Raw genomic sequence first — 144,179 nt, 5'->3', positions numbered from 1 at the left:
TCCATAAAACTCGGCCGATTTGGACTAAGACCGGGGATAAATTCGTTATCTACGTTTATATCGATCGATATGGATATGAACGTATTAAGGAACCAAACTTTCGAAAAGTTTTGCTGTTTTATCGTTCTTTATATATGTAAAAAAAAGTAAATAAGAGTATATAAAATATGAAAACAACACGTTTAAATGTAATGGCTTTTCTGGATTTAAATTCATCAGGAACGCTCAAAATCAAATATTTGAAATAACCTTAATTAATAACCAAATCCTGTAAAATGAAATAAAAGTCATAAAGATACCAGGATTAAAATTTAGGTTTTAGCCTGAGGAAGTTGAAACCTTTGTTTTTTTATACTTTCAAAATTCATAAACGAACAAATCTAGAAAGTTTTGTTATTTATCATGTCAGTAAAGATGTACGGACGACTGAGTACTGTATTAAGTAATACAACAAATGGAAGTTGTTCTGTATCAGCTATTCGTGGTTTTTCGATGTCAATTGTTGTTTTTGCAACCCACAAAAAATCATTTGTTTTCAATACATAATAAAGATTACATGATATGATATACATGACGATATGAACATTATATCTTGAATCAACTCGCAACCAATATAATATCTCAAGAAGTATTAAAAATATGTGTGTGTCTAGCGTTGATACGATTTGATATTGAAAAGCAATAAATTTTTTCAATATTATATTTGATTCTAGCAATGTATTTAGTTAAACTCAAATTATACTTTAAATTGCAATTATAAAACTGAGGAACATTGATCGTATCATGAATAAATTGTGTCCGGGTTTTGCTTAAAATTAGAACCTAAACTAAACTCAGCATTTCAACATTGCTACGATGTTTTGAATATTCAAATACTTTTCCTGTTAGAATCATGGAAGAGACATTAATTTATTACGTTTGCATCTGGTACAGTACTTATAAATTACCTTTATCAAATGACCATGAAATATTCCCCAATACTTGTCATGGACTCTCCTTTTTTCTACTTACATATAGTATATTCAGACATTTCTGCGTGAATATATATGATTGAGACAATAATTGGACAATTTGAAATTTTTTTTAACGTTTTCGGGATATATTGTTTACACAAAAAATGGTATTAACATTATAAAGTTTTCATTAATTTCGAAACACATCAATTTGTTTTTCTATCAAAAATGTAACCACTACATAACACTCTCAAATTTTCTTTATCCTTTTTAAATCTTAAATTTAGATACCAGTGCAACCTGCCTGATATCTTGATCTTCCTATAGAAAACATGAAAATAAATCGGTATAAACTGAAGTTCATGATGTGAAGCAAAAACATAGTAGTGATAGTTCATACGATATGACAGAGACATTGTGTCGATTAATGAGTTCCCTGGTACTTTTGAATGCCTACAGGTAAAATGTTAATAGCCATAATAAACTTTAGCATGCAATGTTTCCAATTGTATGGTTGAAGCCAGAGCTTTCAAAGCTCGCCAGCATAATGTGATAGCCTCCTTTAAAACATCTATACATCTATCATCACGAGCGTGTTCCACCTATTGTTATCACAAGTTCGTCCTTCAGTCCTCGATTAGAGCATAAATGAATGCTACTTATCGCCAGAGTTTTATTTTCATGACAATGACTGTTGATCTTTGTAACGCAGAAATTGATAATAGTTTCGAAGCTTTTCATTAAACACGTGGTTTGTTAGGATTGGTGGTGCCTGAATCGTCTGTTTGTTCTTTTTGTGGTCGTTTTACTGTAAATTTCATTCTGAACAAGCTCTGAATAAAATTACATATCACGGCGGTGTGACGTCAAATACGTTGACTCGGCCTTCAAAACTTTGAACCCGACATAACAGTGACGTCATCATGTTTGAACCTACTTTGATAAGGTTAATTTGAACTTATCAAGTCATCATCCTGTTTACTGTTGAAACATACAAACAAAAAAACCGCAAATACAGTCCGATTAATCGATTATCAATTTTTCAGCATATTGATATTGTAAAATATAAGCTGCGAGTTCCAATACGAATCTTTTTGTCGAGTGAGCGCTGCGAACGAGATCAAAAAGCTTTCATATTGTGTCGAGCAGCTGATATTTTACAATATCAATATAAGACAATCTGATAATCGGTACTTTTCAATATTTGTTTTCCCATTTTTTCTCCTTTTTTTCCTTAATCGATATATGTTTTGAACTTTGTTTGTAATTTTTAAGGGTTTTGATTTGTATTGAACATTTTGGATCCGTTATCTTTTCTGTATAGAAAATTATTTAAATAAAGCTATGATTTAGACATATAAATTCAGTACTCACGTTTCTGGTGAATGATAATTGTATCTAATTCATCAATATCGTGCATCACAGTAGAAATGTTGTGTTGTTTTGTAGATGTCATTGTTGAATATCTGAAATATCCCTCTTCTTTTACTTCAACAATCTTTCGTACCTGTTTTCGTCGTCACTATTTTGTTAGGTTTTATTCAGTTATTTTATTGATTTAATTGATCTATGTGCATGCAAATACCCGTTATCTTTTACAAATTCTATTTATTGTTACCTATGCAAGTGAAAATTATATCACAAAATTTGATTTTATCAGTCTAACACTATCGTTTGTGGTATGCGTTTTACCTTAGAAACCATTGTGAGGCACAAGAAAATCAAGACATACAAATATATGTTGTGTGATCAGGAAAGATCAATATGGAACTACTGAACCTTCTTCAAAAGAATAGAGAAACTGCTGCATTATATATGATAGGAGAAGGCGCAGATTTGACATTTGTAGACCAGGTAATTTTAATTTAGTAAATAACGATGAGATAAAGCTTCAAATATGGAGTAATAAAATTAACGGTACCAATTTTCTTGCACCAGATGCGCATTTCGACAATACATGTCTCTTTAGTGATGCTCGTTGCCAAATTATTTGAAATCCAAAGCTTATATAAAAGATGAAGAGCTATAATCCAAAAGGTCTAATAAGTATAGCCAAATCCGTGAAAGGAATCAGAGCTTTGCATGAGGGAGATACATTCCTTAATTTATAATAATTTCTACCATTTTGTCACAGCTAATTTTAATAACACAAAAAAATCCGTATTTTCATGCCAGTACCGAAGTATTGGTGACTGGGGTGGTGATACCCTCGGGGACTAATAGTCCACCAGCAGAGGCATCGACCCAGTGGTAGTAATAAAATTAACGGTACCAATTTTCTTGCACCAGATGCGCATTTCGACAATATATGTCTCTTCAGTGATGCTCGTGGCCAAAATATTTGAAATCCAAAGCTTATATAAAAGATAAAGAGTATGTTACTATGGGGAAAAACCGCAATAAATGGAATGTCCCTAAAAAACTTATAAATGTGACTTTGAAACGCATTCGGAAATCTCTTTAAAAAACATGATGTCTCTTTTGTATTTTAATAATATTAGTTAGTATTATTACTATCATATTTGATAACGAAAAAAATGGTCATCACTATAATGCATGTTTAAGACGCTCGAAATCCGACATCTATCGGATATAGAGATAGAGAATCTGTCCGTGTTAAGCATTGTGAAATGGGTCGTTAATTTGTTTTGCTCACATATTTCTGTCAAGATAAATGGAATTCTACGTGACTATCATGCAAGTCAGAGTTTTAGATAGTTATGACACCAGGTTTTATTCACCATTTTCAACATAGAGAATGACTGTTCAAAGTCAGGAATATGACGATTGATTTCCATTTGTTCGATGTGTACGAGCTTTCGATTTTGTCATTTGATAAAAAGCTGTCGTTTTGAATTTTCATTGGAGTTGAATATTTGTATTCATTTTTATAATTTATTTTTAAAGCATGTTTAGTTTGTGGTAATTTTTTCTAAATATATACTCACGAAAATGGCAAACAATAATGCACGTGCCAAGTCAGGAATATGACAATTAGCCTCCAATAGTTTGGTGTGTCGGAGCTTTTAATTTGTCCTTTAATAAGAGACTTTCCATTTTGAAATATCCCGGGAGATCGATATTAGTATTATTAAATTTTCAAGTAAATTTGCATTAGATCTGCACCGATATTCACAGACGTGCTTACACATAGTATAAACGAATGCATTTTGAACACTTCAAACCGATTTAACTAATTTATTTGGTATACAAGCCATTTAAATTTGATAAATTATTTTACTTACGCTTATATGTATAGGCTCTTGTACGCAAAACTATAATTCGTATTACTTGACTTAATATAAACAAGGCTATAAAATAATTTAAATTGTTGTACTATTTTAAAACACTTATAATATAATAAAAAAATAAAATAGTATAGGGATTACTGCCATAATGTATAAAATGTTCAGTAAGAAATAAAATTCATATATATATGATATTTCAAAATATCATGGGACAGAAGGAGAATGAAGGTAGGTTAAAGACAATTTCAACACGAAAGAGAAAATTAAAAAAAAATATCTATGATGGTGCAAAAGTGCCATACAAAATTCTCGAAACCATATTGCCGTTACATGCTAAAGTTATGAAATGATCAATAAATCAATTGATAAATAATTTGGAGAGATACTCACAACAACAATAACAAGGAAAACAACTTATTCAACTTACTGATTAACTTACTATAAACCCTCCCATATCCACATTGAACTGTGGTAATGCAGAAGATTTATCCGTCATCCTGTATTAGTGCATTGTTTACTAACAATTATATTTATAGGCTCGTGCATGCCAAAGTATAAAAAGTGTTTGTTGTAACATGAAATATTTCAGATCAATTACCCAACTAAACTGATAAAATAAGAGCAACACGACGTGTGCCACATGTGGAGTGGGATCGCTTACCCTTATGGAGCATCTGAGATCAGCCCCAGTTTTTGGTGGAGTATGTGTCGCTTAGAAAAAAAAATTCTATGTTCTGTTTTGCGTACTATTGTATGTCTTTTATGTTGTCAATTTAATTTCGATTTTTGAGTTTGAATGTCGGCAAATGTTTTGAAGTTTGTAAACTTTTGGTTCAAACGCATCCGAAAACATTCGAGTCAAGTTGAAGTAACATTTACTATATATTCTTATTAGAAAATATGTAATCACTGAATGAGCTATTCAATTTTATGATTTTTTTCTGACAGAACAAAAATACAGCTCTCCATTATTCTAGTTCAAAAGGATTTAACGTGGTGGTAGTGAGAATTTTAGAGGAAAACACATCCATGATTGATAAACAGGGACAGGTTTGTAACTATGGATTTTCTTATCCCAGGCATAGATTACCTTAGCCGTATTTGGCATATTTAGCACAATTTTGGAATGTAACAACCCCAATGCTCTTCAACTTTCTATTTGTTGCCTTTATAAATATTTTGATATGAGCGTCACTGATGAGCCTTATGATGAGTTTGGCTTTCCCTCTGGTATCTTTCGTGCCTCTATTGTGTAGACAAAACGCGCGTACTAAGTTATAATCCTGGTACTTATGCTCTTCAACTTTGTATTTATTTGGCTTTTTTAACTATTTTGATCTGAGCGTCACTGATGAGTCTTATGTAGACGAAACGCGCGTCTGGCGTATACAATTATAATCCTGGTACTTTTGATAACTACTTTGATAACTAATTATATGAGAGTACGGTTCGTACACTAAAAGAAAAAATGTTCTGGATAAGAACGCTACATATCAATTAAACATTAATTATACGGTTTGTAGTCCAACAGTATTCAGCAATTACTGTTAGAAATAGGAGAATGATAAATAGTACATACACGGTTACTTTGACAGCACCCAACACCAAACATAAGCAAACACATTAAGTCAGGACAACATTATCCATTGTAGTTACCACCACATATTACCACGACTGCAGCTTACCAATATTCATAGTTCGCTAATCTTTGTTTAGAAACGAACAAACTTATATCTAAAATCAGAAATACATGAAGTATGTATGTATTGTGATTTTGGAAACATTTTTTTTTATTTACTTTAAATTCTTTCATAATCATGATAATAGGGCTTCAGACTATATATTATTTTCCCAGGATGGACAAACTGCTGTACACAGGGCATTGATGAATGGCAACATGGAGACTTTTGTGACCCTAGTTGCATATGGCGCCAATATCAATATATTAGATGGGGTGAGTTATATGTCACTTACTACATAAGAAAATGCTTAACCAAGTCAAGAATATGACAGTTTTTTTCAATACACGTAACCTTATTTGTATGATAATAATGACAAGAGTAAACAGAAAATAACCTCATGCTAAATAAGTTGGATAACGGAAAAATAAATACATTTGGTACTATTTGCATGATTTGTGTACTGCTAGAAGAGGCTGAAACGTCATCACAATCGTGCAGAGTATTTTTTAAATACACTTAGTGTTGGTACTTTCGGGATAAGTTTGAAAAAACAAATAATGAAAATATTGACGGTATGTAAACTTATATAATATTTAAACATCTCAAATATTTGTCTAAGCCTGACGGAGTTGCACCATAAAATTAAAATAATTTTATTACTAAAAAGTAAAATCACAAAAATATTGCACTCCGATGTAAATTTAAAAAGGAAAGTCCCTCATCAAATGGCAAAATCAAAAGCTCAAACACATCAAACGTCAACGAATGGATACCAACTGTCATACTCCTGACTAAATACAGGCATTTTCCATGTAAGTCATTCCACACTTTAAGAACTTCAAATGAAAAAGTTAAACATTAACAATAAACATAACCCAATTATATCTTCACAAGTCCTTGCGATTTTTACCATGTGGTTTTTGTTCCATAAATTAAGATAAATGCACCACATACACACACAGAAACACGCATAAATATATATATATATATATATATATACAACTCGTCTAAACATCAACCCAACAATGTTAGACCTGTAAATTTGCTTTCGCAAATTTTTGGTTCTTCCCTCGCCGGGATTCGAACCCATGCTACTGTGATATCGTGACACCAAATCGCCTGCACTGCAGCCGTCCCGCTAGACCACACGACCACCTGGGCTCTCAAAAAAATATATATATATGTATGCCTCGCTCAAAAAAATAAATAATATTGAATGCGAACAAATGACTTATTGCAAGACTTTTATCAAATCGTCATTCAATTTCAATAATAAATGTTTTAAAAACTGGGGATTTTTCAGTCGCTTATTGCAGTATTGTTTTATTTCAATATGCAATATATAAATAACGCTTCGTTTAATATCAATAATGTATTTCTTATCTAATTTACGCTTGTTTGAAGGTTTTATTTTTTCTAACTATGTTCATGGGGCATTCAAATAGTATGTGCATTCTAATGCTGTAAATTCAGTTATTATTTAGTGCATTTATTTTTGCGATTTTGTCATTTTAGACTTAAATGCAAATTTAATTTTTACGATTTTGAGAAAAATCCTGGTTAATTCATATAGAATATTTCAAAATGCGAATTTATAATATTTTTATACGCCTCTGTCGCATTTTTAGCATGTATTTACAGCATAATCAAAATTTTTTAATTCTTCTATCATTTCAGAAAGGACAAAGTGGTTTTGACATTGCTATGAAGAGAAAAGACTTAAATGCAGTTAAGTTGTTATGCCTCTTTGGAGCTGAAGTCGCACTACAAGACTGGGTTCTTCTATCTGGGGATATAAATGGACTGGATAAACAAGATCAAGTAATGTTGAAACAAATTCAGGATCAAAATGACAGATTAGCTGCAATTAACCACGGGTAAATACATACATTTATACTAGTAGTAGATACCGGAAATAGTTTCCTTTAAGATATTTTTGTTTTGTGTAACTAAAACAATGCCTTTTACATTATCATTCATTACAACTATGCATTTCTTTATTCCATATTGGTTAGAGGTACACGGGGGATAGAGATGTTACAAAACATGTTTAAAACCGTCACATGTTTGCGCCTGTCCCAAATGATAAGCCTTTTTTATAATTTTGGTTCAATTAGATGTGTTGGAGTTTAATGTGGCATCTTTTTTACTGAACTAATACACAATTTTATTTAGAGGTCAGCCAGCTGAGGATCAAATCTTGATGAGGGATTTTATCGCTGTGTTGTAGACCCATTGGTGGCCTTCGGCTTTTGTTTCCTCGGGTTTTTGTCTCTCAGACATATCCCCTTGTTTCATTCTCAATTTTATCAAAAATTTTGGATTGATCTATGTCAAAGCATCCTTTGGATATTTGGAATTTGTTTTTTATGGTTTCTTTTTGTTGTATAATCTGATGGAAACCTTAAATCTAGTATCTGAATATTAAATGTTAATGTTATAATTCAGTCTCAGTGTAAAACAAGACCTTTACACAAAACATAAGTTAAAAAAAATCTTAATTGTTTCATCAATGCCGAAAAATTATGAATATAAAAAGTGTTAGCGTATAAAAAAAGATGCATTAAAAGCAAATGCTCATGTGTATGTCGAAATATGATGATTTTTGCATTAACTTAATTGGTATGTATGCGCAAATGAATAAGAAATTTAAAGAATATTCATTTTTAGATTTTTAGATTTTTAGGTCAAAATATAAAATAATTAAATAAACGGTACCAATTTTTCTGCAAAAGATACACATCTCAAAGGTTTTATCATGGCAATTATTGTAGTACAGTCAAACACATAGATTGAAAATAAACTGGGAACGCCATAGATAAAAATGAAAAAGACAAACAGACAAATAAAAGTACACATGACACAACATAGAAATCTAAAGACTGTGCAACACGAACACCACCATAATATTGGGTGTCGGGGAGATGTAGCTTTCTGTGCCTGGAGCTGAGAACCTTAGTGTCTCTATATTTTTTTTAATATCATAAACCTACAGTAAATATGCAATAGTAATTCACGTACCAATGATTTTATTATGTCAACGCTATATGACTGACAAATTTAAAACATCCACCAGCATTGATAATTGCCTAGTGCTATTTTTATCTCAACAATGATATGAGGAATATAAAGTTGTACGCCACACAATCGTCTTCATAATAATTATGAGTTGTGCCCGATTTATACAGTTGAAAGGTCAATCATATAATTGGGATTGGTACTTAATACTTTTATGTCGTAATTAACGTGGTGTTATAATGCCATCTTTTTCAAGTAAATAATTAGGCCGAATAATTCCCTTTTTGCAACCTGTCCTTAAAGGGTTTTATTACCTACGAGTAACAATATACAGTTTCTTGGTAATTCAGAGTTTTTTTTAGTAAACAAAATAGCTTAAATTCCTCAAATTTTACATAAAAAAAAATAATGAACGATATTCTGTAATAACAGACCAAATATGAAAAATTTTGGCGAGTTTTTTTTTTTTATTGATTACTTTTTTTAAGTTGAAATGGTCCAAACTAACAGTCAAATTAAAAAAAAAAAAAAAAAAAAAAAATGTAATAGTCTGTTTGCCATAGAAACCACGTGCCATCATATGTATAATATATTAGTATAGCAAGGAGAAATGGCTATTGTTGGTGAAAATGGGATAAAGCATATCATTTTTTGTTATTTTCATGGGTATAAGAGAAGATTTCGATCATTTAAACTGCTAACTGGCAAATATTTCGAATAAAAACAGTTATTTGGTACATAAGGCGGTCCACTTAACACAAAAATCGGCATGATTTTTGTCAATTTTTGTCATTTTTTACATCTGATTTTACCGAAAACGCAGATATTCTCACATAAAAGACTATAAACTATGAAATTATGGATGTTTTGTCAACAAAATGCTGCAAAAACAAATCTTGGGTAAATGTTGCAGAAAGTTGCCAATAGAGGAATATTAATCATTGTTATTTACCCTGAAACTCCCCCTTTTTTTAAATAAATATTTCATATGAATATTTTCATGATAAAATAGTCCTTTCTTATGAAAACAACCTTTTTTAGATGTATTAAGAGTAATTATATCATATTACGTATGCCAGCAATTAAAAATGTCTTGCTCAAACTACTCTGGATGTAATTTTGAAAAATGAGTTATTTCCCCATTTTGAAAATTTTAGTTCAAGAGATAGAAAAAAAAGTATTCCACAGATAGTGACATAGTTATAATATATATGTTGTCTGTCCATTTTTAAAACAGTTGCCGGACATAATTTGTGACTTTTATTACACTGAAATATCAAGAGCTTTTTCCCCATAAATTTTCAGATGAATTGGACAACCGGTTGTTGGGTTGCTGCCTCTAAATTGATAATTTTTATGATTTTTTTTCCGTTTTTGGTTATTATCTTGAATATTATTATAGATAGAGATAATCTGTAAACAGCAATAATGTTCAGTAAAGTAAGATTTACAAATAAGTCAGGATGACTGAAATGGTCAGCTGACCCCTTAAGAAGTCATTGCCCTTTATAGTCATTTTTTTCAATTTTTCGTAAATTTTTGTAATCTTATACAAAAATCTTCTCCTCTAAAACTACTGGGCTAAATCAACCAAATCTTAGCCACAATCATTATAAGGGTAGCTAGTTTAAACGCGTCTACGGTAAGACACAGCCAATCAACAAAGATGACTGCCATGGCTAAAAATAGAACATAGAGGTAAAATGTAGATTTTGGCTTATAATTCTGAAATCAAAGCATTGAGAGCAAATCTGACAGAATTAAATTGTTTATCAAGTTAATTTCTTTCTGCCCTGAAATTTTCAGATGAATTGGTTAACTGTTTGTTGGGTTGATACCCTCCCCCCTCCAATTTGTAATTTTCTAAAAAAAAATGCCGTTTGTGGTTATATTGGATACTATTATAGATAGAGTCAAAACTGTAAAAATCAATAATGTTCAGCTTGACCAAAATGTTCAGTTGACCCCTTTGGGAGTTATTGCCCTTTATAGTCAATTTTAACAATTTAAATTAATTTGGTAAATTTTTGTAAATTTTTACAAAATATTTTCTTTTGTAACTAAAGGGTCAAGTTTATTAAAGATAGAAAAAATTGTAAGTAGCAAGAATCTCAGTAAAGTAAGATCTACAAACACATCACCATCACCAAAACACAATAATGTCATGAATCCATCTGTGTCCTTTGTTTTATATGTACACAAGGTGAGCGACACAGGCTCTTAAGAGTCAGAGCCTCTAGTTCGAATTCTTGTTTATAAGATATATTGTTTAAAAATATTTACAACTGTATCATGAGTATGATACATATGAATATTGATGTGAAAATAAACGGGTATTGACTCAAATCTCCAATACAAAATGATTTATAGTTAAAGCAATTAAAAGTTAACACATTTATTAGAAATAACTTGAATACATGCAGAACTTTTCATGTTGGGCCAAAGACGATACGTATCTATAAACTCAAGTAGCAATTGTCTATATCTATAACAACAACAAAAAAACACTTAAAAAAATACGAAAACCTTTTTTCTTTTTTAAATAATTGAAGTATGAACACAAAACAACACCAGTAGCACTGACACTGATACTTATTAAAGAAGAGGGGCGAAAGATACCAAAGGGACCGTCAAACTCGTAAATCTAAAACAAACTGACAACGTTATGGCTAAAAATGAAAAAGACAAACAGACAACAATAGTACACATGACACAACATAGAAAACTTACGAATAAACAACACAAACCCCACCAAAAACTAGGGGTGATCTCAGGTGATCCTGAAGGGTAAGCAGATTCTGCTCCACATGTGACACCCGTCGTGTTGCTTTTGTGATAACAAATCCGGTAAATAGTATAATTTGGTAGGTCACATTCATGAAATGGAAGGGGATAAAATAACATCTGCCAAAAGACACTTCATCTCAAAATTCCGGTTTTTCAACAAAGGTGTAGTATTTTGTCCTCTAAGCTTTACTTTAAACTGAATTGATTAACAAGTTATATCTTCAGTCTTGATTCAAAAGAGTTTTTACTAAGTTACTCAAAGTATACCCTGTAAAATAAATTGATTCTCAAACTCCCCAATTTTTAACATAAAACCAAAAATTTTCCATAATTATTATGAACCTAGTTATGAACCCGTTTTGTTTATCTCTGTATTTAAAGAAAATCATTTGATGTATTCATACCAATATTCTTTGATTTTAGTGCCTGTCTATTTCTAATTTTTTTGTGCAAAATTTTTTTTTTTAAATATGTCAATATACCCCCTCTTTTATAAGTTTTCCATTCAGATTTTTATTGTCAACCATAGGTCAGTCATTTTAACAAACATATTCAACAAACACCAACCTCAATATAACATGGTAGTTGGTTTATATCGTTGAAATTGTCTGGTATGATAGCAAACATGAAAAATTGGCCTACATGAACTGTTTACCACCCAATTATGACCCAATTTGAATTATCTGCCATTTATTTAAAATATATTTACCATAGATATTTTTTTCTTTAATGATTAGCTAAATGCCTCATCTTTAACATGTTTAAGTGTAGTGAGTCATATTTTGACTATATTTCTGTAAAACAAATGTTTTAGGGACCAAAATTGGTCGAATTTTGCCCTTTTGCTTAAGATCCACAGTACCTAAAATAGCTTTTAGCTCTAATATTCTATACTGTATTTCATCTTATATGATTTACTTTAATTAATATATTTTTATAAAGCATATTCTGAAGTTCATTTAATGATAAACTATGTAAAGCTATCTGCCATAATAAAGGTGTAATACCACCAAATCATGGTACGTCACATCCGGTTGCATACGAAAGTAGGTCTAAAAAAATATTCCCTTAAATTTGACCGTTGTAGGTAATTAATTCTACATTTTATTGCAGTAGAACTATTTCTGAGTCATAAACATATGTCTTGGGTATTTCAAACACCATTATTTTTTATTTGTGATTTCTATAGAAAATTTTGTAATCTTGAGGTTACATGGTGACTAAACCTTGTACACAGATAGAATAAGGGGAGAAATTTGATTGGTTAACTTCCAATGATGGTTATTTTCTTATATGCAATGAAATGTTATGTGAAACTTTTTCTATAGAAATGGACAGGATAAAACTTTACTCATGCCAATTATTTCTTTATTTGAAACAAAGATAAACTCGGTACAATTTTTTGAAAAGTGCAAATTTAACAAAGACTAATAGGGGAAAATCAATGGTGGTATTACACCTACTAGAGCTTTCTTACAAATTGACGAATCATACGCAAGACTCGTTTTATGGATCCTTTATTTTGACATATTTAAATAATAGTCGTAGAACTTCGGACAATTATCGTGCATGCAACTACACTTATTAAATTGGATTTTTCTTGAGATATATTTAGGATTCAAAATTTGCAACGCTCAAAATAATAAAACGAAAATGAAGAAAAAAAGATGACCTTCATACTATGCCATATGCTGGTGCTTGTTTCATAACTTTTGAATCATCGCCTCTCCCCTAGTAATATTCATTGCCCCCCTAAATGTGTATATATGATACACCAGAGCAATGGAACGGTTATTCTAGCGTATAATTGCGTTTTGCCTATAGTCCTGAACATTCATGAAATATTAGCCACTGGACGATAAGTGACAGCTGCGCGTCTATCTTCCAAACATGTGTACTGTTAAATCGTCATTATAAAATCCACATTATATATGGTGCAAAATTGTAGATTTGGTTTTTTTGATAAACAAAGTCTTTTTTTCTAAATCTCGATATTCCACTTTGACAATTTGCTTAAAGTTTACTGTAACAAATAAAAATAAATATGAATCTTGTCGTTAAATTTAGACTAACTTACTTCAATAATGTCATTGAAATGTTAATCGTGAAACTCGTGCTTAAAAAATTCCCTCGGAAATGTGTGAACTCGTGGTTTACGTAAGTAACGTATCGGACGTAAGTGTTTTGACACTATTTTTCTGTTTGATTTTATTAAAATCGTGTAATATTTGCGATATTATTTTTTTTTTTTAAATAAACTTGATTTAGAAAAGAATGCTGTTTTACTGGAAAAAACAAAGACTCTTTTAACTGTTATTGTAGAAATGAAATACGTGCTCCCTTAACGTTCGTTCGTACCTTTCGTCAATTTGTAAGACAGCTCTAATATGGGAAGCCGTACATGCACCTATGGCCTTGTGACTAATATCATGTGTTAAAATTTCTTGCTATTTAAGTGAAATAAAACAAAAAACGAAATATTCTGAGTGGATTGAGTCTCCAAAACACATTTTATGAGAAAATTGTCTTGAAATAGGACTGTACCATGAATATTCAGTTGACAGAACAAGCCATACTAAGTGCATATATTTATTTTTTTGGAGGGGGGTGGGCTATTTCTCCTTATTTCTTATAATTTGCTATGATATAACATTTTCCTAGGTAATACTTAAATAAATATATAGTTATAAGTAGATGGAATTATTTTTAATGTTGTAACGACAAGTTATTCACTAAAAGAGAAGCCTTTTATGTCCCTCTATGGAACGCGGCGTAAATTTAATTTTTACGTAAGGACTTATTGAAACCTCCATGGAGACAGTAAACTTTTATATGGATTGTTCATTCTGCTAAAATGCTTGAATTACTCATTTCTTATAACATTTCTACCATAAATGAGTGAAAGTTACCCCAATATTTTTTATTTATTGGCCTGAAAAGCTGAAATTTTAAGGAAATGAGAGGTATAAATTGACCCAAAGAGACCTTATAAAGAAGACAAAGAGGTTTATTAGTGGTATTTTATCTTCCTAAATTCATCTTGTGTATCATTTTCAACTGTTTGTAGGCAGATAAGATAGATATTTGATCATTTATTGGTCCACACTCTATTCTATCTTGATGCGGCTTGGTTTGGATTTGTCGAAGAAATTTTGCTCGAATCGCTGTAGATGTCGTCTTTCAATATACCAGATTTTTCTCAAACTATTGAACTGATTATGACAAAACTTGACAGAAATGCTTGAAATAACCAGTATTACAAAGGGGAAAAGTCACATTCAGTTTATTGAACAAAAAGGTCTTCTTTAAATACGCTGTTTATAATTGAAATTTGGTCATTTTGCGGTAAATTTTTCCGACAAGAAGGACTGCGATGATTAAGATTTTAACCTGATTTTTATGAATAATGCAACTGACTTTGATGTTACAGGTACTTTTCCTTTAATTTTTTTTTTTTTTATGTGGCCAGCTGTTGGTTAATGCATACAGAGAAAAGACACACGAGAAGCGACACACGAGAAGCATGATGCCATTAAATACATTCTGACTACATGTCAATGATCTATACTCATATGAAAGTATAATACACGATTAAGTTTAATATATTATAATTGTTTTCTAGGTCCATATGTTATGAACTGCATCACATAAAACCAAAGGATAACATACAGTATTTGTCGAGACTTTTCGTGGATATGGATACAGAGAACATCACTTCAAGCTTCTTTATGTATTGCGCTAAAGAATCACCAGAATTTACCAGTAGTCAAATCCAGAAACAGGACGACGAACATTTCTTTTCTGATGTCTTTGAAGTCATCGCATGGGGTTCTAAACCAGACTTTATTGATTTGGATTTAAGAGTTGAAGGGAGACCTCAATGCAATGAAAAATTAAGATTGTTATCTATAACAGGTGTACTTTCCAAGGATATCATTATTGAGATGAACCAGAGTGACGAGGTAACTACGTAAATAAAATCGATTTCTTCGGGAAAATATAGGAATACATTTTATAATAATAGAGTTTCCAAACACCTCACCTTAGTAAGATTGTGCTTTCTAGGATACAGTGCTTTGTGTTGAAGGGAAGAGTGGGAAAATGTTGACTTCTTCCTAGGCATATCGTTAATCCGATGTGCTTTTAGGGATTTGCCTTGATAAGGAACGCTCAAACCACACATATTTGATAGCCAATGATGGGAAAGACATGAAAATGTGAGGAGCTAAATGACAATAAGGGACTAACCAAAAGTCAGCAAGTTAAAAATTTGCAAAATCTACATTATTCAAAATTTAGATATAGAAAATATGGAAACCTATTAAAATCATGATTTTGGCAAGGAGGTCCTTGTCTAGTTCAATTTTATCTGGAATCAATGGTTTTTTATTACAATAAATCAGCACGCTTAAGTGATTATGCCACAACATTTTACATACTACTTGTCTTATGCTTTCCTTAGAAAAATATATCAATTTGAAAACTTAGAAATATTAATGGAACAAGAATTGCAATCTGATATATGATATCATTAATAAAGGGTCGACACTCATATTCCAGGTAAAATATTTAGAGGGTTGTTAAAACATGACTGTATTAAGTACAACGCCAAAAAAGAATTTAACCTTTGAAAACGTTAACAGTCAATTTCACTGAATAGATATAGGAAGATGTGGTGTGAGTGCCAATGAGACAACTCTCCATCCAAGTAACAATTTAAAAAGTAAACCATTATAGATTAAATTACGGCCTTCAACACGGAGCCTTGTCTCACACCGAACAACAAGCTATAAAGGGCCCCAAAATTACAAGTGTAAAACCATTCAAACGGGAAAACCAACGGTCTAATCTATATAAACAAAACGAGAAAAGAGAAACACGTATATAGTTTAAACATATTTAGTCATCATCTATACAAATATATAATAATACAAAATACACAATAATAACAGGATTCGGAAACAAGCTATATATAGCTTATATTAATCCGTTTCCTTGAAATACCCACTCCAGTTAACTATCATTACATAAATATAGCATGCAATAATACAATGATATGGAACAAGAATAAATAAGTAACTATATAACTGAATAAGAAAGGAGAAAAAAAAAGAATTCTAAAATAATGAAAATAAATACAACAAAAGATGAAATGCAACTTTGTGAAAATAGTGAATAACAATTTATCCTGTAAATCTCTTGCACTTAAGTAAGAATTTTTGTACTTTTCCAAAAATATCTTTATTTTGGTCTAAATTTAGAGCTTGTGATCCAAATAAAAGTAAATCCGTGTATATTACACAAACAAACGACAACTACTGTACATCAGATTCATGACTTAGGACAGGTGCAAACATTTGCAGCGGGATGTTTGAAGACGGACTTTTATATTCTTACGCCTCCGGGTGCAGGAATTTCTCGCCGCATTGAAGACCTTTTGGTGACCGTCTGCTGTTGTCTGCTCTACGTTCGGGTTGTTGTCTCTTTGACACATGCCCCATTTCCATTCTCAATTTTATTTATACCATTTTTCAGTTACATTTCATATCATAGTCGTCTGAAATAAACTTAATAAAACAATATGATATTTGAAATTCCTGTTGATATCGTTTGCCTCTCTCATAGTTGTGATACTGAAAATTTTTACACACCAAATCGGAACTCTTAGAACGTATGTTTTGAAATTAGTAGACTTTAACTGAGAGATGATAGAATTATGTAATTGTTTAGTGTTATCTATTTCCAAAAAGCTTTGAACATAAAAGTAATTGATGTTAATCAATTTTAACGTGTTTTCATATTGTATTCATTGCAGCAAACAGTTATCTCCGTGCAAGTGAGTCTATTATCTGATGCCAAGTTTACCATTGTTTCTAAGGTGGTACCGGAAATATTTAATGTGACTAACGAATCACTCTGTATACATCCAAAAATGGAAAAGGAAGCAGAAATCGCAATACCGGAGGGTGCTTTTGATTCAGCTGGCCAGCTGCAAGTAAATGTAAGTTTCATCTTACTTATAGGGCACATCATGATAAAAAAACATACTGAACTCTGAGGAAAAAATTGAACGTCCCTAATCAAATAACGAACTCAACAGCTCAAAAACATCAAACAAATGGATAACAACTGTCATATTCCTTCCTAGGTACAATACATTTTTCTATGTAGGTTTACTGGTTTACATAAGCTAAACCTCTGATTTGTATATCAAATTCCATTATATATCCAGCAATATCACTTTGACCTTTATTTATTTGTATTTCTTTTGAGACAAAATACTAGTCTCTTCCGTATTTTTTTTAAAAATTTATTTCGATATATATATACAATCAGTATTTGTTGCATGACAACGATCGCCTAGCCACGTTTATTTGATTGTGAAATCGCACAAAAGAAGATTCGTGCACATTCCATTTAAAGAAAGCCGCTAAATGAATAATAAGTCATGATGGAATATAAACACTGGGCATCTCCTCTGTATTTATAAAATATTGTATAGCTTTATTTCCAAAACATGAATTATCGATTTCAAAAACTTCCAAAATTATTTTCTAACCAAAACTTGTTTATAAAACCTATGAGCATCTGTAAAATGTTTGAAAATGTTCAAAATGTTACTTGCCATGGGACGAGAACTGTAGGGACTTTGTTCACCTCTGGAATTTTAAGCTATCAAACTTTTAGTTTTTTTGGGGAAGTTTTGAGGTAGATTTGTTCTGGTGTTCATTTCCTATTTTATATTACCATGCATGGTGTTGTCTTTTTTATTCGACCGAAACACATTGTGGTTGCACCATTAAATTTGATTTTCTCCAACCTGATAATGGGTCTGCTCCTTGGTTTTTTTAACATATAAAGCATATTTAAAAAGTGTATATTGACAGAGAAAAATGACCAAATATATACAGAAAGGGTTTTATTTATAGAAGTGTATCATATTTTAATTTCTAACATTTAGATTTCAGAAACAAAGGCATGGAATCACGAAGAGAATGAAGTCGCCGATCCTGTCTTATTCACAAATGCGATCGATTTGACTATGATGAACAACAGTCAACCGTTGAAACCTGTTAAACTTACATTACCAGTACATTCCCCAGATGAAAACAATGATGACATTATTATATTAATGTCCGATAAAAAGGAACCTGCGGAAAATGAATGGGAGATATGCAGCAATGTTGACGTCCGTGGAAAATTTGTTACATTTGATGTCAACCATTTATCTGTGTAAGTTTATACCTGATCTACTTTCATCTCCTTTTGATTACTTTATAATCAGACCCCAATGCATATATATTGTTTTAAAACTACACAATATTCAGTCGTCATAAAAAATAAAAGCAAAACTATATACAACATGGCTAAATGTTTAGTTTAAACATATTTATTTATAGTAGATTAGGAAACAAGTTTTGCAACTTATATTAATCCCTTTCCACTTTGCGGGTGCGAGTGCTGCCTTGTAGCGGCATTAGCCTACTCTTTTTCGAAATCTACAAGGGTGTCTTTAACGTGCAAGAGATGTGGCTCTCTCTTAACACGGGCCAGCCATTTATCGTCCCCGTCCGACGGACTATCATCGTTTCCTCAAGACCATACTCGCAAATGGTGTCAAGGGAGAGCCGAAAATTGAGTTCCTGAAATTTTCATCCCAAACAATGGCTAAATGTGATTCGCCTTTTAAGGTGGTATGGGAGTCTAAAATAAAAATGATAGAATTTGTTCATACTTTGCCAAAATGTAGTATCTATTGATACATGTTAAAAAATATTATTAAAATGATAGGTCACCGTGCATTTTTTCAAGCTACGGGTCGTGACAAAATGACACATTTTGTATGGATTATACAGGAAAAAACACTATTTTGTGAATAGAAACTAAACGAAATGATAGAATTGTAAAATAAATTAGGAAAATATAGCTTTCAAACAATGCTTTGATAATATCAAAAGAAAAGATAGGGTCACCGTGCGTTTTTTCCGGCTAAAATACAAAGTAGAAAAATTCCATGAACAGTCCAACAGAAAATGCACTGTTTTAGAGTTACCTCCCCTTAAAATGACAATTTCAAAATATTTAAAAACAACCAAAAATAATCTACACTTGTACATATATTTATATTTATAAGTTATATTCTTGTAAATTGGATCTTTTAAATGTAAAAACACATGAAATATCTGCATTCTTGCATCAAATTTTGCTAATTTGATAGAAAATATGGACCTTAGATTCTCTGTTTTTTACAATCCAAGATGGCGAAAGACACCCATACCACCTTAAAGTACTCATCTATATGAACCGGACAAACTCCCTATGAACTTGACTGTCTTCATTTTATAGTTTAGGCAAATTAAATATTGGCGTTAAAATAAAGGGCATTAAATTATAAATTAGAGGCAAAAGATACAATAAGGGCATTCAACATTCAGTCGAAAACACACTGACATTATATAAACGCAAATACAAAAAAACTAAAGCCTATGACAAGACACAAAACCTTACACAAAACACAGCTTTGAAAAACTAAAAAAGACTGATGTACAAAAACCTCAGAAATAAAACGGGGTTGTTTCCGCCATGTGTTGCACCTGTTGTATTTACTATGCAGGTAAACACCAGGTGTTAAGTCTAATTCGATAGTATTCATTTGAGAAAAAGAAGAAACATAATTTAACCCTTGTATTTACCTTATAGGTATGTAGCTTGTTCTAAGCAACATATGGGTAAATCAAAAAGGCAGGCGACCAATGCAATCAAGAAGGAGGTACAAGTGGAATGTTTTGCTATGTTAAAAAAAGAAACGGACGTGAAACTATCTTTAGTTATTGAATATGCATTGAAAAATAGAGGGAAAAGTAGAAGAAAGAAATGGAAAGACAAAGGATTCTGCACAATGTCAGTTGAATATAAAGATTGTGTGATGAAAGAGGGACAGACATGTCAGGTAAATATGCAACGTACACACACTGAGTCTTGCCTTGCTTCACATATTAGAATTTACAAGACAATATAATCACAAAGTACGACAGTCCAAGATGAAAAATATATGTGGTCTCATAATATTTCAGACATGTCAAGACAAAAGAAATAAATGAAAAGTAAAGCATGATAATGCATGTCAAGACAAAATTGCTGATTAGTTGCAATTGGCTGCTGATCACTATAAAGAAGGGATGAACGATACCAAAGGGACATTCAAACTCAGACAGCAAAAATAAACTGACAACGCAATGGCTAAAAAGGAAAGGACAAACATAGAAAAATAAAGACTATTTTTTGTCTATCTGATGAGTTATGCCTTTTTCAACTGATTTTTATAGTTCGTTCTCATGTTGTACTGTTGTACCACTGTTCCAGGTTAGGGGAGGGTTGGGATCCCGCTAACATGTTTAACCCCGCCACATTATTTATGTATGTGCCTGTCCCAAGTCAGGAGACTGTAATTCAGTGGTTGTCGTTTGTTTATGTGTTACATATTTGTTTTTCGTTCATTTTTTAACATGAATAAGGCCGTTAGTTTTCTCACTTGAATTGTTTTACATTGTCTTATCGGGGCCTTTTATATCTGACTATATGCGGTATGGGCTTTACTCATTGTTGAAGGCCGTACGGTGACCTATAATTGTTAATGTTTTTGTCATTTTGGTCTTTTGTGGATAGTTGTCTCACTGGCAATCATACCACATCTTCTTTTTTATATAATCATTACAGATCCTGTTGAACATGTGGCACCCGTTGTGCTGCTTATGTCATTACAAATCCGCGAAATTGTCTAATTCGGTAGATCAAATCAAACTAGTTGATAAAATCCTCTAAGTGAAGAAATAAAAGGTTAGTGAATAACGCTGAGCGCTATAACACCATTGATCTATAAGTAAAAGATACCACATATACATGAATGTCTTGCTTGCATCTGGACATTCTCAATGCACTCAGGATTCTACTTTGTGAAAATTATCTCCCCATTACGCCAGATCATTTTCACTATCGTAGAAATGGAAGCCATTGTAGGGATGACGCGCTGCCAATTTTGCTCTTGGAAATCGATATCCACATGGCACCATTACGATCCTTATATATCAGTTGTATTTTAAAGGTCAAATGTATCAGCTAGCTAATGAGCATCAGATTATGATCTTGTCTGCATTGATTCAACTTAGAATTATTGTCTGATCGGTTGTGAGGTGGAATTTTCGAATATTCATAAACATTTGCAAAAATTCTAATAAAGTATTTCGTAGAGGGGCAGACTATATTTTTTTAGTTGTTGAAGACTATAAACCCTAGTTATCACACACAAAATATTATAATTTTTCGAAGATATGCATTTTCGTCATCCAACTTGAAAGACTGTCGTCACGTACTTTCAGTTAAAAATAGCTATTCGAACACACAATCTCTGTGTTTGTGATTCGTTAGATAATATTTCACTTGACCCTTATATTTCAACTTTTAGTACTGTGAAATTTGTTTATGTTATAAAGTCAACCTGAAGCTTTGATATATAAAAATGATAGAATCTGAAGCGAGACGATGTATGAAATTTTCTTGCTTTGTACGATTTCAAGATAAAATATTCAACTCAAACAAGCCCTAACATAAAAAGATGCAATCGATTTTCTCTTTTCGATACAATTGTTACTCATTTTTTGATTTTTTTCTTGAGTCACATAATGGAAGGCCAGACGCGGAAATAACTGAACTAATAGATTGATTTGTTTTCCGTCGGTGATATTTTTTTTAATCGGAGGTTTATGCATTTTTTTCATCCAACTTGAAAGATACCCATATAGTCGACTTGATATTTAATTGTTCTGCTTAATAATGTATTAAATAAATTGAAACCTTATGCAAATGGTGTTTTTAAAATCAAACACTTCGTAATTGAGAAGAAAATTGTAAATTTTTTTTTCTTTCTATTAACTTTTTAAAATTTTGTCACTATGTAAAATATTACGGTAAACATTTCTCGCCTTCTCTAACAAAGAGCTTCGATTATTTTGTTCTATTTCAACCGGGTTTCCGACTGGTGATTTATTTATTTTTAAATTTGACGACAAAACGATCACTTTAGCGTCATAATAAACGTATTTACACTTGTATGCAAATTTGTCCACCATAACATAAAATTACACAGGTTCCCGTAAACTTTGACAACATAATTCATAAACTTTGACGTCACTAAAAAAGTAATTGTTGCTTGACGTCATCAGGTTAAATATACGGAGGTGATATAAGGTCATTCAGAGGCAACAAACAGCTAAATACCAAAATGTAAATTTATACGTTTATTGTGAACTTTCCATTTTTAAGATAGCACATGTTTTTGCTTTATACAAGTTGGCTTTGAAACTGTTTAAACTTTTTTTGATAGCAACCGGTAAGTTGGTCACAAAAAGCGCAGTTATTTATAACATTTCATTGTATATTGACTGATCTAGGTACTGTATAGTAAAACTTCTGTATTCATAGATAGCACTTACCGGAAACATACAAACAGACAGCCTAAAACAGCAGGACCCCTTTCTCACCTTGAATCCAAGAAAATACAAGACAGGGAATTATCGATCTTTTCACCTACTCAAAGAGACACCGGAATCACCATTAGACGGAGAAGTTTACATTGAAAAACGTCATGAAATAATAGACCAGCTTCAACAGCAGCCACAGGCATCACGTGGTACAAACAAAGATGCCCGTTTGTTTACCAGTTGCTGTCACAAATCTGTGCAACATTTTGAACCGGAAATTCCGGTGAAATATGATACGGATTTTGAACTGGTTGTATCAATTTCAATTGATTCAAATAACTTAGGTAGTTTATATAGTAAAGATAATTTCAAATAAACATTACATTAGAATAGAACTTCAATAGAATTCCGATATAAAAGAAAATTAGAAAAGTAACAGCGCTACTCCTTCATCTAAATATATCAATGGTACTTTTATAGATATCAAGACAAGACACCAACGGCTATAATCAACCTATTTTTCAATACGTTACATAACATTTAGAAATTATATCATTAACCTGTCTGTTTATCATTGTCAATACAATGGAGTTTGATCCGACTGTCATACAAGTGAGATGTTAAGCGATCTACAATTCAAGATTTTATCCACTAGTTTCAACAAAAGAAAATCCCATGTGAACCAGGTCAGACGTATGACAGTTGTTATTCGTTCATTTGGTGTGTTGAGCATTTTATTTGGTCATTTGCTTAGGGGCTTTCTGTTAGGAACTTCTTGGATTTCGTTATTCTTCTTATTTTACCTTTTTCATACATTAAACCAGCAAATCGAGCAATACAAATGTTACAAATGATAAGGCATTATTATATCATCATAGTGCAAGGTAGAAATTCATATTATTGCCGTTATTAGGTAATCTATTTCGTTAAGTTGCTGTATATTCGATATCACTCCTCAATTGTCTATCCATTATCTTTTTATCATAACGGAATTATTTCATTTTATACAGATATTAAACAGGATGAAGTCGGTGTAGCCTTGGATGATCATCAATGTAAGTTATCTAATAAGACCTTTGCTTTAAATGCCATAATTTAGATAGAAATTTTAAAATATAACGTAACACGTTATAAATATCACTTTTGTTCGTTAACGTGTTCGGTTTTTGTTTATGACCTTCTTTCAATTCATTCATGACTTTTGAACACCAGTATACTACTGTTGTCTTTATCTTTATCATGACCTAATAGTATAAAAGTTGTAAAGACCAATCAGCGGCATACATACACAAGAACGCCCATAACTGAGCAGCACAAACTCCACAAAAAAACACCTGAGCAGCACAAACTCAACAAAACACCTTGGGTGGTCGCAGCTGTCCTTAATGGTAAGCCGATCCTGCTTCCAAATGTGACGCCCGTCGTGTTGCTCATGTAAACAAATACCCACTGAAAAGGCTTATCATGATAACATTGGAGGAAAATAGGACAGGTGTATCTGTGTTCGTCTATGAAACAGGTATTCCGTAAAAGACATTTAATTTGTGGTTTAAATTTTCATTTTTACCACTTTGAACTTTTGGTTTAATAGCTTACTTGAAAGCAGCATTCTATGAAATCATGATAGGAATTCAAACTCCTGAATATCGCATTAACTCAGTCTGAAATATAAACATTCCACATGCAAGCGACTCTTATTGACAAAGAGAAATATGAATTTCAATTGGGCGGTACCCGATCCCAATCAATTTTTAATAACAAGTCTTTTTATGAACAACAACATACCTTATCAGATACTTCTCCGTTCCCGTCATAGAATAAAGATTTATACTTTGCATATCGCGGATATCACACTAGAAATAGAGAGCTCTGTGTTTTGGCGTCCATGGCGGGATATATGTGTATAAGCGACAAAAATAATTGTATATACATGACGATGTTCTATATTGTTTTTAATCTATATGGTCATTTTTTTTCACTGGTGGAGAGATGTCTTATTGACAATCATTCCATCATCGTCCGGAAACTTTCAAAAAGATAATTTCGATTTTACCATTTGGAACACTCGGTTTTATAGTTGCTTTTATATCAATTTGCATAATAACTAGACACATTACAGACGTTTTTCTGTCGCCATATTTTGTAGGTACAATTCCAGTACTCCGAAAGACTTCACTAAACCGTATCACAGCTAGTTTGACCATAGAAGAATGCTATCAGTTGGGCACAAATCTGCATGTTATTAAGAACAAAATAGAACAGCTGGAAACTGATGGACAACTAAAGGAAATACTTAAAACCTGGAGATCGGCCCGACCAAATGAAAAATTAGTTCACAACCTATCTGGAGCCTTAAAAGAAATGGATAAAGAGGATATGGCAAACAATGTGGAGGAAGCATTTGAAAACAATATAGAATATCCCGAATAACAATTGTCAATATTGAAACGTCCACATTGGACAAGTGTCATGAAACTAAATCATTAATTGAAAAGTAATTGCTACTTATCTGTGATATTTAGTTAAAACCTGTGTGTGTGCTTTGTATTCCAATTATATGTGGTTTTATGTCCGCATTAAAAACAATACAACTACTTCTGTCAAAATAAAAACATTATAAATGATCTTTTTTTCAAAAATTCAACGCATTATTTATATATAAATACATATATAGTTAATATCTATACAAAATGTAAGCTGAATGTAATTAATCGAAAAGAAATTAATATAAAGTACAAAAAATACAATTACAACCCTGGTACTTGTGGTTTACTGCTTGCATCTAGTGTGGAGGTGATAAATTCGGTCATTACTATTATTCAAGCAAACCAAAAACACAAACATTGTAATTAGTATTCACACATACCACACAAAAAGTAGAAGTTAAAGAGGAGACTAGACGGCTCCCAAGTCACAATTATGTTAACTAAAATAACTCTGACATGTCTTTCTTTGGAACATTGCACTTTGTATTAGCTCCGACGATGTACATATCTTGTATGAAACAGGTTTTACCAATTTATGCATTTCGAACAGTGGTATACTAATGTCGCATTTATTTCAATTCACAACATGTTACCTACCGTTTTATTTAAGCATGTTATATACACTGCAGGATAATTTCTAAAAAATATTTTTTAAAAACATACTTATTTATATCAAATGGGAAACATATGGAATGTAATACAAAGATTCTTCAACACAGCCAGAAAATTCAACACCAGAAGGTGTATTTCAGCTGGCCCCTCAACAAAAATGTGTACTAGTTCAGTAATAAAGGAATGCATATTAAATTCCTTAACATATAAATTAACTAAAATTAAAAGTTATACTAGACTAACAAAGGTCAGAAGCTCCTGATTTGGGACAGGCGCAAAAAAGTGGCGGGTTTAAACGTGTTTTCGGAGATTTTAAACTTTCCCTTATACCTCTAGCTATATATAGCCAATTTGGAAAAAAAACAAACACACAGCAATATAAACAGTAAAAATCAGTGTAAATAAAGTTCGAGCCCGATGTCAAATTAGTTAAAAACGAAACTAAGCAAATGACACGATGAATAAATGAACAAAAAACTACTAGCAATTACTGATATGTCAGCTGTAGACCTCAATTAAACTTATTTAAAAGTTTATGTCTCAAATAGTGGTATACTATCATACCATCAAAAAGATTGTTTAGTTAATTATTCAGTGTAAAAGTCGTTGTGACATAAAAATATTAAATCATAAGATGCAAGCTGAAAGATGCCTCCGAGTGAGCGACTTTCTCGCTAAATTAAAGACCCATTGCTGGCATTCGGCTGTTGTTTGCTCTTGTGTCGGGTTGTTGTCGCTTTGACACATTCCCTATTTCCATTCTTAATCTAATCTAGTGCAGTGCAAATATTTTTTTTCCTTATGATCCGGTATATGTGATATACCCGTTTATAAAACCAAAAAGTCATAGACCAAACCAAACATTTTTCTATAATAACATATAATATATGTGAATTAGCACTCGTACTTTTCATTGGCTTAAAAAAGCGAATCATTTCAAAAGCAGATTGTATTTACAAATAAAAGTGCAAATCTCAAAAGAAAAATAAACGATGATATACGAAGTTGAAACAATCATACATATGTTGAAAATCGGTATGATTGAATACATTTTGCTCTCTTTTATAATACTAGGAATATATTTACTTCTAATGTGATTGCTGATTTAGGAACGAAGTCGCACATGTTTTATCATACCAGGTTGTCAGCACCCATTAATAATTATCAATACTTATATACTATATAATGTAGCATATTAATCTATTGCAATAAAAATTCATAATAAATGATTTCAAATAAAATTTGTAGATTTAGCTAACTTAGTCCTTATATTTGTATAAAATAACATTCGTTTAACAGTGGAACATTGTTTTAACAAGGAATCAGCTGCAATCAAAATTTGCTTGCTAGTCCCTCTCTGTGATCACAAATAGATATTCATGGCTCATTTCCCAATCAATCTATCATGAAGGGAGGTAATTTCAAGCATATTTTATTCATAGTCTATTTCAAAAATGATAAAAAGTTCTTTATATTGGTATGTAAAAGTTTTAAAGGTTTCAAATTAATGAAATTATATTCGTTCATCAATTGTTTAGATACACCAATATCAAAAACTGAAATATATTGCATTGATTCATTTTGTAATTATTCAAAATTATATCAGAAACCTAAACATAATTATAAAAAAATGAACCTGTTAAGGGGAGACAATTCTCGTATAACTTTTTCGAATTGGCACATAATACCACGGAATGTCATTCATCATACAAATGGCACATCCATATAATTAATTAACTGCGCAATCGCGTTCCACCTTCAATGATGATTCTGAATTATAAATATAACCAAAAGTTGTTAGTCTATAGATAGTGAAGACTAATGAAAGCTAACCCACTGTAAAAATATTTTTTTGCACTTTTTTAAAACTTCCTCAGGAAAAATTCTCTAACCACTTGACTTTCATAGCTCAAAATTAACGTTTTTACAGAATATTTGAATAAAATAGTTACAGATTATTCGCTTCTCAAAGTGTAAGACGCAATAAAAATCGTATGCTTGCACAATCTTACCGAAATACGGATTAAATTAAGTCCTAAACATTTTGACATTTCTTCGTATATTTTTATCGAAAACCGGTTTAAACAAATCACACGTACGTGTTAAGATCCGACTAAATACCTATTTCCCGATATGGTCAGGTAAAATTGCTATATAATGCACTGTTATAATAATAATAATAATAATAATAATAATAATAATAATAATAATAATAATAATAATAATAATAATAATAATAATAATAATAATAATAATAATAATAATAATAATAATAATGATAATAATAATAAAAATAATAATAATAATAATAATTAAAACAAAATTGAGTCAGGAATAAGTTTATTTATTCATTTTTATATCTAAGAAATCAACTAGTGTATAACTAAAATATTTTAAAAACATGATCGATCTACATTTACTGAAATATATCAAAGAATTCATTCAAGTTTCTGTATATTGTACAAGGAAATGTACTCATGATCAAAATGCAGCTTCCCCATTTCTCAACAGCTTCATCGATTTTTCTACCTTTACCTTTTAAGTATGCCATAATTATAAAAGCAAGTAAAAACAATGCATCAATAAGTACAAAAGTGTATAAAACAATACTGAACAACCCAATTATGATATATATAATTGACACAATCAAATATTTGGGTATAAGCAAACATCTTGCTAAAGAACACAGATGATTTTCCTGTTGCTCTTGAATCTCATTTATTCCCGCAACCATGATTAGAACTTTCTGTAAAGTGGTTGGTGCTGATTTATCTGAAAGTGATAAATTCAAGATTTGCAAAACAAATCATAGTATTTTTATTTTTTTTACCCGTACCCGTGATATATTCGTATTATCTGATAGAATATAAAGTTCAAATGATAAATACTGCGCGCTAGTCACCTTTATGGCGTGACAGAAAAAAGCAAAATCACAAAAAATACTGAACTTAGAGGAAATTAATTCGGAAAGTCCATAATCACATGGCAAAACCAAATAACAAAACGCATCAAAAACGAATGGACAAGAGCTGTCATTTTCATGACTCGTTAATGGCAATTTTAAATGTAGAAGTATGCGAAGATTTGTTTAAATAAATGAATAATCGAATAAAACAACAAATGCACCTGATTATTAAAAAGGTATCTTCACTTGCAGTAGTGTGCATATGTGTATTTGAAAATGTTTAAACCTGGTTAAAAAAATAACGTTAATCTATCATTAATAATGGTTTTCTAAAAAAAAGATTTATTTTAAGTAATCAATATTGGAGGACTTTTCACGGATACTCATAAAATAGAGATACAATTAGCAAACATAGTTGTAGAAAAATTGAATTTCTTTTTAAACGTTTTTATTCAATTTATTGTTCATGAAAAAAAATCGGAAATAGGAATTTCACTTATTATATAGCATAAACACAATCAATTCACACACTTTTTGTAACAATGTAAACAAGTTTGTAGTCACAAATAAACAATTACAATACTAAAATTTAGATTTATTTTGCAACTTTCTACGTTTTTAGTTAATTATTTTTGCTGAAATGCTTTGAATAATTTTGCATCATTGCAAATTAAGCATGTGGAATGCTGATTTGTTTTGAGATTTGTTTCATCAGAGGTGCTGAAATCAGTATCAAACGATCATGTCTAGCGCCTAACGCTAAAGTTGTTGCAACTATTTTTAAACAAATTAACAAAACTTTTATAACATCTCTAGATGACTTTGGTTTGGGGGTTTTCTCGACCGATTTGTTTTGATTTGTTACTTTCTCACAGAGGTACACTCAGGGTGCCCAAATTGCACCGAGTACCAAAATTGCACCTATTCAACATAAACAGCTGATAAATTCTTAAAAGTCTTCTGTGAGAATAATCAATATGTTTTTAGATTATTTGACATAAAACATGTATTTCAAAATATGGGAATACATTCAAATATACACTAAACGTATACAATTTATATCAACAAATGAAGCTTTCAATGGATAAGTCACGTAATACTAATGTTGCATTTAGGAGATAACTGTATTGTATTTTAAGCTCCGACGGCATCAATTGGGATTTGATGCTCGCAAATTAAGTATACTGGCGACGCGTTAGCGGAGACAGTAAATGGGTATTTGCGACCATCAAATCCCAAATTGATGCCGTCAGAGCTTAAAATAATATTGTTATCGCCATTCTAATGAAACTGACAGAAAAAAACTTTAAAACATCTGTCCTAAGCCGTCTGCGCTTGCGCGTACGTCCCATAGCATCAAGTGTCAATTGATGCCATGTAAGAAAGTGACGTTATCCAATCAAAATGAACGTTACAAACGTTGTTGCATTCGAATTATATATAGTAGTTTTACAATGATGATTGCAAGCACTGTTGCTCATGATAAGTCTTTATTGCACACAATCCTCGTATGTGTCGGGAGTGTTTTCTCTCAAAATCAACACTACGGATACCGTTTATAGAGAAAAACAATATTGCACACATAACAAAACATCTTAGTGAAGTCTCTTTTGGATAGTGTGTCTTGCGCATGAAATCAATAAACGTGTTGTGTTCAATTTTTACATCGGGTAGATACCTCTGCTTGTAGACTATCAGTTCCCGAGGGTATTACTAGCCCAGTAGTCAGTACTTTGACATGATTTATAACAAACCTTTAATAATTTGTCTGTTATATAGCTCTTAAACTATTTCGGTACATAAACATACCTCGGATTTCATATGTTTTGCTTTGATGGTTTCCGTTGAAGATTAATCTAGAAAATCGCTTCGGACGCATGGAATTATCAAACGTGTTGTTTTAAATTTTCGCTACCAGCAAAATATTTATGTGTACGGTCTTTGGCATTTTTCATGAAATCGAAACTGTTAAATTATATTTAATGCAGTAGTTTGTCAGTAAGGATAGAATCAAAAATGCATTGGCACAAATCCCAAAACTGTAGTTTTATACTTACAATTAATTTGAAACGACAAAATGTCTAAATCAATTTGGCGTTGTATGATTATCGCTACCTTGTTCCCATTTTTTGCGCTGTTAACCTAACAATTAAGATTAAAAGAATATTTATAGCATACTTACATATTTCACTGTAGTTGAAATACACTTTTAATTCAATTTCAGAACTTATAGATATAATGACTTTTTTTCGAAAATTTGTCAATCACGATTCTTATTTATAAGATTTAAACCGTCTCAAGGATTTTAATTCAAAACGTATTTCATAATGTAGAGAAGTTGTCTTGTATCACCAAATACAAATATAGTTTGTACACGTAACGCGTTTTATCAGTGTTTATCTATACACTGCAAACGTGTAAATTTTATTTGTACTCGTGCCAGTCAACTACGAAACGATACAGTTTGTTATATTAAAGTCGTTTTAGAACTATGCTTTTAAAAACGGTCCGATTGTGAGAAAATTAAAAATTGTATGATAAAATATTTACGAGACAAATGCATTATGAACTTATTTTCACCATAAATTTTATGAACAATGCATCTTTCTTTCGTGTACGAAAAATGCAGAGACTTTATTTCCAAAATGATCGTGTATCAAAGAGAACACCAAGCCAATAATCTTCTTTCGCAGACACATGGTTTGTCTACACAAGACTCATCAGTAGGACTTGACTCAATTAAGTATAAGAAGGATATATATCCCATTTAGGAGTACTAAAAGCTAATAAAAAAAAATATATGTCCCGAAACCTGCTTCTGCAGTCCTATACTAAATTTATTGTGACATAACTGCACAGAAAGTTACATTTGTATTTACATTACCTCAGACATGTATTCATGGTTCTTCGATTGCATATCAATATTGAACATACTTTGATGGTTGGCATCACATATCTCATAGGCGGAAAATCGTCTATAAAATTATAACAGTATAGTGACACAATATTTCGTTGGACTTATCGGTATTTTCTTTATAATAATCATAACGAAGATTAACACTGGGTTCTGGTTAGTCTTGGATTCGCTCTATCTGTTGTTTTTATGTTGTGTTTTGTATATTTCAGTTTTATATGGTTTTTGTTCTCTTTTCCGTTGTTTGCAAAGGAAATGTCAGGTTTTTTGCATCTGATATGTTTGAAAGACCGTTTGTTATCTTTTGGTTCTCTTTAATAAAAGGTATATATAATTTATATAATTTGTGAAAAGGAATTATAAATAATGGACAATTTGCAGTTACAACATTGTTTTCCATTACGTTTTTGTTTTTAAAAGGGTAAATTTTTATAAGCTTATTTACTGTTTCCACATAGAATATTCTGCTGCCTGGTGCTATGGATGCCGGATTGTTTGTACAATAGAAGAGGAAAACAAAGCTTTATGAATAAACTATATGCTTGATCTACCCATGCGTGTCAGTCTTCAGCTTTAACCTTAATATGTGTTTCCGGTTTAAGTTCTAAGTGTATATCTTTAGTCCTAAAATCTGTTAATATTCTTATATTGTCCTTATTCTGATTTTTACATCTTGAATGCATGTAAAGTTGCATGCAATAAATTACCCTATAGATGTATTCAGTCTCATTTTTTGGAGCTTTTGCGAATGCCTCAGTTTTGTTTCTTATCTTGATTTGCATCATCTTAGTATTATTTCTTCATATTTGAATATCTTACTACTGCCTCTCATTTATACTTATACATGCATTAATTTTGCAAACTGCCTCATAAAAAAAAGTTATTGATACAATAAAGGACTGTCACTTATAATTCTTATAATGTCATCGCCTAGGAAATTGTATACTTTTACATTGTAATTCCGAAAGAGAAAGATAAATTGAAACACTTAGACAGCTAGTTCCTTTTTTTAACCATTTGATATTCAAGTTAAAATCAATTCAAAAATGATAACAAACCCCTTTTTAACATATCCTAATTGAATATCATTCGGGCTGTTAATTTTCATAATTCTTCTGTTACAGCTGAGTTTAGTCAGCTTAACGTCAAGCAATAACGTGTCATGTTCATCTCTTAATAATATGGACACGTCTCCCTGTTTAGGTGTATTGTTTGTCTCTTCTTTGGCAATATTTGCGTCTATAAGTACATGAATATACATATTTGTGGTGATTGGTATTTCTTTTCGTTCGATCAAATCTTATTAAAAGTAGATAATTGAGCATTTTCATTAAAATTACCTCACTTCTTCAAATCAACACAATGTAATGTTTTATTAACTGTCAATGCTTAAAATTCATTTGGGAAAAAAAATGGTTCCGAAATATGAGTATTTGATGGTTAAAAAGTATTGAAGTACAAAACTTGAAAATGTTGAAGATGACTATGTCTATTGGATTAAACGTAATGTTAATACATATAACAGAAGATATTTTAATGTCTTTCTGGCTAATCAAATGGACAGTCTTTGGTGAGCACGTGGTCACTGCCGCTGCTAGACGACATGGATTGCAGAATTTAAATAAAATAAATAAAGGTGTAAATAACGGTTTTTAGGTAAGCTTTCAGGATGACATAACAAAAAAAGGCTACAGTAGTATAGAGTAGTAGTATGACTGTTCAAATTTCATAACATTTGTGTTGTTCAGTTTGCTAGATTATATGGTTCATATGATGTTTAGTGAACAGTGTTTGGATAATTATATATAAGATATATATTTATGGTTTTATGAGACAATATTGTTGGAATTTACTTGTTCTTCTGAGTATATTAGCAAGATATTCACATTTTAACAAATAAATAAGTATAAACGGATAGCTATGTTTTTGATAATCTGAATGTATTTGGTAGACGTTTCATTTTGTTTCATAGATGTTTATTGGTGAAAGCGTTTGCAGTAAGAAGGAGCAGAATTGTAAATGCTTTTTGCTTTAGCTACCGTCTGTACTATTTAAAGTATTATTATACTTCCTATCTTGTTCTTTTTTAAACCTTAAAAAAACTATTGAGATTTAATTAGAAAACAAAAACGTATTTCATGTGTTAAACGATTATATTTGTTAATACGTTACCATCTACACAGTACACACTAATAATGTCTTTGCCGTCTTCTTCGTTAGGTACCACCTTGTAAGTTACTAGAATGAAAACAAAACAATACATATTTGGCAATATCCATTCAAGTATGTATTATTGTCATTTTGTATAGTTTCTTTTGTTACATCTTCTGATATCAGACTCGGACTTTTCTTGAACTGAATTTTAATGTGCGTATTGTTTTGCGTTTACTTTTCTCCATTGGCTAGAGGTATAGGGAGAGGAATGAGATCTCATAAACATGTTTAACCCCGCCACATGTATGCGCCTGTTTCATTTTAGGAGCCTCTGGCCTTTGTTAGTTTTGTATTATTTTTCACTTTAGTTTCTTGTGTATAATTTGGAGATTAGTATGGCCTCCTGTGCGGGAATTTCTCCTGCTTGAAGATCTATTGCTGACCTTCTGCTGTTGTCTGTTTTTTTTACCGGGTTGTTGTCTCTTTGACACATTACCCATTTCCGTTCTCAATTTTATACACAAATACTGTTAATGACATGCTGTCTAATTGCCAGTTAGACAACTTTTCACTAAAAATAATATGAAAGGGATGTCAGCAAGTATAGGCCGACAAACAATGAAACAACTCCTTAACGTTAAGGCGCTATTTTAAACATGATAAATCATAATCAATTGAAACGAGCAGAGAAACAGCCTGGTGTATCATGAATTTTCTTGTAACACGAGGCAAATATACAGATACCTACATCTCTGTACTGTAAGTCGATATGATTAAACGTTGTGTTTTCCATTTAAAAAAATACGTTAATTTCACAGTTCGTGCCGAGAAGTTATTCTCAATTGATGTTTTTGTCAATTGAAAAATGAAGAATCGTGTAACTTTACAGGGTGTTCAATGTGTTAAGAGGTTTTAAGCTTAATAAATTAGTTTTGAGCTCTATTTTCAATATGTTAAACCGTAGCTTGTTATCACAATCAGATGGGGTTTTTGAGGGACATTCAAAGATAGTGAAGGCAGATGATGTTTTCATTTTCCGGTAAATATGTTAAACGAATGGAAAACAATTGTCATATTCCAGACCTGATACAAGCATTTTCCTGTGTAGAAAATGGTGGATTAAAGCTAGTTTTATATCTAGCTACGCCTCCCTGTTATATGACAGTCGTATACGATTGCATTATCTTTACAACGATGTGTAAACAAAATAACAGACATAATAGGTAAAAAACAGTGTACAAGATTTAAGATTTGCAAGTCTTAAACGAATATCTTTATCAGATAAATTCATAGTAAAGTGGAAAACTTGAAATCATCCCTTCGAACATTTAATCGACGTAGCATATTCCTACCATCCTGGAGCACCTGCAATCAACCCCATAACTTTTGATTTCATAACCCTGCATACAACCATTCTCCAAGAGAAATTATAAATATTTTGTATAAACATTGAACGACAAAATTTATTTTTTGTGACGTTTGCATTTTAGTCGCCCAACACGCGAAACAAGGAATGTGTTTTTTTCTTTATTTTATAGATGCTTTTTGTGTTTTTTGTTTATGTTTGTTTGGCCTGTAAAACAGGGATGACTGCTTTAGCTATATTTTCACAAATTTATCTTTTATGTCTGTTTTGTTCACACATCGTTGTAAAAATATAGGAATTTGATGCAACTGTCATGAAAGTAAAAGTTTGGTCGCTATACAAAAAGATTCAATCCCCCATTTTCTACATTTAAAAATGTCTGTACAAAGTAAGGAATATGACAGTTGTTGTCCATTTGTTTGATGTGTTTAATTCTTAAATTTTGCGATTTGATTAGGGACATTCCAATTTGAATTTTCCTCGGAGTTCAGTACTTATGTGATATTACTTTATACTTTGTGTCGTCTGTGTATCTCTGTCTGTTTCTTTTTTTTCTCTTTTGTTTACTGTTGGTTGTCGTTGGCCTATTTCGTTTTTAAACATGTTTTCGTGAGTTCATTGTTGATGTATGAGATTAGTTATCTCTGGTGTATCTTTCGTCTCTCTTTTCATTTTATTTATATTGTTATATATTCAAATTTTAAATTTCGAACTGCGAATAATCAGTCTTGAAATTTATACGGGTCTTCTGTATTATTCTGTGCATGTTCCTTTCACTTTCATAAGGTATATATTATTTTGCAACATTACAATATGAAAATTTGCTATATACGATGCATCTTATAAGTTCTGTGGTTATATTATGAACACATTTTATGATGGTACAGACACCGTTCATCTCCTAAGAAACATTTACTAAGTTATATCAATGTAAAGCTAACCTGGCGTTGTCTCTTGAGTTCTACCTAAAAAGGAAACCGTGATAATACATGTAATGAAACATTTCATTTATCATAGATACTATTTTGAAATCCATTTACCCAGTATAAACTATTAAGCCTAATTTTTAAGCTAATCCTCTCACTTGTATGTCAGTCGCAATTGTGCTTGTATAATTAAAATGGTAACATTGCATTTGTTTAAGCTAATTACAAGCATAAATTTTATGTTGAATAAGATTCATGTACTTATTTCAAAGAAAAAAAAATCAGAAATCACTTCCTTTTTTTCCAAATTCGTAAGATTTATTGCACTTTAAAATATTTACAACAATAAAACTATCACAGGTCAGGGAAGAGGCATTTTCAATTGTGTAAACATATATACATTATTTATAGTATTATGGGGAATCCCTTGATTTAAAAAAGAAAGTCGCTGAAACTGTGTAAATATGTCATGAGTTTTAGAAATGATAATTGAGTTTGGAAAAATTATCATTCCCCTTTAATTCTTTCAATTAGAACCAGTACATGTGTAAACCAATTCAAGTTCATGTGACAGTAAGCCGTACTTGCAGTCAGACAAACACTTTTAATCAAATAATTAGTTCAAAGGCAACCGGTAGGCATTTTTGACTCGTTAAGTGTTTAATGAAAGATTGATGATATTATCGTACCTTTAATCCTACATAATAAAATGATTGATTTGACAGATACGTGATGTAAACCAAAAAATCCTCGAAATTATAGGCTCATTTGCCTGTTGAAAAACATCTTTTAGAGAAATTGTGCCACGTTAATGATGGCTGTATCCGGATTTTGACAATTTTACCTATTTTGTTTGTTTTGTTTACGCACTGTTATAAAGACAATAACAATCAAAACCAAGGAGAAAACAAAAACCCGAAAACCAAAAGACATTTACATCAACAGTTACAAATAATAAATAAGAAACAACACGAACTCCACAAAAACCGGGAGTGAAATCAGCTGCTCCGGAAGTGTAAGCATTTCCTGTACCGTTTACGGCACTCATCTTGTTATTTCTTTGTTCAGTTCGGTAATGGTAGAAGATTATTATTACTGAGTAAGAATATCAGATATGATTTCTTAAACACTTTTCATACTGGCCAATCAGCTAATGATGGCGACCGTAAAATTTCTTGAGTTATGACCTTAATTTGATTGATTCATAGCCCTGTCTTAGCAACTTTTGAGAAAACAGCATTCCACGTTCAATAAAATCAACGTAGGCTAGCTCTAAAATAACGTATCAATTGAGACTCATATACTCCATATGCTGGTGCCGCTGGGATGTTGCTATACAGAAATGCAAAGTTAAGTGTAGAAAAACTAAAATCATCTCGTTTGAAATACATTTTGGTATTTAATCTACCATCAGTAGTCATTTTGAAAAAAAGGACTAAATATGAAGAAGACTTATCTGTGTCTGTATTTTCTTTTTTATTTTAATTGATTTAAATATAAATTGTAAGTGATCACGGAATCTATTATTTCACAAATGATATAAGATATGTTCCCTACGTCGTAACTACAATCCCCTTCCCTTTCATGAATGTGATCTACCGAATTTGACTATTTATCGGATTTGTTATCACATAAGCAACACGACGGGTGCCACATGTGAAGCAGGATCTGCTTACCTTTTCGGGGCACCTGAAATCACCCCTAGTTTTTGGTGGGGTTCGTGTTATTTAATCTTTAGTTTTCTATGTTGCGTCATGACTGATATTGTTTGCCTGTTTTTCTTTTTCATTTTTAGCAATGGCGTTGTCAGTTTGTTTAAGATTTATGAGTTTGACTGTCCCTTTGTTATCGTTCGTCCCTCTTTTATTACTAAGAGACAGTACATCATCAATATACCGAACGGTAAAATTAAAAGACTGGGCTATTTTCTTTTCTCCTTTCTGTACAAGTCCTTGGAAAAATTCTGGTTGATAGGAATACAAAAACACTGCAAGTGGAGAAGTGCAATTGGTACACAGTGGGATTCCAATAGTCTGTTAAAGACCAAACCTCCAAATTCAACAAATATGTTGTCAATTAAAACGTCCATCATGGCAGTGAAATCCTCTTCGGTGTAGTTTTTGCTTGAGACTGTTCACAAAGTAAGATGAATTCCTGACCAAAACTAGATATTTAAAACGTCTAGTGCACTTTTTCGTGAAAGAAACATCAGCTGACGACTTCTTCCAGTCCAGCTTGAAGTTTAGTATATGGAATAGTGGTATAAATAGTTACAAAATCAAAGGTTTCAATGTTAGTACAATGTTTTAATAATTGAGATTGTAAATTCACCGTTAACTCTCTTGAATTTTTCAGTATCCACATCTGGATAAATATAATGAAATTGAATGCAACTGTCATACAAGTGAAAGGTTTAGCGCTATAAAACCAGGTTCCATCCATCATTTTCTACATTTAATAATGCCTGTATCAAGTGAGAAATATAACAGTTGATGTCTATTCGTTTGATGTGTTTTATCATTTGGTTTTGCCATTTGATAAGGGACTTTGCATTTTGAAGTTTCCTCAGAATTTAGTAATTTTGTAATTTTACTTTTACCTTTCACTCCAAAAATGAGAACACGAAAATTGTATATGTTTGTTAATCTTCTATTAAACCTTACGTTGTAAATTAGAACGTAACTTTATAGAGATATGCCATGTATTTTTTTTCCAGTTCTGGTATTGTCAGGGTTTTATTGAATTTTGACTTTAAATTTATCCCTAAGAAATCTCCCGCCCCTGCTTTGTAAATTTCAAAGTCACATCATATCCCTTTTCCTTTTTGACAAACTAATACCTTTAAACCCCAATTTTGTTAACTGCAGTACCATTCTAAGATCGGTTCAAATATCTGGTGTAATATTTTAAAGCTATAAGCGGGACACGTCAAATTGTACAAAGACCTTAAAAACGTTTAGCGAAAATTGTCTACAAAACTTAGTATTATGTTTTATTGTATGAAAGTTACACAACTCATTGAAATTGAACTTGCATAAATCTCAAAAGTTGTTTTCTTTTTAATTTGACTTTTTGATAAACAGTACCAGGTTTTTTTTCTTGGAACAAGACATTTTTCAAGAAAAATGATAAGTTGAACCTGGTGGTAACAATATCCATGTATCAGCATTACAAACAAAAGGAAGAACACATGGCACAGACGAAAAACATTAAACATCTTGCTTCAGACAAGTAATAAGTTTAAGCAATGGTTACACATCGTAAAGATCAATTCATTTCTTTAAAATGTCTATTCCAAAAGAGGCAAGAAAGATACTATATGGACAGTCAAATTCATAGATTGAAAGAAAAAATGACAACGCCATGGCAAAAATAAAAAAAAGAATCAGACAAATAGTAGTCCAGAAGACACAACATAGAAAACCCTACCAAAAAGGTGCTCCGGAAGATTAAGCAGATCTCGCTCAACATGGGGCAACCGTCGTGTAGCTTTATTATAACAAATCCGAAAAATAGTCTCATTCGGTATGTCGTTGTCACTTTATTTTCGATTTATTAGTTTGACTGTTCCTCTGATATCGTTCGTCCCTCTTTTACAGACTCTAATTGAGTTGGGTTTTTTTAGAAGGGAAAATAAGTTATTTTTGTGAGAAGTGCAACAGGCTAGTGGTGGGTGGCTGCCATAGAGTTAAAGTGCTTTAACTTATGAACTATTGAATCAAAGCTTATTTAAATTTGAATATTTTGTTACTTTTGATAAAATGAACTTCAAGTTCAATATTGACGATTTTCACTTTCTTTATACATGTAAAAGAAATATGGTTCTTGGAAGATTTGAAAAATATTTCAGTCATGTCCAGGCTCTATTTGAATTGTTTCAAAACTAAATATTGAATTTTGATATGTTATTTGTTATTACTAATGACAAAATACGGGTCTACTGAAATATTGACGATTTTCAATTGTACCGTACAGGAGTTATATGTCAACAAAATCCGATTTCCTATCGCTCAGACATCCACTTATGATCCAATTTTGTTAATTTTTCTCACATTTGATGTCAGTATTCAAGTTTCCTTATTAAATCAAAAATCTTTTGTGTTGTTCTTTTATGAAACCTCATTTGTTTTTCATCATATAGAACCATAATAAAGTATTAAACTATTAACATCAATTCAATACTTACGTTTATGATGAATTATAATAGTATCTAGTTTATCGATATGACCCATAACCGGAGCAAACTTCTGTTTCTTTGTAGACATCATTTATAGTCATCTAATTCTGCTGGGTTTTTTAAAATTTATTGAATTTATATTTTATCCACCTATATACATATTAATACTTTACGATCAAGAGTATCAATAAATAAGATTAAAACACAATCGTTCTTTCAAATAAGAGAAGCAAATACACTACCTAATTTACAAGCGATATTCTTAATCCAAGTGATTGTTGTGGGTTTAATATCATTGGCTGCTATTCAATCTCCAAAATGACAAAGTCATTGCGTTTTTATTAGTTTGATATCGATGTTGAGATGAATCTGTATTGGACTATTTTGTACACTAAGAAGATTTAACTTTTACTGGTGAGTAAATATTCACATATAATCCCTAAAGAGGAATTATCATATTTTTAGAGGAAATTATTTTTATAGTACGATAAATGCAATAAATTTATGAGAATTTCATATTTTTCCTAAGCGTTATTAACACAACTATTAGGTAACAGGAAAATATAGAAGGTACAATGCCAAAAAAATCAAATGATGCCATAAATAGGAATAGGAAGATGTGGAATGAGTGTCAATGAGACAGCTCTCCATCCAGCTCTCCATCCAAATAACAATTTATAAGATAAACCATTATAGGTCAAGGTACAGCCTGCAACACAGAGCCTTAGCTCACACCAAACTACAAGCAATGATAAAAAGGATCATATTATGTAAAATTTCATATTAAATGTAAAATGAACCATCGGTCAACATCGTGCATTGTCATACATCGTGCCTTCGGGTCTTTTGGCTGATATTCAACCTTGAGCTGATAACACATTTGATATAGAAAATGCCATGTAATGATCTGATATTATTTAATTATATGTTGAAGAATAAATCAACTAGAGCATTGAATTTGATAAGAAATTGTGCAGCGTTGACATTTGTGGATCAATATCAACCGGTATTGTAAATAAACATAGTATACAACCTTACTTTATAATAAACATTTAACAATAACGAAATACCAGATAGGTAGAAACAACAGAGAGACACATTGAAATAGGTCTTCATAATGTGAGGCTCGATTTGTATTCTTTTGTAATAGGTTAAATATATTAATAGTGGTAATATTCGTCCTTTATTCTCATAGTCGTATAGTTCTGTAAACGAAGCGTATGGTTTGAATTGTTAAGTCACTATGATAAAAGATACGTTTACAAAATTCGATTTTTCTGCACATTAAAAAATACATGTAACAAAATATATTACTAACCAGACTATGTGTTTTTAGTTCTCCCTCAAAGTGAATTACAACAATAACACATAACAAAATATTCAAACAGTTATAATAATAGAACTTTTATCGTCATGTGAATCAATTTGAGAACTTTCTCAACCTTAAAGCGTTTTAAAACCAAATTAGGATAGAATGGAACAAATATTAAACCTGAATTCAGAGACAGACAGACAGTTTATCATTTAAACCTAACGTTTGAAAAAGAAACATTGTAATTTTATCATGTTAAAAAAATTTAACCATTCGTTTTTTATACAAAAACATTTAAATATATGAAATCTTTTAAATATTTCTTGAATAAGGAAATGCCCCTTCTTAAGACAAAAGACATGTATCTCTGTCCCTGATGTTCATTCAACATCTATTATCTGTCAGGTCAGTTTTATAAATCAGAATTTGTTGCACATGAGTAGAAAATCCAAGGTTTTGAAGAGTCAAGGAATGTTGACACCCTTTTTACCTGGTGTAAGTAATGGGACTATTAACTGATCATAAGTGAAGTAATGGTAATTTAACTGTTTTTATTTACTATCTACCAATAAAATTAAGAATATAAAACTTTCATTTGAGATAATAATTTGGACTTTTGTGACTTCCTGCAGTGTTTCCGTTAGGCTATGTTATTTAAAATACACGGTATGACTCAATGATATAAGGGGTAAAAACCAAAAAATTCATTAAATAATTATGATGACACATTTTTGGGTCGAAGTAAACAACCTATTTTTTATCTCGACCTATTTCTGAAATTAATTCTTACATACTTTTGATTTTTTAACCTTGTATGCTATTGCTGTTGCGTATGTGATATTTCAAAATTCCAAACTAAAAGACAAATTCAAAGAGTTGGTATTACTTTGCTTCATAAAAAAGAATTGTCAACGTAGATACAAGTATCTTGTCTTAGGGAGGGATAAATCCTACTTTGTAAAGAATCATTCTGATTCAAACAAAAAATTCTCTGAAACCGATATTATCAAGATGCTTGATTTCTTGATTGACAACATATTTGTTACGTTCGGAGAACGTGTTTTTCAACAGACTGTCGGCATCCCAATGGGAACTAACTGTGCCCCTCTACTTGCTGACTTGTTTCTTAATTATCATGAGACTGACTTCATGCAGGAACTTCTTAGGAAGAAAGATAAGAAGTTAGCAATATCCTTTACCTCTACTTTCCGCTATATAGATGACGTTCTTTCACTAAACAATTCAAAATTTGGTGACTATGTGGATCACATCTATCCCATCGAATTGGAGATAAAGGATACTACAGATACAGTTAAGTCGGCTTCATATCTTGACTTACATCTAGAAATTGACAATGAGGGTCGGTTGAAGACAAAACTTTACGACAAAAGAGATAAGTTCAGCTTTCCAATTGTGAACTTTCCATTTCTAAGTAGCAACATTCCAGCAGCACCTGCATACGTGGTATATATCTCCTAATTGATACGATTTTCCCGTGCTTGCATTTCCTATCATGATTTTCTTGATAGAGGGTTACTGCTCACAAGGAAGTTATTAAACCAAGAGTTCCAAATGGTGAAGTTGAAATCATCCCTTCGTAAATTTTACGGACGCCATCACGAGTTGGTTGACCGTTATGGAATAACCGTTTCACAAATGATATCGGATATGTTCCTTACATCGTAACTACAATCCCCTTCCCTTTCATGAATTTGACCTACCGAATTAGACTATTTACAGGATTTGTAATCACATAAGCAACACGACGGGTGCCGCATGTGGAGCAGGATCTGCTTACCCTTCGGGAGCACCTGATATCACCCCTAGTTTTTGGTGGGGTTCGTGTTGTTTATTCTTTAGTTTTCTATGTTGTGTCATGTGTACTATTGTTTTTCTGTTTGTCGTTTTCATTTTTAGCCATGGCGTTGTCAGTTTGTTTTAGATTTACGAGTTTGACTGTCCCTTTGGTATCTTTCGTCCCTCTTTTGTTTATACACTGAACGACAAATATATGTGACGTATAAAAATTTCTGACGTCAGACACGCAAATCAATGAATGTGTGTGTAGATGTTTTTGTGTTCTGTTAAGCTTTTCCTTATAAAATTATTACACGATGATAACTGCTGAACTCATATTTTTAATATTTTATTAATTATAGATATAGGAAGATGTGGTGTGAGTGACAATGTCTGTTTATTTCACTCATCATTGTAAATATACAGAATTTGATGAGACTGTCATCAAAGTGATAGGGTTAGCGCTATAAAACCAGGTTTTATCCACCTTTGTCTACATTTGAAAATGCTTGTACCCAGTCAGAATATGACAGTTCTTGTCCAGTTGTTTTGTATGTGTTTTGTTATTTGATTTTGCCATGTGATTATGGACTTCCGATTGAATTTTCCTCTGAGTTCAGTATTTTTGTGATTTTACTTGCTAATGCTGAATTTAAAAATTTACAACTTACTGTTAATTTTTAACATTTCTTATATGAAAGCATATTGTCAGGGTGGAAAAGCTAAAAAAAAAAAGCACAAATTCAGGGTAAGGGCTCTAAATTAGCAACATATGACTCTTTGCCCCTCCCATAAAAAAAATGAAATGAGGTAACTATTATTTCAAATGATCAGTAAAGAGAAAAACATCAATTGTTTCTGATTTTGGGTTTTCATCGCATTTCTCTTAAAGGTGCCAGACCACCAATTAAAAATCCTGATCTGTGGTTCAACCAATTTTTGCAATTTCCATAGCATTCTAAATATGTTACCTTTAGTTTAACTTAATAGAAACCAGATATATCCTGAATTGTACTTGTATCAGCTATTAACATGCCAATTTTGGACATACTTTTAAAGCCTCCTGAGATGATTGAATCAAAGAAAATGATATTCTGATTTTTCTTATATCTCGTAGCAAGTAGGGTACAAACCCCTTCTTAACATATCTTAGTTTAACACCATTCAGGCTGTCAATTTTTAAAATCCATCTTCGGCAGCTGAGTCTAGATAATCTAACGTCAAGCAACAATCCCTCGTATTCATCTTTCAGATAAATAGGTAGGGCCCATGTTCTTGTTTGGTATTTAAAATATCATTGCTGCCTATGAATAAAAAAGTTTTAAATAAAATTCTATTTTGAAATACCCAGTATTTTTTTGGAATTTAATTTGCCGTATAAAAGAAATCTTTATTTTAAGTAGAGCCTTGAAATATAGAAAGTTCCTTCTTTACCCTCATACTAGGTGGTTTTTTTCCATAGGCATTTTTGTATAGTGATGTCTTCCTCTTATTTTGGCAGTTATGCGGTTTAACGTTTTCTGTTTAATTATTTGAATACGATAAGTTTTTTGTCTTTTTCGTTTGGTCATTGAACAGATTTTATTCGTCTTTTCCATCATAAATCGACGAAAAATGAAGAAATCAAATTTCTTCATAAAATTATGAGAAAATTGCAGTACTTTAAAATGAAAGAAACAGGGAGGGGCAAAAAGAGGACTACAAATCAGCAACATGCATCCCGCCACAAAACAGTCTACATATTACACCCTGAAGTTGATCATGCAAGTAAAAAACAAGGTGATACATGACGTTTGGTAATTACAAAGATGAAGAGAAAACCCGAATTGTGGTTACGACAAATGAAACATATTCATGATCATCAATAACCATGATAGCAGCGATAATTCCAGTGAATCATGGCGTCTATAAAACAATAGAAAGATATGACCTTAACAAAACCACGTTGTCAGTTGTGAAAATCCAATTGTATATGTTTTTTTATAAATACAACATTACATAGTGATTTAATAACATTACCTTCAACATAGGAAACGCTCATTATATCTTTCCCGTCTTCCTGAGATCGTACCACTCTGTAATTCACCGAAAACATAGAACAATTTATCTAATAAAACAATTGGCTGCCTCGATATTGTAGACACCAAAAGATTAAAGTTGATTAAAAGTGTTATTTTTAAAAGATCAAAACAGAAATCACACACTTTAAAGTCTGTAAAAGGAGCAGATGTCATCGAAAGCTCTTTAAAACTGATGGATCGACGAACATTTTAATGGCATGAAAAAGATCAAAAGCAATCAAGGACATATAACTAACATTGATTTGCAAAATTGATAAAAATTCAAAGTAAATGTTACCTTCAATAAATGTGTTGGTAGTACTATTGACAAATGAAAACAAATTTAAGATTCTGTTTTTCGGATGAAAAGAATAAGAATTGTCATGTAGCAATATATAATACTAACCTGACTGTGTCGTAATATCTCCCTAAAGTATAAATGATTATTAAACGATGATAGGATATTGAATTAATTATACTTAAATAGCAATCATCATCACTTGATTTTTTTTTAAACATTTAAATCTGTAAATTCATATCTTAAAAGTGAACATAAATACAATAGGGTCAAATAAAGCAACCGTAGTATACCGCTGTTCGAAATTCATAAATCGATTGAGAAATACAAATTCGGGATAAAAACTAAAACTGAAGGAAACACATCAAAGATAAGAGGAGAACAACGAATAAACCAAAGCCATAGTTCAAAGATGACTGACAACACTTACTTGTCATCATGGTTAAACATTATTAGTTTTTTTAATTCTGGTATCATTTAGAAATGAAAATACTTTTCAATATTCATCTGACAACATATATCTCTGTTGTTATTGCTGATATATATATATTACTTGTTTACGTGTTTTTATCAATCGAAATATCTAGCTTATTTTACCCATTTCGCCAACATGGAATCATTTAAACATTAATCTGTATTTGGAAGAAATTGTCGTAAATATGTGATGAACAATAAAGCTTGATAAATGACACGAATGCATTACAATCATATCCCCGAAATAGACTTTTCATTCAAGGTCTAGACCGATAGTTGTCTACTTTTTTACAATCGAAGTTTGCGGTTGTTATCGCCAACAGTAACATGCCAATTCTGGAACGATCACCATTAAGGTTATATCGGCACATCAACCTTAATCATTTGAATATTGGAATATTTTAACACATGTTCCTAATGTAAATTTGAATTGTTTATTGTATTGATCATTGATCTTAAATATCAAAATTGATCAAACATTAATACCTTGTCCTTAGATACTACCTATGTTGAAGTTAAGGTTAATGTGATTTATTAGACTAATGCATTTTTTACAATTTATTCTTTTATCTAGGTCAAGGAATACAATTTTTCTCATATCGTCATATAATATATTTATTTCATCTTAAAACGACACAATATATTTTGTAACGCTTCAGACATTTTAAAAGTCAAACGAATGACACATGACACATTTATTGTTTGTTAGAATTCCTTTTCCGATCGATGTTGATAACTGCTGAATTGCTTATTATTTTTATTTGACAATTGCTGTTCAAAGGGAGAATGTTATGTTAAATCTTGCGTACAATTGTGGAACTTAGATTTCCATTTAATCAGTTGATGTATTTATGACTTTTGTACGTTCATATCTAAGTGAGAAGCCTTTTATTCGGAGGATGTTGTTTGTTGCTTTATATCATATTTGTTTATCTTTTATTGTTTTGTTCATTAACACATACGTATTTTTCTCGATTAATTGATATTATAGTGTCATTAAGATTAAATTCAAACTGTAGGGGAATTGGTCAAACAGACAACAACCCGATCAAGGAGCAGAAAACAGCACAAAGCTACCAATGGGTTTTCAACACAGAAAGAAAATCCCACATCCGAAGTCCGGATTCAAATGGCACCTTAACACAAATGTGTACTAGTTCAATAAAAATTTGAAAACAAACACAAGTCACGAGTTCATAAAAAGAGGTGCTTTATGTATTTTACTCAAATTTATTCGCGTTTCCCATTGTCTTTGTTTATCGCTTAGATTTTCGTATTTTTCGAATTAAAAAACTATTCACATGAAAATATTTGAATAAGAACCATATACTCAATACTCACGTTTCTGATGAATGATAATTGTGTCTGACTCATCAATATGGCGAATAATCTGTTGTTTTATACATGCCATTGTTGGTTTTCTTACTTTTCTTTTGACTGACTTAAACACCTTTCTCGTTTAATATATACGTTTTACAGCCATTATCAGATGTAAACTTAACATTTATTCTGTTTATTTAACTGAGCTATGTGGATAACCATAATATTTTCTATAAGACTGGAAGCTTAATCTTCTTCCTTTATTTTATTTATATTCCAAAGGATTTCAATATTCCCGTTATGTTTTTTTTTCAGATATTTCACCTGAATTATATTGTGATATAAGATTCCGGTGGTATCAAAGGCAAACATTGTAGCACAAGGAAGTTGATAATCACGGAATTCTACAAGACATTGGTATGGAATTACTAAACCATATACAAAATGATAGAAACACTGCTGCATTAGATTTGATAGATAATGGCACAGATTTGACATTTGTTGATCAGGTAAAAATAATATTGTATTCAATTCAAATTTCTTTATTTGTGACTGCACAAAACCAAAGACTAGTTACACACTCAGTTAATTAGATCTCGAGACCGTCTATTTTTTTTTCATTTACAGTAAGAGGTAAAATACAAACAAATACTGAACTTGGAGGAAAATTTAAAGCCGAAAGTATATAAACACATGTCCTTTTTATTAACATCAATAAGTGGAAAACATAAACAGGCATAATAAGTACAACTGTTAAAAAAAAAAAAAAGACATGATAGAGGTTTAGCAGTCAATATTGTGTTATAAGCATAATCACTTTAAAAAAGAAAATAGTCAGAAAAGGGTCATATGTACATAGCACATAAGCAATAACTAAAGGCAAGAATACAAAACATATCTTGAAATTTACAAATTGATTACATTGTGAATAAACTGTATGTAATTTTAAAAATATATATAAATCAAATCAAAAATATCTAATTTGATTTCAAAACGATATACTTATGTACATACCAGACTATGAAATAAAGACTTTAATGACCCCTCCAAAATATACTTGTTATTTGTACCTTAACGTACTAAAAGTGCAGCAATCAAACACATTTTTAAATGAATATTCAATCAAACGATGCCTGACGTTCTAAATACCTTCGACTGCTAGAAATGATTTGTCAATACTAAAAATACGCAAATTTATGTGAATTGTGAGGTGAGCAAAAACACTTTAAAAAAAAAGAATGATAATTTAGAATTTAGAAAGTATTTAGAACATGCGGTAATCGGGTTGAGTTTCACAGAGACTTGAATTGTATAACTATATTGAAAAAATGTAAATATGATATACTATATGGTATATTTATTTCGGTAGCAAAATAATACAGCTCTCCATTATGCAAGTTCGAATGGATTTGCAGAGGTGGTAGTAAGGATCTTAGAGGAAAACACATCCATGATTGATAACCAGGGACAGGTTTGTTTTTCTTTAATAAAATTAGTTATGGTGACTGTAAAACGTCTTTAGTGTTATTGTAGTCGTCCTACAGCCCCAATCTGTTGGAGCAATTTACGATTACGATGTACACATAGTGAACATGTGCGAGCGTATCAATTTAGTTGAGCATTAACGCCAATCGATGGAGCAGGGCTATGTTACTGTTGAAAATGGGAGGTTAACAATTTATCACGTTTGTGATGTATTGTAGTGTGATAACTGTAAATTAGTCTGATTGATTCGAAAAGTATGAATGATATTTTATATTGACACTAACTTCACCAAATACCACTTTCAAAGATCTACTATGAACATTTTAACATTTTCTGAATACCAAAACAAACCATTACAATAGGATAAATATTAATTTTCCAGTAACATTTAAATCTATTCAAAATTGCGAATACATGGGGGATGTATGTATATTTCAACTGGAAATATTTTCATTTACTAGTAGTTCAATTAATTCTTTAAGAATTGGATTTTTCAAAGTTTTTAACATTTTCATCAGGATGGACAAACCGCTGTACATAGAGCTTTACAGAATGGCAACACAGCGACTTTTGTTTCACTAGTGGCATATGGTGCTAATATCAATATATTAGATGCGGTAAGCTCACTATTGCAGTACATGTACCTTATTCGTATGACAATTATGACAGGAAATACAGAAAATAAGTTGTCATTACCGCAATGGATCCCCTCATACTAAATTGTTTTGAGAAGTAACAGTTTATATAACTCCTGATTAATTTTTATAAAAGATAAGTAAAGCCGGAATAATAATGCCCTGAACAGGAAAGATTAAAGAAAATTGGAATACACAATTACTCGTTCCAGATTTAAGAATATCAAAGGCAACAGCTAGACATTACAACTGTGTCTTATGATAACACAAGTATGCCATGTTTTATCCATAAAGTAAAATTCCAAATGTCAACAATATATGATGTATTTACCGATGAATCGTGTGCTTCTTGCATAGTTGTTTAAAGTTAATATACAATGCAGAACAAACTTTTCTTTTTTAATTGAAAACGTATTTCATATCTCTGATACCCTGTCTTTAGTGCACTAATTACGTTTTTGTTTATGAAATTTTGTATTTTTTCCTTCTTTTGTTATTGGGATTGAAAACAAGAATGTGTATTTTAATTGATTAAAAGCTTTTTTTCATTCCTCTATCATTCCAGAAAGGACAAAGTGGTTTAGACATGGCTATGAAGAGAAAAGACTTAAATTTAGTAAAGTTGCTGTGCTACTTTGGAGCTGAAGTGGCACTGCAAGACTGGATTCTTCTATCTGGTGATATAAATACACTGGATAAACAAGATCAAGTAATATTGAAACAAATTCTGGATCAAAATGATAGATTAGCTGCAATTAACCAGGGGTAAAAACATACATTTATTTTGGTTGAAAAATTTGTATTTCAAAATATGATGATTTTTGCCTTAACTATATTGGTATTTATACGTCAATTATTTTGAATTCTAATATGACGACCTAGACCTATTACCGTCAACCAGTATGACCACAGTATATCAACTTAAAGCACAAGCGCATAAATACACAAACCTGCTGTTCTGCGTTCAACTCAATTATATCGATACCAAAACTCACAATTTACGGAGTCCAAGATTCAGATGCGATTAAGTGATTTCATTTCTTCTTTTTTCGTGGTTAATTTTCACAGAACAAAAACAAAAAACACGTAATGGTGTTATCGTTTTGGCATGGCAAGAAAACAAGATCATGTCATAAGTATGTTTCCGTAAACATAAAATCAAACGAAAAGCTTCTTGTATGCCTCATGATGCAATAAAGTTACATTGTAAGAAAATATATAAATAAGAAATGCGATTTAAAAAGAAATATATCATTGTATCATATGATATTACTAACATTATCATATGTGGTTAAAAAATGCTAACGCTCGGAGTAAATTAATTGAACTTAAATGCCCAACCCATGGTTACATGAAACCAAATTACGGCGGCCATGCTTAAATTTAAAGAATATTCATTGTGAGATTTTGAAATCAAAATAAAGAAAAATTACATATTAAACGGTTCTAATTTTGCTGCAACAGAACCACATCTATAAACTTATATCAAAGTATGGTACACGATTCAGTTTGAAATATTATAATTGTTTTCAAGGTTCATATGTTATGAGCTCCATCACATAAAACCAAAGGATAACATCCACTATTTTTCGAGACTTTTCTTGGAAATGGATACAGAGACCATCGCTGAAAGCTTCTTTATGTATTGTGCTAAAGAACCACCAGAATTTACAAGTAGTCAAATCCAGAAACAGAACGAGGAACAGTTCTTTTCTGATGTCTTTGAAGTCATCGCATGGGGTTCTAAACCAGACGTTATCGATCTGCATATTAGAGTTGAAGGAAAACCTCGTTGCAATGAAAAATTAAGATTGCTGACTATAACAGGTGTATTTCTCAAGGATATTGAAATTAAAATCCAAGAGAACAAGAATGATGAGTATGAGGTAACTATATTAATTTTACATTTGCTATATCAATATGCACAATTAAAATAGCATGGTTATAATGGTCTAATCATGAAATTCACAAATAAGCGTCTTTGAAAGTGTATGTACTGTTGGCTACAGTGAAAAGTATTGCAAAAAGCTCAACTACAAAACGAATTCATTTCAAATAGATATAAGAAGATGTAATATTGCTGCCAATGAGACAACTCTCCATCCAAATCAGAATGTGTACGGAACATCAGCTGCCATATGCCATATGCCAATAAATTGCAGTAATATAAGTAATATTAGGGGGAAATGGTTTCTATTCTACTTTTATGAATTTTCCTTTTTTAGGAATGCTTAAACTTTTGAAAACATGCGGTATTTTTTCTCTCAGTAAAACTGACCCTTTGTTCTTTAAATTCGTCGTGATAAATAATGTTTTTCTCTGTGTTAATTTGATTTTATTTGTATTGTAGTCCGTTCATGTAATGTAATCATTTTAATATTATATTTATATTATAGCGGGAGGTTTGGCAAGCCACAAAACCAGGTAAAAGGTCTTGTACCAAGGGAGGAAAAAAGCCATTGTTATATCATAGTTCGTTTCTGTGTGTGTTACATTTTAGTGTTTTGTTTCTGTTGTGTCGTAGTTCTCCTTTTATATTTGATGCGTTTCTATCAGGGTTTTTTTCTCAGTCGATTTATGAAGTTTGAACAGAGGTATACTACTGTTGCCTTTCTTTATCAATCCATATTGTCTTGATTACTTTGGTCTTATCTTGAATACTAGGATGTTGTTTTGCGCGAGACATTAATGCTATATTCGTTAACAAAATATATGTATGTTAAGATATTGAAGGTGCCCTATATAATGACTCTCTGTGTATCAGCAGTTGTTTGTCCAGTTTATGACTATAATGAAAACTGCCGATGACATGACACATCCATGTCTTTGTAAATAGTGACGAAGATAAACGAATATTATGACAAGTGAAGAAAAAGTATAAATGAAGTTTTATCAAACTATCAAGAAATTTTCATCGAGCACCTGTCATCCTTTCGGTTATTTAATGTTCCATCCCTGTTAATTTGAGCATAGAATGATAGAATACTGTCATTATTATTTTTGAAAATATAAGGATAATTTTTTATTTTTTTTTAAAGAAGCTTTGAATATTACACAAATAAAAATAATATTTCATCACTTTCCAAAAATATTCATTGCAGGAAACAGTTATCTCCGTGCAAGTCAGTCTATCATCTGATGCCAAGTTTACCATTGTTTCTAAGGTGGTACCGGAAATATTTAATGTGACTAACAAATCACTCTGTATACACCCGCAAATGGAAAAGGAAGCAGAAATCGCAATACCAGAGGGTGCTTTTGATTCAGCTGGCCAGCTGCAAGTAAATGTAAGTTTTACATGAGGTACAATGTTTTACATATGAATGTTGAAATCACTAGCATATTTAGTACTATATCAGGGTCAGAACTTAATCATGTATTTGAAATATACGTGTGTATTACTTATATGACATGCATACTTAAACTTGTGTAATGGCATATTCGGTCTTATTTTCTGTTGGATGAACGACCAAGGTCTCCTGACAACACATTATATATCTTATAATGAAACCGATCACTATTATATTCATAAACATGCGAATAACATAAAATGTATTATGTTTCAAATAGATAATATGTATAAAACTGAAAATTCATGGGGATATTTTAAAACTTAGAATTCTATTTTCAAAAAGATATTTGAACAATACTTGGATCATGTCTACACCATTTAACAAGTCAAAGAACTCCGCAAATGATTATGGATGAGTTAAACAAAAAGTGTCTATCATATTTTATTTTTTAACATTTAGATTTCAGAAACAAAGGCATGGAATCATGAAGAGTATGAAGTTGTAGATCCAGTCTTATTCACAAATGCAATTGATTTGACTATGCTGAACCACAGTCAGCCATTAAAACCTGTAAAACTTACATTACCAGTGCATTCTGCAGATCAAAACAATGATGATATTATTATATTAATGTCTGATAAAGAGGAACCTGAAGAAAATGAATGGGAGATATGTGGCAATGTTGACATTCATGACAAATTTATTACATTTGATGTCAACCATTTATCTGTGTAAGGTTATATCTCATCTTCTTTCGTCTCCTTTCGGTCTTTTTACAGTCAGACCTCGTTGCCTGTTAATTGTTTTAAAACTCCACAATATTCAGAGTATCAAGTATTTATTCAGGCACATCTATTTTCAACATGGTTAACTTCGTGTTTAAAGTATTATCTATATGAACTGAACATGCCGCCTATGAATTTGATTGTCTTCATTTTACATTTTAGGCAAATTAGATATAGGCATTAAAATAAACCGCATTGCATTATAAAAAGAGATGTCTATAATATTGCATAGAGACAATAGATACCAAAAGGACATATTAAATCATCAGTCGAAAACAAACTGTCATTATATTAATTCCAAGGCAAAATACGAAACCAATAAAAGGACAAAAACAAGACGTATGTTGTTTAGTATTTTTCCTGTAAGTAAAAAGTAAAATCACAAAAAAACGAATGGACAAGAACTGTCATATTCCATAAATATCCATTGATCAGTCTAATTCGATAAGTCCCATTCGTGAGAAAGAGGATGTTTCATTTTAAACCTTTTATTTACCTTAAAGGTATATAGCTTGTTCAAAGCAACATACGGGTAAATCAAAAAGGCAGGCGACCAACGCAATCAAGAAGGAGGTACAAGTGGAATGTTTTGCTATGTTAAAAAAAGAATTGGGCGGGAAACTATCTTTAATTATAGAATATGCATTGAAAAATAGAGGGAAAAGTAGAAGAAAAAAATGGAAAGATAAAGGATTCTGCACAATGTCAGTTGAATACAAAGATTGTGTGATGAAAGAGGGACAGACATATGTGGTAAATATGCAAGTATACATATTGAATCTTGCCTTTCTTCACATACTAGAAATGGCAAGACAATGACAATATGAGAAATATATATGGTATCATAATATTTTGGATATGCTCAGTCAATAGAAAAGTAAAGTAAAGCCTTAGTATTTACATTTAAATATATATAGGAAGATGTGGTGTGAGTGCCAATGAGACAACTCTCCATCTAAATAACAATTTACGGCCTTCAACACGGAGCCTTGGCTCACACCGAACAACAAGCTATAAAGGCTTTTACTAGTGAAAAACCTTTCAAACGGGAAAACCAACGGTCTAATCTATATGAAAAAAGCGAGAAACGAGAAACACGTATAAATTACATAAACAAAGGACAACTACTGTACATCAGATTCCTGACTTAGAGGAGGTGCAATTATTTGCAGCGGCATTAAACGTTTTAATGGATCCAAACCTTCTCCCTTTTCCGAAACAATAGCATAACATCACAACATAGAAAAACACACGAAAGTTTTGTAAACAATTTTTACCATAACAAAAATAATTTATATTAACACAGAAGTGCTGACTACTGTCATCCGGATTTTGATAATAAGGATAAGTTAAGTTTATAATTTGACGACAAAACGATCACTTAAGCGTCATAATTGTAAACTTTCTTTTTTTAAGATAGCACATAATACGGGTTTGCTTTTTTTGCTGATCACGGAAGAAATTAATTCTTTTCTGCATAATAAACATATTTGTCGACTGCATTTCATAGATAAAACTTACTGAAAACATACAAACAGACAGTCTTAAACCTCAGGACCCCTTTCTTACATTGAATCCAAGGAAATTCAGAACAGGAAATTATCGATCTTTTCATCTAATCAATGACACGTCAGAATTACCATTAGAAGGAGAAGTTCACATTGAAAAACGTCATGAAATACTATGCCAGCTCCCACTGCAGCCACACCAATTGTCTGGTACAAACACAGAAACCCGTATGTTTACCAACTGCTGTCACAAATCTGTGGAACATTTTGAACCGGAAATGCAGGTGGCATATGATACGGATTTTGAACTGGTTATATCACTACCAATTGACTCAAATATCCTAGGTAATTTATATAATAAGGATAATGTCAAATAAACATTACATTAGAATTGAACTTCAATAGACTTCCGATATAAAAGAAAATTAGAAAAATGACAGCGCTTCTCCTTTATCTCCATATATCAATGGCACTTCTTTTTTATATAAATATCAAGACAAGACACCAAAGGCTAATCAACTTATTTTTCAATACGTTAAGTAATATTTATAAAGTATATCATCAACCTGTCTGTTTATCATTGTCAATATAATGAAGTTCGATGCGACTGTCACACAAGTGACATGTTTAGCTAGCTACAATACAAGGTTTAATCCACTAATTTCAACAACAAAAATGCCATGTGAACCAGGTCAGGAATATGACAGTTGTTACTCTTTCGTTTGGTGTGTTGAGCAATTTATTTTGTCATTGCGTAAAGACTTTCCATGTGTAACTTCCTTGGAGATCGTTATTCTTTTTTTTTTTTACCTTTTTCATACATTAAACCAGCAAACCGAGCAATGAAAATGTTAAATATGATATGGCATTATCATATCATCATTGTGCAAGGTAGAAATACATATTATTGCCGTTATTAAGTAATCTATATCGTTAAGTTGCTGTATATTCGATATCACTCCTCAATAGTCTATCGATTATTTTTTTATCATTACGGAAATATTTTATTTTATACAGATATTAAACAGGAGGAAGTCGGTGTAGCCTTGGATGATCATCAATGTAAGTTATATGATAAGACCTTTGCTTCAAATGCCCTAATTTTGATAGAAATTTTCAAATATAACGTAACACGTTATAAATATCATTTTTGTTCGTTAACCTGTTCGGTTTTTGTTTTTGACCTGCATTTGTTTTCTCTCCATCGATTCATGACTTTTGAACACCAGTATACTACTGTTGTCTTTATCTATATCGTGACCTAATAGTATAAAAGTTGTAAAAACCAATCAGCAGCATACATACACAAGAAAGCCCAAAACTGAGCAACACAAACTCCACAAAAAAAATCGAGCAGCACAAACTCAACAAAACACCTTGGGTGGTCGCAGCTGTCCTTAATGGTAAGCATATCCTGCTTCAAAATGTGACGCCCGTAGTGTTGTTCATGTAAACAAATACCCACTGAAAAGGCTTATCATGATAACATTGGAGGAAAATAGGACAGGAGTATCTGTGTTCGTCTATAAAACAGGTATTCCGTAAAAGACATTTAATTCGTGGTTTATATTTTTAAAAGGTAAAATTTCAATTTTACCACTTTGAACTATTGGTTTAATAGCTTACTAACTTGACAGCAGCATTCTATGAAATCATGATAGGAATTCAGACTCTTGAATATCGCATTAACTCAGTCTGAAATATAAACATTCCACATTCAAGCGACTCTAATTGACAAAAAGAAATATGAATTTCAATTGGGCGGTACCCGACACAATTGTGACTAATTACCAATCACTTTTTAATAACAAGTCTATTTATGAACAACAACATACCTTATCAGATACTTCTCCGTTCCCGTCATAAAATAAAGTATTATACTTTGCATATCGCGGATGTCACACTAGAAATAGAGAGCTCTGTGTTGTGGTGTCCATGTCGGCATATATGTGTATAAGCGACACAAATAATTGTATTTATTTCTTATCGGTTGAGAATACGATTTTCTTATTAGATAAAAAGGGGTCACATGACATTCATTAATCTTCAGTAATAAATTCCATCGGTCATTAACAGAACAAAACAGACCAGAAAACCGGTCGTTAATGAACTTTTACATGATATGGACCGATGGGGCGTGGTTTCTCTGATTAGAAAGATGCACCTTTTATAAAACATGTTCCTGTTTTTAATATGACATTTAAGTTGTATAATTGTTTATTATATTTTTTCGTTAATTGTAAAATTAAAGAGAACTTAATTAAGAATTTATATACTGCAAAATTGCACTAAAATGAATAGCAGTATTACTACGACTGGTCTTCACTCTTTGCCATAGAAATCGTACATCTACTCGAGTTCGCTTTAGGCGTTTTGAATTTTTGAGAATTTTCCAAAACATGGTTTCTCAACGAAATAAACATAATAGTTCTTGAAAACTGGTCATTATCGTGATACATGGACTGCCCGTAGGACAGTGGTATTGACTGCGACAGCGATAATGACCTCGCCTTCGGCTCAGTCATTATCACTATCTTAGTCATTACCACTGTCCATATATCACGATAATGACCAGTTTTTTCAAGAACTATTATATAAATACATGACGATGTTCTATATTGTTTTTAATTTATATGGTAATTTTTTTTCTCTGGTGGAGAGATGTCTTATTGGCAATCATACCATACTTCTTATTAATATGACGTCCGTAAAACTTTCAAAAAGATAACTTCGATTTTACCATTTGGAACACTTGGTTTTAAAGTTGCTTTCAGGTCAATTTGCATAATAAATAGACACATTACAGACGTTCTTCTGTTACAATATTGTCTAGGTACAATTCCAGTACTTCGAAAGACTTCACTAAACCGTATCACAGCTAGTTTGACCATAGAAGAATGCTATCAGTTGGGCACAAATTTACATGTTATAAAGAACAAAATAGAACAGCTGGAAACTGATGGACAACTTAAGGAAATACTTAAAATCTGGAGATCGGCCCGACCAAATGAAAAATTAGTTCACAACCTATCTGGAGCCTTAAAAGAAATGGATAAAGAGGATATGGCAAACAATGTGGAGGAAGCATTCGAAAACAATAAAGAATATCCCGATTAATTATTGGAACATTGTCATGGACTAAATCATTAATTTAGACAAATGTTAGAAACTATTGATGTATCTCTGTGTTATACAGTTAAACAGATATATGTGTATTCTGTTTTCCAAGTATGTGTGTTGTTTTTTCCTCTCATTAAAAATGTGTAATAAAATAGTATTCTTTAAATGAATATCTTCTTTTATCTAAATGAACAATTTTTGTATGATATAGTTTTCAAATGTCAATTGCAAAATATATACATGTAATTCATATCTGTACTTTATTTTGTGAGGAATTCGATGTTTGTTGTACCACTGTTTACCCTCAACGCACTTTCTGACAATACTTTAAACCAACCGAAATGAAAATGTTTGTAGTGTCTTGAGAAATTATTTTACTTTGTAGTAACGCATTGTTTTGGGAACATTTTATGTTTTAAAAGGACGAATTTTCTGCATAAAGTCAATAATTATGTGGACTTTTGAAGCCCAATCTTTGTATGGCCTTAAATACATAAATGAAAGACCGAAAAACTGTACCAATACAGAACGACATGTTTATGAAATTATAGCAAAACTTTTGGGGTTTTTTTTTTTTTTTTAAATTTATTCGTTATTGCAAAAAAACTAAAATGACCTTCAAACTGGACACTGGTTGAGTCCATGTTATGTTTGATCAATGAACGTATAGGTATGAAAGGTAAGAATTGCAAATTCTCCTATTTTCACAAAATTTTCAAAATACACAGAAGATAGATTATTTTTTAAAGGCCAATTGCGGAGAAAAACAGAAAAAGTTTACAAATAAGACGTTTTATTCCAATCAACAAGTCATTTTTCGAAATACACTTTACGCACGGCTACGTCAGGTAAATTATCATTTATCTTACAAAAAAAAACCAACACATTTTTCAGTCTCATAGGGACATACTTATTACAATTAATCCCAAACTAAAGACGTCATTAAAAAAGCCAACATATGTCCGATCTACCTACTTTTGGAGCAAAAAAGTCAATATGATCGTTTGAAGGTCAATTTCGTCTACCTCACAAAATTATATTAGGCGTAAGCGGATTTAATTGATCAAAACAATAAAATCTAAATTAAAAAATCTTTTGAACTGAGTTTTACTGTGAGTATCGTTGTGTGGTTTTTTTCTACATTGACTAGAGGTATAAGCTAGGGGATGACATTTTTGTGCCTGTCACAAGCCAGGATCCTCTGGCCTTTGTTAGTCTTTTATCATTTTTAACTTTAGTTTCTTGTGTATATTTCGGAGTTTAGCAAGACGACTATTATCCCTGAAATATTTAACATTTTTGTTAATGACGCCTCCGAGTTTCTCGCTGCATTAAAGACCAAATGGTGGTCTCCGTCTGTTGTCTGCTCTTTGATCGGGCTGTTGTCTCTTTGACACATTCCCCCTTTCCCATTCTCAATTTTATTTGTGTATTTATCTAGAATTAAAAAGATTACCTATTGACGCATAGTACATATGTCCTGAATATGCATATACAATACGCTGCTCATACCTTTACCAAAGACCATCATAAAAAGTATGATTGAAATACATATTCTGCTCAAACGGTATATGGTCATCTTAAACTTGCAGTGAAGTGCAATATTTGTTGCAACTCTATGTAATTACATGTGAATAATAGCATTAAAAGCGTTGTTGCTTTGCTTTCTGTGTTGTTGTGGGGGGGGGGGGTGTTATTGCTGTGCACAAACTGATTTTGCGTCATGGATGAATATCCCCAATCTTTTCTTTTCTATAATTTATATGGTAATTTTTTTGTATAAATTTACTGTTGCAAAAGTATACTTATTCTAAATACTAAGGATTTTCTATTAAGGTATAGATAACCCTAGCCGTATCTGGCAAAACTTTTTGGAATTTTGGTTCATCAATGCTCTTAATCTGTATACTTGTTTGGTTGTCTGATTATTTTGATCTGAGCGTCACTGATGAATTTTGTACAGATGAGACGTGAGTCAGGCGTATTAAATTATAAGCCTGGTTCTTTAATAACTATTAGAATGTCGAAATGTATTATTGTTTATTTGTGTATTTCTCTGTCCTGAATGTTCTTTTGTATTGCAGTCCTGTCATGTAATGTTGTTCGTTTGGTGTTGTATTTAACATTGCCATAAAAGTGCGATCTTTGGCTAGCCACAAAACAGGTTCAACCTACCATTTTTTCTTTAAATGTCCTGTACCAAGTCGGAAAAATGGCAGTTGTTATCAAATAGTTCGTTTATGTGTATGTTGCATTGTCGTTTGTTTTTTTTTTGTTTTTTTTTTGCACTTTAGTTTTTATGTTGTTTCGTTTTTTTCCTCTCACAGTTGATGTGTTTTCCTCGGTTTTAGTTTGTAACCCGGATTTGTTTTCATAATCGATTTATGACTTTCGAACAATACTGATGTTGCTTTTATATATCTGATTATATTAACTTCCCTTTATGAAAATAAAATAAATGTTCTATTTAAAACACATCGTAACATTAACACTGTCGAAATATAACTCTATTGGAAAGCAATAACTCCGCATTAATTCTTCCTCTTTCATTTCAAAGAGTGTCTTAATATAAGGAATAGTTTAATAATATAATATATTAATACGTAACTTTTTATTATAAAGCATGTCCGTTAATATAACTATTTACAATGTATGCAGTAGGTCTTTACCAATAACATAATTGTCATGTACTGTAAATCGTTACTGTCGTATACATATTCCATTATTAAAGCACATGTTAGTCTCTATATTTTACAAATCTAACTTTATATGGAAGAGGTCCATATGTCACACCAAGTTTACCTTCAATCGGTGGAGGTGATTGACCGTCTGGAGGTAAGATCTTAAAATTCCATAGTAAAGAAGTAAAGAACAGGAACAGCTCATTCCGTGCTAATGCTTCACCTGGACATACTCTTTTACCTAGAAACAAAAAAACAAGATGATATGATTTTATTCAACCTACACGACTATCAACAAACTCATCATAGATACAAGGATTTACAGTATGTACACCAAGCGCGCCTCAATTTATCATTAACGATGTTTTCTACATAAGAACATGTCTGTACCAAGTCATGAATATGATGTTTGATGTGTTTGGACTTTTGATTTTGCCATTTGATTTTGGACTTTCCTTTTTGAATTTTCCTCGGAGTTCAGTATTTATTGTGTTTTTACCTTTTTCTTTTATGAAAATTCAGAGCTGTGTGGTTACATAGCTTCTTCTTCTTTTAATAAACTTAGAATTATTAAATATTTTGTCCTCAAGCATCACTGAAGAAATTGATTGTAGAAATGCGCATCTGGTGCTGAAAAAAGCTATATTTCATGTTATTTATGTTTAACAGAACATTCAGGATTATTCTTATAAGTTTATCTGAGCCTATTACATTCTATACGCTAAAATAGAGAATAGGTCTGATGAATTTTACAAACGAGACGAGGTTTATCCCCGGCTTATCTATTGTATTACCCTTCGCAAAGACACTTTAGCATGCTTGCGCTTTACTGAATACGCTGGATGATTGTTACATATTTACATGACATGGCATAGTATGTTACTTTCAAAATCTTTTTTGAAGACAATTATCAAACAACATTTAGTTCAATTAACTCATATTCGAGAGGGTGATACGGTCGATTTTGTACTCTTTGAAAACAAAAACGAGACAAAGCTAATGTTGACAATGTTTTCCAGTGGTGTGGTCAAAATCTGCTCTATTATCACCACAGAGGCGTGTTATCAATACAATAAATAATAGTTTACATCACGAAAATAAAAAAAGTAGGTTCATTTAAAATTGTTATACGTTATTGAGCATAATATAATTGATATTCGTGCTTCGCATAAATAGATTTCTCATAGAAACCAGGAGTAAAATTTTGAGTTTGCGTCAAGAAAAGACTTATCAGCAATGCTCGAACCAAAAAATATAAAAAGGTAAAAAAATACAAAGTTGAAGAGAATTGAAAACCAATGATATGAGTAGGGGATGTACAAGACTGACAGAGAATATTAAATTATATTCCAGTACAGGTGAAGTTTCAGAATAGCATTCTCGTATTGAAACATAACCAGTCAAAATTACTTCCCCATAACGCCACTTCATTTTCACAATCGTAGAAATGGAAGCCATTGTAGGAATGACGCGCTAGCCTACCAATTTTGCTCTCGGAAACCGATAAATTTATCCACATTGCACCATTACGATCCTTATATGTTAGTTGTATTTTAAAAAAGACAAATGTATCAACTAGCCAATAAGCATGAGGTTAATGATCTTATCTGCATTGATTCAACTTAAAACTATTGTCTGATCGGTTATCAGGTGGAAATTTTGAAAATTCATACAAAAATCTAAAAAAATCTAATTAGATATTTCGTGGAAGGGCAGACTAGATTTTTTTGGTGGTTGAAGACTATAAACCCTTATTATCACACACAAAAAAAAATATAATTTTTCGAAGATATGCATTTTCATCATCCAACTTGAAAGACTGTCGTCAAGTACTTTCAGTAAAAAAATAGCTATTCGAACCCACCTACTCTGTGATTCATTGGATAGGTATTTCACTTCACCCACATATTGCATCTTTTAGTACTGTGATGTGTTTATGTTATAAAGTCAACCTGTAGCTTTGATATATACAAATGATAGAATCTGAAGCGAGACTATGTATGAAATAATATTCTTGATATGTACGATATCAAGAAAAAATATTCAACTCAATCCCGCCCTAACATAAATAGGTGCGCTCGATTTTCTCCTTTCAATACTTTTGTTACTCATATTTTGGATTTTTTTCTTGAGTCACATAATGGAAGGGCAGACATGAAAATTACTGAACCGATAGATTGATATGTTTTCCGTCCTTTGTAAAAAAAAAAATAATCGGAGGTTATGCTTTTTTTTCATCCAACTTGAAAGATACCCATGTCGTCGACTTGATATCTAATTGTTCTGCTAACTATGTACTAGATAAATTGAAAACTTATGCAAATTGTTTTTTTTAAATAAAACACTTCGTAATTGAAAAGAAAATTGTAGTTATTTCGTTGTTTTTTTTTTTAACTTTTAAAATGTTTGTCACTATAGTAAACATTACAGTACAAATGTATCGCCTTCTCTAACAAAGAACTTCGATACTTTTGTTCTATTTTAACCGGGTTTCCGACTAATAACTAAATTCGGCTGGATGTGAAAAACCATTAGAACCCATCAGAAAGTAAAAAAATATAAGCTTTGTCATGAAAACATTAAATGTTACGTTTCCGTTGCATATTTTGGTAGTTTGAAGTTAAAACACTGAATATACATAACTTACCTAATGAAAACGGCAAAAACTTTTCTGGCGCATGGAACTTTCCGTTGCCATCTAGAAATCTTCCAGGATCAAACTTGTGTGAATCAGGAAATACTTTCTCATCATGCATTACAGAATATAAATTTGGAACAACAATAGCTCCCTTAGGAATCCGATAACCATTGACGACGGTATCTTCTGATGCAGTATGGGATATAGACATCGGTAAAATTGGTTCCATTCTCATAACTTCATGGATTACTGCCTCACAGTAAGGAAGAGTATTTCTATCAGATAGAGTAGGAGGTCCGCTGGATACGTTTTTCAGCATTTCAGCTCGAATCTTTTCTTGAATTTCCGGATGGTTCACAAGACATAAGACCGCCCATCCAATAGTCGACGAAGTAGTTTCAGTTCCGCCGCTAAACAAATCGAGTATTACATATTTAAGGTTTTCCTCTGAAATTATATTAGATAAAAAAAAAAGGAAATATTTATTGATTCCTTCTTTTCTGGCAGACTTTTCATCGGGTTTGTTCTTATATCAACAACTCTAGGAGCAGGACATGCTTAGCAATGTTAACCTTGAAGAGCAACTAAGATTGTCCGCCTGTTTGATGGGTTTCGTATTGTTCAGTCTTTAGTGTTCTATGTTTGTGTTTTATATACGAGTTATAGTTTCTCTCTTTTTCGTTTTTCTACGATAGCGTTGTCAGTTTATATTCGACTAAAAGTTTGTGAAAATCCATTTGGTATCTTTCGCCTCTCTTTCAAGCCTTATATGTTTAACTACTAGTATACATCTTTAGGGTGACTTCTATTTCTGTAAATAAAAAAACTTTACACTGGCGCGATAAATACTATTTTTATCTAAAGTGTGATTTATAAAAAGATTGGAGGTTGTTCTTTTTTGTTGCTGTTGTTGTTGTTTGTTTTTTTTAGGGTTTTTAAACTTTTTTATTAAATAATTATAATCACTTCTGATATCATGGTCTACTCTTTTAAAAAATACTGTCAAATTGGTGAGGAAATTTAGTCTAATCGATGTAGAGTACACTTAAAAATACCCTTAGTCTTGGTTAAACATTTAACAAGAATTTGTCCATAGTACACGAATGCCCCACTCGCACTATCATTTTCCATGTTCAGTGGACCGTGAAATTTGGCTTTAAAAATTAGAACGATCATATCAAAGGGAACATGGGTACTAAGTTTCAAGTGGATGTGACTAATCCCTTCAACTTCATCAAAAACTACTTTAACCAAAACTTTAACCTGACTTCGCACTATCATTTTCTATGTTCAGTGGACCGTGAAGTTGGGGGTCAAAACTTTAATTTGGCATTAAAATCAGAAATCCCATATCATAAGGAACATGTGTACTAAGTTTCAAGTTGATTGGACTTCAACTTCATCAAAAACTACCTTGACCAAAAACTTTAACCTGAACCGGGACGGACGGACGGACGAACGAACAGACGGAGGCACAGACCAGAAAACATAATGCCCCTTTACTATCGTAGGTGAGGCATAAAAACAGCTTACACCTATCCAAGTAACCCCTACAAAAAACAAACCTTAAAATTTGGAAACTGCTTAAATCCATCAAAGTAACCCCAAACAAAGAACAAACCTGTAAATTGAGTGTCTGATTCTCTCTTCATCTTCTTAATCTGAACCAAGTAAGCATCAATAAAATCTCTCAAGTGGTCCTCTTTCAACGTTTCTTTGTGTTCATCTATTTGTTTTTGAAACCAAGCTCTAATCAAATTATTTTGTTCAATGCAATGATCACATCTACTTTTCACTTTCGGTATACGCAGCAGTACCGGCAATATGTTTACCTTCGGCGTATATTCATTGACTACTGTTTCGGTTATTACTTTGACAAATTTATCAAATTCTTGGTCATCGTAACTAAACCGTTTTCCTAAAACAATGGAACAAATAACGTTAGAGACAGCTTTATTAATAACTCCGCTGATCGCAAATTCTTTCCCTTGAGTTTCTGCTAACAGTTCAGTAAATTTTTCACATTCCTCTGTTATAATGGATTCCATTGACCTGGTACCAAATCCAAATCCTCTGAGGAGGTTGAGTGTGAAAGCTCTCTGTTCTTTCCATGGATATCCTGCAGCAAGACCTGTTAAAACAAAACAAATCTATCGTAGAATTTGAAATCATTGACTTAAAAATAACCAAACCGATTCTATTTCTAACGGTATATGTTACAGTGCTCTTAATCATTTCCGTAGCTGATTTTTCAATAAGACCTTTTCTTTCAAGTCAGGAAAAGCTATTGTTATATGATAGTTCGTTTCTGTGTGTGTTACATTTTAATGTTGGATTTCTGTTGTATCGTAGTTAGTTTAAACATATTTTATTTGCGTAAATGCGCAAAAGGCATGAGACACAAGTTAATCACACTTATGAAGTCTTCTCCCAAAATCGTAGTTCTCCTCTTATACTAGTATTTGATGTGTTTCCCTCAGTTTGAGTTTGTAGCCTGGGTTCGTTTTTTCTCAATCGATTCATGAATTTCGAACAGCAGTTTACTACTGTTGCTTTTATTTTATCCTAAACTTTCAATACAAAACAATCCGTTTTTTCTCAATTGATTTATGAATTTCGAACAGCAGTTTACTACTGTTGCTTTTATTTAATCCTAAACTTTCAATACAAAACAATCCGTTTTTTCTCAATTGATTTATGAATTTCGAACAGCAGTATACTACTGTTGCTTTTATTTAATCTTCAACTTTAAATACAAAACAAATGCATACTTAAAATCTTTTGATTCAAAATAACCAAACCGATTCAGTAACTAGTGTGATATATGTTTCTTGATACATAGTGCTCTAATTAATTTCCGTAGATGAATTCTAGATAAAATTACCAGGCTTAGGATGGGGGTTTCAACAGACTGTCGGCATTCCAACGGGTACAAATTGTGTCCCTCTTCTTGCCGACTTGTTTCTTTATCATTATGAGGCTGACTTCATACATGAATTTCTTAGGAAAAAGGACTAAAAGTTAGCAATATCCTTTAACTCTACTTCCCGCTATATAAATGATGTTCTTTCACTAAATAATTCAAAATTTGGTGACTATGTTGAACGCATCTATCCAATTGAACTAGAGATAAAAGATACTACAGATACAGTTAAGTCGGCCTCATATCTTGACTAGAAGTTGACATCGAGAAATTGACAATGAGGGTCGGTTGAAAACAAAACTTTACAACAAAAGAGAATATTTCAGCATTCCGATTGTGAACTTTCCATTTCTTAGTAGCAACATACCAGCAGCACCTGCATACGGGTATATATCTCCCAATTGATACGATATCCCCGTGCTTGCATTTTCTATTATGATTTTCTTAATAGAGGGTTGCTGCTCACTAGGAAACTATAAAACAAAGAGTTTCAAATGGTGAAGTTGAAAAATCATCCCATCGTAAATTTTACGGACGCCATCACGAGCTGGTTGACCGTTATGGAATAACCGTTTCACAAATGATATCGGATATGTTCCTAACGTCGTAACTACAATCTCCTTCCCTTTCATGAATGTGACCTATCGAATTTACTATTTACCGGATTTGTAATCACATAAGCAACACGACGGTTGCAAGATGTGCTTACCCTTAGCTTGTGGGGTTCGTGTTGCTAATTCTTCTGTGATTGTGTCATGTGTACTATTGTTTTTCTTTTTTTCATTTTTAGCCATGGCGTTGTCATTTTATTTTCGATTTATGAGTTTCACTGTCCCTCTGGTATCTGTCGTCCCTTTTTCATACGCCAGACGCGCGTTTCGTCTACATACGATTCATCAGTGGCGCTCAAATCAACATAGTTGAAAGCCAACCTAATATAAATTTGAAGAGCATTGAGGACCCAAAATTTCAAAGAGTTGTGCTCAATACGGCTACGGTAATATATGTGCCTGGGATAAGAAAAGCCTTTAATAGTACTAGTATCTCGAATAATATAGTTATCAAAGGTACCAGGAATATAATTTAGTACGCCTGACGCGCGTTTCGTCTACATAAGACTCATCAGTGACGCTCACATCAAAATAATTATATGTCCAAACAAGTGCAAAGTTGAAGACCATTGAGGATCCAAAATTCCAACACGTTATGCCAAATAATATAATATGTTTTATACATAAACACATGACGAATATATATGCGGATTTCTTTTCTCGCATAAATGAAGGTTTTAGAAATAACTTTCAAAGTTCGTACAACAATAAAATTATATGGGATCAGTACTCTACTACTATGTCTAAAACTGATCATGAACTAATATACACCTTACCTTTCTTCTTCTTCACTTCTCTTAGGTACCAGACATCCGGTCTATCTGAAAATGTGTTCCCATGTTTGACAAAAACTTCTCTCAGTGCATCGTATCTGTTTATAAACACCATCCAATATGGTCCGATAGATAGGCTAAATATATCACCATACTTCTTCTGTAATGTTGCTGCAACATCTAGTAAACTTTTTCCCCAAATTAATTTGAGGTTTCCCAAAACGGGAAGTGGTGTGGGTCCGGGTGGCAGATCAGAAGGTCTTCTACTTCGCATCAACAAATACGTCACCAGAAATACTATCAATGCCACCAAAATAGTACCGACACCTACTACCATCATTTATGCAAGATTTGTCTAAATTTAGAAAATAAACGGAAATTAATAATATCTATATGACATACTTTATTTACCTGGGGTCATTTTTTGTTCATCATATCTCGACAAGTTCAAGGTGCAGTTCAATTTGAGGGTTTAGTTTATAGTTCAATGTCATTTGATTGTTATTGTTTACCATGTTTACGCCTCCCCCCTTTTAACACTTAAAAAAAAAGATAATAATAAAAAATGAGGAAATAGAAGAAACAAATGATAAAGTAACATATGTAATTCCACACAAAAAGCTAATCCAGGAGAGTCATCAATCTCTGATCTCCCAAAGCGTATTTTGTTAAGATACAGAAATGAATGTTTAATTCGATAAGACTTCATTAATTTGTCAATTTTTTCATTAAAACGAAACTTCCGGGGCCCGATAAATTCGTAAAAGTGTAAAATAATATAAAGATCACCACCTTTTTTCTGGTGTGCATACGACAAAGTCATGCTGTATGTACGTGCTGCTGGCGAAAAATTCAATAAAACGTCGACCTATAATCGTACACAGTACAGATTATGGCTGCCGTTTTAGATCAGACCGCGCCAAGACGAAAACGTAAAAAATGGAATGACCACCCTCATTGATCTAAAATGTCAACGAAGTCGTATCCGTTTGTAACAGGTACTAACGGATCGGGAATGGTCTGGATTGGTCGGACAAAAACACCACATGCAGTAGATATCTTCCGTCAGCGTCGGTTCACTGTCTGTTCTATCATGTCTATGTCAGATCACATTCGGTAACATGGGGACGCTGCCGTGACAGAGTCGGTCGTTTTGTAGAAAGATACAAATCGGACCAGAATCGGACAAATTCGGTTGGACGGTACCTGAACAATATCAAATTACTGACCTTTTATAACATCTTGTGAACTGAATTATAAATACTAGAGAAAAATTCTAACATTATTTAAAAAAAAAAGTTCCATATTTCGTTTTTACAACCAGGCAAAAATTAAAGAAAAAAAACATTACTCTTTCCAAAAAGCCACCATTTAGCCTGGAGGTAGGGTGGTCCATTAAAGTTGAAATTTGTCGGATTGGTCACTTCACTTCTAGGAGTGAAACTGTTCAAATGTTTGGTTAGCTTTTTAGATGAATGTAGACATTTTTGAACTTTGTAAAGACTTGTATTACCATACATGATTGCACATGTCAAAGTTTCTGTATGTATAAACTTTTATTTGGTGTACAATATTCTTGTCATGTATACATGTGTCATATGACCTTAAACTCACTTTCATAATTCATTGGTCAATGTCCATTTACTGAATGGATCTATATTTTGTGTATGGAATGAATGTTAGGGGAAAATGTCCGTCTTTGCAGTACTAGTGTTAACTGACCTGGATTACTTTACCAAGGTTTTGTCTGTTCTCAGAAACTATTAGCAAAAGGTCAACTATATTCTGCATATGGATCGATAGAATGCCATACAATGTGAACGGCAGTGTTCATCTTACATTAACCTCATTTTTGTAGTATTGGTATTTATTCAATTTTTCATAATAGGTGTTTCCAAGTACTTTTTGAACAACTATATTCAATTTATAGCATAAAAATTCACTCATTATTAGTACAATGTAGCAAGACTGGCGAGACAATTCCAGATGGTGCACTTTTCAGTTTTGTTACTCAACTTGTTTTATAGCTTTTCAAGAAAACTTATGTAATATTGAAATCACACAATTCGGGAAATTTCTTCACCACATCATATGATAAGACTTAGTAAAATATGATACATTTATCCTGACTGATGCCAAGTTCTCTTTTGCAATCTACCTAAACTTCCGAACAGACCAATAAATACATGCTTATCAGTACATGCAGTAGAACAGATGGATACAATCTTCAATTTCAATGTCTAAGTTTGGTAACATTATTCATACAAAATTCTTCGTAGAAACAATCTTTACAAAAGTTACCACAGATGTGAGCACTCATTATTCAATACATTCTCAGTTGACTTAAATAAATAATAAACAGACGAGAAAGTTGCAGCACAACTTCCAAATCCTCAAATGATTATATTTCCCTTATTACAGAAACAATTATGTTTATTATCTGAATAGCACATTTTTGGACTCTATGGAATTGTATTTAGATTCCAACCATTAATCAAAATGACACAATGAAAGTTGCACCTTTGTGGTCTACAAATCATTAACTAGTTCACTATATTGGTTTTGAAGAACTCCACTTAAACGTCAGAAATTTGTCAACCATCAATAACAAAGAGTACACTACATTCAAATAAAACTTTGGCATTTTGCATGCTTTTGTTCTGTGTGCAAAACTTATAGAATGTGATCCCCATCATCCAAACATCTTATCTTTAATGCACCTGCCGAAGCAAGCACAGACATCATAAGTCATGTATGTGTTCCATAAAATGATTTCAATCTCCTAAGGAGAGATTCAAAACAAGTTGAACCAAAACATGACTTGGACAACAGGACCAAAGTGATTCCTTGCAACAAATAACTAGCTTGACACTTAGGCAACTAAACCAGCATCTATGATAATTTGACAATAAAGTCCACAAAGGATATAACAACTTCCGCCTGAGCAGTGTGTCGGAACTCAAAATAAAAAGACATGTAATTTTTTTTTACAAAATTTATTTGTATCTATACACAATAGCATCTACATGTACATGACAAAAACTATATTTCATTTAAACAAAGGCAATGACAGGATAGCAAGTTTTTGAAATTAAAACAGGTAACAGTCAGAACACCAAAGATTAAAATCTACACACAATCAATGACCTCAAGTGTAATAAAGTAGGAACCAACAAGTAACATTGTTATGCAACAGTCTAAGAATTTAGGAATGCATATTACACCTGAAAGAAAGCAATTTGTAATGAAGGAATACTTTATATCTTAATATAAGCTAAGTAAAGTCAATCAAATCACAACTTTCTAATTTATGACGTCTTGATGAATTTTTTGGAAAGCAGATGAAATTTTACCACACCGATGCAAGTTTTGACATGCGAAGAAATAAACTGGTTTTTTTTCTTTTTAAAATTCTCTAAGTATAACTTGTACTTTGTATGCCACAAAAAATGGTGCCATTATGAATTACAGACATTCATTACAGAAGAATCTACCATGACAAACTCTATGAAACACTAAATGAAATAAATCCTGTACTATTTCTTACTATCCACAGATTTCTAATGAGAATTTCCAATAAAAAATAGTACAGGACAACCTCTTAAACTTAAATCGCCTAAATAAAGGGTCGTCTAATGGTAGTTCAAAAATAGTATTAGGATGAAGCTAGAAATTTGATCAGACAAGAATGTTATAATATTTTAACTTTTTAAGATTTAAAATAAACATTATACAGTTATAAGCAATCTTCATACACTCTTAGCACTTGTGTATAGATGATACATGATATTTTTAATAATTCGATATTCCGTTTATTTTTCTTAATTTTATCATATTCAACATAATTTGATCATCATTATTATGTTTCTTGTACCTGTCATTTACTGTTACCACAGATACATGTACCTTTGCTTGCAAGCAAATTATAAAAAGTATAAAAAGATATTTTCTTACATACTATTACCATTAAATTATCAAATATTATAAGCCTTTGAAAAATGAGGTGAATAGATAAGACTTTACCATTAAATTCCAATTTGTAGAGGCAAAATGTAACAAACTGTATTTTTTTCTATTCTTTTGAACCCTGTGAATTCCTTTTAACATTTCACAACTTTTTTTTTCATAATCCCATTTCTATGATACCACTTTCTTATAAATTAAAGAAAAACAGCCATTAAGATTAAATGCTACTTTATGCTGTGAATTAAGTATGATTATAGTAAACAAATACATATTTCAGTTTAAATAATTGAATTCAGGTTTCAGATTTTTTTTATTAGGTCAGGAAGAGCAAAATCAAATCAATAAATTGAACAGGATCAAAATATTGAAATTATGTTCACAATTTATATTTGAGATATTACAGTTGCTAAATATAGAAGTTTAACAGAAGAAATGTACAAAATTATCATCATTAAGATTGGAGGGGGAAGGATATATTCTACATTTCTTCTGTTTTAATCTCAGAGAAATATATTTACACGTAAAATTATATACACAGGACATGGACACAAAATATTTACATCTTGACGTCTGAAAAATATTGAATTACCTCCCTTTACCCATTTCTTAATCTAGATTATATAAATCTTTAAAACACCTGTTGCTTACCAAAAGTTTACTTACTTTGTAAAAATCAAATTTACAACAATTTTACAGGCATGTTTTTATAACCAAACACTATTTCTTACAATATATAATTTTAATGTAATTTAACACATAATTTCAGAATTTGTAGATTTACAATATATGACATATATATTACACTGTACATCAAATGCTTTCAATAAATATTTGGACACAAAAAAAGAATGTACAAATCAGATCACAATCACTTCATGAGAATTAACTTTGGGTTACAATTTCCTTAACAAATTTATATGACAAATGAATCGATTACGATATAAGAATTTGTAGCTCAAAGTTACTTTATAACTGCAATTAGAATTGACTGGTTCAACATTGTTCACTGTAAATTAAAGTGGCAATCATTCAATATGGAGCTCACACACATACACACAATTTATTTGCCTTTGGCCTAAAGAACTTTAATGTAAATGAGCTTTCAAACTCACGAAATATTTAAAAATTTGACCTCTGAAATAATTTCCATCGAGATCTCCAACAAAGTTTCCACTGAATTAAAATGTTCACAGTGATTTAGCACTGTTTTTTATTATCCATATCTTATTGAATGTATTACACTTTCCCTTTACTTTTGACCTGTCCTCTTGGTGGTGTAACTGGACGGCCGGCATTTAATCCACCATAAGGAAATTTCTTCTTATCGGCTGGTTTCAAAATCTGAAAAAATTTAGATATATATTTTCATTTTATTCAATATTCTTAAATAATAAACAGTATCAATGCTAAAGAGAAGAATGCCTTCTAAAGACAAGTAAAGACAATCTTACCAACATGACATTGTTTTCTTTAATAATCATTAAAAGTAATTTAAATAAGGAAAGAGCATATCATTTGTATACTCCAGTCAAAAATGTAAGCAGATCATACAATGGATTTATAATTGTAAATCATGTACATAAAGCATTATAGAAGTATAGTGTCTACTCTTAACTTTGTGTTTGTTGTGTCAAAGTAGCAATTGTTCAGTGGTTTAGAACCAAAATTTTACCAGGAAAACTGGGATTCTGGCAATCCTTTTCATTTACAATCCGTCAAACATCTCTTAGAAAAAGGGTTGAATTATCAGCAAATAAGTTTAATTGTTTGTACTGAAAATTTCAAAGGGATTCAAACAGGTAAATATTCAAGTATCAAGTCTGTAGAATTTCCAAAGTGCTGAGATGCATAAATTGTATTTTATGACAATATCAAAAAGAGCATACTATATAAATGATAAAATGAACACTTAGATTTAACATTACCTGGAATGAGCACATTAGAGTTTCATCAACACTCATCATTGCTCCTGCATTATCAAATTCACCACAATAGTTAGGAGCAGAGAATAAAGTTACAAGCTGTCGTTTGGCAAAGAATTCATATCCATCTTCTACTACCTGTAAACAAACAATTATAAATTTAACTTTGAGAGACAAGTATCAAATGACTACTTTCATGATATAATTTACAATCAAATAGTTTTGCTTTAAAAATAATTCTAACATTATACATGAAATAACTTTAGGCAAATTAACATGATCTTCAATATATACTGTGATTTCAATCGCCATTAAAATCCCCACAATAAATTGAGCTTCAGTTTTTGTGATGTTTATTTATGTATCTATTAGGTGTACATTAACTGTTTATTCTTTTTGGTTAATTGCATTACAGAACATAAATTTGTGCATCAGGATTTTTTCAAATGTCAGAAATCTAAGCTGTGACCTATAATAGACTCATCAACATTCATAACATCTTCTTTTTTTTTATATAGTTTATGCTACTATACACTTTTTATCAAAACAAGCCAAATGCTAAAAAAATAGTTTTGCAAGTTAACCACTTATAATTTACATAGAGTAGTGAATTACATCATGAGCCATTAAAGTCTGTTGAAAGAGTTGAGAAATAAATATCATTTAATGAAATAGGTTTGTGACTTACCTGATGAGCCCTGCATATAAGATCAAGGTCATGTTTATGTAAAAACTTAGCAACAACTTCTGAACCAAATGTGAATGATACACCTCTATCATTTTCTCCCCAGCCCATTGTTTCCTTGTCTGGATCAGACCATAATAAATCACACAATAATCCCTGATCTGGTACATCTGTAGGCCTCATTATTCTTCTGATCTGTTCCATAGATTGTAAATCTGGACTCAGACCTACAAATAAACCAAAATGAATGATCTAAGTTACAGTGTATTACAAAAATGTTCATCTTTTGATAAAGGAACCAGTTTTTGTGGTATTTTGTAATGTTGAATAGTTTGTACTTTTTATTTGGAATTTCCTAACCACACAAATGTGATATACTCAACTTATTAATACAATTGTACATTCTAGAATAAAATAGTCATAGCACAACTGATTGTTGTTTGCTTAAAATAACAATAGCAAATATTTCATTCATCATGTTCAGATTTGACAACCATTGTTATTTTACTCTGAATTTTTTATACAACTGATGTTTATGCTTGTAACTAGTATCAGTCTTCCATTGACTTCAGAAGACACTTACTAAAAGTACGTAACATGTATGCACTTTTAGTTTTTCAACAAGTTTATGATCTTTATAATATAATTAGGGCCTCAGATAGACCTGTTTATCTGTGAAGCCATCTCATAATATAAAATTGTGGTTGAATCAAATTCAGCAATATTTGAAGTAACTGAAAGGTAATATGTAATTTATATATTTTGAACAAGATTTCTTACAAGTTACAAATCGAGTTCATGACAGATATGTCACCAAGCCTGCCTAGTGGGTACTCAACACATCTCATGTCATACATGCTTGTTTCGACATCAGATCTCTATTCAATGATAGTGGCAACTAGAAATTTCTGGCATCTCCCAGCACAAGTCAATATGTTTAATCTTCTAACTGCTTATAAAATAAACAATTATCTGTCGTGGTATATAAACAATATGTATGCAGAGATTGTAAAACTTATTTCCACCAACAAGTAAAAAACATCACATATCTCTGATTGTTTGTTGATGAATTTTAAATGAATGTTAGAAATACATTATTTTGCTAATAAGATGGCAACTGTTCTTTGCTTTACATCCACATACACTCAATGACATTACACAAGAATTTCTCGTCATTTTTCATCTAGATTTTTTCTATTTTTGACAACAAATAAAATGACATGCAAATGATGCAATGAAATATTCCTACCTCCATGACAACAGAAGATTTTCTCATCAATAATTGCAGCGATAGGTAAACAGTTGAAACAGTCGGTGAATGTTTTCCACAGCTTTATATTGTATCTTCGTTTACCTAAAATGAACAATACATTATTATTAAAAAATCTCTATTCAACAAATCAAAGTGTTCATAATATTTTCAATAGATGAACTTTTTTTAAATAATAAAATACCCAAGGACAAATCTTCGTAATAGTAAGACTGAGTTCAGCAGTCTTCACCGTTAGCGGCCACTACTCCGATGGCCCAGACTAGTAAAATTACACTTTGACTAGTAAGTTTTTGTAAAACTTTGTATGGCCCAATAAGAAAAATGTCTGAATATTGGTCTTCAGACTAGTAGTTTAAAAGGTTTTTGGTGCAGACTGCTTCAGTGTGTCCTTCAAACAATATCTTTCCATTAACCACTCCTCTAATATAATACTTTAACAAAATGTTGCGGAGGCTAGGTAGTTTTGTCACTCCTTCTAGTTAACTTTAGTTTATTTTTCATATCCAGAACATTACCAATAATACAAAACATTATGTTTGTCCCTATGTAGTATATTATGCACACCTTAATGTCTAAATAGAAAGTATGACATTTCTCAGTAAAAGTTATATTCTTCTGAGGATGTTGTTTTAATTCCTGCAGCACTAATAATGTACAAGACTAATGTGTGCATTTAAATTTGATTTGTTTGGTGTCTAGAAACAATCAGCTTTCCGAAAAACTTCAATCACAGAAATTCTCTAAGTCTTATTATACATTTCAAGTTGAATTAATTTCTAATGAAAAACAATCCTTTCACTTACATTCATCATAAAATCCATAGATTCTGTTTATACTAGCACATTCATGATTGCCTCTGAGTAAGAAGAAATTTTCAGGGTATTTGATTTTATATGCCAGAAGGAGACATATAGTTTCCAGTGACTGTTTTCCTCTGTCCACGTAATCCCCAAGGAAGAGATAGTTACTCTCTGGTGGGAACCCGCCATATTCAAACAATCTTAGTAAATCATAATACTGTCCATGTATATCACCTAAAACGAGAAATTTAATTATTTAAATAAATGTAAAATAAGTTATATGTACAGCAATACAATACAATAAAATTCAGAATCCTACACAAAAAATTAATAACACACAAAATATTCAGAAACATTATAACCAATTGATTATTTCTTCCTAATATATATATGAACATACCATTAAAATTCAGCTCAGAAAAATATATCAAACATTTGACAACTATTTACAAGACACAATTTTTTATATATTTAACCAGAAGCAATAATGCAATTGTAGGAAGACTCTTTAAACATGGTTCAGTCTGTGTTTAAATTAAAGAATTGTGACCCTTTTCATGTGAATAAGCCAGGCCCATTGTTGTAAGGTTTTTAAATATTAATAACCTTCATTTCAATGCACAATTTCAATGCATAATGCATGTTTTCTGCTCTATGGTCAGAATGTTGTCGCTTTGACACATTCCCCATTTCCTTTCTCGAGGTTATAATAATAAACTCTGATTATTCCACTTACCACATATCTTCAAAGGAGCTTCTAGTTCTAAAAGAATTGGTTGACTTAGAAATATTTCTCTAGACTTGAGACAAAGTCCTCTTATTTCTGATTCTGTCAGTTGTACATTTTTCCCTGGTCTTGATCCTCTCACTATAAAAAAATATTTTGTTCGATAATTAATACATTGAAAAGTTGGTATTTCAAATTTTTGTCATGGTTAAGTGAATTATAGTAAGCTTACCATGAAGAGGAACACTGTAGGGGATATGAAATTTGTTTTGTGTTAAACAAAATATTAAATGAATCGACTTGTATACAAGTAATATAAGGATTTTTTTGCATGGACTTAAAGGTTAGAATAAGCATTCGTAAAACAGTTGAAACCTACAAAAAGTTATGTTAGCCACCTTTTATTTATATGGCTAGTAAACATTCCCATAGATAGAAACAAGTGCCTGTGGTCTATGTACCCAAGATGCGAGAGGACTATTATCCTTCTGATGTACTGATATTTTCAGCACCCAGAGTCAAAACTGAACTCAGCGCTATAGCAATTGTTGTTATGAACTTGACCAGGGGGTCTCATTGGGCTGTTTTGATCCTGGATCCCGCTAAATATTTTATCAGCTTCCTGTATCTCACCAACACTATGTACATAAGCAATTTTCATTTTAATGTAAATTCCAGTGTCACACTAAATTTCATTTCACGTTTTCAGTACTGCCAAGTTCATGCGTTTTCATGCTCATTTGGATGTGTGCATGACTCGATATGTATGTTTTGTTTTATTTGTTGTTATGTCGGTTTCAAAAGCTCTTCAGAGCTTATGTTTGTACTTGCATGCTTATACCAACTCTACATAAAGCTTTATGTCTATGTCTTATTTGGGAAATTTTCCTTAAATCTATACACCTTAACGATATGTGTCCGCCGTTGCTGGATATCACACAGGTTCCCGTAAAAAGTTGACTTCTGAAAACAAAACATCTGACGCCACAATGGAAAAAAAATTGTTCACGTCAAAAGTTCAAGCGGCCGGGTCAGCCGGGATAAGCGATAAGGTGAATTGTTTTATCTCTTAGGTCTTTTCAATCTTTGTCAAATCGCGCACATTTGCTTCATGAAATCTTGACAGCCCTGCGGCATTATTTGACTTTCATGTGTTACGTTTACAAAAAATTGGCAATCCTGCTTCACGCTTGGACCCCAATGAGACACACTAGACCACTTCCTCAGAAATTCAATATTTTTAATGTTATGCACTCTGTATAGATATTTGGTTGACCTCCCTACCCAGTACAGTAACACATAAAGAGGAAAGCCTATCATAACAAACAGTTTAACTAGATACAACTGTTTTTTTTTAAATTTAAGTGATGACTTATGACTCAATATATATATACATGTACCATTGATAATGCAGACCTGTGTCAACAGGTGCATTTCTTTGCAAGAACTCTTGGACTAAGAATACTTCAGAAACTGTTGGATTTCGTGTCTCAACAACGGGTTTATACTTTAATAAGAAGTTCAAATTTCACAATTTTCAATTGCATTGCTAATTCTGTATGAACTATCCGGCAATCATCTCCATTCTCCACCTAGTCAACGGAGAATCTTAAATATATTGTTTGGGGACGGAAGCTACTACTTACCTTCTAATAATCTTGCTATTATGCTATCTATATTTAATTTATCAGTGTCTGCCATTACAAAGAAGCCTTGTCCTGAGGTCTACGATGTTTTCAAAAATTTAGATGACCCCAACAGCCGGATGATTGCGGATTTTGTTTGATCCCCCTCCAATATTTGAGAAGTATTAAAATGGCGGTCGTCAAGATGCGTATGAAATTATCACGCATTGAGTAGTAATTCGGCTCTTAACTACATTAAATATTAGGGACTATATTTTATATTCACAACAAAATTGTAGAAAAAAGCAAACGTTAAATCTTTATTGAGCTAGATTTTATTAAACTTTATGAAAGTGTAAAATGAGAATTTCTCATATTTAATAACTTTATTGAAAGTCATAGAAGTAAATTCTGTCTGGATACAGACCCGTTGCATGATGGGATTTGTAAACTAATGGCGGCGAAGGGCACCAACAATGGGGTGAACATGTTTTGATGATAACTTGTATACAAATGGATACGCAGAATTCCCCCAGTCCTTCGCAGTTTAAATTATACTTTCATGCAGCTCAATTTACTATACTTGGATCATGACTATAAAACGAAAAGGTTAGTTTTGCACCGTACCTAGTAGTATTACTAGCTAATTTAAGTTGTTGACAAAATAACAACAATAAATAAACTGTGAACAGCATAATTCACTGCATGCAGTATTAGATTTCATACCATTTAGTAAAACATGTGATACATTTGTTTAATAAGAGTGTTTTCTGATTATAAAACTGTGAAACAAAGCTAGTCATATATTGTAGTAATTGAGGTAACCAAATTAGAATCTTGACCCAATTCTGTGCCTCACAACAGCATGTTCAGCCTTGTTCTTCATCAATTTTTTTCCCAGATAACTAATATCTCATTTATTTCTGTATATTTATTTATTTCATTTATTTCAAATTTGATGTGTAAAGATCATTGAAGATCAAGTTGTCGTTTTAACTTTTGGTTTTAATAATAATAAGATTGAGATTAAAGTGTATTATTTTTGTATATATTATTTTTAACTCTGCATATTTTCCCTGAATACAACAACAACAATTTACAACAATTTTATTATTTGTCAATCAAGACCCCCAATTAAAGTGTGATATCACAGATATTTTTTTTACAAGGGTCCTGAGTTCAATTTTTAATTATTTATTATATTTTATTTATCTCATTTATGTTTAGTTCCCTATTGAAAATAAAGTTCTTAAATTTCATGAACACAACAGCCTTGGTGGATTTTGCTTTTCCTCCAGCCCACCCATGTCCACCTATAATATCATTTTTTGTAAAAAATAATGATTACAAATCTGCTTTTTTCAATTGACTGAACACGTAGTGGTACTTGCCAGTCTTTTGATTAAACAAAAGAAATTGCATTCCCACTGCTTTAGGTGGACAAGTTAGAAATTTTGCCCACCAAGTGCCCACTCCCACTGTTGGCGGGTGGTAAAGTAAAGTAAAGTAATCTTTATTTAAAGTCGGGTTGCATATATATACATAATAACAATGAACATGAGCTCTTAAGAGCTCTTTAACCGACTGATATTAATAAACAAAACATACATGTAATAACATCAGACACACATACAACACAAACATGCAAACAGACAGCACATATATATATATTAATACATAGATAGCACATGCAGAATAAAAGCTAAGCAAGATAGATTAAAACAAATGTCTAATATCAGCACATATACAGTAGCACATAGTATTTATATAACAGTAGCACATGCAAACTTAAACACTTTAAGCACAAACAAAAGACTGCATGCAGCTATAGCAAAGGTAATGCATAAGCAAAAGAAATAAATGGCTAAATAAAAAATAAAAATAACAGCAAAAAAAAAAATAAAACATTGAAAAAAAAAAAAAAAACAAAAAAAACAAAAAAAACAAAAAAACATTTTCTTGGGCAAAGCAAAAATTCACCTGAGCTGTAGTATAAATATATATTTATACAAATGTACGGTAAATGGACAGAAAGTCACAGGAAATAAAATCACAAATTTGATAGGATTAAAAGTCACAAATAATTTGTTGACAATTGTTTGAATATATATCATGTATATACATTTAACATGTATAAGAGAGAGATCTTGAAATATTTTCTTTTCATTACATTTTCATTTTTAAGTTAAGGAAATAGTTCATAAGCCTTGATAAATAAAAATATATCAAATGTTAATCATGCAAAGGATACCTTTTTTGACACAATGGAGCTATTAAATAACAAGCCGTGTTCCTGTGACTTTCTGTTCTACATTCATATATACATCATGTACATTGTACATGTTGTACACATGAGTCAGGTTGATGAGTAAGTATAAGATTATTTTGTTATGTTTAGTTTTCATTTTGTTTTTGAGTATTTTATGACTTGATTTCTTCCCTTGATTCATAGTCAGCTGTAAAATGTAAATGATTACATTTGCAATTCATGCAATTAGCACCCAATTTAAAAACTCATGTATGGTGATTAGATGGGATATTCGTGATATTTTGGTGTTGAATTAAATACCTACTAAACATCATGAATGTAAAGCTGAGATGAAAAATTTAATACATAAAAAACTGAACTGGCCTTTTTGGCTCCACAACTATATATATATCAATGGACATAATATCAGCCATTTGACATTTATTTTATGTTAAAGAAATCCATCTTAGGCATGTTGCTACAAAATGAGGAAAAGGGCATGGTGCATGAAACGTTTTAACCAGAATTTATAATGTTGTGGAACAGTTGGATGTAATACAAATGTAGTTACAAAAATTATTCTTTTATTTATAGATTTTCAAAAGGCTGCTGCCTTTTTACATGAATTTCTCCTGAAGCTGAATGAGGAATCAGAATGTGCAGAACTCAGGGATGTTCTAAATTTAGCACTGCTACAGTTACAGAAATACTATCGCCAGCTGCAGAATCGATCACAAGACAAAAATGTAACAACTTTATCACTAACTGCAAGGGGATTAAGTCCCATGACACCGTTTGTGGATGCACCAGACAAATTTCAATGGAAATGGCTAAACTTAGACAGTATAAAAAATATAACTGGTGTAAGGACAGACGAAAGTATGAACATAACTGTGTTACCTCCCCTGATTGATGCTACAAAACAAGGAGATTATCACACTGTAAAAGAATTGATAGCTGATGGTAAATATTAAATTCTATAATGTGTAGCAGGGATTTCATTATCTTAATTATGTTGACTGGTACATTCTTACTTGTAGCTATAGGTGGTACTTTTCCATCCAATCAATAAACATCTCACAAATGCCTTATATATGTATACATACATTACAAAAAAAAATGAATTCCTATCAGTAGCATAAAAGAGTAAAAGAACATTGATTTTCATGAAAAGTAAATGCAACTATTGAAGACAAGCAATTAGAAACACTATATAGCTATGGGAGATAACTCATTACATCTTTTTTTTTCCTGTACCAGTTATCATGGTAATGCAAACAGATACCTATTTTATTCTAATAACATGGTGAGCTTATAATTTTATATTGGTTTTAAATATCTTATTTCAGATCCATCACATGTTGAGGAAAGAGATGGCACTGGACGTACACCTTTATATTATGCTATACATTTTAAACACATGGAAATTTTACATCACTTATTGGAAAATAGCTGTGAAGTAAACACTTCAGCACATGGTAAGTTAAACAAAACAGTATTCATGGTATTTTATGAAATAATTAATAAATATGTTATATGTACATCAGAATGATCAAAATGCACTTATATATTTACAATACAGAGAGAATTGTAAAGGCATGTTAGGCTGTACTTAACATTGCTTAATTGCAGTGTTGACCCGTTCTAGATAATTTGATCTGGTCATATCAGTGATGTCATAATTTATGAACGCATGTTGATAAGTTTGACCCGGCATTGCATATCAAATTTGAAGAAAAATCTGTAAGATAAACATATTCACAAGTTCTATTTAAATTTTGTTATATAAAAAAGAAGATCTATGTGGTATGATTGCCAATGAAACAACTAGCTTTCTGTTTATGTAATATCAGGTACTACAGTATTTGAACTTTTTAATAGAACTTTTTTTAAATGGAATACATGTACAATGTTTCTGTGCGTTTTCTTGTGTACAACAAATTTTAAGGTGGTTTGTAAATAAATCAATTTTTCATTCAAGAGGTATAAATTAAACACACCATGCTATGCATGTATCAGAATTGTGTAATACATGTATAAAATATAAGTTAAAATGTAAACTCAAATATTGTTTCAGATGGATCAACTGCCTTACACCAAGCTTGCCATGATAGTAATCATGTAGGACTAAGTTTGTTGCTTCAGTGTGGGGGAGATTTTACTATCCAAGATACACAAGGGAGAGCACCCATACATTGGGCAGTAACTACAAAGACAACAGAATGTCTTAAGGTAAATTGAGATACTAGATATATTACTGTGGATTCATTTATTTTTCGTGGGTACCAATTGTTGTTGATTGAGGGAATCTTGTATTTTTGTGGTTTTGCAGCAGTCTCTGAACAAGCCTTTAGAAAATTTGTCATTCGTTGAACATTTATTTTTCGTGGTTCACCTTTACCCACGAAATCAATGAAAATTTGTATCCCATGAATAATAATGAATCCATAGTAAGTCTCGGACAAGGATAATACAATGTAAGAAATACATCGGATTTATTTCATTTCCTGGTTTAATGTGTAAGTAAGCAACAATCATCTTTGTTGATGGGATCAAGGGTTTGGGAAAAACTACTGTAACATTTTTTTGTTTTTGTCATTTACTGACATTACTGTTACAGTGTATGGGGTTCAAAGCAAATCTGTAATCATGAGGATTAATACTGGATGATCAAGTATAAATTTTCTATAGATTTGAAAATGTATGGGTATTTCCTGGCTAAAATCTCTACAAAGGACCCCAAAATGAGTAGTAGCCAAGAAACTGAGTCTAATACTTGACAAACGCCTTGACCTCCTGTTTGTTTATACCGGTTGTTAAGGAGTCTTTGATTTTCTTTTTATTTAGAAGGCACCTGACTTGAGCTCTCAATAGGTGTCATACCGCCATTTAAACCATTCAGCATCAAGAACATATTGATAGTCTAGCTACATGTACCCTTACAAAACATAGTGCTTTTGATGTTTTTGAGTAACTTGAACTAACACACAAACAAATGTTCCCCAATGAAAATTTTGCTGAATGGGGTATAGGAATGTAATCACATAAACTTCTTCCATCTAGCTGTAGTCTGTTAGATGTATACTGAGAGGACATCCATTTGAATCTTTACATGGGTCCTTACATATTCGCATGGCACGATTTCTGCCACTACTAAACATACTCTCTTTGCCCAGTGATAAACCAAATTATATCTAGAGTCCCATATTCTGGTCTACTCACTTTGTAGAATATTATCGATGTTTTGTTGAATGTGTTCTTGTCATATCAGAATTGATGTTCATGAAATATTTGCCATTGGGCGATCATAGGATTCATGTTGAATGTGTTCTTGTCATATCAGAATTGATGTTCATGAAATATTTGCCATTGGGCGATCATAGGATTCATGTTGAATGTGTTCTTGTCATATCAGAATTGATGTCCATGAAATATTTGCCATTGGGCGATCATAGGATTCATGTTGAATGTGTTCTTGTCATATCAGAATTGATGTTCATGAAATATTTGCCATTGGGCGATCATAGGATTCATGTTGAATGTGTTCTTGTCATATCAGAATTGATGTTCATGAAATATTTGCCATTGGGCGATCATAGGATTCATGTTGAATGTGTTCTTGTCATATCAGAATTGATTTTCATGAAATATTTGCCATTGGGCGATCATAGGATTCATGTTGAATGTGTTCTTGTCATATCAGAATTGATTTTCATGAAATATTTGCCATTGGGCGATCATAGGATTCATGTTGAATGTGTTCTTGTCATATCAGAATTGATGTTCATGAAATATTTGCCATTGGACGATCATAGGATTCATGTTGAATGTGTTCTTGTCATATCAGAATTGATGTTCATGAAATATTTCCCATTGGGCGATCATTGGATTCATACCAAACATTATTCAATCAGGCAATGTTGTTCAGTGGTCTAATTCAAAATTATTTTTGATCAATTCTGTTTCATATGTTGCAAGTATAATATATATCTTTGTACAATGTACATGTGTTTGAAATAAATAAAAATAAAAACTGTTAATTACTACATTTTAAATAAAATGTAAAATCCCAAATGTACAGAAAATAAGTACTTTTTTAAGAAAATGTAATTTAAACAATCATGCAAAATGCTTGAATACATGCATGTTAATTTTTTCATTCATTAAACAGTAAAATCCTTTGTAAATTTTGTGAAAATGATGTACAAAATGTACATGTTCAAATTATATGTGAAGAAGTAAAGCAGTACTTTAACTTGTCAACATGGTCAAGTAGCTATTGTGTGGGAAAAATGTCACAAACGGAAATACTTTCAGTAACAAATAAACAAATCATCTTAAGTATGGAAAACTCTACTTGAAAACCGGTATTTATACAATTGCCTGAAGATTTAAATCTCTTGTAAAATGCATGAAACGTAAGCCATTAAATACACGTAATGTGATGTAAATATGTATGAAAAGATGTTGAATGTTGTTTATTTGTAAAGTATTACACAAAAGGTACAATTTTCTGTGTAAGGAATCTGAAGGGGCCAACTTGAAAGTCTAAGGATTGTTAAATGTTGATTTTGTTCAATGTTCAATGACATTTAAAAAGATAAAAGTAAAATTTCTACCAGTTTACCTTTGGAAAATTGCCAGATATATATTGTTTTGGTACTTTCAATCAGAAGTTTTATTAGCTCAATAGGTAAAAGTAAACTTTTCAAAACAAATTCATGTATATGTTAATAGTTTGGAATCCTATCAAACTTTATAAAACATTACGTTCATCTCAAATGAATTATGAATATCAAGCCAAAAATGTATTTTGCTGGCTACAATATATATGAATTAGCGCAGGTGTACTGTATTTAAACCTTGAGATAGATATGGTCTTATAATTATGTTATTTAAATGGTACTATTTGTGTCAAGTGTTTAAACCATGTCAATGACCATATCTAACAATAAGACATTTGTATGATACGGGATATTATCAGACAATGAGCCAATATCTTCATTAAATGATCATGTGTAATCGTTTAACAGGAATGATGGGGAGAAAAATATAATTTGAGTTTCTATTTATACAAGAAAGATGTCAACCTGGAAGATCTTTTGAAAAAAGCAAAATTTTGTAAATTTTATTGTTTTGGAGACATCATGGTCCTAGGCAAAAAATTTGGTCACCTTTATTATTCTGTTTAATCTTTATTTATTTTATGCATGAATTGTTTTTTCTCAATCTATTTTCTGTTTTAATCTTGTTTGTAGTGTAATGAAATTAGCTGGTACTTCTCTATTATGATTAATTTAGATTATCTAATCTAATCCAATTCACTTATAATAAAATTATGTGTACATGATGAATTGTTATTGTTATAGAAAATAATACACCTAACAACCAAACTGTGAATTAAAATCTAATAATAAAATTTTTGAAATATAAATAATTGAGATTTAAGAAATATTTATTGATTTGAAATTAATGTAATTCATGTAATTGTCGTTAAACTGTTGTTTAAAAGACTTTAAAGTAAGCCATTGTATTGCTAAATAATTATGGAGAAAACAAATGCACCCCATTGACAATGTTATTCTTGTTCATGTTGTTTGTTGCCTCATTAGAAACTGATGGTGTGATTATTAATTTAAATCCCATTGAAAAGGTGATTCTTTTTTGTAACCGACTGTGCTAGGGCTGTATAGCCAGGCAAGGTTGTTAAAAACTCCAATCATCTTTTATTGTCACTATTAACACCTTGAAGTTAACTGTTTAAAGGATTTGCTGTAATAAAAAGACAGACATTTCTTGTATAATTCAAAATGTGGTTAGAACTTAGTCTTAATCTTTATTATTGTAACTTTTGAAGCAAGGAGGAAGTTAAAAGCTTTGTTTGTAAAATTAAACATAATAAACAAGGTTTTAAATTTGATAAACACATAATGTATAACGGTCTAAAGGGTATTAAAAAATATTAAAAATAATAAGAGCAGTGCCGGTCACAAGTTAGGAAAATTTAAAGCCCCATTAAATGATATTACAAACGTAGATTAATAAATCCACGATTAATTAAAAGTTTATTTATCCATGTCACAAGTCTGGAAATATTTAATATTGTTATAATAGAAATATTACTGGCCATATTTTGAATGTTTAAAATTAATCAGTGCCACAGAAATTTGAAATTCAATTTATCATTTTAGATATTGAATGGAAATAACAACAGCTTATATATAATAATCAATCATACCCTGTTCAGGTGAAAAATTTATGAATATTCAATTCATTCTGATAACATTACAGTATTGTACAAGGTTGTAATTGACTTCTAAAACATTAAAATTTCTTTTTTTAAATTCAAATATCTGTAAAACCTTTTATTTGTGATGGTATACATAAAATTTGAATGACTGAATGTCATACATGTACAGCAAAAGTTTATATAAGATGATATGAATAAAGGAGATGTTGGGTATATATCAATTTGACAGCAAACCCACAAAGCAAATAACTACGAGACAAAGTGGAAAGGGATTAATATTTTTATATCAGTTGCAAAACTTTTTTCCCAATGAACTATAAATAAATATGGTTAAATTAACCATGAGACATCTCTATTTGGGCAACACACAGTCTGAAAAAAGAGATAGACCATTTACTGAACATAAATATTTCAATGATCAAACAGAAGAACACCATCTTTCCAAATTCTCAAAGTAACAGAAAACATATAGCAAAAACAGGTTTATAGCTGACTATCAGTAGGGGCTTTGCTGAATTGTTGTTGGCTATACAGTCACTTTACAGTGACCTATAATTGTTAACTTCTTTGTATATATTTATATAAGGTTTAAATGACTTGATCATGAATTGTGTAGATTTGTTGTTTTAATTTTTTCTTTTATTACACGATATATATCTTATATTTTCAGTATTTGATAGCCAACCAGGCAGATGTCAATGTAAGAGACAAAGATGGATTGACACCATGTATGTGGGCATGTCGTCTGGATCATATTAAACATTTTGAACTATTGACCTCATCAAGATCCTTCCGCCCAGAGGAACATGATGGAATTGAACGAGATAATGGTGGAAGGACTTGGATGCATTGGTCTATTAGAAGAACAGAACCTCTGGAATGTTTACAGGTTTGTCACAAGACTGAGTTAAAATAAGATTGAATGGGATTCTTTTGATGGTTAAGAGATTAGGAACAATATACTCTTTATCAAAGCAATATGGTACCTGTCGAAACAGATGTTTGAAATCCTAGCAATAACAGGGTAAAAATATGCCAAACTCGACTATCACAGTAGTGCTTCTCTTATTGGGATTTCAAACACCTGTGCTGTTGATAACACGTCATCTGCATTGAAGAACAAGTGAAATTAAAAACGCATTAAACTTTTGCTTTTAGTATAACTGCTGGGGTTGTTGTCTCCTTGACACCTTCCCCTTTTCAATTTATAATTTTAAGATACATTTAAAACAACATTTTTTGGTAAATCTACTGAAGAAAACATTTTTTTATAATATTGTGCATAATTAAAAATTAATGTTTTGCTAATTCAAAATTTTCTTGGAGCAAAAATATCTTAAAGTAAGGTTATAATGGGCAAAATGACATTAAGGTAATTTTAAGGATGTCATATTCACCTTACCATGCTTACTGAAATTGACCATCTGACAAGAATTGTGATGGTGGCATAAAGCAAATATATTGAGGAACATTTCTCCCCCCCCCCCCCCCCCCCCTTCATGTTATTACTAGGATTATGAAATAGGCAATAATCAAACAGTCAATCAAGCAATTAAACATTTTCTTAATACAAAATTGTTGCACTTATTTTTTCTACTACTGTTTTTATTTCAGACTTTACTGACAGCAGAAACAGCCACTATACAAGATGAAGATGGCAAAACAGTATTACTGCTAGCTGCTGAAATGGGTTAGTATATTTGTATATAAAATGTTATATAGAACATTGCTAAAGAGTCCTATATCTTCATACAATTGATATCTCTTGCCTACTTATTGGTTCTTTCATTTCATCGCTACTTAAAAACTAAGAAAATTGCTGTTGACTGGAGCACATTTTGTATGTAGCATGGATGAGCTTTATATTAAAAATGTGTGCACTATCAACATTGTAACATATAACCAAGCATTCAATTCACATGCATATATAGAAATAAAATAATTGATGTTTTGTTTTAATTCATCAAATATTTAGAACAATTTGACAAAAGAAAATTTACAACCTATTTTATGTAAAAAAAAAAATGAACTAAAAACAAATATGTAACACATCAGCAAACGACAACTACTGAATTACAAAATCCTGACTTGGGACAGGCACATACATATAGAATAAGGTGGTGTTACAGTCTCTTTTAATGCCATATACATAGTTGTGAAGGAATTTCATTATAGCATTTGTTCTTTTATTATCATCAATTATAAAATGTTTTTAATTAATAGGTTCCCTGTTAGCTTGCAAGATAATAGTTGAGATTGGAGGCTATAATCGTGTGCACGACAGAGATAATCAAGATAGAACTGTGTTACATTTGGCAGCCATTGGTGGTCATGGTGACGTCGTTAATTATCTGTTGGACAAGGGAGGTAATAAATACTGTAGTTATGCATCAGACAAATAAAATACAGTATAGGTATTTTTGATTGCTTAAACAGGTCAGGACCACTACCTTATATAGAAATGCATAAATTAGCATACTTATGTTCTCGCACATGTAATTGTTTATTTACATGTGACGCAATTTATTTTTACCTAGGTTTTTGACCAATCCACTAAATGAGTAACAATGCATGATGGACTACTACGTGTTTACAATCAACCAAGAACACGTGTTATTTACTGAAATACAACACATTTTTTCGTGCAATGCGGGATTCACAATTTCGCTCAGTTTTTCATTTTGTGTATCCTCATTTATAGTTCGTGATATAAAGTATTACTTCCATGCTCAGATTAACGAAGAGTTGTTTCTGTGCGAAGAAAACAGGGTTTGAAATACCCGATATATAGCCATTAACATGTCTGATGATGGCACAGAGATTTCATGTATTCGTCTACCAGACAGCAACGAAACAACAGCGAAAAACACAATTACCCATGAGAAAAACTTACTAGTGTAAGAATAAGCCGTCGATAACAGCCAGTGCCAATATTCACGAGTACAGCAATTTTCGTATAGATAATTAAAGGCAAATGTGTGATCCTTGAATTTTGTGTTCGTAAAAAAAGGCGAAGAAGTATTTATTTTTGTCAGCTGTTCCCTTTGTTTTCAAGGTAGTGAAGTCAGCAACTGTAGTTTCAGTTTGTTCGTTTTTTAACAGGCTCGTACTTTAAAAAAAAAATCATTACAGCTGATTTCTTATACTTGCAAAGTAAAATTTTGGTTGGCTTGCTTGCTTTGTTTGTATAGTTGTTTATACAAGCTTAAAACTAAATAAATATTGACATCTTTAAACAATATATCATATATATATAGGCATAGTTTAACTTGTAGATTTTATATTTTGTACAATATACAAACAAAGCAAGCAAGCTAACCAAAGTTTTGGTCTACATGCATTAGGAAATAAGCTGTAATAATGTTATCCATATGTATGTGCGACAAGGTGGAAAATTTTATATGTTTTGTGAAAATTGCAGGGTTGGACCTATGATAAAAAAAAAAGAAGATGTGGTATGATTGCCAATGAGACAGCTGTCCACAATTTTTTAAGAGACCAAAATGACACAGAAATTAATATTTATAGATCACTGTACGGCCTTCAACAAAGAGCAAATGCCATACCGCATAGTCAGCTAAAAAAGGCCCCGATATGACAATGTAAAACAATTCAATTGCAAACGAGAAAACTTACGGCCTTAAGTATATAACAAACTAAAAATTGAACGAAAAACAAATATGTAACACTTAAACAAACGACAACCACTGAAATACAGGCTCCTATACAATATTTTTTTTTGATGGGATAGATTTCTTCTCCTTTGATATATTTAATTGGGCCGGTTTTTTGTTTGTTGTTGTTTGGATTGTTTTACACAAGTTATTTTTTGGTCATTTATAGCTTACTTAATTTTTCAGTATTGAACCTATGACTGCTTATATATGGAAGTATGTCTTTGTTGGAAAGATGTCTCATTTTGGCACTCATACCTCATCTTATTATTTCTATATACAAAGCACGTTTTAGAAAAAAAAAATAATAGGTAATATGGCACCCACTATGGTCCAGAAACTTTTGATATTGGAGATATTTTACATATGTCAACAGGACAGCAGCCGAACGATAAAAAAAACCTCTAAGGTATATTTTGTGATGAAATTAGAAACAAACGGATATTATCAATGGATGAAACATAAAAAATGAATTGAGCTATATACCGTACCCGCTCCAGGAGGGTGGGGGTTCCGGGGGATGGACCCCTTTTTTTGAGCGATCAGTGCATTTGAATGGGGACATGTAGTTGGAACCCCCTCCCCTTTTTAAAATGGCTGGATCCGCCTCTGCCGCTTTCATAACACTTATTTTTAGCATACTGAATATTAAGATGTTCTTACTTTTAGTTCAGGTCCTGATAAAAAAAAATACACATTCAGTACAGAAAGAAGTGTTTCAATGAAAGTTTTTGTGTTTTCTAGGCAGAAATGATTTTGGAATGACATTATACCGGTTTAAAAGAACTCAAATGATTTTCTTACTTGACAGTGTTCACTTCATTGGATAATTCACTGTTTCATGTCGTGAAATTAATGCAGGTTCAATTCATAACAATGCACAAAACCGGTTCAACTACTTTTGCAAAGCGAAAAAGAAAGTCGAATCTTGAAGCCAGTAAACAATATTTTTTTAATCTGAGCATGCAAATTGAGGATTACGTTATATATTTTACATTAAATATATTTGCAGAATAAAAACATTGAAAATAAGAGTCCCAGACAATATATTAGTTGACTGTTTTCCCACTAATTCCACGTGTTTTAAGTAGTAGTTTACTCGTAGTAGCCCACAATGCATTGAAGTTCATTGAGTCGATTGGTCAGTTTTTCAAGGCCATATTGGCCTTGTGTTTTGGAAATTACTATGCAAATATATTCTGACGTCAGAAAATCTAGAGTTCTCGACCTGTTAAATATGAAAGAAAAAAGAAGAATCTAATCATATTATATTCTGACTGGAATGTTACACATCTTGTAATGTAGATCAGTAATATGAATAATTTTGTTTTAAAAATATTCAAATTGTTTTTATGAATACTATTATTTAAAAATAAGTATTTTACTGTCATAAGACATTGTCCATTTGTGGCTGATCAGTATATGGAAGGTCTTCATCAATGAGATGAGTGTTCCTGTGATAATCGTTACAAGTTTTAAAAGAGTATTTGCAGGATTATAAGTTATAGAATGTAAATGACAAGTCACATTATTATGTGGATGTGTGAACATTTGTAAAAAACAATAACAGGTTTCCATACAAATATTGTAGATAACAAATGGTCAGCATAAAATGTCAATTTATTGACATATATTTTAAAACTCGGCCAAAGCTTACATTTCAGTCAGAATGAATTTCGTCAGAAAAAAATAATATAAACAAGAAGGTGTGGTATGATTGCCAATGAAACAACTCTCCACAAGAGACCAAAATGACACAGATATTAACAACTATTGGTCACTGTATTGCCTTCAACAATGATCAGAACCCATGTTTGCTTCAATGAAAGAAGAGAATTACAATGCTACTATTCACTTAAAATTTGACCTTTCAGTTTGCTGCATTATTAATTTAATAAAATTGTTAATGTCTTGTTTCAGCTGAACTGGAGGCGAGGGATAAGTTCAACATTTCGCCATGGGACTACGCCAAGAATAAACAGTTACATTATTGTCAGTTGATTATAATGTCACATCAGAGACAGAGATTAAAAAGTAATCCCACAAGTCCTCTACCTAATGGCCTCGGTCTGAGTCTTGGCAGTTTAAACGGGTACATGAACGGTGATGATTATGATCACATGATTGTAAGTTAACATGCTAGTACATGCTAGTACATGTAATATGCATACATTTTATACCTTTGTTTAATGAATACTGTAGAAACATTAATTTTTCGGGGGGGGTTAAAATTTTGTGGTTTGGTCTCTCTATAAGATTTTATGGGGATTTAATTACGTGGTTTCCTTAATTGTAAGTGATATTATATGAATGTTCATGGGGGTTTTAATTTCGTCCAAAATTTCTGCTTTTACAGTATACTGTGGATTCATTTGTTTTTAGTGGGTACCATTATTCGTTGTTGGAGGAAAACTTGCATATTTGTAGTTATTCAATTTTGTGGCTTTGGAAAAGTCTGCATACATTCCTTTAAAAAATTTATAATTTGTTGAACATTAAAAATTTGTGGTTCTTCTGTACCAACGAAATCCATGAAAATTGGTATCAGACAAATTATAATGAATTCTCAGTAGTTGAAAAATTTGAAGGTTAAATCCTTTTGGCATCTATTGCAGACACAGAAGATTTATGTTGGCAACTGAATATATTATATCCAATATATAAACAAAGATGTGTCTTATAGACATATGATTTCTGGGAATGGTAAGCTAAGAGAAAACATACTTTGAATTTTAATCAGTGATGTATTTGTGCCATGGTATTTGTTAAAATAAAAGTGTATGCAAAGAGTATCATTAAGAAAATACATGTTGGAAAACAAGTCAGTTCATTATGAAGCTTATTTTAAATTGAAGTTTATATTTTTTCAGAATACTCAAGACAGTTTTGATAATATGCCAATTACTCCACCTCATCCTCCCAAACGACCAAGGACAGGGAGACATCCAATCAGAAGATCCCATAGTTTGACTTCTCCTGACAGAGGGCGCTCTTACATTCCAGCAGACCAAGAAAGACTTATTATAAGTGCTGGTGGAGATCTCCAACAAGGGAGATCATCCTTAACAAGTGACAGACCTAACTCCTATTCTAATAGAGAACAGTATACAAGAAGGGAACCAGGGAGAGAAACAGGGAGAACAAATGAAAGAATAGAGGTTTGTTATCAAGATTTACAGTAGTTGAATGGACCATTAAGGTGGTATCTAACACTTTCACCAAAAATAATTTGGCTCGTTTAATTTTCATAAAATTTTGTGAAAATATTTACTTTGACCCTTTAACAAAAAAATAAAAATTTCAAAAATTTTGAACCAACCATTTTATCATAAAAATTACACCACTTTGATCATTGAGAAGCTTAATATTCCCTTTACAACACAATGTAATTAAAATGTTTAGCTGATTTTACAGAGTTATCTCCCTGTAGTGTTAGGTACTACCTTATCAGTTGGTTTCTTAGGTTAAACATATTTAGTTATAGTGGATTGGGAAACACGTTTTGCAACTTATATTAATCCCTTTCCCCATTGCGGGTGTGAGTGCTGTCTTGTCGCGACATAAGCCTGCTCTTTTTAGAAATCTACAAGTGTGTCTGTAACGTGCAAGAGAAATGGCTCTCTCTTAACACAGGTCAGCCATTTATCATTCTGACAGACTTGTTGCTTTCTTGTTGCCTTAGTAACCCATATTATTTTCATGCCAAATTTTAAGCTCTATCTCTTAGTAATACTTTAATGGCTTGATTCTTTGCAAAGTTCAAATGTTTGTAATTTCTTTATCAGGTATGGTATGTCAAATAAAACTTTATAAAATCTGAATAAATGTAACCCTTTTGCATGATTTACTTGTACATAATGAGACATATTTTGTTTTAGGTATGCACATCTGAGTTCAAATGATTGCTTTGCTTTAAAAGTACAATGTTTTATAATCAGGAAAGCGTATGTTTTAAAAGTACAATGATTTAAAATCAGGGAAGCGTAAAAACAACTTAAAAAGGGGTTTTCAACTGCAAAGAACATGTAGAAGTGCCGGATTTATCAAGTTTATGTATGTATTCAATTTTGCTGCAAAGTATGTATTTCTGTGTACGCAGTTGTATTTTGTCTCAAAACTTTATATAATTATTTTTGCAGGTTTCATTAAATCCCAGGCAAACCTCTGCAGATGGCAGAATACCTAGTGAACATAGAAGGAGAGATGATAACAGATTTGACCATCCAAATGGTCATAGGCGGTCAGATGATAATAGATTTGACCATCCCAATGATCATAGACGGACAGAAGATAACAGATTTGACCATTCAAATGATCATAGGCGGCAGGAAGATAATAGATTTGCCCATCCAAATGATCATAGGCAGACAGAAGATAACAGATTTGAACATCCCAATGATCATAGGCGGACAGAAGACAATAGATTTGACAATCCCAATGATCATAGGCGGACAGAAGACAATAGAGTTGATCCTCGAAGTGATGATCGATTACACCATTCGAACAATAGATTTGAATCTTCTAGAGACAATAGGTTTAATTCTGAAGAAGGATTAGACTCAGCAGATGGTCGTTTTAATTCAACTGTTGATAGTGGATTTCATTCAAACGTTAATAGACGATTAAATTCCACTGGGGATGGACATGACGACCGGAGATTTAATTCTGAATATGAAGTGCTAGACCGACCTAATGATGTCGATATGGAAGATGATAATAGATGTAAGTAATTCAAGGTTTAGTAAGTAATTCAAGGTTTAAGGAATAATTTAATAAAGAAATTTAGATTAATGCCCAAAAAAAACAACAATGGGGAGTTTAGAACTTATCTAGGTTGCTTACCTAAAACACTAAGTATATTATTATAATTAAATTGTCCTTTGATTGTAAAATATTTTATAAAAGCAGTCACTCATTTAATTGTATCTTAATTATCAAGACAAGACAATTTGCTGGAAAAGTTGTTAACATTCTTGTTTGTTGGTTTTGGTTGGATATTTGTCTCACTGGTAATCATAACACATTTTATTTTCATATACAGGTGTATCTGAAATAAAAAAAAATAGAAATATAATCTTTTGGGTGGCTTAATCTTTAAGTCATGTTCTAGATTTCATTTTGTTTTACCTGCCAACATCATTTCTATTTCATAAGCCTTTTGCAACATTTGTGCTTTTAAATAATAAAATACTTAAACTTCAAATGTTTTAGAAAATATTTCCATAATGGATCATAATGGACATCAATATTTTCTATTTTTAGCCAATCCAGACGATGACATTGATAATGTCAGTGTTGGTGGAATGGATGTATCAGATATCGAGGATGATGAGAGAGGTCCTCCCATGACATCACGGAGGTCAGATACGAGGTCAGACACAAGTGGGTCAGTGCACCATCCTCGGCCACCACCTAGAAAAAATCAACAGAAATCCTATGCACAGCCTTTGGTATGTTGTAATTTAGCCTTCTTATGTGTAAAGTTAACCAATAAATTTTTGTGAGCATTTTTTTTTTTAAAGTAGAAAACTGTTTCAAATATAAATCCTCATGAATTAATATGCAAAACTTTGATTTTTCATTACTGAACTACATCAAGAAACTTTGAGAATTGTGAAATTAAATTGTTGCAAAATTAGCTAGAAAAGGATTAACTCTTTATAAAGTCTCTATGAAAGTAAAATTGAGAATGGAAATGGGGAGTGTGTCAAAGAGACAACAACTAGAATATAGAAAAAACAACAGCAGAAGGTCACCAACAGGTCTTCAATGTTGCGAGAAATTCCCGCACCCAGAGGCGTCCTTCAGCTGGCCCCTAAACAAATATATACTAGTTCAGTGATAATGAACGCCATACCAATTTCCAAATATGGACCATAATTTGGTATTCGGCCTTTGTTTTCTTTTTGTATCCTTTTTTATAAGTTCTAAAATTTTAACTTTTATTTTGTGGGTTGTGTTGGTGTTAGAATAGTATGAATGGAACAATTGAGTTTTTTCGAGAAAAAATTAATACATTTTGATTCACCGTTTACGTTACATGAAACCAAACAGGAAACCAATCTTTATTTTCTTTATTTTGCACATTATAATTCAAAAGGCATAAATAAACACCATTACTAGTGTTACTTGCTTCATGTTAATATTTAAAATCTATTTTCAATGTTATATTAAAGTTTTTTTTAAAACTGACAAGAAACCATAAGAAACAGAAAGCATTTTTTTAGTTTTATTTTATTGCAAAATCTGCTTAAAATAATCTGAACAGTATACTTTTTCTTAAAATCCATCTTAAATGTAACAGTATTATAAAACTCCTAAATATGTGCTTGTTTTGAAAACAATTAGTACAATTTATTCAGAATATTCCATATTTTCTTCATTGATACAGGATACCATAATCGTTGTATCTTGATGTTTAAGCCAAAAAAATGTATTTATATTTGGTTTTGATATTCCAGTTATATACAATTTATTCCAAATCATTGGCAATGTAACATTCCATAAATCCAGTAAAGAAAAAAACTTTTAACTTGGAATTAAAATCTTTAAAAATAGGCACAATGTGATACTTGTGACCTGTACACCATCTACATGGTTTCCACATTTTAACCTACTTTAGTGGGCTAAAATCAATAAAGTACTTCCTTTCAAGTCATGCATGGTAAAAGTTTACTTCTCCTTTGACAAGTTTATTGCGTTTCTGATAAGTGTTTGCAGAACATGAATAAAAAATATTAATTAAAAACTGTGACAAAGATTCCAACTTTGTACATTCCAAGTGTAACGGTATATTAACATGTATTTTTTATTAAATTATATTTATTCACCTAAAATATCCAGTAATATTTACTGCTGAAGTTAAATCAATCCAACGAGCATTGGTACAATGATAAGAGACGTAATTTTGATTGATTTTTCCAAGGACTCTTCACGTCATTATGGGGAAACGAAGTGTGTTCTAACGTCTGTCAAATATGAAATCGATTTTGTCAAGTCATTGGGCATTTATTTTCACACAGGATCGTATGTAATATTATGCACATAAGAAAAATAACAGACCACCAGCGCAATCTCTTTGACAATTGTATTTTCCTCTTTTAAACAAGACGAAACAAGTCTACAGATTATGTTTGCTAACATCCCGTTGGAAACAAAAACAATGTTTAAACCTAGTATTTCGAACATCTGGCCGTAATGGCGTTATCACATGTTTCACGTATGACCGGAAATGATTAGAACTTAAGGACAAAAACAATTTTAATAAATAACTGGACTTCTGTTTCGTGTGAAATGTAATGCATAACGATAACGTAATTTTCTTACTTAATTATTACGAAGATCAAAACAAGAATGTAAATCATCTCGGATTTACCTGTTTGAACATCTCGCGTTAGTTCATATTTGCATATTGTTTTTAAGAATTCTATTACAACAAAGCAGATTACATCATCTAAAAATTGCGTTACGAAATCGGACACAAAAATCACGCCACTTTTCTTACATCTGCTACATAAATACTTATAGTTCTCGGCATTTTCTTCTCACTATTCTTATTGGTCGATGTTCTTTGTTATTTGAAAGCAAAAGTTACGAATTTGCTGGTGACTATTATCTATAAATCAGTCAGCGTTATGCTCTTCGGAAGCAAAAAGTAACGTGAGAAACAACACAAAAATACGGTTGTAGAATCTTTGAAATTCGTATATTTTAATTTTTTTTCTAGGGATGAGTAGCATACACTTGTATGTTGATAAAAATAATGGCATCTTTAGATGCAGTTACAACTTTTCTTACAGTAATTCACATTTTATCACTTTTCTATAGTTATAGGAAACGTAGCCCAATAGCAAATTATGGTCCATATACACAAGAAACTAAAATTTAAATAATACAAGACTAACAAAGGCCAGAGGCTCCTGACTTTGGACAGGCGCAAAAATGCGGCGGGGTTGAACATGTTTGTGAGACCTCAACCCTCCCCCTATACCTCTATCCAATGTAGAAAAGTAAACGCATAACAATACACACATTAAAATTCAGTTCAAGAGAAGTCCGAGTCTGATGTCAGAAAATGTAACCAAAGAAGTTTTTTTCAGTCTTTATGTCTTTATGAATTTTTATTAAGGCTACTCAGTTTGCAAATGTAAACTTTTATATAACTTTAATATAACAAAAATTGTAAATCCCAATAAACAATGAATTACTAACTTAAGATAAAAAAATGTTGATGACCAAGAATAAATGATGTTTATACATGTTATACACTCACTTTCCAGAGTAGAAAGTATAATATTGGAAGTTGAAATGTATGCAAAGACATTTATGACTAAAATAAGTCTATTCCTTGTATAGATGACATTAATTTCAGTTACTGTGGAAGCTAAAATGTAGATGGCTTGAAATTGTATTTTAAGAGGTAAACATGTTCTCAATCAAGATACATATTGTACGTCTAAGAATAAAATTTTAAGTAGAGTTGTTTTTATGTTTGTTAATACAATGCTTTGTTAAAACCTTTTTATAGGAGCCTCCATACAGACAGCAAAGCTCATCACAAGATTATAACGAGTACCCAGATGATAGAAGGGATAATTTCCGTCAAAATGACGTTTTAAGTCGTTCTGACGGATTCCCAAATAGCCGACAGGATAATTTTCCTAAAAATAGATCAATGGAGTTCCCTGGCAACAAATCTATGCAACCAATGCCTCCTTCAAAATTTAACCAAAGAGTTATTTCCCCTAATTTCAATCCTCCATCGAACAGTAATACTGACAACTTTCCGCCAGGGAAACCTAGGCCAGCACCAAGGCAACCAAGTATGCCTAAGCCACGCCCACCTCCACGAAGAACGCCGTCCCCCACACAGCCTGGATCTAGGGATCAGATATACAGTCCACCACTGTCCAGTCAGAGCAATGACTTACCTATACAGAAACCATCCCCTCCACCTCCAATAGATTCAAACAGACCTGATTCTGGCTCTAAACCTCCAGGTTTGTTATATTCACATACTTTGGATTCAGTATAATTTGTTGGATACCAATTTTCGTGAATTTTCGTGTGAACAGGTGAACCAAGAAATTAAATGTTCAGTGAATACCAAATTTGTCATGGGCTTGTATGCATAGTTCAGCAAGACCACGAAATTAAATATCCACGAACATGCAAGATTTCCTCATTCCATGAAAATTGGTACCCATGAAAATAAATGAATCCACAGCATTGGTTATCATGAGGATTTTAATCAATTAAACTTGTATGTATGACAAGGTTAAATAAAATGTACATTCTGACACTTGCATACACACCTGCTGGAACAATCAATAGTAATTCTGATGTTAAAAAAAATCCCTTTTACATGTTTGTAATTAGAAAGTATCATTTAAGAACTAACAAATAATATCTAAAAGAAGAAGCGGTATGATTGCCAATGAGACAACTGTCTACAAGAGACCAAATGAAACAGACACCGTACAGCCTTCAACCGTATACAAATAATAATGCAATGCCAAGTTTAAATATTATATTCTTATAAAAAGAAATGATAATAACTCTTAATAAACAGCAGTCAAACCACTAGATATTGCTACAGGACCATTCATAGAGCATTTTTAACTGTGCTCTTCAACATATAAAGAAATGTGTCCATAAGCCAATCAAAACTCTTCAGATGAGTTGTGAACAAATATAATTAACACCACCAAAGATCTGTCTTCAACAACAAGGAGACAGATTTATAAAAAAAAATTTCGGAACTTTGATCTGAATTTCATATTTAAATTTCATGTAACATTGTACTAATTTAAGTTATTATTTTTCATAACAACTTATAACAATGAATTATTGTAGGTGTTGTAGAAGGAAGACGTATACCACCACCTATGTTAATGCCATTAGAAAATGCACCAAAACCTCCAATGCTAAGTATCCTCGATAGAAAGACAGAAAAGAGGAAGAAGAGAAGAAAAAAGAAAGAAAGGGATCAAGAAAGGGAGAGGGAACGAGATTTGGATCTGAAATCTCCACCAATGGATATTGAACCTCCCAGGGGATATGCTGCCCCACTCCATCCACCCCCCTCAGCAACATCCCGACCTCCAAGGGCACAGTCTGGTGTTCCTGCTCCAAAGTTCTCCAAACAACCACCTCAGAGGCATGAACAAAGGTTAGATGAGAACAATATAAAAAAGAAGATGTGGTATGAATGCCAATGAGACAACTATCCACAAAAGACCAAAATTATACAGACATTAACAACTATAGGTCACTGTACCGCCTTCAACAATGAGCAAGCCCATACCGCATAGTCAGCCATAAAAGGCCCCGATAAGACAATGTAAAACTATTCAAACGAGAAAACTAATGGCCTTATTAAAAAAATGAACGTATAACAAATATGTATTATATAAACAAACAGGAACCACTGAATTACAGGCTCCTGCTTATAAGAAAAAATATTATGAAAAAAATAGTTGACTATTATAAATAAAACTAAGGATACAGTATACTGAATAAATTATTAACAATTCAAGTGCTATACCCCTAAATTGATTAAAATAAGATTTTTTTTCTACGTTAAGTGTTAATTCAGATTAAACATATTTCCATATATCATAATTTATACAGTGAATGAGTGATGGTGATTTTATGAATTTGCCTGATCGAAAGCAATGGCACTTCTTTGCTTAAAATTTTGACTTCTTTTTTGTCACAGAATCTAGACACATTAACATATATAGTATGAGATCTCTATTTTGTGTACATTTTCTATTCAATAGTTATCAGTGGTTATCCTAGAGTGCATGCCTACCTTTAATCCTTAAAGCTTCTAATTCTAATTTTATCCAGAATCCTAAAATGATTTATTCAAATATTCCTATAATTTATAGATTGGTTTATGAGAGCATGGATGAAGAAATAAAAGATGACTTCGAACCACCAAAAATAAATGGCCATGCTGTTCCAATAAAAGAAGGTCCTCCAAAATCTGGAAAGCCTGTCCACCGTACACAGTCATTGGAGAGTGAAGATTTAGAAATGGAATTGATTGGCCAGTCTTATGATACAATTAATGAAGAAGATGATCAAGCTGGGCCATTGATACCTCCTCCTAAAGGATTTGGTACTCCATCTAAATCTCCATCGGGGAGACCACTCTCACATTCTATTCCACAGGTATGAAAATTATTTATTTAGAAAGTTAGAAATTATATCAATCCTCTTTCAAGAGAGATAGTTGATTAACAATACCTTGATCCAAGGGAACCACAACTTTGGTCTAGTGGTGTGCTCACCGTGAGTTTGGAAGATTGCTGGGTCCATCCCAGGTCAGGTAAATCCTAAGATTTTAGAATGGTTGATGTTGCCTCTCTGCTAAGGAAATAACATTAAAAAGTTAGAACAATGACTTGAACGCTCAGAGTCCAAATTATGTGTCCAGGAAGGTTGACATTGTAAACTAGCATTTAAAAAATCATCTTCAGTGTGTGGTGTTAGTATAAATCAGGTTCATATTCATATCGCATTAATTTGTTTTTGTCTGCTATTGAATTTGACTCTGGACATTAAAAGCTATCCATCACCATTGTTTATTCAAGGATAATTACATTGTAAGTCTATTCAAATGCTTCACATTGATTCTTAATTTATCACATAAAAATATAAATGTAATTTACAATTAGTCAGTAATTTAAAACTTTAGGCAGCACCAAGATTTTATGCCAAAAAAACTTTTAAAATTCAAACAATTTGCATCCAAACATTTTACAAGGTATAAGATCTTTTAAATTTAATGAAATGACAAGAAGTAACAACTTAATGATGAGAAGACTGGTCATGTTGCAATAAAACTTAAAATATTTCTAATTGAAATAATGCACGAAATAACAAGATATTTTTTTCAATATAAATACATGAAGATCTGTAATAATGAAAATGTAGTCGGCTTAGTTGACTCAGTATATAATTTTAAACAGGATTCTGATATTTCTCCGTAAGTAGTAAAAACATTGCATGGTTAGGGGTTAAGACTGAGAGCATGAAATATATGTATTTGTTTTTATAATGTTGTATCGCCTCTTTAAAGGAGCTTTATCTTTTATTTCTTCTGTAAAGGTTATTGGTTTAATCACATTAATTAGCATAGAAAATACTATTGTACATGTACAAGTTTGGTTTGCATGCCATATTCAATCGTAATTTATCTATTTGAAAATTAATGAAATACAATTTGAAAATATTGAAATACTGTTGTAACTAGAATATAGTTTTGTATCATAAAAAAGTGACAAAATATTTACGTAATAAAATGTACTGACTTGAAAAGGAATTAAGCAATGTTACGACTGATTCAGTGACAGTACAAAATGCCTATAAAATAGACAGACATAATTACTTAAGATTGTGAAAGCAAACCTTTGCTTAAGTGGTTTCATTCATATTTGAATGTAAGACAGTTGATTTCTTTCAATGGCAGAACTTCCTGGATTTATGAAACTTTGACAGTTGGTCAGTTAAGAAATGAATTTTAAAAAATATGCTCATCTCTTTCTTGAATTGAGGTTAGCTTCTTTCTTTTCTATTCGTGAACTGTTCAGTTGTTCTACTTCCATGCTATCTTTGTTTCTTGTATATTCTGTTTTTATGCTAAAGTATACTTAGATTTTCAAATAATAACAGATCTTTGCTCAGAAAACATGATAAAAGGGGTGTTTACTGGTTAACCTTGTTTGTCTTTTTATGAAATTTATATAAATATGGAGATGTGGTATGAATGCCAATAAGAAAATTATCATCCAGAGACCAAATAACAAAGATGTTTCAACAATAGGTATGGGCTTCAACAATGAGTAAAACTATACAGCATAGCATGCTATAAAGGGCCCTACATATCAAATGTGAAAAAAACACAGATGAAAAAACCAACTGCCTGATTTATGTACAAAACAACAAACGAAGAACTAATTAAAATGATACGCAGTTACAAACAATAGACCTGAAACTACAAATCAATACTTCGTGAAATTTGGTAACAAGCTTTGCGAAAACATGCTTTACTGTGTGATGCGTTTTTCCATTCATCTGATATCAACTGACTGTTTACCAAATTATTATAGTGGTTGTATCATAAGTGATCATTGAGCATTAACTTATATTTTAGCAAATAAGCATATAGTGTTTAGATTTGATGCCATATTCATTGAAATTTGAAGTTTTTGGGCAAAATAGTGTTGAGATTGCATTTGAAGGATATTTTTTTACTTAAAGTTATGACGGAGAAACTGTTTCAATTAGAGAATGACTGGCACTAACTTTTCACTAACTTTGATTTTAACCCATGATCATTGTGATGTAGTGAAATTCCAATGAAATAATCAAAACTCAACTGACAATTACTACCAATATAAATCAAATTTTACTCTAATCTAACCTAAAAATTGCAATGGATATACATTCACATTGAAATACTTTTCATTTATATTTCACCAAAAAATTATTTTTCAGCCCAAGTTTTATACTTATATTCCTCTTACACTCTTTTGTTAGAAAAATACTTGATTTTTGGTTTAGAAAAAGTTAAAAAAAACAACGGTCAATCATTTCAAACTCACTAATTTAATCCATATTTAGTGTATTTATTTTTGAAAATGGTCAGGCCAGCATGGGATACTTTTAAATGTATTAACCAAGCATCAGTGTTCTACTTCAAAATATAGTATTAACAATGTCCTAGATATATTGATGGATTAAACTCTTGGTTAACTTCAATTGCTAGACTCTAGACTATTATAATCAAAGTTTTCAGTTGTTGGTGTTTCTGCATGAGCTTAAAAATGTTGCATTTAAAGTGTATGAAATGAAGTCTAATAAATGTATCAAAATCATTTTCAAAAAGGAAATAGATAAATAAAAACATTATATTGTCCTTGTCCAGAATTGTTCATGAAAATCATTTCATCACAAAAATTGAAATTGAAAATTGTTTATACTTTAACACGTCAATGGCCAGCTCGTTGATATGTAAAAAAATAACATAGTCAACAGAAACCAGTGAATTTGTGATGCTTGAAGTTGAATGCAGAATTTACCATGTAAAATATGACAATTTTAAAGTGTGTTTGTGGTAATGACTAAATGATGCATTTAATGACTGCTAATTTAAACCCTTTATGAATTGTAGGACAACAGAACAGCAAGAATGACTCCTACAAGTGCTAAACCTCCACTTCCGCAGTCTGGTAGATCCAGTGGACAGTCAGGCCGTACCAGTGCATCGTACCGAAGGAAAAGTCCTTCACCTCATCGGAGATCACGCCCACCTACAGGGGGACGTTCTAGCAGTACTTCATCATAGTTTTATAATTAGTTTTTATATTCCGTCCATATTACAATGACTAGTCTGTATATGTTATTTATTTATTTGTGTATTACAGAATATTGGAATTTCCTATTGAAATTCTTAAAAAAACTTATTTATTTAGTTAGCATTTTCTTCACAAAGTTTAATAAAGTTTTAAATCTACATTCAGTTGTAACTAACCCATGGTTCCACTAGAACTTAGAAAAGAAATTAAGAAAATGTGAAACCAATTAAGGTTTCTTTTTTAAAGAAATAACTGGATTGTTTCCCTTTAGATTAATGGAATTAGATGGTAGTTGCATCATCAAAATGATGATAGAAAATAGGAGTTTTAAAATTAAAGGATTGTTTGTCCCTCTGTTTCAAAATAACAATCTGTTTTTTTAAGACTATGATAAATTGAGAGTTTGTAGACAACAAATTTAAAAAGAAAACATGTCCTTGTTTTTTAGATATAATTCTAGGCACATTTAGTCTTTCAAAAAGTAAGAAAAAAAAGGCCAGGAGGTTATTACATTTTTGGGGGGGATATGACCTTTATTGGGACCCTGGGATCAGGTGTTTTTAAGCTCGGGATTTCGGAATTGACCCTTTCGGGATCTGTGAATTCTATTTTTCGATTTTTCGGGACCTCAGGATTTCATATTCTTAAGCCTGGGATTTCAGGATTTTTGGATTTTAAGCCCAGTATTCAGTATCAGGGCCCCTCCTAACCCCCCTCATTTTTTTAAAACTACAGCTAGGATTCTGAATCTGTTTCAAATCGTTTAAAACAAGAGTAGCAAACAACCCTAAATAAAATTAATTGATAAAACAATTATTTCATAACTTAAAAAATATGATTAGTGTGAATTTTGAACTAAAATATTGAATATAGTTGGGAGAAACAGTAGAATCAGCAAATTGCCAATGTAAATTTATGGTTTGTAAATGTGCTTTAAATGTTAGAACATTTATATTTTTATACTTTGTTAAACTGTTAAAATATGTTTAAGATTTATATGTTATTTATTTACAACCCAATCTTTGTTAAAAGAGGATATATATATTTACACACAATTACACACATACACTAATATATATGTACATATAGATAATTATTTTTACTTTAATTTTCTTGAAGGAATTGTCATACAGTTTTAAAAAGAAAAGTTGTATTTTTTAGTAGATAGTGATTGTAACTTGAAAAAAAATCTAGCTTGTAAATTTAACTCTAAAAAAATACTATTTATTTTACTCTTTTTAAAACAAAAACAGAAACTTTGGTTTTCAAGCTTTGTAATTATGAATGGCTTTCTCTGGCTACCATGTATGTTTTAATAAAGTCCCTTATAAAGTATTAAAAAAGATATTTATGAATTTTTCAGACACACTTTTACATAAAGAATATTCATAAAAACCTTGATCATGTCTAGGTTTTTTTTAAACCTGATATTTTTATTTAATGTGATATAGCACTGTATATAGAAGAGCACATTTTCATCTCAATCATCATGTGCCAAATACAATTTTAAAGAGAATTTTTTAATCTTATTTAAATGCTTTTTTTTAGTACTGTTTTAATGAATCAAGAAATGTGTCAATTTTTTAATGCCTTAAATATCAAGAAAAAGCTAAAAGTGAGAGAGAAAAAACTGTTTAGCCAACAGTGTACAGTCCTTTGTTCAGCAACACAAAATCATTTTGTTTTAATCTATGATAGAAATAGAACTGTACAATGCAAATTAACATAGAACTACTTGATATATTCCATATTGATTGGAACTATTTCCATGGAAAGTTTTATGAAAAATAACATTACAATTGGTAGGTAGTTATGAAAATTTTGCAAGGAACGAAAGTTCTTTTAACATAATAGCTCTTAATGAGATAACATATATTAAAATAGAAAAGATATTTTCATGCAAGGGAGAATTTAATTTAGAATTCAGATTAGAAGACTTCAGTGTTATATGGAATAATATATTATCCGTCCATTCACATTTAAAATAGGGCACTATAACAAATATTTGTATTTACAAAATCTCAAAATAAAAATTGAATCTATAATTACCTTAAATTTTATTTACATAAAGTAAAGGCTTAATTGAAATCTATATATATTAGGAGAACTGCCATATCATGCTCCCATGGCACAGCTGTTTATATGTGTATAAAATGTTGATATGTTATCTTTAGTCTATGCTTTGTTGTTATACCTATAACTGTGATACTTTTACCGTCCATTTTGTTGTTATTTATATACTAATGTATATTCTATTTAATACATAAAACATATCAGTTATTATACTCAAAGGAAGTAAGGGCTATTACAGGAAAAAATTATATGAGAGGTTTGGACACCACAGAATATCTTTTTAATGGGTAATGGGAGTAGTTGGGAATGAAAAAAAGAAATGCTGTCCAAACCCCCAATCTATTTTTTCCTTTAATAGTCCTTAATCGTATATAATGTATTCGAGAATCACTTGTATATTTTATAAACTTTGATGAACTCCAAATATTGTTATATTGGATGAAAATAAACATAACAAACTGTTGGTGAGTTGAATTATTTCAAACTTGTGTCTACATAAATTTACTTTATTCAACTGTTAACCTATTCTTCCATTTTATTTCTGCTTCAGCAAGTTTTCAAAATCAAATATTTGGGACTTTGAATCATGTGAAAACTTTTGTTGCCTTAAATTTTGTGATGTTTCTTCTTGTTAATCTTTATTGTGCCTTGTACAGAAATCTTTTTTATGTAATTTTTTATGAATTAATACTTGCAAGATGTTACCATCTCATTTGCATATATTGTATTATATACACACTTCATTAGTCTGGCACATGTTATGTATTATCAGTCACCTCAGGTTTAACTAACTCTACTCATAGACTGTGATATCTTTGTGTCATGTCATGTGATCACTAAAGGATTTCTTGTAATATGTCATGTGATCACAGAATGATTCTTGTGATATGTCATGTTATCACTGAATGATTCGTGTGATTAATGTGATTTGTCATGTGATCACTGAATGATTCTTGTGATTAATGTGATATGTCATGTGATCACTGAATGCTTCTTGTGATTCTTGTGATATGTCATGTGATCACTGAATGATTCTTGCCATTGTGAGGGGTAGGTAATAATGTAATGGTTTTAGGAAGAGTTAACTCCCTTAATCAAATATTACAACCAATGCATTTTGGCCTACCAGGCACAAGGGCAAACACTACTTGCTGGTCAGCTGATGTATTTGTTTGAAACTGTATTAGTGTGTTTAATAATGGTTTCATTTAACATTTTTTAATTTAGTCTCTTTCTTACAAGAAAGGAAATGAGTCATTTACTGTTCTAAGTTTATATACCACAAGTTTTTTGACATTGTCAATTTGTGAAATAGCCACAAGCAAATATTGTCAGTTTTAAAGTTTTCATTAGAATTTTCACATTTGTTTTGGTTAGAATTATGATTATACAAGTTTTTTTGTTGTTTTTTTAATTGTTACCACAAATGTGTATTTTGTTATTTGGTTATACACAGTAGTTGCTGAATGTCACCATTGTTTTATCATCAGGCATTTGTTCTCGGAAAATATTTTAAGATTTTAAAAAAATCAGAATTTGTAAAACAAAACATTTGTGATATTTTATAAGTTATTTCTTTGGACTTTATAAGAAGGAGACTTGTTCCAAGAGAAAAATGTTTATTGCATTATATTGAAGTTCAGTTTACGTTAAAGTGGCCATTTTCATTTGTTGTGATTTTCTGTTTAACATTGTTATGTATTGAAACATCTTTTTTTTCATTTAATTGCAGCTACTTTTATAGTATGACAGTTAGAAAATAAAATATATATATAAAATGTTTTTGTTTTATAATAACCCAAAAGACAACTTCAGGTTATGCCTCTGGACAAATTGGTCAATTTTGCACACCTATTGACGATCATTCACCAGATAGAGGGGATCTCCTGTATCCCTGCACTTTTAAAATTCATCTAGCCTCTTTTTGATTATCATTATGCAGAATAAACTAGAAATAATGTTTGTTCTATAGGTTCTTTCAGATTCTTTAATGACAGCAATGCTGATGAGCAAATATAAGAATTTTAATTTGCCAAATAATTTGTGCAATAGAGCATCATAGTTTTCAACCACTTGCTCAGCATTATAAAAGAATGGACAATGCCCCTAAACACACAAAAGATGTTCACTAAAACTAAGTGTTTGATGGGAATGCAACAAACTCCAAAGTGGTCTTTTCTAGGAATGGAGGCTGTATTGCATTTACCTTTTACCCAAGTCCAACAAATATTTTAGTTGCACTTTCCTGTTATACTATTAGAGTGACTTCATATTTGGTTAGTAGCTTCATAGAGATTAATTGTCAGACACACATTGCTTTTTGTTAGCTGATAAATTTGTCGATCTGTTGAAGGAATGAAAAATTATTGTTATACTTTTCTCAAATGATGTGTAACAGAATAACCTCATATTAAGACTGCAGCTTGCAAGTGTTTTAAGTCTGTCAGACAACTTAATCCTGTTTTCTGATGTTATTCAATTGTGAGTGGAGGTTGGTTTGTGCATTATCCTTATATTATGTGACAGTAGTATTGGTAGGCAATAGAGTAACCCTGCAAAACTGACTTGAGACAATAGATATAAGAGAAGTGGTATGAGACAACTCTCAAAATTCTAAGTAGTATTTTGTTGTTTTTACTAATATGCTAATTTGCTCATCAATAATTTGGATAGATTTGAATATAGTTGTAGGAAATCTGGTTATACCCTGTATACATCAAAGAGATAGTAAAAAAGTAACAGACAGGTTATCCTCAATTGTAAGATTTTCTAACCACTGAAATTTCAACTGCAACGAGTAAAAAAAAATCATTGAAAACAACAAAAAATGTGTAAGGGTTCTGGGGAACCCAGTGTTTCACCTTCTTTTGCAGAACATTACAGGCTCAACAAAAATGAGAAAAAAAAATCAATAAAATTATTCCTCTTGATACTATCTTTTGATTGTAAGAAGCTTCTGTCCAAGTTTGGTAAAAATCCAGGATAGTTTATGAATCTAATAAATGTTTAAAAACTTTAACTGCAGACTGTATGTAATGTTAACTGGAAGAAAAACTAAGTCCATTTATAAGTAAAATACAGATACACACTGTCAGGTACAAAATATTAACAGAATTTTCTTCTAAATACTAGCTTTTGATCATAAAAAAGCTTCTGTACACGTTTGGAAGTAATCCAGAATAGTTCAAGAAAGTTATTAAAATTTCAAAAACTTTTACCACAGAGTGAATATTTGTGGTCCCTGCCGACGACAGAATGTAGGATCGCTTAGTCTTGCTTTTTTGACAAAATCAAAGGCTCAACAAAAATTTGTCATACATATAATTTCTAACTTCAACAATTCATTAATAAACTTTTCAATTCTTAGTGATTTATTTAATGTTACCAGGGACAACTACGAATAAAGTTTATTGGCAGCAAAGAAATTTCAATGATTGTAATCACGATTTTATTGTCAAAGTGAACTGACATGATGTACAAACAATATTTACAATAGTAAATAAACAAACATTTTACATATGATATATTTAACAGATTTTAACAATTTATGGATATATATCAAAATATTATATAAAATTGCAAATCACAGATATCTTTGATGGAATATTTATGATATGATATTTTGAAACCCACTTATAAAATGCTATTAAAGTAAAAATAATGATATACATTTAGTTCATGTTTACTATAAGGATGAAGATATAGTGAATAAATAACCTAGATAAGAGTCCTAAAATACTGTTTTTTATACACATTATTGTACTAAAAATACAAGCGTAAAAAAATACATTGAATCTGAATTTATAAGTTTTTATCAATTTTCATAATACAATTTTTCAATCATCTCCAGTAATTTTCTAATAAAACTTTTTTCTTCTAAACTCTGGAATTTTTTAGCTTTGGTGGAAGTTCTTGTTTTTTTTCCTGTGACACAGAGTAAAATATTTTTCTCTATAACACAGTACTTCTCTTTTCACTCAAGACTTCAATAGCTCAAGAAAGGTCATTTACCAAAATTCAGACAGATTCTATATTTCTTTTGGTTTGAGACCCCAATAATGCCAATGCTGAATATAAGGTCCATGTAAGTCTTATGCAGTCATTTTCTTTTTAAATTAGATATCTCGAAAAGGAGTTCCATAGTTTATCAGTATTATGAGCTTATTTCATTCCTAAACTTCTTTATGTTGTTTACACATGATAATGTTGTAATTAAAATGTGGTATGTAAGAAAAGTAACAGAAATATAACATGTATAAGTGTAATCTACTGTGGATTCATTATTTTTCATTGGATACCAATTTTCATGGATTTCCTTGGTAAAAGATGAACCACGAAATTAAATGCCAACGGAAGTGTTAGCTTTGTTCAATCCAAGAAAATTGGTACCCCCGAAAATAAATCAGTCCACAGTATCTCATATGAAACATTGGGACATAAATTATGCATTTTAAGATGAAATATAACAGAAATATAAATTACAATTGAAATATTTGGAATCCAAACACATTTGAAACAATAATGTAAATTATGACAAGATAATGAATGTGGAAAGGAGCATTAACTACGATTTTGATATGGTAGATGCAGGATTTCTTTTTGATCATATTAAAATTTCTTAATTATTAGAAAATGATTTTTGTGATCAGAGTGTTATCCAAAAATATTTTTCAGTTTTTGTAAATACATTGTATTGGAAAGGAGTTTATTAGAAAATAAAAGAGGCACCAAGGAGTCTGTCTATATTGCATGCTTACTTGTTATTTATACATGATTTTTGATTGATGTATTTGTAAGACATAAAAGATAGTGCTCTGGAAATAAAAACATCTCCTTTGTAAATTACAATAAAAACTTTTAAAATATACATTTTTTCTTTTTGTGACATAATTAATTTTCATATTCATATATATGTTGGTTGATATGGCACTCATCAATTCAGAATTCTTAGACTTTTTACCCTAATAGTCTACCAAAATGTTAAAAATAATATGGCACTATTTCTATGTGTAGTCAATATGACCTTTCTTCATCAATGGAATGTAAGAAATGTTCATTCAGATTTGTCCTCATCATTTTGGTCGTCCAGTTGCTGAAAAATAAAATAAAGAATGTATAAATACTTCGAGTTTCTTAAAAATATAATAACTAAATATATTTATAAAAGCTTTATCAAATATCTAAAATTGTGTCAAGACCTGTTCAATTTCATGATGAAACAGGTTGAAAAACTTTTATCGATGTTATTTGTAAAGTAAAATAACTAAATTCATGTAAATTATGTAAAATTCTACAAATTTTTATAGTTCAACATCATCTATTTTAAGCAAATTCATCGGCATGTGTCAATAGAACAGCATAGGCTTTCAAAATATCACATTTTCATGTTCAGTGATTACTGAAAAATCTGGGTCAAACTTGAAATTTGGCATATATTCATATCAAAATGCACATGTGAACTAACTTGAAAGTTGATGAGACAATCAAAAACTACAATCTACCTAAAACCAAATCTTTAACTTAATACAGTGAGGGAGACATGGCATTCTAGAAAACATAATAAACCCTCTCTTACTATTATAGGTGGGTCTAACAAATATTCCAAATAATAATATTTAAGTCTGATAATATTATTTTCAAATCTAATTGGAACCACAGATTGTATAATTACAATCAATATATAAAATTGGTACAATAATTTTATAAAATTCCAAATTATCTAGTTTCTAGTACAATTATTTGCAATAATATATTCATTTTGCCTTTAAAAGCACTATTCAATTTCAATTAGATTTAATTCAAATTTCCAGATGATATATTTTGTGTGCTTTTCAATTTTGGAAAGTGTATGTGAGGATCAAGGATAGGAATAGATCCAGGATATTTTGCTTACATAAATGTGCTTGCAATACATTTCAAATTCATCGCCAATAATTAATTGAAAATCATGTATTTTCTATACATGTTGTCCACATTAAAAATTCATAGAATACATATAATACATGATTCCATAAAAGTTCTAGCTGTCTTTTCATTACAAAGATGAAATCAAAGCACTATAGATGCTGTGAGCCAAATAGTTGAACCAGTGCTCTGACATGATTTCAAAAAGTAGTATATCAGTACATGAAATTGATTTAATATGTAAAAACATTTCTATAATATAATATGAATGTTTTATTCAAACCAGTCCTTGGAAGTATTCTTGGAGTCTGCATCAAAATCTTGTTTGACTACTTGTCTAAAAACCAATATTCTACCATGTTTCTTATGTGTTTAAACAAGTTTCACAAAAACTTTACTCTTCCTAATAAAATGTTAACTTGTCTGAGGCATTGCTAACAGTGCTGACTGTTGCTGACATGTATTGAAAGTCTGCTAGTTTGCTTCTTGGTTAAAAAGTATCTTTATTCTTTTATAAATCTTAATTTTGCAGAATTTTATTTAAATATAAATGAAACATAGTCTAGCCTCAATGAAAATAAAAGCATAATTTCAGAATTACTAATATACATTTATTCAAAAAATTCTTAGCAGATAATCCAAGACTGTTTATGTGCTGGTTATGCTCTGATATGAAAAGGAGGGGAGGAGTGTAACCACAAGGGGGAACAAACCTAATCACTATCCAGTGATCTATATTTGGTAAAGTTATTAGTATTACTATGTGGTCTGTCATTGTGTATTGGAGCTCCACTCTCTTCAGCAAGTAGTGGCTGCCTATCAACTCCAATTGGCTGAATTAGATTGAAAACATGTGAAATCAGAAAGTTTGCTTCACTTGAATCACATCTTTAATATATAAGTCAATGCAACAGTTTTATTTTAAGGTCAAGGTAATAGTTACACAGTGTGCAACAAATTTATCCATAATTTGTTATCACACCACTTATTTAATTATGGAGGTGTTCCACAATAAATTCCATATTTAGGACTATTGGGCACTGAGCCATGACTTTATCCCATTGTTTATTATTTTTTTCCCTGATAAATTCCATATGGGGACAATTGCACACTTGTTAGCAATTTATCATGACTTCCATTAAGAGTTTTCTGTTGGGTAGCAAAAGATTATTTGTATATCAAATAAGTTTGTGTGGGCAATTTATTTTTTATTTACTCAATGGATAATGGAGATAATATAATTGACTTACTAGAAAATTGCAATGAAATTATTAGGACAATATCAGCCAATCAAATTTATGAGAAATTACTCTAATTACTAATAATTCCAATGAGGGTGTAAGATCAACTAGATGACCAGAATCCAAAGTTGCGAATGGGATAACTATTTTACGTCCAGCTGTTTTAGATTAGATGAAAAACCATTTACAATTCATAAAATCTAGTTTAGAACACCACACAACCATTATAATATACTTTATGTATTACTACATAATATATATCCTTTATGACCCCCCCCCCCCCCCCCCTCAAGAGGTTTTAAGTATGAAACCACAAGAAAACATCGCCCCACTGGCCAATTGGTCCACACTCAATAGCCACTTTCTGAAAAAATTGCCCCACTTTTGTTTACAAATTCACCCCACATATAAAAAAAGTTAAAATCCCATTGAACAATCAGTCTTACCACTCGCCTTATTTATGAAAATGTGTAGTATAATCATAGACAACGATGGTTAAACTGATTTTGTTGCTGTTAGAAATTAAGAAAATTAGAAAATATGTTTACATGTGTGTTAGTTGTTAGTTGGCAAAATGAAATTGCTAGTGGTGAAAAATATATTGTTTTTGCCAAAGAGGTGGTGAAATATGAAAATAGACCCACTGGGAAACCTGCTTACAACTGCTTTTCAACTGATTTGTATAGTTCGTTCTTATGTTGTACTGTTATACCACTGTTCCAGGTTAGGGGAGGGTTGGCATCCCGCTAACATGTTTAACCCCGCCACATTATTTATGTATGTGCCTGTCCCAAGTCTGTAATTCAGTGGTTGTAGTTTGTTTATGTGTTACATATTTGTTTTTTTCTTTCATATTTTTACATGAATAAGGCCGTTAGTTTTCTAGTTTGAATTGTTTTACATTGTCTCATTGGGGCCTTTTATAGCTGACTATGCTGTATGGGCTTTGCTCATTGTTGAAGGCCGTACGGTGACCTATAGTTGTTAATGTCTGTGTCATTTTGGTCTTTTGTGGATAGTTGTCTCAGGCCGTGTTCACACCAAAAGCCATGTTCAGTAAACATGTTTACATTTAGTTTACCGTAATGCACACTGGTTTCACATTACATTTGTTCACATCCACACACCTTGTTTAGCTACCTGTACATAAGATTTGTTCACACTTGTAAACTATGTGTCATTTAAATGTTCATTATGTAGAACCTAATCCAAATTTTTCGGACAGTTTTTCTTGCAGTTTGGGAACAACCGTTTGACTTTAAAAAGAGGGGGGTCCTTGCTAAATATTTTTGATCCCCAATTTCATAAAAAAAAAAATATTCCGGTCACACAGATGATTAAAAAAAATCGGAATCCAGAGCTTCACCCATACATTATAGTGTTAAATATTGTAAAATGAATAAAATTTGATTGCTAGCATAGAATAAACTGAATAAAAACGTTTGCGCGAAAAAACAATCTATAGTGGGCTATATATTTTTTTTCAGGACAAATTTTGGTGACAAGTCGAAATCAATTTAGCATTATATATAGTGGCAGCTGAGGGGGAAACAAACAAATTTTTTTCAGGGCCAAAAACGGGAAACGAAACATTTTTATTCCCAAAACAAAATCCATAGCCCACCACCCCAACCCCCTGCCTTTATGTTTTATACTCAACTATAATAAGTTAAAAAAAAGTACGTTAAATTTTTTTAACAAAAAAACCTGTAAAATTTAGACAATAGTTTCTGTAAAGAACTATACTAATAATTATCAAAAATATCAATTTTACTCAAACACAGTTTTCTCCTTTAATATATACACGGTAAAACTAATGTCCTAAATGCCTAGTTTTGTGTACACTTAACCTACACAAGGCCTACATTGACCATCGACTGTGTGTAGATAAAACATGATTTAAACTACATGTAAACATTGAGTTTTGTCAATGGGAACGCAATTGTGTTTAGTTTACGTGTGAGTTACACTAACACAACACCGAATTTAGGTCAATGTGAACACGGCCTCATTGGCAATCACACCACATCTTCTTTTTTATATTACATCCTTGTCTTCTAAACCAAATGGTTATCATAACACATCTCCTTATTTTACAGAGATGTTATTAATCAAAATATCAATAGACACTAATCATAACTTTTACATTGATTTCTTTTGTAATCTTTGAAATTTTTTAACACTAAACTGTTTTTTCAAATTCATACATTTCAAAATAGCCTTTTAACACCCCTGAAGTTGCTGTAGTAGCATGGTCAGTTTGGATAGAAAGCATTAATTGAGTTTACACAGCACTCACTACATACTAAAACCTTTCAATTTATAAGCAATGAACTAAAATGCATTACCAGTTGATCAGTTTGTAGAAGGGTTTCAAACTGAAATGTTGTAATACTTTGTGTTGGTAATTCGTATTGTAATTGGACAAATCCTTTGTTTAAACATAGAAACATAAAACTACATCTGATACAAAAGCAATAATTAGAATTATATTGCAAAAATCCAAGAAAAATTGCATATTTTAAATTAGTCAAAGTTATTATGGGCTGTTGCAGCAAATGCATCAAAATATAATAATGCTCTGAATGTAGCATAAATGTTAGACATGATAATTTTGGTCCATTAGATATTGTCCTTATAATCTTCAACTTCTTGGATGTGATAAAACTTTGTTTGTTTTATTTTGTTGTTATACATCAATGATGATAATCTTAAAAGATCATATGATTGATTTTGAAGGATAAATGTAACTAAGAAGTCTTAATGGAGAACCATGAAATTAAATGTTGAACAAATAACAAATTTTCCATAAGTTTGTATGCTCCTTTTGGCAAAACCATAGAATTAAATATCCACGAGATTGTACAATTTCTATAATCCACGAAAATTGGTACCCACGAAAACAAATTAAGCCACAGTAATATAATAGGAATAATGCAAAATTCACTTTAAAACAATTAATAACCTTCCCAGCTCATCAACTCACCTGCCTTATCTTATTTGTATACTAAATGCAGAAACATCAAGCATGTTCAAATGCGCCTTAAAGCCTTAACTATGAAAATTGTGACCAAGGTATCAAACCTGTAAAAACTTCTGAAAAAATCTCAAACATGTAAGTCACAGTAATTTCCAAAGGGGGGGGGGGGGGGGGTTCGTTGGACTCACAAACTCGAACTTAACAGTCACAATTGGAACAGAACATTAACTTTAACAGTGCTTATTTGTTTTCAAGGGGGGGAGGTTCGTCCGAACCCCCAAACCCCCTGGCTACGGGTATGTTATCTGATAAATTAAGAAGCTGTAACTTGTTGTTGATATGATTTTAAATACCTTATAAGCATCATCTCCAACCACTTGTAAGTATTTCTTATCTTTGTAAAGATTTCTAGCCTTCAGGAAATATAATACCACTATATCACAAATGACTGTGGCCTAGAATAAAATAAACAAAAAATTAAAATCAACCCTTGTGGTCAATATAACTCAGAAATATTTTATAAGAAAAATATGTCTTTTTTTTTAATGTCATTTAAGATGTAATATCCATTATTTTTAGGACTGTTTATACAGTATGGTACATCTTGATAGAATATTGCTATAATCAATTTCAACTAACAATCTTAAACCATGTGTTTCTTTCAATTTTTTAGTTTATTTAAAAAATAAACTGTTATCACAGAGATATGTCTTGCCTTTTTGTAATTTTGATAATGCAAATGTTGAAATCAAAATAGCAATACTTTAACATGTAAGTTATGCAAATATTCAGTCGATGAACCATGACTGAAGGTAAATGGCTAAACAATCTCCATGAAATGAGATGTGCCAATGATAAATATAATAAAACTGCATACCAATTACCATTGACTCATTATAAGTGTTACCTTTAACCAAACCTAAACACAAACATTAACTTGTAAATTACCGGTATGTAAAAGTTTCAAAGTCAATGAACCATGATCAGGGGTGGGTCTATATAATCTCCATGGAAACAATGCTTTCAAATGCCAATACATTTGCATCCTAAGTATCATTGACTTAACATTAGCAGTTCATCTCAAACTGATCTAGTCACAAACTAATACATGTAAACTAAGCAAAAGTTTTGAAAGTCAATAGACCATGACTGAGGGGACAGGGCCAAATATTCACTATGGAAACGAGATGTGCTAATGATTATACAACTGAAAACCAATTTACATTGGCCTACCACTAATGGTTCCCCTTTAACTGATCTAATCACAAACTAATACATGTTAACTTAGCAAAATTTTCAAAGTCTATCATGTCTTTAGACCATGACTAAGGGTGGAACCAAATAATCTCCATGGAAATGCCTACCAAATATCATTGACCTACCACTTGTGGTTCCCCATAAATTGACCTAATCACAAACTAATACATGTAAACTATGAAAAGTTTTAAAGTCATTAGACCTTGACTGAGGGGACGGGGCCAAATATTCACCATGTTAAAGAGATGTGCCAATGCTAATACAACTGCATACCAAATATCATTGACCTACCACTAGTGGTTCACCATGAACTAGACCTAATCACAAACTAATACATTGTCGGCGACGGGCCGGAAACAGCATACCTATGTCTTGCTTATTGACTCCATCAAGGCGAGACAAAAAATGGAGTTCAGTATTCTTTCTATATCACCAATACAATGACTTAGATGCTGTGTAACTACTCATGATTTGAATAAAGATTGATGACAGATATATGTTCCAATTGTTGTGTCCACAAATTTTTCCTCTTTCCTCGAATTGATCTACAATATTAGACTTTAAAAATACTAACCATGCCCAATATAGCCAATCCACTACCAACATTGATCAGAAAAGGCTCCAAATTAAATTTACCAGCCTCTCCTGTCACAGAGAGAATGAATTTGATACCAAAGGCTTTAAATAATGTCCTGTATTCTGTATCATTTTCTTTATAATACTTAGCATATCTGTAAATAAATCAAGAATATATCAGATAGAAAGACAATGTAGATCAGTTACTAGACCTGCTTTCACCTTAATTAGCGCCACCGTTTTAAATACAAAATATTTTAAACAAGAAGTAATTGTAACAGGATGCTGTTATGAAGTCTCCCAAACAAAGCTCCGATAACTTCTCATTCATATGGTCCCATGTTCATTTGATTTGATTTTTTGTCCCATACAAGAATATATATGGCTTACCAGTAGGGATCTCCACCATTTACAAGTTTTCAAACAGGAGGGGGTGGTGGTGACCCCCAGGGACTTTACCTACATTTCATTTGATTTGTTTTATTGTCCCCTACAAGATAATATATGGTTTAGGGGTGGGGATCTGGACCGTTTACAAGATAATAGTACATTCTCAAATTGAACAGGGTGGGGATGACCACCAGGAACTTCCAACTAATTTCATGTGATTTGTTTTATTGTCCCGTACAAGACTATATATGGTTTAGGGGTGGGGATCTGGACCGTTTTCAAGTTTTTAAACAAGAGGGGTTGGGGTGACCCCCTAGGGACTTCCCTTTTATTTCATTTGATTTGTTTTATTGTCCCCTTCAAGAATATATATGGTTTAAGGGTGGGGATCTGGACCGTTTACAAGTTTTCAACCTAGAGGGGGTGGGTGACCCCCTAGGGACTTCCCTTATATTTCATTTGACTTGTTTTATTGTCCCCTACAAGAATATATATGGTTTAGGGGTGGGGATCTGAACTGTTTACAAGATAATAGTACATTCTCAAATTGAACAGGGTAGGGGTGACCCCCTGGAACTTCCATCTAATTACATGTGATTTGTTTCATTGTCCTCTACAAGAATATATATGGTTTAGGGGTGGGGATCTGGACCGTTTACAAGTTTTCAAACAAGAGGGGGTGGGGTGACCCCCTAGGGACTTCCCTTTTATTTCATTTGATTTGTTTTATTGTTCTCTACAAGAATATATATGGTTTAGGGGTGGGGATCTGGACCATTTAAAAGTTTTCCAACAAGAAGGGGTGGGGTGACCCCCCAGGGACTTCCCTTTTATTTCATTTGATTTGTTTTATTGTCCCCTACAAGAATATATATGGTTTAGGGGTGGGGATCTGGACCGTTTACAAGATAATAGCACATTCTCAAATTGAAGGGGGTGGGGATGACCCCCCAGGGCATCCCCCTATATTTCATGTGATTTATTTTATTGTCCTATAATCATTTCTGAAGACTGTATGTATCTATCACTTATAGTTTTCAAGTTATATTTATTTAAAAAATTTTGAAAATAAAATCCCATAGGGTTCTATAGTAAAACCCTCCCTGCTTTCTACCCCCCCAAAATACCCCTTAATAGACCCCAATGCACAAACGAAAGATTGATGGCTCACCTAGACATATTAGTCTACCTTTTTATGAAATCCTAAGTCAATCTGACAAGCGGTTTTGGAGAAATGTGCGGACAAGTTCATTTTTTAAAGCAGCGGAAGAAGAAGAAGAAGAAGAGGAAGAGGAAGAGGAAGAAGAAGAATAATAAAAATAATAAGAACTGAGCAAAACCAATAAGTCTCCAAACTTTGTTTGGGAGACTTAATAAAAACTTATGGTAAGGTTTGTGTAGGGTTCATGTTGCTCACAACTGAGTTTTCTATGTAGTTTTTTTTTTCTTATTTATGTAATCTCTTTTTTTTTTTTTGCAATGGTAAATGTCATCCAAATGTAGCATCATAACCACCTATAGCAGTATCGGACCATTCTCCTTTGGTATTTTGATATTGGCAACTGATAATCTTCATACATTGGTATTTCCAGGAGACTGTGAGTCACTAAACATTGATAATAAACCATTACAAAGTTTACAGCATTCAAAAACAAGCTACAGTAGTTGTCGTTTGTTTATGTAATTTATACATTTTTCTCATTTTTTTATATAGATTAGACTGTTGGTTTTCCCATTTGATTGGTTTTACACTTGTAATTTTTGGGCCCTTTATAGCTTGTTGTTCGGTGTGAGCCAAGGCTCCGTGTTGAAGGCCGTACATTGACCTATAATGGTTTACTTTTTTAAATTGTTATTTAGATGGAGAGTTGTCTCATCGGCACTCACACCACATCTTCCTAGATCTATTAACTAGCTTTACATAATATATGCGATATAAATCATAATCCAAGCAGTTCTTGAACCTAAATCTGAATTTAATGTAGAAAGAAACGAGAGGTTGGCCACTTAAAGAACAGGAAAAGTTCCCAAAAATCAGGCTCCAGAAGTTTTAAAAATTATGAAAAGAAATTTGGTGTGCCTCAACATGTACAGATATGGAAGAAGATTTAATACTGTAACCTATCATATGACTAACATTTTCTTAATTTCTATGGTTTCATTTATTTTATTTGGTACTAATTTTCATGGATTAAGGGATAAAAAATGTTTCTTTATGTATATTTGATTTTCGTGGTTTTACAATAGTCTGTTTAAAAACTTTTGGAAAAATTTGTACTTTGTTAAAGATTTAAAATATGTGGTACACCTGTCACTAAAAAATCCATGAAAAGTTATATCCCACAATTAGTGTAAATTCAAAAATCAATGCCAGGTTTTTAACATTGCCAAAGATGCAACTGAGTTGTAAACACATTAATTTAAACTCTCATTTTGAAATATTTTATATGAATTTAACAGGATTTTTCTAAAAATCATAATAATTAAAATCGCAATAATAAATACACGCAATAATTTCTGAATTTACAGTAATAATGAATCCACAGACTATAAAATATATTACCTGAAGTTATATCCTTTAGATATTTTATAATCAGAGCTATCAAGACGTCTAAATATGTATTTAGGAACACAATCAGATTCACTGAGATCTAAGTTACAGTTCCATTGTATCTGTATTTCTATTACACCACCCTAAAATGGAAAAAATAGGAAATTATAAATTTACAATCATAAATTTACAGTAGTAGATATAATTTATTCAACAAAAAATAATACCATGCACAGATTAATACATCAAGGACGAGCTTCAGAATGTAGCAATAAAAGCCTGTGATTCATTTCACAAAAAATCTTTTTTGAAAAAATATTTGGACATGTGGGAAGTCATATTTGTTTCAGTATATCATACAATCACTTTTAGTTGTAATAATTTTTGGTGAAAATAGACCAGGGGCCTGGGTGGCCGAGTAGCCTAAGTATTTACTACTGTAATCACAAGCTAGTCAACACTGAGGTTGTGTGTTCAAAACCTCACTTGTGCAGGTGCACTTGACTCAAATCTTAATTGACTAGGATTGTCAGTTTTCCTATTGAAGGTAGGTGGTTTTCTACAAGAACTTCGGCTTCCTCCATCTATGAAAACTGGCCGCCACGAAATAGCCTAAATGCAGTGCTTACAAGTGGCTTTATAACACCAAAATCAATAAATCAATGAAAATAGACTATGATAGACAGAACTTTTTTAATTGTACTATACAAAAACTTAATAAAGTTTCAGTTGACTATTAAGGTGGTACCCAACACTTAACTTAAATTAATTTGGCTCGTTTAATTTTCTTAAAATTTTGACAAAGTATTTACTTTGACCCTTTTACAAAAATATAATGCGGTGCATCAAATTAAGGAAGCTGGCTTGTCATGTTTTAGATTTTTTGTCAGATTTTTGGAATCCTTTGGTTTAATCCATTTAAATGCCTTGAAAAATATTGCCCGGTGATCCCCATTTCTCTTTTTGTAAATCTTTTACATGTATAATGATAAGCCATCTGTAAAAGTTTTATGAAATTTTAATTACTTTTTAACAGTTTTTGAGAACTTGAACTTGTCAATGATAAAGCTATGAAAAGTCAAGAGAGAATATTTTCCCGCCAAAATTTCAATGGCTAATATCTCTAAAACAATAAAATTGAGAATGGAAATTGGGAATGTGTCAAAGAGACAACAACCCGACCAAATAAAAACCAACAGCAGAAGGTCACCAACAGGTCTTCAATTTAGCGAGAAATTCCCACACCCGGAGGCGTCCTTCAACTGGCCCGTAAACAAATATATACTAGTTCAGTGACTTAAGCACGGTGACTTATATATTTGTTTTGCTCTTTGAATTCCTTTATTAATCCCCTTTCTATATAGACTAGTGTTTTGAAAAGTTAATTACTTTGAAACTGAGAAGCGAGCTCCCTTAAAGTTGTTATCTTTTATATTTGCACATGTTGTTTTACATTCAAAGTTTTGAAATTTTTAGTGGACTTAACATGCATAATTTGTAACATTTTTTTTATGTTCTTTTAATAGCTGTATCATTCATCCTTAGATAAACATGATAAATAGCAATTGACTTTTATAGAATCATTTAATGAATTATTTGTCCACTTTTTTAATTTAGGTATCCATGACAGCCAAGCTATTTATTTACAATAATTATAGTGTAATGAAGTAAAGCATTACCGAGCCAGCCATTTCTTCGTAGCTACTTCCCGTTAGATTTACAATATCATTCAGAATGAAAATAGGACAATACTGATCCTCTGGATGGTTTTGATTATATCGACAACTCGACAACATTGAATTGTTAAAGAAATCTAATAAATTTCTCCTGAAATGAGCAAAAAGTAAAAATTACCAATTAGATTTTTTTTAAATTTCTAAATAATTTGAAAATTCTGCCTGGAGGCTAATCTAAAGAAGGATCTAAACAAAGAATCAATTATTATCAGAAATTAGACCATCTTTAAAATATATATATACAAAAAAGCATGCTTAGAAATGGCTGACCTTTGTAATGTTTTACCTGCAAAATGTTAATTTGTGTACTTTAATAAAGATTACACATTGTTACATGTGTGTACATCATTTACAAGAATACAAAAGTACCAAGCCACACCACCCATGCAAAATAATAGCAAAATAACTGAAGATTTCACTGTGTACTCTACATGGCTAAAGTAAAATATATATGCAGTTCTTGTTACATACTCAGAAAATAAGGAAGTTTAAGAAATCAATTTCTATTTTTAAAATGTCATAGACCATTGTCAGTTCTTGTTCAAAAACTCCAATAAAATGCTTGGAGAACAGTTTTTTTTTTATAGAAATTGGTCAGAAACCACAAGTATATTTTATTTTGGCATATATATATAAACACATATGTCCCATAATCCTCTGCTTCAAACATGTCTACCTCTTGAGCCATAGCTGAGTAATTTTCTCCAGCTTCTCTGACAATGGTTTCTAAACGTAATATAGGACAATCAATGGAGTGTGAACCGTAGTTACAAGTCTGGAAAAATTCATCGGAAGCATTGTCTGGTAAATTTCTCCTGTTAATAGGTAAAACTTATATTGTTAGTAATATAATATTGTATTATAAACTGTAAAGTACTTCAGGACTTCAGATTTTCAATTTTTATAATAAAAGACATCAACCTGAAATATCATAGACATTTCGCACTCATCTAATATTAAATAAATAAAATTAAAAAAACATCAAAGTTATAAAGAATAGGAGAGTAAAGCTTACAAAACTATGAACCCTCTCTTTGTATTCATCTTCTGCATATAAAATCAGTGTTGACCTTGTCTTGCAGACAAATATTTCAACCTCATTCACGTCACATGTTCTGCTATTGGACATCAAAATATCACGTATCATTAATATTCTTCAAGGCATTCAAAAGTTAGAAGCACTTTGCGGGCATACAGGACTCAAATCAAATCAAGATCAAACTCTCAGTTTTCCTACAGAAGGTTGTGGTAATCTATAGGGACTCCAGGCTGCTTCTTTCACCAATAAATAATAACCATCATGAAAATAGTGCTAAAAGTGGCTCTTAAACACCAACCAATCAAAAGTTCAGACTCTTATATTCAAATTATTCACCTAAACCTAGCTGGCACACAAATATTTCAACCTAATTTATAACACATTTAACCATGTTTGGCAACAAAACACAATCAATCATCCTTCAAGGCATTCAAATTTTACTTTCAATCAGAAGATGCAACTTTGAATTAAGTTGTCACCTTGAATGACATTTATCTCAAAAACAGACATTTCAACCATATTCAAGACAAGAAACACTTTTAACAAGTTTAATGGTGGCCAACAATAATACTAAATATTAATACACTTCAAGTTAAATTGCCATATTTTGCCGCAGTTGACAATGTTTTCTCAGGGTTACAATCTGCACTATCCCCCTCTCAGCTAAGTGTTATCAAATTCATTATACTTAATGTCCTATCATGTGTCATTTATATATTGTTAATATTTTTCTAGGCATTCAACAGTCTTGATCCAGAAACAAAGGAGAGACAAATAGTGATTATAACATGGGCCTTACATTAGTGTTCAGTTTATACAATAAACTTCTACAAAACAGACAGCACATACTGCAAATGAGATTTACTGTAATCTTATCCTTGTTTTTTTTTAAAACTCCAATAGGGAACATATTTTACATAATTGTAGATTCTTGCTATCATCAGTCATGTATCTGTTAGCATAAAGTTTACATGGTGTGAACTGGCCTTCATCATGCAAGATGCATTTAGATCATGCAAGTTGCATATATTTTACGTGTATATCCATAGCACTGTGTAGACTTGTAGTTTGTGTTCGTTTAAATGTACTTTTATCATTCTAATCATTTACCAGGCTTTTTTTGTAATTCATTTGATTATATAGACTATTTACAGAGTTTGTAATAACATGAGCAACACTACGGGTGCCACATGTGGAGCAGAATCTGTTTACCCTTCTGGAGCACCTGAGATCACTCCCAATATAGTTTTCTATTTTTTAGTAATGTGTTCTATTGTTTGTCTATTTGAGTTTTGCTTTTTTCGGCCATGGCTTTGTCAGTTTGTTTTGTATATTTGAGCTTGAATGTCTTTCTGGTATCTTTCATCTCGTTTTTTATCAGAATATATGTCTTACCTTTTCACTTTAAACTTAGGAAACTGTATATTGTTTTTAATAAAGACTGTAAAATCTTTTGATCCTAAAAGTGCTGGTGGATTAGGTCTGAAAGACAAGAACAAATTCTTTTATCAGGAGTACAAAAAAGGTATATTTTAATATTGTTCATCTATATCTGGTAATGTTATATCTTACAAAGACTTTCTAACTTATTTTTGCAAAGAATTCTGTCTAAGCTGGTGCTAGGGGCAGTCTTCAACTTGATGTGCGACTTTTTTTGCTCTCTGATGAAGGCCTCTCTTAGAAATAAAGAACAGCTATAAAAGCCCTGTTCCTTTACTTTTTTGTGTTTTTTGCTGAGCATGTACTATATCTGTGTCATGGATGGATACCACATATCTTTTATTCTTTAAATTCTAGTAGATGCATTATGATTAGAAGTGCCTTGGTTGTTTGGATAGTTTACTTGCCTAAATAATAAATCTAGTCAGTGTGGATTTGTTTTATGATCTAATCACATCACAGACAATTAAATTACATTTACTGCTAACAGTGATATCTCCTTCTGTGGGCCATTTCCTCAAAAGATATTTAAAAAAATAGATGGTCTACATCGTAGACAAAACAGTATGTATATAACCACATTGTATGAAAAACTTCTTCTCCAAATGCAGTTAAGAGATTTTTCCTAGATTATAAAGATATATACAAAACCATCATACACCTTTAATACCCTCTGTTTTATGAAATCTATTGAAACAGAAATCTGGATATTCTTCACAAATTTTGCAGTACTTTATGAGTAAAATTATTGTAGTTCTTTAAGGATCTTACATAATTTAACATACATTACATGAACCGTTGAATATTTTCTGTTCAAGACAAAGAAATTTTTGTAAATAAAGTTTTGTTGCCGTGGATAAGAAATGGGTGTCAACCTTATTAGGTAAGAGATTTTTTGTTATCATACATACAATATATTCTATCTGAATTACTGAATGTTTAAAAAAATTTAACAAATATTCTAATGAATCTTTTCCTCACTGAATTAATAACTTTAAAAAATATGTCAGGTAAAAAACAAATATTTCCACCAGAGCTTTAGTTCTCTTACTAGAAATATGGGAAAAGAGGAAAACACAACACAGTGATTTTTCTCCATAACGGGATATCTGACCTTTCTATCATGTGATTGAAATCAGAATTAAGCTGACTTACGCTTTTGCAGCACCATTTTCTACAGGACACCATGCTCGTATAAAACAACGTCCAACTGCTGTATTACATTCTCCTGTTAATACACCTGGTACGAAAAAAAATAAAATTGAAGAGAATGAACTTAGGAAGTTTGTCATGAGATTTCAGTGAAGTACTGTGGATTCATTAATATACGTTGGATACCAATTTTTATGGATTTTGGGAGTACAGGAGAACCACAAATTTAAATGTTCAATGAATCAAACATATTCTATAGGCAATATATGCAGACTTTGCAAAAACCATGAAATTTAATATCCACGAATATGGGAGTTTTCCTTAAATCACGAAATTGGTATCCACTAAAATAAATGAATCCACAGTTATACATAATTTCATATTTCCAGTGGAAGGACTTTTCATGGTGGACACTAACTTTATGATGCTATTCAACCTAGATCCTACAATACCTTTGAATATAACTTACCATTTCCAGCCGGAAGTACTTTTCCTGCCGGACACTGACTGGATGTTGTACAGTTAGCGCCTAACACCTTAGGATCCTAGAATATAAACATGAAAAACTTTTTTATTTTTTTTTTATTTCTATCAGTATATAGATTGTACTTTATACATTTTGGTCTCTATCAAATGCAATAAACTTGGAGTAAATTTGGATACCATGCATTTCCTTTTTTTAATTATGCTTACCGATGAATTTTTGAATGAAGACAATATCACATTTTGAAATATCTACCCATGCTATATATTAGTGTATGGATTGCATTGTAAGCATTGATTTTTTTCTGAATGAATGTTACTTGTTTGTATTCTTTTCCTTGAAAGTGTAACAAAATTATATATAGTTATATCATGTGTATCCTGTAAAAAAATGTAAAATACCATTTCAATATAAAACTCAAGTAGTTTTCTACAACTGTGTAACTTTAATAATTCTGACACAAATTTAAAAATACAAATAATGAAGTTAGAAAACTAACATTTAGAGACTAACCGTACACTATTTAGTTAACTTCTGCTTATGACATGATTAATAATGTTTTTCAAAGATGTTTTTGCATGCCAAATGATATAGTATTATATTAAATGATTCTGGATAACTAGTTGGGAACAGCCATCTACCCTTGCACATCCAAATTACTCAGACATTCCCAATAAACTTTGTTATCATAAACCATTTACTTATAACTTACCTCAGAACAAATACCTATTGTCTGTTTAGGTGTTTCTATCAAATTTGTTATCACAAAAAATGCATTATTCTCCTAAAATACAAAATGGATCGAATAAATATGTGAACATTTTAATGCAGGGTGACACTTCACATGCTTAACAATAATAAATTAAATTATAGTCTAAATAAAAAAATCTTCAAAATCTTTTACTGATAAACACATGATGAAGAGTAATTATGGAAAAGATAACACCAAATAAATATATTAGAATTTTGTCAGAATTAAATAAAAAAAATCTTAAAATGGGAAGCAGTCCTCTAACTCTTCACCGTGTAGAACTTGAAATGTATTACCTTTGACTAAATATCTAGAGTGGTCATCTTTAAACATTTTGATAACACTGGCCGAGTAAGATGAAGATCAGACGTAGTGCAAACCTTTGATTGAACATAAGGCATGTGTAAGGCATACCTCTTAACATTCAATTATGACCTCAGAATAATATTACACCTTAGCTAAGAAGTTGTAACTGATCCTAGGTAAAAATAAGTTGTTACAGCATGTCAATCTAGCAATATTGACTCTTCATGGAGATAACATCTAGACTCTATGGGCTTTGCTCATGGTTGAAGGCTGTACAGTGACCCATAGTTGTTAATTTCTGTGTCATTTTGGTTTCTTGTGGAGAGTTGTCTAATTAGCAATCATACCACATCTTCTTTTTTATATCTATGTTTTAATATTTTTTTCAACCCTTTTTCATATGCAACCAAAGTGACATATTATGATTTTGGAAGTATTATACACTTTGATGCATCACTAAGAAACTTAATATATATATATGCAAAGACATTTAACTTTGACACAGACTCTTTAATTAAACTGAACTGTATAACAATGTTTGGATGGGTGACGTTGAACTAAGATGTAAATTTGTATTCTCATTCATCCCATATGGAATTTATTGACCCCATATCTATTGTATTAGGTCACTAGCTAGCACACTATTTACAATGATTTAACTACTGTAATAATATCATGACAAAAAGGCTGATGAAAATAGATGTACCATAAGGATTGAATGGTATAAGTCTTTTTTATTATTCGTCACTACTAGAAAGAAGCAAGTTTGATTCTCAGTAGGAAAGCAATCAATTCGTTCATGTTTGTAACAACATATTAGATTTTTACGAGAGAAATTTATGTATAACTGAAATATTGTTACACCAAGGTTTTAGATATCACAAACTAGTCAAAATATTTACTTAATTTTATTATCAGTACAAGGACATCATAGGTAGATTATAACTCAACATGCAGACATCTTATACATGTTATACATTCAGATATTTCACATTCAATCTGTTATGATAATATTCTTTACAAAGCTCAAAAATGTCAGTATTCACCTCAAAAGCTAACTAAACCTTTAAAAAGACTTATTAAGAAGGGATATAGCTACGATACAGTTGACAGGTCATTAAAGATTGCATATTTTGGCATTAATATTGATTATAATAGGGTCTTTGCATCAGAATTAAACACATTTATTCTAAAACCAGTTGTTGGCATGACACGGGTTATGTTCTTCTCAATTTTTTTTTATGGTATAATATTAAGCCCCTTACAGGAGGGATTGTGCTTGATATTCATATGATGAAGACATAATCTTTTAATCATTTTAATTGAGGTCTTTTGTTACCTATTCTGACATCAGACTCAGACTTTTCTTAACCTGAGTTATACTGTGTGTATTGTTTAGTGTTGTTTTTTATTACATTGGCTAGAAGTATAGGCAGGATAGGGGGAGGGTTGAGATCTCAAAAACATGTTTAAGTTGAGTTAAGCCTGCCAATTGATATTTTACCGTGTGTTTTTCTATGTTGTGATGTTATGCTATTGTTTCAGAACTAGAGGCTCTCAAGAGCCTGTGTCGCTCACCTGTTACTGTATTTACTGATGTCAGTCTCTTAATATTTTTGTTTCAAAGATACAAGCCAAAATATACATTTTACCCCTCTGTTCTATTTTTAGCCATGGCGGCCATCTTGTTTGGATGGCCAGGTCCCCGGACACATTTTTTAAACTAGATACCCCAAGGATGATTGTGGCCAAGTTTGATTAAAGGAGTAGATCCGGTAAGACCCCTAAGTGGCCGCATTCGTGTTCATCCTTAATATTGAAATGTAAGTTGTATTTTATGATAATACATAACATATATAAAGATTGTGGATGAACACGGATGCGGCCACTTTCATTTTTGACAAAAACCATCTGTAAAGTGACGTTTTATTGCATATTTGAGAGATTTTTCATATTTGAGCTTGAATCGGATCGTTTTTAATGACTAAATCAGTTAAAATCTTTCACATAAACTAATTGAATCAAGTGAAATAGACACTTAAGTGTTTAAAAAGTGGTCAAAATCTTTCGTCAGATTAAACTGAAATTTGAGGCCAAAATGAGTCCTTTACCGGACCCACTCCTTTGGCCAAGTAGTTTCAGAGGTGAAGATTTTTGTAAAGTTTACGGACGACGGACGACTGACGCAGGACAACGGACGCAAAGTGATGAGAAAAGCTCACTTGACCTTTCAGGTCAGGTGAGCTAAAAAGGGAGAAGATTTGGATCCATTAAAACCTTTAATCCCCCTGCAAATGTTTGCACCTGTCCTAAGTCAGGAATTTGATGTACAGTAAGTTGTCTTCTGTTTATGTAATTTATACATGTTTCTTGTTTTTTTATATAGATTAGACCGTTGGTTTTCCCGTTTGAATGGTTTTACACAAGTAATTTTGGGGCCCTTTATAGCTTGTTGTTCGGTGTGAGCCAAGGCTCTGTGTTGACCTATAATGTTTGTTTTTTTTTTTAATTTTTATTTGGATGGAGAGTTGTCTCATTGGCACTCACACCATATCTTTCTATATCTATTAACCCCACCACATTTTTGCGCCAGTCCCAAGTCAGGAGCCTCTAGCCTTTGTTAGTCTTGTATGATTTTTAATTTTAGTTTCTTGTGTATAATTCGAAGTTTAGTATGAAGTCCATTATCACTGAACTAGTATAAATATTTGTTATGGGGCCAGCTGAGGGACTCCTTCCGGTGCAGGCGTTTCTCGCTGCATTGAGGACTAATTGGTGGCCTTAGGCTGTTGCCTGCTCTATGGTCAGGTTGTTGTCTCTTTGACACATTCACCATTTCAATTTTTGTGCATAATTTCCAACCATATTCTTGGGTATTGCTGTGCATTTATTTCAGAGAAATTATATCTTCCTTTTCAGTTAATACAACAAGTTCTTCTTCATATAAAGGCTTGCTTTTGAGAGTATTTCTATATATATGTCCAAATGTGAAACATGCCATACTGACCAAATAACCATGAAATGAGATCAAGGTCAATGAATCAGTGACAGACAAACAGGAAAACTGTACAATCTTACCATACACCAAATATGATAGACTTAATTGTTTTATTAAGTATGATAAACAGATCAAACCACAATAAATAACCTTTTTTTATAATTCAAGCAGTAATCTAAGAACCATGACTTTAGAAAATATTTATTTCCAGATTTTAAGTCATTTCCTGTACATGTCCATGTACTGATTTAGTTTTCTCTTCATAAGAAAACATATGACACAGTTTTTCAACATACGAAAATCACAAAAATAAATCAGAAACAGTAAAAAACCGTATTTAACCTTGACAAAAAAATCTAGCTACCTAAAAACATTTGACAGAACATGCCTTAAAAATTTGAGTACACACTTGTATAAAAACTGAACAGTTAAAACCGTAAACAGTGATAATCGTTATTACGAAAACACATAACATGAGGATACGTATAAAAGGTATTATGAAAGCATTTGTGTAAGTATGATCAATAAGCATGATAAGATTTTTTTCTCAAAACTTGAAAAGATATATAAAGTTATACATGTACAGATTAAGCTGGGTTTGATAAATCCTTTTTAACCTTTACTGATATTGATGATGTGACGATATGTTGTCATATAGATTAAGGATTTAGAGTTTTTAACTTTGACTGATATCATTTTAATCATCATAATTACACATACTATTAATACACCAAACATGAATTTACAACAGAGTATACAATAAAGCCAAGTACTTTTAAACTAAAATGCTTTATTATTTTGCAAAAATTTCTTTCTGCAAAATTTTATGATTTAATCTTAAAGGAACCAATCCAAAGTACACTTTTTAAAATATCCACTTTATATAATTGTTGATATTTTCTGCGCTTGCTTCATGAAAATTCCACCTTGTAAAGTTTCCCTCTGAATTTTTTGAGAAAAGGTAAATAACCTGTACATCCTATATATAGGTGTCCTGATGTAGACAGAGCAAGAGAATGTGGATAATAGATCCCTATGTCTTTCAAACTGTAATATGAAATAAACTTTCCATCATGATTCAAAATATGGATGAGGTGGTTCTCCCAATCTGTAACTAGAATATTATCTGACGGTGTAACAAGTATACCTTGAGGTTTAAACGGTTTGTCTTTAGAATTGACATCATCATGACCTGAATAAATCCCTTTGACTTTTCCTGTCTGCCCTAATACAACCACTCTCCCTCTAAGGTCTTTATCTAAAGTATCCACTACACATATATTGCCATTACTGGTGCTTGCTACCCGAACAGGAAGTGTACATGTAAATAAAGTTTTGTTAAAACTTTTATTCTCAAATCTAACAACTCTTTTTTCTGGTTGATTTACAAGAAGAACACCTCTTCCGGTGGTGGAGAATGGTTTTCCTGGAGATCTGGCTGTTATTATGACTTTCTCATCCTTAGTGATATGAACATCCCTTGCTATCCAAGGATCAGTTTTATAAACAGAATCGCCTATATCGCTTGATCCCCTATTAATCCTTTTTAATCTTGTTTCTTCTGTTGATAAAAGAATGCAACTAGATATGTCAACTAATCCAAAAACTTTGCTATTAAAACTTGATAACACAATTACATTATCTGTTTCAAGTTTAACATGTTGCAACACACCATTTACATTGTCTGCTATCCACAGGCTGCTGTCTAGACACCTTACAATTGAATGGATATTCCTTAGTTCAGTGGTCCATTGATTTGTAACTTTAAATTTAACATGGGAAAGGTTTCCCTCTAGTGTTCCAAAATTAAGTGATGTAAATTCAGCTGGAACAAAATTTGGCAAAGAAGAAATATTGCTGGTGTCTTGAAGCATATTTTCGTTTAAGGAAACATACAGTTTATCAAAATCGCTGAAAAACTTCATGAAATCTCTTGATGTGATGATACCTTCCAAAGCCTCGTTCTTCGCATGCATATTTTGAATCTCTTTATCAATTTTGGTTTCCTCTTCCTGTTTCAGGGTTCCAAAGTGTTGATTGGCATCTTGAACAAGATTGTCTGCAAATTGTTCCACTGCCTTGAACAAGTTTTTCTTATGATCCAGAATGTTCTGCTTAATCTGCGACAGTTTTGGATTTTCAGATTCTTCAGGCGCCATCATCTTACCTTTTCTACAGCTTAATTTGCTTAAATTGCTCTGGACCTTCTTCTGTCCTTCTTGTAGTACCTCCTTTTTATCACAAAATTCCTCCTCATCCACAAAGTCATGTCCATTATGAACTTTTACAATACATTTCAGACAAATAACACTACTGCAGGTTTTACAATAAAGACTGCAAGGTTGGTTGGGATGATCTTGGCAATTCAATTTACTGAAGGCAAAACTGTCCCAGGGGTCTTCATGCTCTCCTATCTCCTTAATATTTAAGAGTTTATGATCCTTTGCAATTCTAAAATGAACTCCATCTTTACAACGATCACACATGAACAGGTTACAGTCCCTACATTTCCATTCAATCTTATTCCCACCTTCACACAGCTGACACCCAAGTGGGATCTGCTCCTTAGGGAAGGACTCTGAATACGCCATTTATAAAATCTACGTGAAGTAAGTGGTAGACTTTTATACTTAATTGTTTATCAAGGGGTAAATGTATATCTTTCCTCTATAACGTAATCAGTAATAAAGATAGGCTGTAAAACAACTTTTGCTGATTCACCTGAACTCTAAATCAAATAACAATGAATAATATAAATAGATTTACTACCCTACATTTGTTTTGGTAATACCAAACTTTTATTGAGACATGGCATGCAAAGATGCCCATGCACCTCCCTTATCCCTAATATATCAGAGAATTCCTACGGGGTACTTGGGATATGGGTTTTAACACTTAACATGATATAACGAAGGCAGGCTAAGCATAATTAAAGAGTTATACATGTTATAAATACGGATTAGAACAGTGAATTTTAAAACAAGTCTTTAGATATAAAGTAAAAATTAGTATCAGCTCAATAAAAGAATACGAGATAACCAAAAATATTTATCAATTATGAACTTTTGACAAGGTCAATATGTGATATATGGACATGTTCAGATTATATTGACATAGGACAGGTCCATTATAGCGTATCATATCTACTGAGTGGAAGTCCTTAATTATATACATTTTGTACATGTACTACATTATACGTATATATGCAAATTGAATGAATTAAAAAGATCAACTTCTGTGTATTTTTATATTGTATTTTGAAAAATTTAAACATGCTATTGAAAATATCAATAAATAAGATGTACATGTACATGTTCTAATTGCAAACAAAAGCACACCATATATTTTTTTTTAAACAAAAAAGAATTCAAATGGAACCCATTCAAACAGTCTACTTACAAATTTTCCAACATGTATGTGTAACCGGAAAGGCTTATTTCCAGATCTAAATTTAGCAAGATTTTAAAAATAGAAATAAGACTACAGATACATGAAATAATATGTGAAGCATCATGAGAGCAGTGGTGTAGTGGTTAGCGCATCTGACTACTAACACAGAGGTTCCTGTTTAAATCCCAGTTCCGGGGAGATAATTTTAGGGACTGAATTTTCAGCTCTCCTTCAAAATCATATGAAAATTTGGTCTTGAGAAATGATGATAGTCTGTGGGAATGGGACGATATAATAAATGGCTGACCCGTGTTATGAGAGAGCCATATCTCTTTCATTAAAAAGACTCCCATGTAGATTTCAGTAAAGAGAAGGCTAATCCTAGCACTTGCACCTGCACAATGGAAAGGGATTTTTATAAAGTAACCCCCCCCAAAAAAAACACACACACACAAAAAACTTCTTTTTTTTTTTTACCCAACCCCCTTTTTTTGGCAAAAAAAAAATTGAAGAAATTTTCTTTTTATTTTCTGAAATCTTAAGAACAAATTGTAACTTCAAAAAACAAATTGCTAAGACAATACAACATTTCTTTATACATAATTTATCAGCAGTGTCAGGGAGGTAACTCAAAATGTATTGTTTGAATTACTTCTCTTACACTGCGTATAAGTATATTGAATCATGTTCTCTGGTTACTTATGTATAAAAGCATAAGAAACGGAAAATATTCTTTTACAATTATTATCAATAATGACAATTGCTTAAACATGTTAAATTTGAGTTAAAAAGGAACTATAGAACTGTTGAAGTCCATACCTTGCATTTCCTTGACCTATTATGGTTTACTTATATAAATTGTTACTCTAATGGAGAGTTGTCTAATTGGCACTCATACCACATCTTCCTATATCTATAAAGTATATGTTTTAAGTAGCTGTTCAACCACACTTTTAATTCAACAGCAATTGACAACTTTTGAGTTTGATGCATTTCTGTCAAAAACTCTGGTTTTTAGGGAACATCAATGTTGAGCGAGTGGTTGGAAAATTATAATACTATATTGCATGATTTATTCGGCAAACTAAATTCTCATAATTGACAATCAGCACTACTGTCATTAGGTAATTGTTCTTAAGTACCTATGAAACAAAAGTTTTTCCTGCACAATGACGATCAATTAGACCCTTGATGAACTTTGATAGTTCAGGGATACAGGCGACCCCCTTTATCTGGTAAATGAAGTCACAAAGGCGAGCCTAATTGACAAGTTTTTTCCGGTGACGGATGAACTCGAAAGTGGTCTATTGACAAAATGTTGTTCAATAGCCAAAAACTGAAATGTTCACTTTCTGCACGTCATTTCACATCAATGGTTTCATTTAGTAGGTCTTCAACTAAAAATTATGCACCATTTAAAATCATAGATTCCATGGCAATTTCATAGACAAAACATTGCAGGATCAAAAATAAACATTTATAGAGTTTACACATTAGTCTGCTTATTTTGTTTTTAACTTACCTGTGGAGGGACAACATATTCAGCAACATCCCAAACAGATGTTGTTATATCTGGATACTGTGATTGATTGACATAGACCACACCCTTCAACTTTGTTGTGACAGCACTCTGCACTGCATCATTCTCCTGGTAACCTTTTTTATACACTATAGCATATCTGAAAACAAACACATCCTATGTTGATGATGTTATACATGATAAACAGTTTAACTTGTTTTGTTGAAATAGGCCAATCCATTTATGTCAGAGTAGGAAATCTTAATGTTCTATTTAAAAAAAGTCCTCTGGTAAGATTGAATCTCGCTAGTATAATTAGACCGTTGGTTTTCCCGTTTGAATGGTTTTACACTAGAAATTTTGGGGCCCTTTATAGCTTGTTGTTAGGTGTGAGCCAAGGCTCCATGTTGAAGGCCCTACATTGACCTATAATGGTTGTTTTTTGTTGTTGTTGGGTTTTTTTAATTGTTTTTTGGATGGAGAGTAATTTCATTGGCACTCACACCACATCTTCCTAATCCTATATCTAAGGTCTGGTTTATAAAAATTGATAAAATCACAGACTTAACAAGACGTTGCGAGGTTTATGGATTTTGGTAGCATCTAACTGAAAATCTATTGGAACTGCTCAATAAATTAACTACACTTTTTTTATTGTAAATATAACGTAAGGGTACCCAAATTGCACCGAGTACCCAAATTGCACCTATTTAGAAAAAATAGCAACGATAATCTTACAAGATTTCTTAGAGACAAAACAATTTGTATTTTTATGATTTGATACTATGCACGTCTTTCAACATAGGTAAACATATTTAGATATACACAAAACGTTCACAGTATTCATCAACAGATGGACTGTTTACTGAAAAAGCAAAATGTACGAAAACGTCACCATGTGACGTCATCAACATGATAAAATGTCATCTTTTCAAAATTAGAAAATACAAAATATTACTGTAAACAGGGAAATTTTATCGGTAGATTTATTTCCGCTATTTTCGCGGTAAGAAGTGAAACGCGAAATAAAACGGCCGCGAAAATATCAAGGAAAACCTCTTCATTACATTTACTTTTACAAATTGTGACTTTAATGGAGGGTTGCCTCATTGGCACTCATACCACATCTTCTGATATCTATGTATATGAATAGAATATCTATAGGACTACTTACTGTATAACACTGATTTCAAAGACGACAAATATAATTTAAATTATAACTTTATCTCTTAATAAAAAGCAATGTTAAAAGTCATGTCTTTAACTCAAATCAGTTATTTCACTGAGGTGAACATAACGGATATTGTTATGTAAACAACACTCATTTAAATTATGCTAATGACACCTGTTAATCAGTAATATAGGTACCACCTCGTTGAATCTACATGCCAAACTTTTAATCTACTTTAACATTAACGAACCGAAAACAAAAGATTTCTGATTGATTTTATCATTTGATTTAAGATATATATGTAAAGCTGTTCAATTTCCAAATTATTTATGAATTTTTTTATCTAGCCCACTGGGAAATCGCGAATTCAAAACGGCGTGAATTAGGATCGCGTAAGCATGGTAAGTAAATCACGAAATAAAGACCGCGCGAAAATTTCCCGGTTTACAATAGGAGTATCCATTTCGTAAAATATGAAGAGTAAGCATGGACTAATATCCAATTGTTCAAAATATCTGAAGACTGGTCAAAAGGTCTTATCATTAAACTATCAAAGAAAGGTGATCTTGGGAACTGTGACAACTGGAGAGGGATAACATTACTCTCAATCCCGAGTAAAGTGTTTTGCAGAATACTGTTAAACAGAATAGACACCATACTGGATGACAGGTTGAGACAGGACCAAGCTGGGTTTCGAAAAGGGAAAGGATGCATTGATCAGATATTTGCGCTTAAGAACATCATTGAGCAGTGTATAGAATGGTAGACACCTCTATATATCAACTTTATTGATTTCAAGAAGGCATTCGACAGTTTACACAGAGAGACTCTTTGGACAATTCTTATATCATATGGAGTACCACAAAAGATCGTCACAATGATAAAATGCTTTTATACCAACTTTGAATGTGCTGTGATACTCAACAACAAGGAAACGGACTAGTTTGAAGTACAATCTGGAGTACGACAGGGCTGCATCATCTCACCCATCTTATTCCTGGTTGCCATTGACTGGGTGATGCGGAAGACCACCAGTGACAAGAAAAGAGGCATCACATGGTCAATGTTCACAACCCTAGAGGACCTTGACTTTGCTGATGATATAGCACTCCTTTCATCAAAACAAGATCATATGCAAGAAAAGACAGATCGGCTAAGCCATTTTGCAAGCCAAATTGGACTGGAATTAAATGCAAAAAAGACTCAAGAAATGCGACTCAACACAACATCAAACTTACGACTAGAAGCTGAGGGTACAGAAATCCAACAAGTAGATAAATTTACCTATCTAGGAACTGTCGTTAGTACAGAAGATTCAACCAAAAAAGTAGGCTAGCCAAGGCAAGATCTGCATTTCAAAGACTACGACCAATTTGGAAGTCTAGCCAATACAACAGAAAAACAAAGATCAGGCTATATAACAGTAATGTTAAATCTGTCCTTCTGTATGGAAGTGAATGCTGGAGAGTAACAGATATGAGATCGCTCTCAAGTTTCCACCACAATTGTCTGAGGCGGATTTGTAAAATCTTTTGGCCAAACCGTATCTCAAATGACCATCTCCTGGAAACGACCAAGTCCATGTGTATCCTCAAAGAAATACAACAGAGGCGCTTCAGATGGCTGGGGCATGTTCTCAGGATGCCTGTTTCCAACATAACCAGGACAGCTCTTAGATGGACACCCCAGGGGAAGAGACCAAGAGGAAGACTCAAAACCACCTGGCGTCGAACAATTGAGGCAGAACTAAAGGAGCTTGACATGACCTGGGGAGAAGCCGAAACAAAGGCTAAAGACAGATCTGGATGGAGAAATCTTGTGACGACCTTATGCTCCACCAGGAGCGAAGAGGATAGGTAGGTAGGTCGGTTTTTAGACTTTTGACGATGTGAATTTAAGCATGGATGCAATTTGGGTACTCCTCATTACAGAATCATGGATAGTTTGGAGGTTGATTCAAACCCATTTTTTATGACTCAATATGAATTAAAAATTAAATCGGTGTACCTATACAATAAAGAAGGATAGGGCTACAAAATAAACACAGTATGGACATTTTTTTCTTGATCATAAAATAACGTAGGTGAAAAAACTGTCAAAATAGGTGCAATTCGGGTACCGTCACGTTATACAAGTTAAAAATAATTTAAAGTAGATGTATTTTGTATACAAAATGACCAAAATAAGCATGATAAGTGTGATTCATTTGATGTAAGTATAGATTGTACTGTAGGGTTTTTCTACACATTGATATCGTAAAATATCAACCACAAGCCACAATGTGCACCTTTTAGGCAAGTGAGCAAGCAAACAAGCAAAAAAGCTTCACATTGTGTTGAGCAGCTGTTATTTTACGATATCTTTTTCTAAGAAAACCCTGATTATCTGTACTTCGTTCTATTATGGTCATTTTCACCTCCCTAAGACAATTTAACCCTTGATGAGAGCAAGCATGGTAACGTCTCCTCTCACTTTGTGACATCGCTGATAACTTAACCCCTCAAATTATGACATAGCTTATAACTTCTTCTCTTACATTGTGACATCTGATAATGCCTACTCTCATCTCAAAGCTGTGATACAATAATTATGCAGCTACTGAGTAGGGCGTTATAGGCATAAGGAAGGACTAGAAAGTGGTTTATAATGGCTTGTGAATGTGGAATGCTTTTTGACGCTGATTTTTCGTATGGGAGTGGATAGTTAGCAACACATTGACAGCAACAAGTGTCTGCATCCAATGGTGGTATAAAACAAGTGCCTGTGTTACAACACCTGGTATATTATAAGGCACTGGCTACGGTTACATGAAAATGTAACAATAATAAAAATATTATTGTTACATAGGAGACTAAATGCCGGAATGCAAAGTCGGGTAAGGAACCGATTAATTACGAATGTAACAATAATTACTGAGGCTACGGTTACATGGCGTTATTGTTACATGAAAAACAGCAATATACGATGGGTCTATTAAAATGTACTAGATAATAAAAATTAAAGACATTTATTTTATATTTACAATACATACAATTATTAAATATAAATTCCTTAATTATTTATTTGCAATGACATTTTCTACATATCCAGTAAGTGGCTTTTGGAGCATTTCTGAGTCCGACACATTTTTGGTGAAACCACTCCAAGCAGCCATCACACACCAGTGATGCCGCATTGTGAACGTCCGTATCACATACTGTACAGTTCCATTCTGCGGTATCCCTTTTTTGATGATAATGCAACCTTTAATGTTTGCCATGCTTCCGGTAAGAAATATTTTTTCACTCGAGCAATTTTTATGTTCTCATCTTATATTTTGGTTGGAATCATGTGATGTAGATGGTCACAAGAATCTCTTCATCCATTGTGCATTGTATAATGACAGTAATACGAGTAGGTGTGCAATTAAATACTTAAAGTGAACACTTTTCTCAGCCCGAGTTCTCAACAACAAACCATTGGTCTATATTTTCGCCTTTGGCACTACTTATCTAAAGTAGTATCTTTAAAACACCAAAACCATTTATACGTTAGAAAAAAACAATTCAAACACCATTTGTTAACAATAATATTTATTATTTATCATTATTACAAGTATTATTTCGTACATATGCAAGATTAAGGCAACAAAACTATACAAGATTTAAGTTTAATGATTGCTGTTTTTCATGTAACAATAACGCCATGTAACCGTAGCCTCAGTAATTATTGTTACATTCGTAATTAATCGGTTCCTTATCCGCCTTTGCATTCCGGCATTTAGTCTCCTATGTAACAATAATATTTTTATTATTGTTACATTTCCATGTAACCGTAGCCAGTGCCATATTATAAACTGTTCACTGTTTTACATAGAGATTAATACATGGCCTTTTCCATATCAGCCTGGGTATCATCCAGAGACCCCCATATCAGCCGGAGACGGAGTCGAGGCGCTGATATGGGTCGAGGGATGATACCCAGGCTGATATGGAAAAGGCCATGTATTAATCGCTTTATCATATACTTCCAACAATAGTTTTATGTAAGGCAAAAAACACACAAATGCAACAACTAAAACAGTCAAAAATTTTATAAAGAAGTTAAGTTATAAATCCAATATACTATAACTGTCAATGCAACCAACAGCATCACTACCTCCATATACATATATGTACATTTTATGGTAACATTTCCTATAGAGGCATTTTGAAACATTGAATAGTTGGAAGAGTTTCATGCCATGTTTGTTGTACTATAAAATGATTCATAATTGCCAATGGCATTTGTCATTTGTTCTTTGACGCCTTACGTCGAAGTAAGGCGTCAAAGAAAAAAAATATAATAGCCTTTCAAGACGTCATAATTATTTGGACTAGGGATTGGCGTGTTGTAAATTTTTTTTTTTTTTACTTTTGTACAATTCTTACCCAATAACATATCCAATAATTATTAACTGAAGCAGACGATTTATCACACCGACTTTTTTGCTACGAATATGAACTATTCTAGGCGTGTCATACTCGAAAAATACACCAACAGCCTTATTACAAATACTGCCCATAGTTCCTACTTTCAGTTTCCACCGGTATCACATGACTTGTCGTTCGGAGCTTCTTTTGATTCTTCAGTCAAAATTTGGCGGTAAAAAGTTTTTATTTAAATAACTTCACTGTGTTGATCTGTGTTGTATCTCAATTTTAATATAAATTATTGGTTTTAACAGAGACATATATATATTGTGTATATATGTCTCTGGTTTTAATATGATGTTTTATAAAAATGATGCAAAATTGACATAAGTTATGCTTGAAACATCCGTTTCCCTTCAAATTTACGCTTTTCCGCGGGAATCATTAATCGCGGCTAGAGTTAATACAAATCCTTGGAGGGGGATAGGACATTTATCGGGACTTCGGGATCGGGTGTTTTTAAGCTCGGGATTTCGGGATTTACTCCTTCGGGATCCGGGATTTAACTTTATTAAATTTGCTATTTAGCCGGCACTTTATAAAACTGTTCATTGATGTGATTAGTGGAGAATAAAAAAGCTTAATAATAATTTAAAATCATTTTATCACAATATCAAGCATTTTATACAGTACAATAAAATATAAAAGATTTTCATCATAAATAAATAATTTATAACTTTATTATATTAAATAAAAGCATGAAAACACATTTGTAAATACATTTTTTTAAATATATTTTTTTTCTAAAATATTTATAACAAAATGTTGATTTTCAAATTTATGATCTGTGTAAAATCTATGGTTTAAATATTC

The 144,179-nt window shown here is 31.7% G+C and overlaps 6 protein-coding genes across 11 annotated transcripts; 3 read left to right on the top strand and 3 right to left on the bottom strand.

Annotated features, from left to right (window-relative positions):
• The first annotated feature begins 2,717 nt into the window (after positions 1-2,717).
• Positions 2,718-25,595, top strand: LOC134727339 (uncharacterized). The gene is made up of 11 exons (XM_063591717.1): positions 2,718-2,807; positions 5,150-5,251; positions 6,057-6,155; positions 7,561-7,760; positions 15,311-15,650; positions 17,504-17,689; positions 18,650-18,921; positions 20,389-20,638; positions 23,167-23,509; positions 24,176-24,220; positions 25,312-25,595. The coding sequence occupies exons 1-11, from the start codon at positions 2,718-2,720 to the stop codon at positions 25,593-25,595; spliced, it is 2,211 nt and encodes a 736-aa protein (XP_063447787.1).
• A 30,324-nt stretch (positions 25,596-55,919) lies between these two features.
• LOC134727338 (uncharacterized) lies at positions 55,920-58,789 on the top strand. Its single transcript, XM_063591716.1, has 3 exons — positions 55,920-56,017; positions 56,690-56,734; positions 58,506-58,789. The coding sequence occupies exons 1-3, from the start codon at positions 55,951-55,953 to the stop codon at positions 58,787-58,789; spliced, it is 396 nt and encodes a 131-aa protein (XP_063447786.1). The 5' UTR covers positions 55,920-55,950.
• A 2,740-nt stretch (positions 58,790-61,529) lies between these two features.
• LOC134727337 (cytochrome P450 2J2-like) lies at positions 61,530-68,773 on the bottom strand. Its single transcript, XM_063591715.1, has 4 exons — positions 68,422-68,773; positions 65,733-66,242; positions 64,121-64,558; positions 61,530-61,714 (listed from the first exon to the last, which is right to left on the bottom strand). The coding sequence occupies exons 1-4, from the start codon at positions 68,756-68,758 to the stop codon at positions 61,530-61,532; spliced, it is 1,470 nt and encodes a 489-aa protein (XP_063447785.1). The 5' UTR covers positions 68,759-68,773.
• Positions 68,774-71,395: 2,622 nt separating this feature from the next.
• On the bottom strand, positions 71,396-79,717 carry LOC134728298 (serine/threonine-protein phosphatase alpha-2 isoform). The gene is made up of 7 exons (XM_063592864.1): positions 79,438-79,717; positions 77,801-77,932; positions 77,068-77,298; positions 76,241-76,345; positions 74,995-75,218; positions 74,310-74,444; positions 71,396-73,725 (listed from the first exon to the last, which is right to left on the bottom strand). The coding sequence occupies exons 1-7, from the start codon at positions 79,490-79,492 to the stop codon at positions 73,621-73,623; spliced, it is 987 nt and encodes a 328-aa protein (XP_063448934.1). The 5' UTR covers positions 79,493-79,717; the 3' UTR covers positions 71,396-73,620.
• A 143-nt stretch (positions 79,718-79,860) lies between these two features.
• On the top strand, positions 79,861-106,825 carry LOC134728295 (histone-lysine N-methyltransferase SETD1B-like). 3 transcript variants are annotated; one of them, XM_063592854.1, is made up of 16 exons: positions 79,861-80,025; positions 82,259-82,627; positions 83,014-83,142; positions 83,742-83,896; positions 88,585-88,803; positions 89,529-89,604; positions 90,138-90,281; positions 93,509-93,714; positions 94,459-94,746; positions 95,728-96,310; positions 96,851-97,038; positions 100,116-100,587; positions 101,444-101,759; positions 102,484-102,769; positions 103,570-103,586; positions 105,774-105,979. In XM_063592854.1, exons 1-16 carry the CDS (start codon positions 80,007-80,009, stop codon positions 105,793-105,795), a joined length of 3,489 nt encoding a protein of 1,162 aa, XP_063448924.1. In that variant the 5' UTR covers positions 79,861-80,006; the 3' UTR covers positions 105,796-105,979. The 3 variants fall into 3 exon arrangements, with proteins under 3 accessions (XP_063448924.1, XP_063448922.1, XP_063448921.1); XM_063592852.1 differs by lacking the exon at positions 103,570-103,586 and having other exon boundaries at positions 96,860-97,038; positions 105,774-106,825; XM_063592851.1 differs by lacking the exon at positions 103,570-103,586 and having other exon boundaries at positions 105,774-106,825.
• Positions 106,826-112,259: 5,434 nt separating this feature from the next.
• On the bottom strand, positions 112,260-143,477 carry LOC134728297 (P2X purinoceptor 4-like). Of its 4 annotated transcripts, none has more exons than XM_063592861.1 (12): positions 143,325-143,477; positions 137,748-137,904; positions 129,493-129,564; positions 128,766-128,841; positions 128,300-128,384; positions 127,100-127,186; positions 124,609-124,756; positions 122,942-123,072; positions 119,987-120,143; positions 118,509-118,610; positions 114,695-114,767; positions 112,260-113,122 (listed from the first exon to the last, which is right to left on the bottom strand). In XM_063592861.1, the coding sequence occupies exons 1-12, from the start codon at positions 143,456-143,458 to the stop codon at positions 113,103-113,105; spliced, it is 1,242 nt and encodes a 413-aa protein (XP_063448931.1). In that variant the 5' UTR covers positions 143,459-143,477; the 3' UTR covers positions 112,260-113,102. The 4 variants fall into 4 exon arrangements, with proteins under 4 accessions (XP_063448931.1, XP_063448932.1, XP_063448930.1 ...); XM_063592860.1 differs by lacking the exon at positions 124,609-124,756 and adding an exon at positions 125,342-125,480 and having other exon boundaries at positions 113,026-113,122; positions 114,648-114,767; XM_063592859.1 differs by having other exon boundaries at positions 113,026-113,122; positions 114,648-114,767.
• Positions 143,478-144,179: the final 702 nt, after the last annotated feature.

The sequence above is a fragment of the Mytilus trossulus genome, chromosome 8 (assembly GCF_036588685.1).
Source record: "Mytilus trossulus isolate FHL-02 chromosome 8, PNRI_Mtr1.1.1.hap1, whole genome shotgun sequence".
In the NCBI taxonomy this organism is placed as follows: Eukaryota; Metazoa; Mollusca; class Bivalvia; order Mytilida; family Mytilidae; genus Mytilus; species Mytilus trossulus.
The sequence above is the reverse complement of the archived record's forward strand: the minus strand, read 5'-3'. Positions and strand labels throughout refer to the sequence as shown.

Bases quoted from the DNA above. Each gene is read 5' to 3' on its own strand.
- LOC134728295 (XM_063592851.1), top strand. The intron at 93,715-94,458 runs GTAAGTTAACAT...ATATTTTTTCAG, and splicing joins ATGATTATGATCACATGATT to AATACTCAAGACAGTTTTGA. The intron at 101,760-102,483 runs GTTAGATGAGAA...TATAATTTATAG, and splicing joins CCTCAGAGGCATGAACAAAG to ATTGGTTTATGAGAGCATGG.
- LOC134727337 (XM_063591715.1), bottom strand. From the start codon at position 68,758: ATGATGGTAGTAGGTGTCGGTACTATTTTGGTGGCATTGATAGTATTT. The intron at 66,243-68,421 runs GTAAGGTGTATA...TTGTTTTAACAG, and splicing joins AGAAGTGAAGAAGAAGAAAG to GTCTTGCTGCAGGATATCCA. The intron at 64,559-65,732 runs GTTTGTTCTTTG...ATATAATTTCAG, and splicing joins ATCAGACACTCAATTTACAG to AGGAAAACCTTAAATATGTA.
- LOC134727338 (XM_063591716.1), top strand. From the start codon at position 55,951: ATGCAGGTGGCATATGATACGGATTTTGAACTGGTTATATCACTACCA. The intron at 56,018-56,689 runs GTAATTTATATA...TATTTTATACAG, and splicing joins AATTGACTCAAATATCCTAG to ATATTAAACAGGAGGAAGTC. The intron at 56,735-58,505 runs GTAAGTTATATG...AATATTGTCTAG, and splicing joins AGCCTTGGATGATCATCAAT to GTACAATTCCAGTACTTCGA.
- LOC134728298 (XM_063592864.1), bottom strand. From the start codon at position 79,492: ATGGCAGACACTGATAAATTAAATATAGATAGCATAATAGCAAGATTA. The intron at 77,933-79,437 runs GTAAGTAGTAGC...ATTTTTTTATAG, and splicing joins AATAGCAAGATTATTAGAAG to TGAGAGGATCAAGACCAGGG. The intron at 75,219-76,240 runs GTAGGAATATTT...GTTTATTTGTAG, and splicing joins AATCTTCTGTTGTCATGGAG to GTCTGAGTCCAGATTTACAA.
- LOC134727339 (XM_063591717.1), top strand. From the start codon at position 2,718: ATGGAACTACTGAACCTTCTTCAAAAGAATAGAGAAACTGCTGCATTA. The intron at 7,761-15,310 runs GTAAATACATAC...ATTGTTTTCTAG, and splicing joins TTAGCTGCAATTAACCACGG to GTCCATATGTTATGAACTGC. The intron at 23,510-24,175 runs GTAGTTTATATA...CATTTTATACAG, and splicing joins AATTGATTCAAATAACTTAG to ATATTAAACAGGATGAAGTC.
- LOC134728297 (XM_063592859.1), bottom strand. From the start codon at position 143,458: ATGGGCAGTATTTGTAATAAGGCTGTTGGTGTATTTTTCGAGTATGAC. The intron at 123,073-124,608 runs GTAATGCTTTAC...TTTCCATTTTAG, and splicing joins ACGAAGAAATGGCTGGCTCG to GGTGGTGTAATAGAAATACA. The intron at 120,144-122,941 runs GTAATATATTTT...ATTTATTTACAG, and splicing joins TCTAAAGGATATAACTTCAG to ATATGCTAAGTATTATAAAG.